The sequence below is a fragment of the Akebia trifoliata genome, chromosome 8 (genome assembly GCF_017979445.1).
Source record: "Akebia trifoliata isolate Shusen 1 chromosome 8, ASM1797944v1, whole genome shotgun sequence".
In the NCBI taxonomy this organism is placed as follows: Eukaryota; Viridiplantae; Streptophyta; class Magnoliopsida; order Ranunculales; family Lardizabalaceae; genus Akebia; species Akebia trifoliata.
The window spans coordinates 21,713,328-21,857,506 of NC_141382.1; the positions used below are offsets into that span (position 1 = coordinate 21,713,328).

A 144,179-nucleotide genomic window follows, 5' to 3' on the forward strand; every position below is an offset into this window, starting at 1 on the left:
TTTAACTCATCCATGTCTAGTTCATCATCATCATCATCTGGAAGTACTTCGGCATCAATGACTGGAGATTTCAAGGTACTTGGTCCTTCTGTGGCAGAATTGTTCTTGGCCTGAAAAGTTGAATTTAATTAAAATGTGAGCATTACAAAATTTGAACTCATTAAGGCTAAGAGGAAGTTTAATGTAGACGGGTAGAACATGCGAGAGAGCTAGAGGTGACATCTCAACCACCTATAACAAGGAGGTCCAACAATGTCACCCTATCCTCCTCCCTTAATCAAAGTCTTTCATCTATATACATTAATTGAAGAAGACGCCCCTGTACACATGGAAAAGCTTTGACCAACTATATAGCAAGGCCTTAGTTTTTAAGACATAATCATCCACATCATCCTCACTCGCAAACATTCATTGGTTTCTCTCCTTCCAAATCTCCCACCACACAACAAAGTGTATATGTCAAGAGAATCCTCTCATTTCAAGATGCATACACTAACTGAATATATCATCGATAAGAAAAAAAAAAACTGAATATATCACCCAAGATAGATTGAAAATAGAAAAATAAGATTCATGTTGCCAATCACAATAAACAATCCAAGAGTGCAGCCAGGTACCTTTGGCTCGTGATATACAAAATGAAGTGAGTCAACCAATAGGTGGTCGAATAGTGTTAAGCACCGGTCCTGGCTAAATGCAATGAGAGGAACCTTGGCTAAATGCAATGTACAAGCCCACTCCCAAGATCCTATACAAATCTGACTATCAAATTCAATTGAGGTCAATTACCAAAATAGCGAATCCATATAATGAAGTTCCAATGGTTCTGGTTTTAATACTAAAATGGTGTTCTGGAAAAACAGCTAAGGTCACATTCAATATTTGGATTACCTTTTCAAATTTTGGTAATCCAAATCCCGGGCAACTTTCTTAATAGAATGAAAAGGTAAAACTCCTGAAACAAATCAAGCTTTAGTTTTGGAAAAACTCTTCTACACCCGAAAGAAAATAATAGCAATTAGTCTTCTACTCCATTAGGAATCTCACAATAAATCAATTGTGGGAATAATATAAATGCTCACGTTTTTCACTCATTTTTGGGTAGAAAAATGTCAAAGGTACTCCCAACGGATATAAACCTTCATAAGTAACATCATCAAAGCCTCATACCAAACTCTTTTTTCTATGCCCCTACTCCATCTCCATCCTCTCAAACTCTTTTTATTCAATGGTTATGACAAACATTGGCTACCAAAATTTGTGGACTCTATAACTTTCGTCTTAAAGAAGGCCATAAGACGAAAACATCAAGTGATAGATAAGTGGGCAAATTTGAGTTTAATATGCTAATTAACACTCAAATCAAATGCATACACATACGCATGCACATGATGCAAAATGGACTATGTAATAGAAGAACAAAATTGAGACTATAAAATGCTTCCCTTCAAGATCTCCCAAAGATGTCCAAATCTTTTTATTATTTTTTGAAAAATACAGTCAAGCAAATTAGGTAAGATTTATCACAGATAAAAGACGTTCTTAAACTTTATACAAATAAAAATGTGAGTTGTATTGGTAAGAGTTTCTTGAAAATATAAATAGATGAGGCTGTTTTAAGAGGTTCTTCCCAATTTTTTGAAAATTTCATGTGTTTTAAAACTTGTTTTTACCCAAAAGGGTATGTTTTAAATGAAGGATTGGCTAACTATTGAACATTCTAGTTTGATGCACTTTCTATGGGGTTGATTGCATGGGGAATTCAATACTAGAATGAAATTAATCTACCTCTCCCAACCAATAATATGAGCAAGTAACTAATTTCTATGAAGAAAGTTAAATGTTTGCATGTGATTAAAAGGACTAAAAATGTGAGCTTTCAGTCCTTTTTTTAATGTCTAAATCAGAGTAAAATATCTATACATGATCAAATAGTGTCCTCAACATGAACTCATTTCTATGAAGAAATTTAAATATACATGTGAGTAGAAGAAAAAAAAATTGTAAATACGGTCAAATGTGATCAAATAAAGAGGCCTCAACATGTAAACTAAGCATTATGTTAAACATTTGTTATTCTGGGTCTTATTTCAGTATTGAAATTTTTCACAAAGTTAAGAAGGGAGACTGAACTAAGATTAAAAATGAATCGATCTTACATGAACTTTGTGCTCATAGAAGCATGAAGCTTCTCCAAGGTGGCCATAAACATGGTTTTGTTTGCTGAGACCTCCTCATATTTAGCTAAAGGAGGTGGGTATGCATAGTATTTTGGGGGTGCTTCCTTCATTCCAGTAGCAGCACCACCACCATCATCATTTTTCACGATTATTATTTAGCCCTTCTCTACCAAATGCAAAGTCACAAAATGAGAATTTGAAATCAACTTACCCTGGTTATTTGGTCGAAAAGTTCTCCACCTTCACAAGATTCAAGTGCCATGTCTTCAAGGAATAATAAACAGAACCATGTCAGATAATGAACCCAATTGAGTAAACTTAGCAACTATAACAAAGTAAAAAAAAATGTTGGGTTCTATGTGAAACTATGGCAATGATACACAAATATAACAGAATACATGATGATGACTAAAACCAGAATACCTACACAGAGAAAAGGTGTCTTGAAATGTGAAAAATAGCCTAACAATGCCGGATGATCCAACTGATCAAGTACAACGCGTTCCAACTTCACATATGATGTTTTGTTTTCTTTGGTGATGAACTTTTTATCCATGAACACATGAGTTGGTTCCAAATCTTCTACAATTGGATGTTGTTTCCCTGAGTCTTTCTCAAGTCCTCTTAGATTAGCTTCATGAGCATATGAGTTGGTTCCAAATCTTCTACAATTGGATGTTGTTTCCCTGCGTCTTCCTCAAGTCCTCTTAGATTAGCTTCATGAGCATATGAGTTGGTTCCAAATCTTCTACGACGAATTGGATGTTGTTGCCTTGAGTCTTTCTCAAGTCTCTTAGATTATTGCTTTCAGTCTTGGCCCAACCTTCCTCTCCCTTAATTCCATCTAAGTGTAACTACGTAGATTTTTCAGGACTTAAGCCCAAGGGGACTAGAGTGACTTGACAGAGCAGAACCATATGGCCATAATGGGTTCCTCCTTCCTTTGTCTCCAATGGTGAAAAATGCTCAAATTAATGGCTCTAAAAGTAAGAAAAATTGATTTTCCACAACCAAGATGAAAAATGAATAAATTCAATGGCCAGAAATAAAAAAACAGAAAAAAAATTCAATTCATAAGTCCACCAAAAGAGAGGATGAAACACTTGAAAGGCTAGTGGATACCAACGAGTGCCTCGAGCAAACCTTTAGTGGCTCACTGGTAGTGGTCTTATATTGGGCATGTTTACATCCATTCTAGTGGCCTTATTGAGGATTATAAATACCTCTGTTCTGTTTAGAGTTGAACAGAATAACAAACAGAGTAGTTTATGGAGTAGGAAAGCATTCGGTTTCCACTGAAGTTCTATGAATTCAACACTAGGAAAGCATTTGGCTCTTGAACCCAACCCTATATATAATGATAATGATTAAGTCAATAACCATACAATAAACCATATTTCCACCATTGTCGTCAAGTTGCTGAAAAAGACTATTAATACTAGCAGGGGCCACACCTCTTTGCCATATTCAATTGGGTTACATGTTTAGATCAGTCATCAGTGTACTTATCATATCCTTAGCAAACGAAACCCAATGACTTGTTAACTCACAAATGTGGGGGTTACTTAGAAATCTCTAATTATCAAGAAGGATACACACATCGTCTAATCTATCCTTGTTGGACTACTTTTGTATCCATTTGGATTATACCATCCTTAGAAAGGAAAAAAATAAAAGATAAAATCAAATACATGGGCAAAATACTAGCTCCACCCTTGGATAGGAGATGATAATATGAAAAAGAGGATTACCAAATTCAGCATGGACAGATGGCTGTTCTGAAAACTCACATATAGAAGTAATGGAAAGTGCATAACAAAGCATATCTCATTTGCATTAGTAGTAAACGTGTAGACATGCTGTTTGCTCAAATGATATTCAACAAAAGATAACCTAATTTTACAGAATACCTTTAAAGACCTGCAATTGTGTTGATTTCTCCTTGCAAAATTTCTCATAAATTGCTTGGAACTTGGCAAACTCATCACATTCACACTGCAACTCGTTCAAGTAGACAATCAATTAAAACCAAAACTTCAAATAGTACAGTTGAAACTAATATTTAGGAATCTAGGTTGAGCATTACACACCTCATTGGAGCAATGAAAATCGACCCCTAGTCATTAAGCTTTCTGCAGACATACTTGAGAACTCCAAAAAACATACATAAACAGATTCATGTTTCACCCAATGAACACTAAGTACTAATTTGGGAAACAAGATTAAAAAACTCAGAATATTCTGCACATATACTAGAAAACAGACTCTTTAACATAATAAACATGATCCAATGAATGAAAGCAGATAATAAAAATAAATACACACACTTGCCATCCACCAAGGTTGAGGTTCATCAAAGGAAATGACATTCCATTTGCATCTGATACTCAACTAACAAGTGCATTTACCTATAAAAAAACTAAAGTAGAAGCAAATATATATATATATATATATATATATATATATATATATATATATAACCATACATACCCCCTCCTTTCTCCCCCAATCCAACCAAGTTTACATGACACTTGACACAAAAAACAAACGGAATCAAAAAGACTTGCCACAAACGCACAAAAAACAAACTCAAAAGCACTTCTTGTGGACGATAGATGGACTTGATTTGTCGTACTCAACCTTTGAGATCCACATCTGCAAATTCAATAAAAATAAGTAAAGATTCAAGTAAGAACCAACCAAACTAAGTTCATATAAAAGAATCTTTTGGAACATTGCAAAACAAAACTCACCTGTTGAATGTGCTGAATCAAGAATCTCCAGCACTATTCAACATTGTCATCAAGTATCGCAAACGCCTATCAACCGGGTTACCAAAAAACGCCCTCATTCTTTCAGGTTTTTCGATGAGGAAAGAGTAGGCACGATCAAGTAAGTTTGAATCAATTCCTAATCGTACCAACTCATCAAAAACATCCTCCTCCGAGTAAACGCGTGCTCTAGTCCTTTGAAGAATCTCATTTCCGCCTCGAAGAATCTCATTTCCTTCTTTAAGAATATCATGTCCTTGTTTAAGAATTTCATTTCCTTCTTTGATTGCAAATGCAATCTCTCTCATTGAATCCTCAAATCCAGAATTATCTATTGAAGATGATGCCTTTCTCTTCTTGGATTGTGAGGAAGTTGCAGACTTGTTAGAAACTGATTCATAAGGAGTTGTTGGTCGAGTATCTTCATGCATATCATACGAAGCTTCAAAGCCCTCCAAATGGATATCATCATTTATCACCATATGATCAATATCATCAATAAGTGTTTTACCATGTCCACTAGCTTCCATCCCCCCACCTGTCTGCATCTCATTATTCCACCGTTTCACTTTTTCGAATGCAGTTTCAGCACTTTGTCCTGTTGCTCTATTCTTTCCAAAGAGTTTTGTTAATTTTTCATAATGAGGTAAAGGCGTATTCATCCACTTCTTAGCTTCGGGTTTTGCCTACAACAATAAAGAAAAAACAAATTAAAACATTATTGCATATTAATAAGTAAATTAAAGTGACATAATTTAAATTAGTAAAAAAATTTAACCTCAATCAATGCCTTCCAAACTTCAGGCTCAGCATCCATCATCTTTGTCCCTTGATTCCAAGCAAAACCACTCAAGCCACCCTTGAAAATATCGTAACACTCAGTGAAGTTCTTTTTAATTGTTTTCATGCGGTTCTTCACGAGTTGTTTATTAAATTCATACCCAAGTCTTTCATTCAATTCAAGCACAATTTGGTCATATGCAGAGGTTGTGAAAGTCCCATTAACTCTGTTTCCATTGTCGTTCTGGTGAACAAATGCGTCAATGAGAATCGTATCCATTTGCTCATTCCATTTCCAAGCTTGTTCTTTTTCTGTTTTGTAAGACCTACTCATCTATAATATATACAGAAATAAAGAATTATCTTAATTAAGCCATAATTTGTAACATAGTAAGTTATTATGCAAACAAGATAATAATTTAAAACGTATATCTAATATCAAATAAGTTCCCAGTGAAAATTTAAACCAATAATTGAACATAGTCTTACAATACAATCATCCGGCTACAATTTTGCATGTAAATAAAAAAATCAAAAGTCACACATGATTCAGCACATAATCACTCCACATGGTAGCTGCTATGTTATCCCTTAAAATTGCTCCTAGTCTAGAGTCTTCATCATCATTCTCTCGAAAATGAACATCTTCTTGAGATTCAGGCTCATTCATGATCTCTCTATCTACTTCAGCAATAAGACGCTCATCAGGATCAACGCCCATTAAGAAATTGTGGAGAATAGAACATGCTAAAATTATCTCTGATTGTGTGTCAATTGAGTAAGTGGGCTCTGTCGTGCTTTTTATAATTGGAAATCTTTTCTTCAATACTCCAAAACATCTTTCAATTGCATTGCGCAAGGATGCATGTCGATGATTAAATAACTCTCGAGGATTTTGTGGCGCATGTGTAGAATATTCTTTCAAGTGGTAACGCACACCTCTGTAAGGTGCCATAAGTCCACTCCTAAGCATATATCCAGCATCAACAAGGTAATATTTACCTATTAAGATTGAAAGTCATTACTATAATGATATTTTTAATTAAATAAAAGAAATATATATTAATAGTTAAATAGATTACCGTTAGGAATTTTTAAATTATCTTCTCTTGTCAATGCATTTTTAATTATTCTTGAATCTGATGCTGTCCCTTCCCATCCAGGTAAAACGTATGTGAATTTCAAATCAAAAGTACATGCTGCCAATACATTTTGTGTTGGATATTCCTTCCTTCCACAATATCTTGGTGCATCTGTATTAGAAACTTTCACACGGATATGTGTTCCATCAAGTGCACCTATGCAATCCTGATATTGATGTAATATATCAAATTTTATTACAAAAATAATATTTTACTATTTAAATGAATTTTATATAAAAAGAAGTAACATAATATGTTTACCTTGAAGTATGGGTAGAATCTATTATTGTTGAATATTTCTGGAGAAACTTCTGATCCATCAGGTTGTTTAAGATAGAGTTCAGCTAATGATATTATGGCTCGTAGAACACGATGAAAATGACGACTTATAGTCTCACCAGAACGACGGAAAAAAAATGAAATGGTGCGGTTCCTTACATTTTGTGACAATATGTGAAGAAACTTGGCAACTTGCTCTTCAACTGTAGCTCGTCGAGTGTGAGTAAGTCGACCCGAAGTTTGAAGTAGATTGCATAAATTTTTAAAAGCTTCAGGCCCCATTCGTATAATATCACGACATTTTTCATTAGTCTTAAGTTCGTTCATCAATTCTTGTCTCACACACTCTCTTTCTAAATTGTTTGGCATTATAGAGCGATCCACATAATTTCTATACTCAGACTGCTTAACCAAATAGGCAGCCACAAGACAAAGCACGTGTGTAGCCATACGACGCCTTCGATCCCATTCCACAACAATGTTTTTCCAAATTCGAAGACGACGAAAATAATGTTCACGAAACGACTTATACAATTCTTCATCTCTATCCATCTACAAACTACAACAATTACAATAGTAATTATAACAACTATGTAGTAATTAACCGTACACATATATGTTTACATTATAACACGAGGAATTTTTTAATCCATATAGGTGAGGTGAACGGGTACAATCTATATATTTATGCCCCTCTTTTAATGAAAATTAAAACATAATATACAATCAAAGAGAACCCAAAGAAAAAAATATCTATAAAAAAACAATACCATCACAAAGGAGATCCCTTACACCAAAGGTCGTCAAATTCGATAATGCAAAGCATTAGACTATTGGATGGATTTAGTTTGTTATGGTAAAACTGATAAACTGAAAGGAGAAGAGATTTTATATTTACCAATAACATCTGAAATAGTGCTAAACTTTAAACCATGCCATGAGTACAAAATATTCATAATCAATAGTACAAAAGAGGAACATGGATGAAGATTTGGCAATTGCAACTCACTGGAAATCAAAACAATAAAAAAAAACTTCAATTTTTTTTTTTTGACAAACAATAAAGAATTGTTGACATAAAAACGAGAGGAAAAAAAAAACTCCTATAATTAAAAAAACTAATAAAAGTACAACAGTTCAGATGTTGATGTGTATACATTTTAAAAAACTTTTCCAGTACTTATTAATAAACTTTCAAAAATTTGTGTGTATACGTATTAAATTTTCATAGTACTTATATCCAAATATTTAGAGAACTCTCCAATCTTTTTAAGATTTATTATTTTTACATCTCATCTTTCAAAATCACCATTACTAGTACCCTTCATCTATTCGTATCCAAATATTTAGAGAACTCTCCTATCTTTTTAACACCATCCTTATGTAACTTAAGAATTACTAAGTAACTCTGACAGACTTCAACAATCATTAGGACTTGGACCTATATTCAGTTGGTTGACATATATTTCAAACCAACTATGAGGTTGTGGGGATCGATTCTTACTTAACCACCACACATGATAGTTATATGTTTTTTTCTGATTTCTCCATCAATGGTCTGATCTAAAAAGAAAAATTATGGAAAATAAGTATATGTACCCTAAGCTCAAGGTTTCAACTTTGGTACTTCACACTAAAAAGATAAACTATTTTTCATGTCCATACAGAGGAATCTTCCTTCATTTATGCCCTCAATTAAAATTAATATCATGGAGCATAATTAAAAGCAATCAATCCATCACCATGTGGTTCAAGAAAATAAATGAATCTTCATAAATTTTGAAATTATAAGGAAAAAAAAAAACATCCATCTTGTTTTTGTTTTTTAGTTGGCAAGCCCGGATTGAATCCAGAGCACATAAACCAACTGAACAATAATCTCGATCCCAATAAACGTTTATTATAATCAACCAACTACCATGTTCAGAAATGTTCAAGATTGAAATCAATTAATCCCAAAAAACCCAAATAAAAAATACGAGAATGGTGACAATTAGAAATAAGAAATCCATCTAAAAAAACTTATTTTCCTTTTTTGTGGTATTTCTAAAAGTTTCCAAGATTATTGAAGACACTTATTAAGCAAAACCCAAAGCTCCGATACCAAATCAGTAATCTATTTTATAAAGTAAAACCCAAATATCTAAATTACAAATTCTCAAATCAGCAATCTATTTTATTAAACAAAACACAAATCTTTGATACCCAACAATCTATTTTATTAAACAAAACTCAAATCTTTGATACCAAACCAACAATCTTTGATACCAAATCAGTAAACTCTCAACTCAAATTCTCAACCACTAAACACTCATAAACCTCTAAAATCTATAGAAAAGAAATTCTAACCCAAATCAACAAACACATTTTAAGTACAACCTAAATTACCAAACACAATTTTGGGAAAAACCTAGATCACATCAACTGATACAGAAACACACAAATCTAAATAAAATGACTAAATTTCAAAACTTTCAAGAGCAAATGCAGCAAACCCAGACCATCAAAATGGGGAGAGAGAGAAAAAAACCATAATATTTGTTAATAATATTGGTTTTTTGAAAAAAATCAGAGAATGAGAAAGAGAGAGAGTATACCTTAGTTCGTCTCCTAGTCGAGCTCGTCTCTAGTCGAGTTCTTCTCCAAGTAGAGGTCGCCGCCTTCGTCCCTTCTCTAGGATTTCTTCTTCGTTTTCTCTAGGTTTCTTCTTCGTCTTCTTCGTCCATTCTCTAGGGTTTCATCATATCTTATAACTTGGGGTGTAACTACTAATAGTTGGCCTGCCAATATCAAATTTTTTTGGAAATTTTGAGAATGTAGAGGACAAATTTGGAATCGAAATTTTGCTCCCTTCCCTTCCCTCCTCGTCACTCCGATTTTGGGGGGAACAAAATTCTACCAATTTTCCCTTCCCTTCCCTCCATTTTTCTTCTCTTCCCTCCTCACTTAACAATCCAAACAGGAGAAAAGAAGAGAAAACAGCATATTTTCTCTTCCCTTCCCTCCCCTTCCCTCAATCCAAACACAGCGTTAATCTTACGTGGCCATTGCCAATTTCCGACTGAAAAATCAATTCGAAAAATCTACTCCCAACCATCGTCAGCCCCCATTGCTTCTCTCTATGTGATCTCTGTTACCGAAGAACCCCTCTTCTTCTCCATTCTAGGAATTTCCAGCTAAAAGATCTCTTCCTCGTATGCTTCTTGTTTCAAGGCAGACTACAAGGAACAAATCTGAACAAGTTCGGTCGAATGATCGGTGGTACAATGGGGTTTACAGGAGAAATTCCTACAATAATTGAGAGAACTCCGATCGAGGAAGATGATTCAAAAGCTAAGTCAGAAAAACGGCAGTGGCAATTGAGAAGGAATTTAACAAACCTTAGACCTTTTGTTGTGGATGCCGTAGTTGAATCGTCCATAGAGATGATCTCCATTTAATTTGGTCTTAATCAAATAAGTCAATGGAGCATTATCGGACATACCCTTGCACGTATCAATGAGATTTCCATCGTTAGAGCAACTGATATACACATCTCGCATTCGGAGACAAATCAATTATCTGCTATTACAGCTTGCTTGGGTAGGGAATTTGGGGAATTCGTGCTTGCCGATTATAACTAGAGCTTCACTAAGTTGGTTTGGGATTTAAGAACCGGAGGGAAACATAAGTGGGACAATTGAGATCTTGGTATGCTCTTTCTCTGGTTCGGGTAGTGGGGTTAGAACAGGGACAGGAGCATTGTTCTTAGAATCCAATTAGGGAGATTGAACCCAATGGGAATGGAAATGATTCTTGAAGTTAATGGCGGCAGCTTGGCGGACCAACCCTCGACAGATAGCTCGGCTATGAGACGAAGGACCACTAAGCCGAAGTTTACACAGTCAGTGACTTCGGAGAGGTAAGCCTCAGCTGGACAACGAGGTCCTGGGTTTAGTGAAAGGGTTTGAAGGAAGCATTGAGAGAGGGTTTGAAGGATTTAAAGAGAGAGAGAGAGAGAGAGAGAGAAAAGAAAGAAAAAAAAAACGTTTTTTTTTGCTTGCTGTCTCTTCTGTGGAGAAGAAGATAGAAATAGGACAACAGCGTTTTCACTATTGGCACACCACACGGAAAAAAAAAAAACTCCTGAAAAAAAATTAAAATTTTTTTTTTTGAATCTTCTCATCATCACAAACAATATTAAAAAAGGAAATTTTTTTATTTCTTAGCCCATTACTCACAAATATTTTTTTTCACAAATCATCGCATACGCCTAGTAACGTGCCAAAAAAATCATCCAATTTTTTTTTTAAATAATCAATAACTCTCATCTCAATCACCATCATTCAATCCTCAATTTATGTCAATTTGAATCTTTCATTATTTAGGGTCATTCCCAAAACGACCCTAGATTGAACCAAAAAGAAAATTGTATGCCAAATCCGAAGTATCCAAAATTGTACCAAAGGGTACTAATAAAGGATAATACAAATAAAAAATAATCCAAATAAAAATGAATCAACACCCCTATTTTAGACCATTACCTTCTAGAAATCCGGCATGATTTTAAGGTCATTCCAATTGACCCTTGATAATCCATCAAAAAAATGCCAAAACAAAATATTCAACATGCAAACCAGTACTCAATAATTGATTCAAAAGGAAAAAAAATAATTGAAATAAAATAGCATAATCAAATAAACAAATAACTAAAAATAAAATAAAATAATTAAAAAACTAGATCCTACTGGCAATGCTTCCCATACTTGAGGCTTTTCAAGTCTGATCCTCAATAGTCCACAGTGGAGTCGCCACTGAAAGCGCCCTCGATCCGCGGGGGTGCGCGGATCCGCTTTTGACCATTGAGGTTTGGGAGTCGCCACCTAGTTATTGTGGTCTAGGAACCAAACTGACCCTAACATGGATAAAAAGAACTAATCTACCATAAAAAATCTGAATTCGAGGATCATGTTACAAGGTTGGAAAGTGTTAGGCACCAACCCCGCCCGGCCAAAGCCGGTCTCTACTAACTTCCAAAATATATCACATTGCTAAAAACCTACATAAAAAAAAATAAAAATTTCATACATTTCCAATAGCAAGGATTTTGCTCCCTCAGATCTGACAAAAAGAGCTCCTTATACTGTACTCCCTTACTTCGTTCTGTCTCCGGATTTGACTTCGGATCTCCTAGATCAAGGTATCTCCTTGTTTCTGAATCTGAACTCTTCAAGTTTGTTGCGGATTTAGGGGTGTTTTTGGAGGGATTATAGGGGTTTTCTAGACTAAAATTGAAGGGGGGATGTTAGGTAAGGAGTTGGGACTCAAAAACTAGGGTTTATGGGGGGCTAGGGGAACTTCTAGACCTACTTCTCTTAGGGTTTTTGATTTCATACGAAAATAGGGTATGAGCACTCCTATTTATAGATTTTTTTATGGTTTGATTTTAATAGAGTTAGTATTTAATTAGAGTTCTTTTAATTAGAGTTGTGTTTTAGTTAGACTTGTTTTAGGTAGAATTGTATTTTAATTAGAATTGTTTTAGGTACAATTATTTTTTAGTTAGAACTCTATTAGATAGAGTTATTATTTAATTAGAATTCTATTATGACTTTTGACTTTTGGTCTTATTTGATTGACTTTTAATATTTTGACTTTAGTCATATTGATTGACTTTTAATATCTTGACTTTAGTCTTGCTTAATTGACTTTAATTTTGACTTTAGTCTCACTTATTTGACTTTAATACCTTGACCTCTCAGTCTTGCTTGATTTACTTTTAATTTTTGGAGAACCCCCCTCTAAAATATTTTTAATTCTTTGGACCCCCAAATGGAGGGGTCCTTAAAGAAATATCCCACGAACCCTCAACAATTTTACTTGAAAGTCCGATTGATCGATTTTTTTAATTCAAAATTTTAATTTAATTTCATTAATGTTTCACTTTAATTATTTAATATTTTATTTATTAATTTCAAAATTTTTAATTATGAAAATTGTGAAATTACCGTTTTACCCCCGGAAAGGACTTTTCACGTTTTAAGTCAATTTTTAATGTTCTTAGATGTTTTAAAATCAATTTTTTGTAAGGAATTCAATGGAAATATTAGTTTTTGTTATTTATGAAATTTTTTGTGTGAATTGATTGTGAACTTTATGAGGGGGCATTTTCGTAATTTTGTCAAATTTTGTGAAAATTGGCGAAATAATTTATTTGGTTTCGACTTGTTGTTTTATGTCTTTGAGAGAGTTTTCCTAAGTGTAACGCAGGCTCTAGGGTTGTTTTGAGGTTAGGGGTATTTTGATAATTTGGTAATTTTTTTGTGATTTTTATCGTGAAGCTTCTTTTTGGTTTGCAATATGATGATTTCTATGTTTCTGAGGTCGTATTTTCCTAGCGTAGCATGGTTTCTAAGGTTTTGTCAGTTCGAGATACCTCATCCGAATTTCTGAAACACATCTGGTAATAAAATAAAGCAATGGAATACACATCCATAATTGGGAATCATTGCGATCGGGTTTACGAGTTGATTAATCAGGCGGATGCAAAAATGGGGTGTCTACACAAGTCTCTCTGCGTTCAACAAGCTCAAGTTCGAGTTAACCTCGGCACCCATTATTCAACCTCCAAACTGGAGCATTCCATTCGAAGTTATGTGCGATGCTTCAGATTATGCAATATGCGCTGTTTTGGGTCAACGAGTTGAAAAACAACCTCATGTTATCCAATATGCTAGTAAAACCCTAAACGATGCTCAGCTTAACTACTCTACAACAGATAAGGAAATGCTAGCAGTGGTCTATGCTATTGAAAAATTCCGCCCCTACCTCATAGGATCTAAAGTCGTGATCTACACAGATCACGTAGCATTGAAGTACCTTCTATCAAAGAAAGACGCTAAAGCAAGGTTAATCCGTTAGATTTTACTTCTACAAGAGTTTGATCTCGAGATCTGAGATAAAAAAGGGGCAGAAAATGTCGTAGCTGATCACTTGTCTAGGATAGTTAACAAGCCATCTGAGGAGTCCTTACCCATCTCTGAATCCTTTCCTGATGAGCAACTTATGCAAATCTCTCAAGCCAATGCTCCATGGTATGCGAACATTGTCAACTACCTAGTTACAGGTCAATTCCCAATCGAAATGACTAGCCAAGAGAAACTTCGTCTTTTGTCGAAAACAAAATGGTATTTCTGGGATGAGTCATACTTATTTAAGTATTGTCCCGATCAAATCATTAGACGTTATATTCCAACCTGTGAGCAAGTCAATATCCTAGAGTTTTGCCATAATCATGCCTACGGAGGGCACTTCAGTGGTAAGAAGACCGCTATGAAAATCTTACAATGCGGTTTTTTCTGGCCTAGTATTTTTCGTGATACCCACGAGTTTAGCAAATTTTGTGATAGATGTCAGAGATTAGGAAAAATCTCTAAGAGAAATGAAATACCTCAAAATCCTATCCTGATCATTGAAATTTTTGACGTGTGGGGTATAAATTTCATGGGACCCTTTCCTATTTCCCAATGTTACCAATACATCCTAGTTGCCGTTGACTATGTGTCAAAATGGATCGAAGCTGTGGCATGTAGAACTAACGATCACAAGGTTGTGATAAAATTCATAAAGGAGACGATTTTTTCAAGAGTCGATACTCCAATGTCATCATAAGTGATGGTGGATCACATTTTTGCAACAAGATCTTTACTGCGTTGATGAAGAAATACCTCATAACGCATAAGGTTGCCACACCTTACCACCCACAAACAAGTGGACAGGTGGAGATTTCTAACAGGGAAATAAAGACTATCTTACAAAAGACAGTCAATCCTTCAAGGAAAGATTGGTCTTTGAGATTGAGTGATTCACTCTGGGCCTATAGGACTGCATTCAAGACACCCATAGGGATGTCTCCCTACCGGTTAGTTTTAGCAAGGCCTGCCATCTCCCTGTAGAACTGGAGCATCGTACATATTGGGCGATCAAGCGCCTCAACTTTGATTTTGATAAAGTCGGTGATAAGCGAAAGTTACAACTAGACGAGTTAGAAGAGATTAGAAATGACTCGTATGATTGTGCCAAAAGGTACAAAGAGCGTACCAAATTCTTTCACGATAGGCACATTATCAAGAGGAATTTCATTCCTAATCAAAAAGTTTCGTTGTATGATAACAGACTCCACCTTTTTCTAGGAAAACTTAAGTCTCGATGGACTGGCCCATATATTATCCAAACAGTCTACCCCCATGGTGCTGTTGAAGTCCTTAATCCTAAGGATGGATCCACTTTCAAAGTTAATGGCCAACGCCTCAAACCTTTTCTCGAGTATGTTCCACATGAGGAAGTTCTTCTCCTCGATGACCCCGTTTATCAAAACTAACTTTTTTTTCGTCTGGCTAAAGACGTTAAACTTAGCGCTTCTGGGAGGCAACCCACACGTTTAGGGAACATTATGTTAAATATCAACAGGACTGTAAGGTCTTTCTTAGGTGCTATCTAACCCACTTCATTTCATTTTGTCAATTTCAATTTTACCTTTGCATGTATATGTTGAAATATTGAGGACAATATAATGTTTAAGTTTGGGGGTGTATGGGTCGGATTTCCACTTATTATTTTCTTCTTTTATTTCAAAAAAAAAAAAATTGACGACTTTGTTGTATTTTGGTCAAAATCTTAGCTTGTATCTTTAAGCACTTGATCAAAAATATTTAATCAGTCTTTCATTGGAAGTTATGATCTAGAGTCCCCATTTGTGTTTTTCTTAGGCAAAAGTTAGAGCAAAGTTATCTTTTGGTTTATAGTCACTTCTAATAAGGTTACCAAGAGTCGAGATTGTATTAAGAGAGCTTGTTACTTTCTTTCTACCTAGAGTTTATGGAAAAACTGGGTTTGATGAACTTTGACTTCCTTGTTCAATTGGTTGGCTGATTAGAAGAAAAACAGAACTGGGTTGTATACACCTTATACAACAACCATTGAATTAAATTGGGTACCTTGAAAAGGGCTGCCTACTTTTCTTAGAAAAAGAGTGAAGAAGTAATAATAAAAAAATAAAATAAAAAAATAAAAAAGAGACCTTCCAAAAAAAAAATTCAAAGATCCAAAAGTTTATGTAAAGTTTTAGTAGGGTGAAAGCCATCAAGTGTAAAAATGTGAGTATACTGGAATATCAAAGATAAAGCCCCTGAGAGGTATTAAAGTGAATATCCACACTTCTCATTACCCCAGACAGGATGCTAAGTTTAGAATCAAACCCTAAGTTACTCCAGCTACTCTTGAGTAGTTAGAAGGTCTAAACTCATTCTAGGAAATCAAATCTCTTAAATTTCTGAGTTAGAACAACTATCACTCAAAGGTCAATTTAAGTCTAAGTTTTGTCGTAGAGAAATAAGGGTTGGGACTCTATACCAAGCAATACTTCCAATTGATTGAAAAAAAAAAGACTTGTGCTTTTCAATATAAGTTTTGATTTTGACTATTTTTACTTCAAAGTTATTTTTACATTTCGTGGGAATATTTTCTGCAAACACTCACTAGTCAAACTCGTCCACTAGGGGTAACCTAGCGGTTCAAGGGCTTGCTGCATTCGCTAAATGCAGTCGAGGTGCCTGCGAAAGTGGCAGTTGTATTTTCTAGGACTAGAAAAAGGTAAGTTTGGGGGTGTGATGAGTGTCTCCAAACACTCAATTATACGCACATTTTCTGATTATTTATCTTGATTTTTGTACCTATTTCTCCATATTAAGGTAATAATCATGTTAAGCCTCAAAACACCATGTTGCATATTAATTAGGTTTAATTATATATAAATAAATTCATTTACTAGATAAATCTAATTACGTGTGTTTTTTGTGCAGAAAATCAATAATTTGGAATCAAAATCTCAAGAAAAAAGCATTTGGGCCCATTTTGGAATGCTCTAATCCCTCCTTAACTCATATTCTCCTCTTTTTTCTTTTTGTGCAAAGAAAAGTGGAGGCTACTTTTAGACTCTTCTACACACATTTTTCTCTATAAATAGAACCTCCATTTCTAGAGAAAGGGTATCATCTTGGTTCTCTTATCCAAGACTCCTTTAATCTAAGGCTCTTAGCCTATTCTTTTATTTTTTGTATTTTCATTTTCTAGTTATTTTCTTTTGGCTAAATAGTCTTGTAAGAAGTAGAAGAAGAAGAAGTTGTAAGTTTCTCCATGAAATGAAGAAAAGTTATTTCATCTCTTATCTTCCCTCTCTTGCAATGACATTAGACTAAGTTCCCCTCCATTTGAAAGTGGAAAAGCCTAGAGCAAGTTCTTGTGTTATTTCTAATTTCATGTCTTTCTTTTATTTAAATGCTTATGAGTTCTCTTTAAGTTTCTTACACCTTTTATTCTTAACATAGATACTTTATGCTCAAATTAGATCAAGATAAAGTATGCTTAAACTAGATAATTGGTAGTAGGAAGTTTTCAAAGAATTCTACTTTGTTTATCTTCTCTTATTTCATTTCAATTGCAAAACTTTCCGATCTAAGGAGCTAACACCAAGCCCTTACGATTGAGTTATAAAAAGGCTAGAAACTAGGAATTACTCATCAACATGTTCTAGGTAGATCCACCTCTAATGGTGTTTTAATTTCATAAGTTTACTTGCTTTTAATTTCATTTACTTTAGTTTATTTTCTAGCAATTTTGCATTTTCTTATAAGTTCAAAAATACAAAGAAAAACAGTTTTAATTCCTTTTAGTTAATTTGCATTTTATCTTTTTAGCCTAACTCTATTCTTCCTTTCTCTTGGGTTCGATCCCCTACTCGCCCCACAAGTAAGGTAAAAGTAAGATTATTATTAACTCCGGTGAGAAGAACAACGATAGTCTCATCAAAGATCCATACTTGTTAACTGAAGAAGATGAGTTTTTCTCCCTCTCTTGTGATAAAGTTAGACATATGAATCGAGGAGGAAGAATTTTTAAGCCACAAGAACTGTGTTGATAATCCTACAGTCTTAACAAGAAAAGAAAGAGAAGATCCCATCAAAGAAAATATCGAAGAAGATAACTCTATGATCAAGCAGTTGAAAAACTCAGGGGCCACTATCTCAATTTGGGGTTTACTTATGGCTTTCACTGCTCATAGAGAAGCCATTCTCAAAGCACTAAGTACAGCCCAAATCTCCCTTGATACTTTTCCAGATCAGCTGGTTAGTATAGTAGGGGCAACTTACGTAGAGAATATCCTATCCTTCTCGGACTCAGATCTTCCAAAAGAAGGAGCAAGCCACACTAAGCCGTTGCACATCACAGTTGACTGTAACGGGATGAGGGTGCCTCTGGTTTTGAATGATAATGGGAGTGCACTGAATGTTTGCCCTTTAAAGACTGCTACCTGCCTCGGGTTTAAGGCTGAAGATCTCAAACCCACTAATCAAGGTGTTAGGGCCTATGATAACACCAAGAGGGATGTACTGGGAATTTTGCACCTTCGATTGTCCATAAACATAGCTAAATTTCCTATGGAATTTCAGGTTATCCATATCCAGTCTTCTTTCAATTTACTGTTAGGGAGACCATGGTTACACTAGATCAAAGCCATCCCTTCCACGTTGCACCAGAAGGTCAAGTTTATCAAGGATGGGCTAGTGATTACTCTCCATGGAGATGTTGAAATTGTAGGAATCGTAAACAATACTGAAGCCAAGAATGAGCCACTACTTGAGATTCAACCAGAACAACAGGGGATAGAGCTTAGTAGGTTTGAATTTGAGAAGATCTACTTAGTTCAATGGGATCACTCAGTAAAATAATATTTCCCTATCGAGAATACCTTTAACTGTTACATGGCCAATATGTTCAAAAAAATGAGACTTTTCCCTGGTATGGGCTTAGGTCGTAAGCAACAAGGTATTAAAAAAATACTAGTGATTAAAGAAGTCATCGGCACATTCAGGCTAAGATATAAGCCTACTAAGGAAGATTGGGCCTAATACTAGAAGACAACGCGGGACAAGGCAATTGACAAAAGGCAAAGGTGCACCACGGATCTCATTAAAATGAAGCCATATCATAAGACCCTTAATGACTATTTCGTGAAAGAATGAGAAGATTTTCGTTATTATGAATTCCCAGAGTCGTTCATTGATCACATCACAGGTACTCGTCTACTGGGGTTTGAAATCTACTTTGGCATGGAATGACTTGAAAAGGAAATAAGCACAAAAGCTAAAGAGAAGGAAGTTGAAGACTGGCAGCTCAATCTGGACTCCCTCAACATTGATCAGTTATTCATTGAAAATCACAGTGTCCTGGTATTGTCAATTAAGAAGGGGATCCCAAATCCTCAGTCTGTAATCAAACCTGTTGTTGGGTGTTTCTCTAACTAATTAGTCATGTGTTGTACATCAAGACTGGGTCTGTCAGTCCCATTAGTCCTGTTCAGTCTAACATGCTAGATGAGTCCTTTATTTCTGTTGAGTCAAGTAAGTTAGTTGTTTCTGCTGAGTCAGGTAAGTCTATTGTTTTCGCTAATTAAAGTGAGTCTGTCAAGTCTGCAATAAGTGCTGTTACCCTATATCTTTTTAATGAAATGAAAGAAAATTTTGATTATCTTGAGCGTAATAATAACTTAACTAATAATCTGGTTTTAGAGGGAAAATCTTCTGACGAAGAACCTCTCCCTGAAATAATCAAATTAGTTGAACAAGAAAATGAACGTCGGGCTCAACCTCTAATAGAGGAAGTAGAGGTTATCAACCTCGGAACAAAAAAAAGTCCTCAAGAGATTCGGATTGGGGTCACCTTATCTCCCGATGAACGCAAAGAGATAGTAGACTTGCTCAGAAAGTTCAAAGACGTATTCGCGTAGTCTTATGAGGACATGTCGGGAGTAAGCACAGATATTGTTCAACATAGGATTCCATTATATCCTGATGCTCGACCAATTAAGCAAAAACTACGACGTATGAAGCCGGAATGGACTCTAAAGATTAAATAAGAAGTTACAAAGCAGATTAATACGAGATTTTTGGAAGTAGTGGAATACCCTGAGTAGATTTCTAATGTCGTCCCAGTGCCTAAAAAGGATGGAAAAGTCAGGATGTGTGTGGATTTCAGAGACCTAAACAAAACAAGACCAAAAGATAATTTTTCTTTACCACATATAGATGTTCTAGTAGATAGTACGGCAAGGCACGTTTTGTTGTTCTTTATAGATGATTTTTCGGGGTACAATCAGATAAAAATGGATCCTCTGGATATGTAAAAAACGTCTTTCATCACACAATGGGGAACCTTTTGCTTCAAGGTTATGCCTTTTGGTTTGAAGAACGCTGGAGCCACCTATCAAAGAACAACTGACTTTAGTACATGACATAATACACAAGGAAGTTGAAGTCCATGTAGATGATATGATAATCAAATCTAAGGAACGACTGGGGCATGTTGCTGCATTAGAAAAGTTTCTCACAAGGATTCAAAAGTACCAACTCCTCCTCAACCAGCAGAAATGCTTATTTAGAGTAACTTCTGAAAAATTATTGGGATTTGTGGTCAGTCAAAGAGGGATCGAAGTAGACCCTATAAAGATTAAAGTTATCCAAGAGATACCACCGTCTGAGACTGAAAAGCAAATTCGAGATTTTTTAGGCAGAATCCAGTATGTCAGCAGATTCATCGTTCAACTCACCAACATCTGCGAACCTATTTTCAAGCTTTTCAAGAAGAATGAACCAACAATTTAGAATGAGCAATGTCAAAAGACTTTTGACCAAGTCAATGAGTATCTCTTGAACCCGTCTATCTTGATTCCACCTAAATCGGGTGAACCACTTCTTCTTTATCTATCAGTCACAGAAAAAGCTATGGGATGCATGTTTGCACAGTATGACAAGGATACTCGCAAAGAAAGGGCTAGAACGAAAGTATTCAGCCCTAGAAAAAACTTGTTTGGTACTTGTATGGGCTAATTAGAGACTCTGACACTATATGTTATCTCATTCAATTATCTTGTTATCTCAGATGGATCCTCTCAAGTATCTCTTCGAGAAATCGACGTTGATAGGGAGAACCGCACGATGGTTATTGTTGTTATCAGAGTTTGACATCAGGCATGTTGCACAGAAATCTATCAAGGGGAGAGTTGTGGCAGAATACTTGGCAGATCATCTGGTAGTAGAAAGAATAAGGCCTATTGATCAGTTCCCAGATGAGAATATATTGCATGTTGAAGAAAAACCGCAGAACCAAACATGGAAGTTTTACTTTGATGGAGCTGCCAATCAGAATGGGTATGGAATAGGGGCAGTCATGTTTTCTCCGGAAGGATGCCACATTCCGATCGTCATTAAGTTAGTTTTTTCGAATACCGATAATACAACGGAATATGAGGCGTGTATCGCTGGGCTCGGACCTGCTTTGAACCTGGGGATTACAGAAATTGAGGTTTTTGGGAATTCAGCCTTGGTTATACATCAGTCATTGGAAGAATGGAAGACTAGAGATGAAAAGTTGAAGCTTTATTATGAGTATCTGTTAAACTTAGTGAGTAAGTTTAAAGCTATCATGTTCCAACACTTTTCAAGGGAAGATAATAGATTTGCTGACGCTTTAGCCACTCTATCTTCAATGATCCATTTGCCCACTGACATGGAATTGAGGCCGATCACTGTCGAAGTCAAAGGCAAATCTACATATTGTTATTAGATCAACATTGCTACTCGACTACTTTATGGAAAGTCGTGGTACATAGACGTTAAAAAAGTATTGAAAAAACAAGAATTCCCGAAAGAAGCATCAAGGAAGGAACGACAAACCCTACTAAGATTAGCATCTCAATTTATCATGTGCGCAGGAAGTTTATACAAAAGGTCTTATGATGGGATTCATTTGTCGTGTGTCAATGAAGATCAAGTTGAACTGATAATGGTTGAACTACATTCATTGGAATGTAGCCCCCACATGAGTGGAAAAATGTTAGCTAAGAAAATTATGAGACAAGGATACTACTAGCCCACGATGAAAACAGATTGTTATCACATGGTCAAGACCTGTCAAAAATGCCAAATACATGCAAACCTTATACATGTGCCACCCTCTCAATTAGTTGGTCTGACTTCACCGTGGCCATTTTCAGTTTGGAGAATTGACATTATTGGTAAAATATCGCCTAACGCATCAAACGGGCATGCATACATTCTAGTTGATATCGATTATTTTACTAAGTGGGTCGAAGCTGCCTCTTATGTTGTCCTCACTGCGTTTCGAGTTGAAAAATTTATCCAAACGAACATCATCAGTCGATACGGGGTACCTTCAGAATTGATTTCTGATAACGGGTCACACTTCAAAGCTGAGGTTATTACATTGTGTTCAAAGTTCAAAATCTCACAACACAAATCATCTCCTTACCGCCCTCAGACTAATGGAGCAGTCGAAGCAACTAATAAGAGTCTTAAGACTATCATCAAGAAAATGTGTCAATCACATCGAGATTGGTCAAAAAAACTATCATTTGCACTATGGGCATATTAAACATCAATTCGATCCTCTACTGGAGTTACTCCCTACTCCTTAGTGTATGGCATGGAAGTAGTCTTGCCAGTTGAAATGGAAATTCCGTCTTTTACGGTCTTGTTGGAAAGTCAGTTGTCAGAAGCAGATTGAGGTTCGTCAACAGTATGAAGAATTAAATTTGATCGAAAAAAAATGACTGAGAGCTTTGTATCACGTGCAAGCTTATCAAAGAAGAGTCGCCCATGCGTTTGACAAAAATATCAAGGCCCATCACTTACAAATCGGGGATTTAGTACTCAAAGAGAATGGGGCACCTATCTTTGACCCTAAAGGGAAGTTCAAACCAAATTGGGGAGGTCCGTTCATCATCAGTGAAATATTATCAGGAAAAGCTATCAGGTTTCAAGATCATGATGGAATCGAATTGCCAGAACCAACCAACCTTGACCAAATCAAACGGTACTAGATTTAAGGAGGCCATCTTTGACCGAATCAATTCTCCTATTACCCAGTTCAATATATCATTTCTCAACCCCTTTGCAACCTTTTCAAAAAGAAAAATTATGCCTTTTTATTTCTTAGCCTGATTACCTAACATAAGGGAAGGAAGATTTCGAACTACGTTTTGGTCTGATCCCAAAATTCTGGGGTACGTAGGCAACCTGAGAAGTTACTTCAGGCCCAACCACATCAAAATAAAAAAAATCTAGAAAAAAATTCAAAAGAAAAAAAGAGATATCTTCAAAATGGGGAAGAAAATTCAAGGCAAAATAAAATGAATGCCACACAAGGGGCATTCGGGTTTTTGAGCCTCAATATTCCTTTCTTTTTATACCCAATCCTAAGCTTATCCATGAAAGTCCTCCTAAGTACCATGAGAAAAGATAAGGAACGTAGTAAAGTATGATCAGACAGTAACTCCAGAAGTTCAAAAGGGAATAAAAAAATAAGGAAAAATGCCTACTAGGTTGAAAACCCCAAAATGGCGATTTAAGCAAAAATTAAGGTAAACTCGCAAGGTTGAAAATCTGAAAGGACAACTTTGGCAAAAATCAGAGGAAAGAGAAAGCTCGCTAGATTGAAAACCTCAAAAGGCGATTTAGGCAAAAGTTAGAGCAAGCTCGCTAAATCGAAAATCTTAAAAGGCGATCTAAGCAAAAGTTAGTGCAACAAAGCAAAACAGAAGAAAAGCTAAGAGCGGTCCGAGCTGAAACATCAGAAGTCCGAATAATCAAGTTCAATACTTAGCTTAAACCAGGCACAGACTCAGAAACCACAAGTATCTTGTCTACGATAGATCTGAAAATTTTTACTTTCCCAAGTGAACCAAGGGAGAGAAGGGTGAATTCTATGATGAGTCTCAAAAGAAAATATTTTGTTTTCTTAAGCCTGACTTAAAATCTTCTATAAAATTAATCAAAATTAAAAGTTTGATCTTTATTGTGCTTGTGGTAATCAAATATTTCAAACCTTCATACAAGGGGAATTTCTTTTTTTCTCTAAATATGTAGTTACCCCTTTATACTAGGGGCATTTTTTTTATTTTTTGCATGATGTATTCAATTATCTCTAATGCCAAGTTTATCGTCAAACTAGGGGCATTTTTTTTTTTTGAGCAATGTTAATCCTAAAAGATAATGGGAACCCCAAATTTAAAGTTACCCTCTTGATAACAATTTTTTGGAAAACCCTTGAGGTTCAAAAGAAATAAAAACTCAAGTTTAAATTTATAAAACTTTTGGATAAAATCTTGAGGTTCAAACAAAAGCACTTCAGATCTCACATTTGATTGTGCCCAGAGATTAACTAATAACTCATTTACTAAGAGTATGAGATATGGCATTCTGTTGTTCACAGAGTCTTTTCCAGATCCATTCATTCTTGGATTCAATCATTCTCTTCCAGATTTATTCATTCGTTCCCCAATTCAATCATTCATTTTCAATCTCATCCAGATTCATTTTAATAATTATTCTCCAGATTCATTCATTCCTTTGCCAGTTTTGCTCAGTTGCCGCCAAGGGTTAACTTGGATTTTGCTCAGTTGCCGTCAAGGGTTAACTTGGATTTTGCTCAATTGCCGCCAAGGATTGTCTTGGATTTTGCTCAGTTGCCGCCAAAGGTTAACTTGGATTTTGCTCATATGCCGCCAAGGTTATCTTGGATTTTGCTCAGTTGCCGTCAAGGGTTATCTTGGATTTTGCTCAGTTGCCGACAAGGGTTAACTTGAATTTTATTCAGTTGCCGCCAAGGGTTATCTTGGATTTTGCTCAGATGCCGCCAAGGGTTAACTTGGATTTTGCTCAGTTGTCGCCGAGGACTTTCTCGAAATTATGCTCAGATACCGCCAAAGGTTTTTTCAGAATTATGCACAATTTTTACTCAGGTTCATACAGTACACATACTCACAATTGCACTTTTTAGTTAAGGAGAATTCTTTAAAATTCAAGGATTTAACACTGTCAATGAGAGCTCTCGCTCAAGGGCCTAACAACTTTTTAGTTTGTGAAGAGTTTTACCCTCAAGGATCCGAACACCTCGACGAATTGCCAAAATCAGGCAGCAAATTGAACTGTCATTAACTTTGGCATTCGGATATCGCATTATCTACCAAAATAGATTTGCTATCTAGTTTGCCTCAACCCTTTGCCTAAGAGGGGCATCTGTAGACACCCCATTTTTGTATTTGCCTGATTAATCAACTCGTCAACCCGATTGCAACGGTTCCCAATGACTGATGTTTATTCCAATGCTCTATTTTGTTATCAGATATGTTTCAGAAATTCGGATGAGGTATCTCGAACTAACAAAACTGTAGAAACCGCGCTACGATAGGAAAATATAACCCCAAAAGTCTAGAAATCATCATTTTCAGACAAAAAGAAGCTTCACGATAAAAATCACTAAAAAATGACCAAATTATCAAAATACCCTAACCTCAAAACATCCTTAGAGCCTACATTACGCTTAGGAAATCCCTTTTAAACACATAAAATAACAAATCGAAATCAAATAAATCATTTCACCAATTTTCACAAAATGCGACAAAATTACGAAAATACCCCTCATAAAGTTCATGCCCATTTCACTCAAAATTTTTTATAAATGATACAAATCAATATTCCCATTGAATTCTTTATAAAAAAATCAATTCTAAAACATCCGGTAACATCAAAAACCGACTTGAAACACAAAAGTTCTCTTTAGGGGCAAAACGGTAATTTTCCAATTAAAAAAATTTAAAATTCTGAAATTAATAAATAAAATATTAAATAATGTAAGGGAAACATTAATAAAATTAATTTAAAATTTTGAACAAAAAAAATCGATCAATTAGGCTCTTAGGCAAAATTGTTGATGGTTGCCCAGATATTTATTAAAAGACCACTCCATCTGGGGGCCCAAAAAATTAAAGATATAATAAAGGGAGGTTCTCCAAAAAATTAAAATCAATCAAGTAAGACTAAAGTCAAGAAATTAAAGTCAATCAAGTAAGACTAAAGTCAATCTTAAAGTCAATCAAGTAAGACTAAAGTCAAAATCTTAAAGTCAATCAAGTACGACTAAAGTCAATATATTAAAGTCAATCAAGTAAGACTAAAGTCAAAATCTTAAAGTCAATCAAATGAGACTAAAAGTCAAAATCTTAATAAATTTCTAATTAAATAATAATTCTATTTAAAACAATCCTAATTAAATAATAACTCTATTTAATAGAATTCTAACTAAATAATAATTCTACCTAAAACAATTATAATTAAACAATAACTCTCTCTAAAACAATTCTAATTAAACACCAACTCTATCAAAATAAGCATTCAAAAAAATCTATAAATAGGGGTCCCTACAACATATTTTCGTATCAAATAATAAACCCTAAGAGAAGTAGGTCAAAAAGCTTCCCTAGCCTCCCATAAACCCTAATTTTGAAGTCCTAACTCCTTACCTAACACCCATACTTCAACTTTAGCTCGAAAAACACCTAAAAGCCTTTCAAAAACACCCAAAAATCCATAAACAAATCCGAAGAATCTAGATCTAAGAAAGAGATATCTTGCCTTGGAGATCTGAAGCGAATCCAACGACAGAACGAAGCGAAGAGTACTGTACAACGAACAATTCTACCAAATCTAAGGGAATAAGACCGTTGTCTTCGGAAAGGTATAAATTTTTTTTATTACTTAGGTCTTTTAGCAATGTAATTTATTTTGAAATTAGTAGAGATAGTCGTTTGCCGGGCAGGGTTGGTGCCTAACACCTTCCAACCCCGTAATTTGATCCCCGAACTCAGTTATTTTTTAAGTAGATTAGTTGCTTTTATCTGTTTAGAGTCGATGTTCGGTTCCTAGACCGTAATAACTAGGTGGCGACTCCCAAACCTCAAAAGTCAAAAGCGGATCCGCTCACCCCGCGGATCGAGGGCACTTTCACCGGCATCAACTAATATCCTCCCGAGGTCTACATTCCTGACTGGCAACGCTATTACTAGTATGTTTTGATGAGGTGTAGCTATACCTCAGAGGTCATTTTAAGTAAACAGTATTGCTTGCTCTTCTAAGACATGACCTTCGTGCTTCATCGACCCCCAAGGATACTTGGTTGACGTCGACCTTGTGGCGTATTTTCTTCACCATTACTTTGGCCATGTGTCTTGACTACCGGTTTGAGTCGTATCTCTCAATAATAGTGTAGACACCCCATTTTTGCACTCGTCTGATTAATCAACTCGTCAACCTGATCGCAATGATTCCCAATGATGGATGTGTATTCCATTGCTTTATTTTGTTACCAGATGTGTTTCAGAAATCCGGATGAGGTATCTCGAACTGACAAAATCTTAGAAATCACGCTACGCTATGAAAATACGACTCCAGAAACATAGAAATCATAATCTTTCAAACCAAAAAAAAGCTTCAAGATAAAAATCACTAAAAATTGACCAAATTACCAAAATACCCCTAACATCAAAACAACCCTAGAGCCTACATTACGCTTAAGAAAACACATTCAAACACATTCAAACACATAAAACAACAAATCGGAACCAAATAAATCATTTCACCAATTTTCACAGAATTTGACAAAATTATGAAAATACCCCTCATAAAGTTCATGACCATTTCACACATAAAATTTCATAAATGACACAAACTAATATTTCCATTGAATTCCTAATGAAAAATTGATTATAAAACATCCTAGAACATTAAAAACCGACTTAAAACGTGAAAAGTCCTCTCCGGGGGTAAAACGGTAATTTCACAATTTTCATAATTAAAAAATTCGAAATTAATAAATAAAACATTAAATGATTAAAGTTAAATATTAATGAAATTAATTTAAAATTTTGAACTAAAAAAATCGATCAATCGGGCTCTCATGGAAAATTGTTGAGGGTTCGTGAGATATTTCTTTAAGGACCCCTCCATTTGGGGGTCCAAAGAATTAAATAAATAATGGAGGGGGTGTTCCAAAAATTTAAAGTCAATCAAGCAAGACTAAAGTCAAGATATTAAAGTCAATCAAGCAAGATTAAAGTCAAAATTAAAGTCAATTAAGCAAAAGTAAAGTTAAGATATTAAAAGTAAATCAATTAAGACTAAAGTCAAAATATTAAAAGTCAATCAAATAAAACCAAAAGTCAAAATCATAATAGAGTTCTAATTAAATAATAACTCAATCTAATAGAGTTCTAATTAAAACACAACTCCACCTAAAACAATTCTAATTAAAACACAACTCTACCTAAAATAATTTTAACTAAAACACAACTCTAATTAAAAGAACTCTAATTAAACACTAACTCTATCAAAATCAACCCCTAAAAAAATCTATAAATAGAGTTGCTCACACCCTATTTTCGTATCAAATCATAAACCCTAAGAGATGTAGGTCTAAAAGCCCCTCTAGCCTCCCATAAACCCTACTTTTGGAGTCCCAACTCCTTACCTAACATCCCTCCTTCGATTTTAGCCTAAAGAACACCCAAAAGCCCTTCAAAAAACGCTTCAAAATTCATAACAAACTCGAAGAGTCCAGATCCAAAAATAATGAGATACCTTGCCTCGGAGATCCGAAATCAAATCCGGAGACAGAATGAAGCAAGGAGTACTGTACAAGGAGCAATTTTCTGTTGAATCTGAGGGAACAAATTCTTTACTATCGAAAAGGTATAATTTTATTTATTTATTTATTATTATCTAGATTTTTAGCAATGTAATTTATTTGGGAAGTTAGTAGAGACCGGCTTTGGCCGGGCGGGGTTGGTGCCTAACACCTTCCAACCCCGTAACATGATCCCCGAATTCAGTTTTTTTCTATTCTAGATTAGTCATTTATCTGTTTAGAGTCATTGATCGGTTCCTAGACTGTAAATAACTAGGTGGCGACTCCCAAACCTCAAGGGTCAAAAACGGATCCGCGCACCCCGCGGATCGAGGGCGCTTTCAGTGGCGACTCCGCTGGGGACTATTGAGGATCAAACTTGAAAAGCCCCAAGTATGGGAACATTGCTATTTAGACCTGTTTATTTTATTTTATTTTACTTTGTTTATTTTCTAGTTTATTTGATTCGTTTATTTATTTTATTTTATTTTATTTTTGGATGGTGTTACATTCTCTTGGTATGATTTGGATTAAGTTTTGAGCATGTTATTGTGGAATATTATTTGATTTAGGGTTATTTGGGATGACCCTAAATAATAGATGATATCAGGAGGTTAAAGATATGAAAATGAGAATCGTTGATAGCCCATTTTTATTTGGGATATCTTGTATTAGCCTCTATTAACATCATTTGATTTGATTTTGAGCACTTTGATTTGAAATATTATCCTCGTGATTTAATCAAAGTTCATTTAGGCGACCCTAAATAATGTGAGATTTCAAGATGGAACGGTTGTTGGATCACAAAGTTTATATTTAAATTTAAAAAAAATGTTTTATTTTTTTTTATTTTTTTACGCCGATCTATCTTTTGGCGATAGTACTTTCATTTTCAAAGTTTTCATTATTTTATTTATTTATTTTTCTTTCTTCGAGTGTCGAGTTGTATTTTGAAAAAAAAATTTAGGGGTGTCAAACTATTTTTGGCAGTAATACATTTTTTTTTAAAAAGAATTTTTTTTTATGGCATGTGTGCGTGTGACAGCAAGCAAGTAAAAGAAATAATAAAGGAAAAGAAGGTGGTTTGTTTTTGAGTTTCTGCCGATGGCAACCCATGTTTTTCAGGGTGGTGTGCCCCTAATAGAAACTTGTTTTTAATTGCCGAACCCTTAAAAGTGGTGTGCTGTTAGATCTTTTTTATTTTTTTTATTATCTTCTCCCCCAAATGGGTTTTAACAAAGAAAACAGCAAAGAAAGAGAGAGAACGTCTCTCTCCATATCTCTCTCTCTCTCTCTCTCTCTCTCCTCTCTTCGTTTTCTTTGAAAGATTTAGCAGCCCTTTGAAATCTATTCGATCTAGGACGATTTTAAATGAGAATCGCCCTTTCTTTCGTCGAAGAAAATCGCATAGTGTGTTTGTTCAGATCAATATAAATCCTTGATTCAAGGTGAAAGGGTGGGTTCTCAATCATAAAAAAAAAATTGTTTTAAAAGGAGAGTGAAAATAAAAAACAAAATCTTTGAGTTAAAAAAAAAATCTGCGTTAGTTTTTTCGGTTTGAATCAACGAACTCAAACCCACTCTTTCAATCTTCCCTTTTAATCGAATTGTGGGAATACTGTTGAACGTTCTGGGTTGTTAAATTGAGAGAAAGAAAAAGAAGATGTGCGGATTCACGAGTGTAAGCAAAGGAGACTTAGAGGATGGGACTCTGTACCCAGGCTTTGAGTTATGGAGAGAACGAGCTTCGATGGGGTTTTATTAGGAAGGTGTACGGTATCCTCTCTACCCAGATCCTTCTCACGACAATCATCTCCTTTGCGACGATCTTGTAATCTCCTCTCAACAATCTTTTCAGGGGAAACTCTGAACTCTTGGTGCTCTTTGCGATCTTGCCCTTGATTTTGATGTAGCCATTGTATATTTATCATCAAAAACATCCATCGAACTTCATATTACTTGGACTCTTCACTGCATGCTTGAGCGTTACTGTTGGCGTTGCTTGTGCAAACACCAAATAATAGTACTTGAAGCATTGATTCTAACATCAGCCGTGGTCTTTTCCCTGACTGGATACACTTTCTGGGCTTCAAAGAAGGGCAAAGACTTTAGCTATCTTGGACCTATCTTGTTTATCAATCTCCTTATTCTCATCCTTACTAGTTTTATTCAGATGTTTTTCCCACTCGGACCCACGTCAGTTGCCATCTTTTGGTGTTTTTTGGTGCCTTGATTTTCTCAGCTAATCTTGTTTACAACACAGACAACCTGATTAAGCGCTTCACATATGACGAGTACATATGGGCATCTGTCGTTTTCTATCTAGACATTCTCAACTTGTTCCTCGATCCATCTTGCGGGTGTTGAGAGGTATGCAAGTCAATAGCACTGACTCAGGTCCCACCTTATAACAAAACTAAGAGGATGGTCATCCCTGATGTTCTCAATATTATTTATTGGGCAAGCTTTCACCACCTGAGGTTGGAAGTGACCATCATGACACCATCAAAGAACTTGTAGAAGAAGGAAGGGTATGGGATTTTTTTAATGTGTGTGCTGGCAGCAAGTTAAAAAAGAAAAGTTTTTATTTTACCAATAATGTCGGGTCCCACCTTGTCTTATTTTAAAATTTATATTTTGGCATACTTGTTTCACATAAACTCACTGTTTTATAAATTTATTTATTTATTTATTTATTTTTTAATTTGAAAAGACCCCAAGAGTGGGGCTAGTCTTACTAAGTAAGATTTACTTTCTTACTAAGAGTCATTGACTTTGTCACGTGGCACCCGAAAAAATGATCCAATGCCATGTGTTTATGGCGAATGAAATTCTAAGAATTTTTAAATATATATATATATATATATATTTTCAAAGAAATTCTTAAAAATTGATTTTCATTTTTAAATTTGATTTCATGGCCGTTCTTTGGATCAAAGTTTTTTTTTTAAAAAGTAATGTGAATTTTATTTTCGGATCTAAACTTTTCCATCGAAATCTATAAGGTTGTGATATTGGATTGCCCACATGATGAACCACGTGGCATAATGACCTTTAGTAATTTTGAAATCTTATTGGATTAGTCAAGCTAGCCAATTTCTTATCCCAAAGTTTCTTAGGTAATTTATTGTGGACCTCTCCACGTGGCAAAAAAAAAATCAATTTGTTTAAAAAAAAAAAAAAGTACATCAATCCTTATAATGATCATTCTATCCTCAATTCAGTGTTCGGTGAAATCTCAATTTATTTAGGGTCACCCAAAATAACCCTTGATTGGACTGTATAAAAATAGCAAATATATATTCGGACTAAATTACATGTTTGCTTCAACAATCAAATCTAATTGCCAGTCTTCATGATTGATTGCCTATTTAACGTGTTATGATATCGATTGGAGTATATGTTTGATGGGTTTATTTTGGTCCTGGTATGATGGATTTGTGCATTATCCTGATTATTATCTCTATGATATCAATGTTGATTGGTTTGATATGGACTCATGGACCCATGTGTTTGAAAAAGCCCCGAGCATACCCCACCCTGTTTTGCACACACCACATGCACGTTTACTGTTTTACTCACTTACACATCCCATTTAGCCAACGTGGCACTAGTGCGTGGCCCAGTCTCTTCGGAGATGCGACGTCATTCATGAAAACCACAACTCCAGTCACGTACCTTAGGGTATATCAAACTGGGGTATCAATACCGTCTGATCAGGTGATTCTGAGAGATATATTGATGCACCCAGGCTGGAGCGACCTGAGCCTTTGACCTATTGTAAGCCACACAGTCACATGTCCCGATTGCCAACGTAATACTAGTACGTGGTCGGTCCCCTTGTGGGATGCCAAATCATTTATGAAAGCTACAACTCTTGACTCATACCCGTAGGTATAAAAGATAATCTAAGTATATCAATTGTACTTCTTGGTCAAAACCGGTGCCTAAGCAAGATCTTACCCCGCTGTATCCTACTGTACGAGGGGGATAGACTACGTCTATTCTAGACGAGAGATATTTAAGTGGGCCCTTGCTCAGCATTGTGCGTCACCTCTCAACTGGAGATCAAACTGGCTGTTTTTTACTTCAGAGAAGTGAATTGAGGTTTTAGATTATCACCTATACGATATATCAAATCAAGTCACCACGTATTGAAAGGTATATAGGTGTGTTTGGGCAAGGGTGGCCAGATAAAAATGCATTGCATGTAGTAAACCTAGAGTTAGAAACCTTCCCTGTAGGTCACGACTCGAACTTATCGTTGGTGTTCCCAGGTTACTCTATTTAACCCAACCAAAAGGTAAGTGGGTAGACCGGTCCACACCGCTCCAATCAAACCCGCAATATCGGTCCAACCCAATAAACTTAATTGGTGAAACATACTGGTCAATATCAAGTTAAACCAATTAGGTAAATTGGTAAATGGATCTTATGGATCAGTATATAGATCGGTTGAACTAATTGACTTAAAAATATTAGATGAAGTGATGCAAGTGAAATATTCAAATCCATTGGGTCGAACCGACCCAAACTCAAATGGGAACATGGTCCCAATCACCTTGCATTAGCCAGTTTAATTAAATGGACTGAATATTTCATACTTAACAAAATCAGTAAATCATATTCATGTAATATTTCTTGATTGAAATATTTCATTGATTAGATATTTTGAATCTAGGGGTTAACTTAACCCATGCTATCAAGAGAAACCTCTATTTATTAAAAGTCTAGGGTCTGTAACTAGTAATCCACCTTTGATGGGGTTTTCAGGATTATCATTGCACCCAAACTCAAGCGTCCACTTCCTAGTTGGAGTCGTAAGTCCAGTCGGTTAGAAAGAACCACAGTACCAAGTCAACAAGTAGAGATGGCTTCAGAATCTGAGCTCACAGAGATCCGTAAGATCTTGGCAGCCTTTGCCAATGATATCAGCAATATAAAAGGCAAAGTGGAAATGTTAGAACAGACCTCGGAATCGACGGGAATTCCCCTAGATGACCCAAAGGGAAAAAAGGTTGAAGAGAAATGTCCATGTGAAGTTTTCGAGCTCGACAGAGACGAAGAGTATGTTGATGAAAATCCGATGTTATCTAATAGAATGTCTCAATTGGAGTCAGCTATGAAGAGTATAAAGGGTATTGATGAAATTGCAGCAGGCATCGAAGCTCTGAACCGTATCCCTAGAATCCATTTGCCAGAAAAGTTTATAATGCCTGAAATGGACAAGTTCAGTGGGGTAGGTTGTGCAAAAACGCATCTCAAAGTATATGTCACTAACATGCGCACTATGGGGCTTAGCGACGAACATATGACATTACTATTTCAGCGAACTCTGTCAGGATCAGCTCTACGATGGCTGATGTCTCAAGATCTGACTACAGTACGTACATGGGAGAATATGTCAAAGATTTTCTAGCATCAATACAAATACGGTACCGAAATTGAAATTTGAATAAAGGACTTGGAGTCAACTAAACAGAAGAATGGGGAAACATTTACTGACTTCATCGATAGTTGAAGGGCCAAGGCTGCACAAATGTGGGATAGACCTTCAGAGAAAGAATAATTGGTTATTATCTTAAAAAACCTTTCGTAAGGGTATACCCGACATCTAGTTTCCCAATACCTTCCTACATTCGAGTCTCTATTGCAAGCTGGTAGTCAATTGGAAGATGCTTTCGCTTCCAGAATCCTTTCAAATCCTTCGGACAACAAGTTCAAAAAGCCTTTAACCAATTCCAAGTCTAGCGTTGATCACGCCTATGTAGCCAATACGTCTACTACACCCGTCCAATCTACTATCTTGCCTAGTAACCAAGTAAACCCTAGTCAACCTCGACCACGTAGAAAATTCACCAATCTTGGTATGCCTTTGAGCTTTGTCTTTCAAAAACTATTAAGTAAAGGGCTCATTGCACCTCTCCAACATCAACCTTTACCAAATCCACTCCCCACTTCTCACAATCCCAACCTATTTTGTGAGTTTCACCAAAATTCCGGTCATCTTACTGATCGTTGCGTTACTCTTCGTCATACAGTTCAAGACCTTATTGACGCCAAAAAAGTTACTATCCCTGCCCCTGAGCAGTCAAATGTTACTACCAACCCTCTACCTATTTACCAACCTCCTCAGACTTTGAACATGGTATCCAATACTCAACTCTCGTTTGACCCAATCTTTCTCATCCGATCAGTCAATCATAAATCTCCTAGCCCCCATCTTACCAGAGTGACGGTCCCTCATGAGGTTTTCACCACCAAATGCAGTCTTGGCTATGAGAGAAGAAGTAAGTCTGAAGAATGTAAAGAATCTGAAGAAAAAGACTCAGTCCAACCGCTTGAAAATAGTTTCTCGAGTTCTCAGTCTGTAATCAAGCCCGTTGTGGGTAATTGTCTTTAGTTGTTTATGAGTCTTGAGTCCAGTTCTTTTTATCAATTCAGTAATTAAGTTTGTCTTTTTCCTTATTTTGTTTTAGTCAAGTTAGTTTGTCGAGTCTGCAATGGTGTCAGTCGCCCCATCTAAATTTAATTGAATAAAGAAAATTTTTGAATACCTTGAGCGTATTAACGAGTTAACTAATAACTGGCTTTAAAGAGAAATTCCTCTAATAAGGAACCCTCTCTTGAATGAGAAGATAAATGTCTTGCTCGAGGAACTAAAGGTCATTGACCTCGGAACAAAAATAATTCTCAAGAAATTCAGATTGGAACTAACTTATCCCCAGAGGAGCACAAAGAGATGATAAATTTATTCAGAAAATTCGAAAGACTTGCTTACATAGTCCTATGAGGATATGTCGGTTAAATTTGGAGTGTTGTTCAACACGGAATACATACTCATTAATATCGATGGAATCAAAGAAGATGTTAGAAAATATATTAGCACTATCCTCACTACATCTCGAGTTGAAAAGTTCATTTAAGCACATGTTATCAGTCGAAATGGAGGTACATTTTGAGCTGATAATGGGTCGTACTTCAAAGCTTAGGTCATTATTCCGTGTTCAAAGTTCAAGATCCGACATCACAAATCATCCCCCTATCATCCTCAGATTAATAGAACGATTGAAACAGCTAGTAAGAGTCTCAAGATAATCATCAAAAAAATGTGTCAATCGCACCAAGATTGGTCAGAAAAGCTGTCATTCATACTTTGGGCATATCGTACTTCGATACAGTCTTCCACTGGAGTCACTCCCTACTATCTAGTATATGATATGGTAGTAATCTTACCGGTTGAAATGGAAATCCCATATCTCAAAGTCTTGATGGAAAGTCAACTTTTATAAATAGACTGGGTCTATTATCGGTATGAAGAATTAAAATTGAATAAAATGACTAAAAGCTTTGTACCACGTGTAGGCCTATCAAAGAAAAGTCACTCTCACATTTGACAAAAAGATCAAGGCCCGTCACTTACAAGTCGGGGATTTAGTACTCAAAGATAATCGGGCACCTATCTTTGATACTAGAGGGTAGTTCAAACCAAATTGGGGAGGTCCGTTCATCGTCAAGAAAATATTACCAGGAAAAGCTGTCAGACTTCAAGATCATGATGGAATCGAATTACCAAAACCAACCAACCTTGACCAAGTCAACGGTACTACATTTAAGGAGGCCATCTTTGGCCGAATCAATCCTCATATTACCCAGTTACCCAGTTCAATATATCTTTTCTCAACCCTTTCACAGCCTTTTCAAAAAGAAAAAAATTATGCCTTCTTCTTTCTCAGCCTGATCACCTAACCTAGGGAAGGGAAGATTCGAACTACGTTTTGGTTTGATCCCAAAATTCTGGGGTACGTAGGCAACCTGAAAAGTTACTTCAGGCCCGACCACATCAAAAAAATAAAAATAGATTCCCCGACAAAGAAAAAATCTAAAAAGAAAAAAATTCAAAAGAAAAAATTGTCAAAGTGGGGAAGAAAATTCAAGGAAAAAGAAAATAATTTAAAAGGAAATGCCACACAAGGGGCATTTTGGTTTTTGAGCCTCAAGATTCCTTTCTTTTTATACCCAGTCCTAAGCTTACCCATGAAAGTCCTCTTAAGTACCGTGCGAAAAGTCAAGCATGATCAGACAACAACTCCAGAAGTTCAGATAGGAAGAAAAAAAAAAGAGCCTGCTAGGTTGAAAACCCAAAAGGGCAACTTAGGCAAAAATTAAGGCAAGCTCACGAGGTTAAAAATCTGAAAGGATGACCTTGGCAACAATCAAAGCAAGAAAAAAAGACAAAATTGTAAGCTCGCTATATCGAAAACCTAAAAAGGCGATCTAGGCAAAAGCTAGAGCATGCTCGATTGAAAACCTGAATAGGCAATCTAGGCAAAACTTAGAGCTATCAAAAAATAAAAGAAAATCTCCGTTGAGTTGAGAAGCTGAAAAGGTAGCCCGTGCTGAAATATTAGAAATTCGAATGATCAAGTTTCAATATCTAGTTTGAACCAAATATAGACTCAGTGGATACAAGTATCTCATCTATGATTGATCTGAAGAGTTTCATGTCCCTAAGCGAACCGATGGGGAGAAAGAACAAATTCTATGATGAATTTCAGAAAAAAAATATTTGGTTTCAATTTCTTTGAGCCTGACTCAAAATCTTCAATATAAAAGGTCAAAATTAAAAGTTAAACCTTTATTGCGCTTGCGGTAATTAAGGATTTCAAACTTTCATAACAAGGGCACTTCCTTTTTCTAAAGAGTATAGTTTCCCCCCTTACACTAGGGGCATTTATTTTTAAATTATGTTCAAGTATCCCCAGTGCAATGTTCCTTGTTAAACTATGGGCATTTTTGTTCTGATGCCTGGTCAATTTCAATCCCAAAGGATAAGGTTAACTTTGAATTAAAAGGTTACCCTCTTGATAGCAGTTTTGAAAACTCCTCAGATTCAAAGAGAGTTAAAATGTTGACCGGACCTTCATAAAATCCAACTCTTTGTTTTTTTTCAAAAGAAAAAATCAAATGCGAGGTTAATCCCCCGTTTGTTCCCTCAAAGCTTAGTTCATTATTCTTGCACCCTGGGCAGGTAGAATAGAACTTCCTAAAAAAGAAAAAAATTAGTTCATTACTCTTTCACTCCAAGTAGGTAGAGTAGAACTTCCCAAAATAATTAGTTCATTACTCTTTCACTCAGAGTAGGTAGAGCAGAACTTTCCCAAAAAAAAAATTAGTTCATTACTCTTTCAACCTAGGCAGGTAGAGTAGGACTCCCAAAAAATTAGTTCATTACTTTTTCACTCCGAGTATGTAGAGTAGAGCTTCCCAAAAAAAAAAATTAGTTCATTACTCTTTCACCCTGGGCAGGTAGAGTAGGACTCCCAAAAAATTAGTTCATTACTCTTTCACTCCGAGTAGGTAGAGTAGAACTTCCAAAAAAATTAGTTCATTACTCTTTCACCCTGCGCAGGTAGAGTAGGACTCCCAAAAAATTAGTTTATTACTCTTTCACTCCGAGTAGGTAGAGTAAAACTTCCCAAAAAAATTAGTTCATTACTCTTTCACCCTGGGCAGGTAGAGTAGGACTCTCAAAAGGCTTAGTTCATTACTCTTTCACTTTGAAGTAGGTAGAGTAGAACTTCCCAAAAAAATTAGTTCATTACTCTTTCATCCTGGGTAGGTAGAGTAGGACTCCCAAAAAAATTAGTTCATTACTCTTTCACTCCGAGTAGGTAGAGTAGAACTTCCTAAAAAAATTAGTTCATTACTCTTTCACCCTGGGCAGGTAGAGTAGCACTCTCAAAAAAAATATAAATTCATTACTCTTTCACTTAGAGTAGGTATAGTAGGACATTCAACTTTCTCCCAACTTTTGCTCAGATTTGTCTCAAATCTCATTCAAATTTTCTCGAGTTTTGTTTTACTCAGTTTCACACAGTGCACATACTTGCACATTTTTTTCATTAGTCAAGGAGAATTTTCTAAAATTCAAGGATCTGACACTGTCAGTGAGAGCTCTCGCTCAAGGACCCGACAACTTTTTAGTTCGGGGAGAGCTTTACCTTCAAGGATCCGAACGCCTCGACGAATTGCTAAATCAGGCTGTAAAATGAACTGTCACTAGCTTTGACATTCAGATATCGCACTATCTACCAAAATAGATTTGCTATCTAGTTTACTTCAACCCTCTGCCAAAGACAGGCATCTGTAGACACCCCATTTTTGTACTCGCCTGATTAATCAACTCCTCAACCCGATTACAATGATTCCCAATGATGGATGTGTATTCCATTGTTTTATTTTGTTATCAGATGTGTTTCAGAAATCCGGATGAGGTATCTCGAACTGACAAAATCTTAGAAATCACGCTACGCTAGGAAAATATAACTCCAGAAACATAGAAATCATCATCTTGCAAACCAAAAAGAAGCTTCACGATAAAAATCATAAAAAATTGACCAAATTATCAAAATACCCCTAACATCAAAACAACCCTAGAACCTACATTACGCTTAGAAAAACTCATTCAAACACATAAAACAACAAATCAGAATCAAATAAATCATTTCACCAATTTTCACAGAATTTGACAAAATTATGAAAATACCCCTCATAAAGATCATGACCATTTCACACAAAAAATTTCATAAATGACACAAACTAATATTTCCATTGAATTCCTTACGAAAAATTGATTCTAAAACATCCTAAAACATTAAAAATCGACTTAAAACGTGAAAAGTCCTCATTGGGGGCAAAACGATAATTTCACAATTTTCATAATTAAAAAATTCGAAATTAATAAATAAAATATTAAATAATTAAAGTTAAACATTAATGAAATTAATTTAAAATTTTGAACTAAAAAAATCGATCAATCGGGCTCTCATGGAAAATTGTTGAGGGTTCGTGAGATATTTCTTTAAGGACCCCTCCATTTGGGGGTCCAAAGAATTAAATAAATAATGGAGGGGGTGTTCCAAAAATTTAAAGTCAATCAAGCAAGACTAAAGTCAAGATATAAAAGTCAATCAAGTAAGATTAAAGTCAAAATTAAAGTCAATTAAGCAAGACTAAAGCCAAGATATTAAAAGTCAATCAATTAAGACTAAAGTCAAAATATTAAAAGTCAATCAAATAAAACCAAAAGTCAAAATCATAATAGAGTTCTAATTAAATAATAACTCAATCTAATAGAGTTCTAACTAAAACACAACTCCACCTAAAATAATTCTAATTAAAACACAACTCTACCTAAAATAATTTTAACTAAAACACAACTCTAATTAAACACTAACTCTATCAAAATCAACCTCTAAAAAAATTTATAAATAGAGGTACTCACACCCTATTTTCATATCAAATCATAAACCCTAAGAGAAGTAGGTCTAAAAGCCCCCTAGCCTCCCATAAACCCTAGTTTTGGAGCCCCAACTCCTTACCTAACATCCCTCCTTCGATTTTAGCCTAAAGAACACCCAAAAGCCCTTCAAAAAACGCTTCAAAATCCTTAACAAACTCAAAGACTCCAGATCCAAAAATAAGAAGATACCTTGCCTCGGAGATCCGAAATCAAATCCGAAGACAGAACGAAGCAAGGAGTACGGTACAAGGAGCAATTTTCTGTTGAATCTGATGGAACAAAGTCTTTGCTATCGGAAAGGTATAATTTTATTTATTTATTTATTATTATCTAGGTTTTTAGCAATGTAATTTATTTGGGAAGTTAGTAGAAACCGGCTTTGGCCGGGCGGGGTTGGTGCCTAACACCTTCCAACCCCGTAACATGATCCCCGAATTCAATTTTTTTCTGTTCTAGATTAGTCCTTTATCTATTTAGAGTCATTAATCGGTTCCTAGACCGTAATAACTAGGTGGCGACTCCCAAACCTCAAGGTCAAAAGCGGATCCGCGCACCCCGCAGATCGAGGGCACTTTCAAATAGTATGCACTGCCCTATGCTCTTCATGTTCTTATTGCCTCTTTCTCCTAAAAGATTGAGGATGCAGCCTGACCTTCACCTCTCCGATCTCTTTGTGTGTCTCTGGTTGTAATGGTTACGTACCTTTTGAGTTTTCCATCTTCAATCATATCCTGGATGATATACTATAACTTATAGCAATCTTCGGTCGGATGATCTTCCGTTTTGTGATATTTGCAATATGGCTTCCTTGGTTTTCCTCGGTAATCATAAGGTGATTGTACAAAACTCGGGTCATTGGAATATGCCTCAATATCACATACAACTTCTTGTTGAGTAGCGTGTATACCCACCTTCTTTTCCATCTAGATCACTCTTTTAGTTCCCAACATCTTTTCCTACCATCCCCATTCCTCAGTTTAGCTGCAACTTTGGGGCTTCAAGATCTGCCATACTAATGATAACTGACTATGCTATTGCCCCTGTTTTTCAGTGATTCCTCCACTAAGATATACATCTCCATTTTTTGTGTAAAGGTCTTCAACTCGTGAAAAGTTAGACTTGATCAGCGATTCATGTAACCGAGTTCCAAGGACAATTGCTGCTATATAAGTTGCACATGTGGTTGCCTCATCCAGATTTCCACGGCTAATGTCTTTGTCTGAAAATGAGTCATGAAAGATCGGATACTCTCTTCGACCTCCTATCGCAAATGGAAGAACGTATTTAATCCAACTTTCCTCTTCCGTAAGTGAATGAATTGTCCGACGAATGCTTCTTCTAGCTCGGAGAAATTCATTATTGATCCTGTAGGTAGTCCCTGAAACCACGACATAGCTCATAACCTTATAGTTTATGGGAAGAACTTGTAGATTAATAGATTGTCATTCTAGTACAAGACCATCTAACTCCTATAGTGGAAAATATGATCCATAGGATCCCTTGTTCTGTCGTATACTTCGAACTTTGGATGATGGAATACCCTCAGGTGTCGGATCCCATTATAGTTATTGAAAATGGCGTCCCCCTATGTTCTCAAATTGCATTATGAGCTTACTGTCCTGTATCTCTTCCACGAATGAGTTTCTTATCTCTCCTCCGTAGCATTTTTTCTACCTCTCCTCTTTTCATTGGGTTCCGAGCTTCTAAGCTTCCATACTATGCTTTGATAGCTTCCGAGTTCACCTTGCGCTTACCCTTAGTTCGTTCTATTGCAGGGGTGAAGGTCCCTGTCTCTCATCCCCTACTAGATATCCTTATGTTTCAATCCCCTTACCCAATATTTGTCTGAGTTCTTCATTTTTCCTCCTTATTGCTGTAATCTCGTTGTAGACACCCCATTTTTGAACTTGCCTAATTAATCAACTCGTCAACCTGATCGCAATGGTTCCCAATGATGGATGTTTATTCCAATGCTCCGTTTGTTACCAGATATGTTTCAAAAATTTAGATAAGGTATCTCAAACAAACAAAACTGTAGAAACCACGCTACGCTAGGAAAATATAACCCCAAAAATATAGAAATCATCATTCTTCAGACAAAAAGAAGCTTCACGATAAAAATCACTAAAAAATGATCAAATTACCAAAATACCCCTAACCTCAAAACATTCCTAGAGCCTACGTTATACTTAGGAAAACCCTTTCAAACACATAACACAACAAATCGAAACCAAATAAACCATTTCGCCAATTTTCATAAAATTTGACAAAATTACAAAAATGACCCTCATAAAGTTCACATCCATTTCACACAAAAAATTTCATAAATGACACAAACCAATATTCCCATTGAATTCTTTATAAAAAATCGATTCCGAAATATCCTAGAATATTTAAAAAATACTTAAAATGCAAAAAATCATCTCCAAGGGCAAAACGATAATTTTACAATTTTAATAATTAAGATTTTCAAAATTAATAATTAAAACATTAATTAATGTAAAGTGAAATCCTAATTAAAATTAAACTCAATCTTAAAGTTAATCAAGTAAGACTAAAGTCAATCTTAAAGTCAATCAAGTAAGACTAAAGTCAAAATCTTAAAGTCAATCAAGTAAGACTAAAGTCAATCAAGTAAGACTAAAGTCAAAATCTTAAAGTCAATCAAGTAAGACTCAAGTCAAAATCCTACAATTAAAGTCAATCAAGTGAGACTAAAAGTCAAAACCCTAATAGAATTCTAATTAAATAATAACTCTATTTAAAATAATCCTAATTAAATAATAACTCTATTTAAAATAATTTTAAATAAACAATAACTCTCTCTAAAAGAATTATAATTAAACATTAACTCTATCAAAACAAACACTTAAAAAAATCTATGAATAAGGGTTCCTACAACCTATTTTCGTATATAAAAAAAACCCAAATAAAAGTAGGTCAAAAAGCTTCCCTAGCCTCCCATAAACCTTGATTTTGAAGCCCCAACTCCTTACCTAACATCCATACCCCAACTTTAGCTTAAAAAAATACCTAGAAACCCTTTCAAAACACCCCAGAAATCCATAAAAAAATTTAAAAAATTCAGAAGAAGATACTTTGTTTTGAAGATCCGAAACGAATCCGGTGATAGAACGAAGTGATGAGTGCTGTACGAAGAACTATTCTACAAAATCTGAGGGAATAAGATCGTTGTCTTCGTAAAGGTAAAGATTTAAATTTTTTTATTGATTAGGTATTTTTAACAATGTAGTTCTATTTGAAAATAAGTAGAGATCGGCATTGATTGGGCGGGGTTGGTGCCTAACCCCTTCCAACCCCGTAATGTGATCCCCAAACTCAGTATATATATTTTTTAGTAAATTAGTTGTTTTTATCCGTTTTGAGTCTATATTCGGTTCCTAGACTGTAATAACTAGGTGGCGACTCCCAAACCTCAAAGGTCAAAAGCGGATTCGCACACCCCGCGGATCGATGGCGCTTTCAATGGCAACTTTGGTAGGGACTTTTGAGGATCAGACTTAAAAAACCCCAAGTATGGGATCATTGCTAAAACGACCTAGACTGTTTTTATTTTTAGTTATTAATTTGTCTATTTTTATTTTATTTTTTTTATTTCAATTATTGATTGTGTATTTGGATTATGGATATTCTACTGTTGCATATTATCATTTTTTGTTATGGTTCAATCGAAAGCCATTCGGAATGACCCTAAATAATGCGAGATTTCAAAGGGATCGTTTTATTGAAGATGGGATGATGGTGGTTGAACAATGATTTTTTATTTTATTTTTTTTAGATGCGTGTGTAGTTTTTTTTTTTTTTAAAGAGAATTTTTTTAATGTGTGCAATCTGTCTTTCGACAATATTTTCTTTAAAAAAAAAATTTAGGGAGTGTACGGTTTATCTTTCAATAGCATTAGTTTTATTTTTTTTTATTTTCTTTATTTTTTTAGTGTGTGTTTTGTTGATTTTTTTTAGGCAAAGACGTGTTGTCCATTGACAGGAAGAAGAAAGGCAATAAAAAAAAAGGCTTTGAGGTGTGCCCCCAGTAAATCTGGTTTTTAATGATCAAACACCTAATGAGTTTATTATGTGGGTGGTGTTCTATTAACGTTTATTTTTTTTTCTCTTTTCTATCTTCTTCTCCAAACATCCAAAGAAGACAGCAAGAAGGAAAAACGTTTCCTTCTTTCTCTTTCTCTCTCTCTCACACACACACACACATAATGTCACCAAAGAGAGTCGGTCTTTCTTGCTCCTGTCGAATAATCGTAGATTTTTGATAGTTTAGATTGATAGGAAATCGTTGGTTCGAAGCGAAATAGTAGAACCTTGATGCAGTCCATGATGTTTTTTTTTTCTCTTTCGAAAATCTGAATTGTTTCTACTGTTTAGACGTTAATTAAAAAAGATAGATCTCTCTCTCTCTCTCTCTTTCTCTCTCTCTCTCTCTCACATAATGTCACCAAAGAGAGTCGGTCTTTCTTGCTCCTGTCGAATAATCGTAGATTTTTTATAGTTCAAATCGATAGGAAATTGTTGGTTTGAAGCGAAATAGTAGATCCTTGATGTAGTCCATGATGTTTTTTTTCTCTTTCGAAAATCTGAATTGTTTCTATTGTTTAGATGTTAATTAAAAAAGATAGATCAAATCTCGTGATTCTGAAACATGAATCATTATGTATTTTTCAAAGTGAATCTGATCTTGATCAAAAAAAAATTTTCTAAACGAATTTTTGACGAAAGTTTCAAATTTTTTTTTCGTTCAGATTATAAAAAAAAAAAAAATTTGCTGATTGCTTTGTGTTTGGGAGTTGGAGAGGAAAGGAAATTGAAAGATTGAACGAAACTCGTTGGAATTTCTTCTAAGTTTCGGAGAGAGCGTTGACACTTTTGGAGTTTTAGGATTTAGATCTCATCGGTCTTGAATTTCATAGATGCTATTGCGAAATTCGAACTGTCTGATCGAGATATAATCTTAAAAGACAGAATCTAAATTTTGTGGACGCTGTTATAGTCTCCCGGTAATGGTGATTTCTTTTTTGTGTTTTTCCAAAAGATTGAGTCCGATAAGGTTATTAAGAACAAATTTGGTTGGGTTCTTGATGTACAGGTTCCGAGTTCCTTTGAAGGTGTGAAATTTATGTTCCATTTTTGGTGTTGAATACATATTCGACCAAAAATCAGAACGTCAACAAAAAAAAAAAAGGAATTTTTGCAACCGAAATCTAATTGGAGGATTGAATCTCCAACCTAATCTCTTGATTTTGACTGAAAGGGTTCCATGCAAAAGTCGATCGTTTTATTTGTTTTATTACTTTTTTTTCTAGGTTCCTTATTTTCACACAAGTATCCATATCACTATACTCTAATTTAAATCACTATATTTTGATGCTTGTTAGATCACAAATAAATTGGTATATATAAAAAATATGGTTTTCAATAAAATCAATTTGTTTTTTTTTTAAATAAAAAATAAAAACCACATCTTGGTCCAACCATTATCTTTTCATCCTTAATCTAATATGCTTTGAAATCCCAATTTGTTTAGGGTCACCAAAGCGATTTTTGATTGAATTAATAAAAAATCTTGGACTAAAAAAAAACTATGTGCTTATTTCGATTGATTATAATTATTAGTCCTATTGAGATTGCTTATCAAACATGCTATAAAGTGATATATGTGTGCTTATTTTGATCCTAGTATTGATGTGATGAGATGTGATTGGTTTGTGTATTGTTGGGATTAATATTTCCATGTTGTAATGGTTTGATATGGCCCATAGGCCCATTTATCTGAAAAAAGGCCCCAGGCACACCCCACCCTGTTTTGCACACACCACATGCACGTTTACTGTTTTGCACGCTTGCACGTCTCATATAGCCAACGTGGCACTAGTACGTGGCCCGATCTTTTCGGAGATGCAATGTCATTCATGAAAACCACAACTCCAGTTACGTACCTTAGGGTATATTAAACTGGGGCATCAGTACCGTCTGATCAGGTGACTCTGAAAGGTATATCGATGCACCCAGGCTGGAGCGACCTGAGCCTTTGACCTATTGTAGGCCACACAGTCACATGTCCTGTTTGCCAACGTAGTACTAATACATAGTCGGTCCTCTCGTGGGATGCCAAACCATTTATGAAAGCTACAACTCTTGACTCATACCCATAGGCATATCAAAGATGATCCAAGTACATCAATTGCACTTCTTGGTCAAAACCAGTACCTAAGCGAGATCCTGCTCCAATATACTACGATACTAGGAGGATAGACTATGTCTATTCTAGAAAAGAGGTGATTTAAGAGTGCATTTTCTCAAGCATCGCGCGCCACTTTTGATATAGGGATTAAACTGGCTGCTTTTGGCTTTGGAGAAGTGAGTTGAAGTTTTAGATTATCACCTATACGGTATATCAAACCAAGTCACCGCGTACTGTCTGATTGAGTACGCTCGAGAGGTATATAGGTATACTTGGGCAAGGGTGGCCAGATTAAAAAATGCATTGCACATAATAAGCTTAAAGTCTAGAAACCTCCCCTGTAGGTCAAGTCTCGAACTTATCGTGGATGTTCCCGGGTAGTTTATTGAATGGGACCTTGTGAATGATGAATGTGTGTGTGAATGACATATGCATGAGATCAAAATGTATGGTTGTCCTCAAGGATTAAAAAATTTGTTCTGAAATTAAATGGGTGCACCGACCAAATAAAGAATCCATTTTTAATAATGATTCATAATGACCCAGTCCATCCAACGATCATGATGGGCTGGACCATTCAAATCAAAATAGAAGTCAAAGTCTGTTCTAATACTCTTTTAACCCATCTTAAAAGAAGACAAATGTTTTCCAAAAAGAAAGTATTTCCCAGAAAGTATTCTCTAGAAAAAATGTGTTTTCCGGAAAAAGTGTTTTATAGAAAATGTTTCCAGAAGAAGGGGGTTTTCTGAAAAAAAATGTTTTCCAGAAGAACTAGATTTTCCAAAAGAAAATGTTTTCCAAAAAGATGTTTTACAAAGCAAAGAAGATAAAGGGAATTACAAATTGATTTCTTTGAAGAAGTGATTTTACATGGACCTTGGAAGTTTACTAAAATACCCTTTTGTGTCAAACCAGGATGCTAGCCACAGGCAATAACCCGATCGACCAATTAGTCAAAATAACCGTCATAGGGATGCACCTTGTGGAGAAGATCAATTTTGGGAGATTCATGTTGAGAAGTATTCTTTACTTCCATGAGTTTGAAATAGACTGGAACCTGTTACGTGCTATGGCTAAGCATTGGAACCCCTACCTTCACATATTCCATATTGGACATATGCACTTGTGCCCCATTCACAAGGATTATTGTGGTATTATGGGGATATCCACTTCAGGACTCTAGTCAGGTCCTCATTGAAGACAGGATATGCTGGTAACCTTGCCATAGGATTGAACATTTCAAAAGAAGAAGCCAAGGCCCTAGTCCATAACGGGAGATTGGACTTAGTACCTTTATTGGGCCCGTATCGCTCTCGCAGTCATCCCGTCAATGTAAAACCCGAAGCCTGGTGAGCCACTAGAGACTATCGATTGTGCCTAGGAATCCTAGCCGAATACATACTGACCTCCAATAGTGATGGCCAAACTATCCCCGAGTCTTTCATAGATATAGCCTCTCAATTCTCAAAGAAAGTCAATCTCAGGTCTAAATGCCATAAAGAATGGTGAGAGGGAAAGCTTCAAAGGAAGCCCACACCTACTTTATATGTGGCTGTGTGATCGTCTCAAAATTGTAGATGTTCCTTCAAACCTCGAGTATGGGTCATAACACTTTTCCAAAAGAAACTTGTTAGTGCGTCACAACTCAGTCAAGGCTTGGAGCAAATGGTTGGATTCTCACCTTACCCGTCATATCGGTTTAAGATGCCCTTGGTGGATGACTGATCCCCTTGTTATAGGAACCAGAGGATCCTACTATATCCACCTGATCGGTTTAGAAGAAACCTCTTTCTACCAACCTGCATTGATCCCAGAACAGTATAAGGTAGCCATAGAATTATCTTTACCTTAGGACAAAGCGTTCTTCCCTTCCAAGCCATTGACTGAAAAGTTAGTGCATCTTATTAAGAAGGCTTAGAACAAACGCACCTTAGGGTATCCAGATGGACTAGCAGAATTCAAGGAGCCAGTTGTTAGAGCCAAAAGGATCAAGCCTGATAGCAATCCTGATGACCACCAAGAAAAAGCCAAGCGTCCATGTAAAGAATAGTTTAAATCAAATTTGTTGAAAGATGTTAAAAAGAACATTTCTTCGTCAATAATTTTTAATAAAGCTATTTTCTTTTGAATAAACATTTATTTCTCTTTTGAATGATCATTGCATGAATGGATTATTTAATGGATTGGTGCACAAACTTCAATAAAATGACTCATTAAAATGTTATCAAAGGGGTAATACTGAAATTGATTAAATTTATCTTTAATGGGGTGTCTAGGAATATCATTGCGCCCAAACTCAAGAGTCCACCTCCTAGTTGGAGTCGTAAGTTCAATCGGTTAGAGCGAACGTCAATACCAAGTCAACAAGCAGAAATGACTTCAGAGTCTGAGCTTACAGAGATCCGTAAGATTTTGGCACATTTGCCAATGATATCAACAGTATAAAAGGCAAAATAGAAGTCTTAGAACAGATTTCAGAATCAACGGGTAATCTCCGTGACGATCTTAAAGCAAAAAGGGTAGAAGAAAATACAGCGAGATGTGCACATAATATTTTTGAGCTTGATGGAGATAAATAATTGTTTGATAAAAATCCGATGTTAGCTAACAGAATGTCTCAATTAGAGTCAGCTATGAAGAGTATAAAGGGTATCGATGAAATTACAGCAGGCATTGAAACTCTGAACCGCATCCCTAGAATCTATTTGTCAGAGAAGTTTGTGATGCTGAAATGGACAAGTTCAGTGGGACAGGGTGTGCAAAAACACATTTTAAGGTGTATGTTACTAACATGTGCATTATGGGGCTCAACGACGAATAGATGACGTTATTGTTTTAGAGAACTTTATCAGGATCAGTACTACGTTGGCTGATGTCTCAAGACCCAACTATAGAGGTACATGGAAGAACATGTCAAAGGCCTTCTGGCATCAGTATAAGTACAATACCGAGATTGAGACTTCAAGAAGGGATTTGGAGGCAACTAAACAGAAAAATGGGGAGACATTCACTAATTTCATTAGTCGCTAGAGGGCCAAGGTTGCCAAAATGTGGGATAGACCTTCAAAGAAGGAACAAGTAGAGATTATCCTAAAGAACCTCTCACAAAGATATGCTCAGCACCTAGTGGCTCAATATCTCCCTACTTTTGAGTCCTAGTTAAAAGTTGGAAGCCAACTTGAAGACGTTTTTGCCTCTGGGGTTCTTTCTAACCCCTCGGATAACAAGCCTAAGAAACCCTATGTTCCCAAACCTAGTACCAACCATGTTTACATAGCCAACACTTCAGCTACCCAAGCTCAACCCCTAGCCCGGACTAATAATCAGGTTTACCCAAGTCAACCTCGAACTCCGCGTCAATTTACTAATATAGGGATGAGTCTCATTGTAGCTCCTCACAAATTGATGAAAAAATGGCTTCTTACCCCTATCCAACCCCGATCTTTATCAAATCCCTTACCAGCTGGACACAACTCTAACTTGTTCTGCGAGTTCCATCAAAACTTTGGCCATCACACTAATCGATGTATCACCTTGCGCATGCTATTCAAAACCTTATTGACAACAAAAGGTCACAATCCCTAGCCCAACATCACCAAATTCACCACTAATCCACTACCTACCTATCAACCTCCACCAACCCTGAACATGGTTTCTCACACCCAATTACTATTCGATCCCGTCTCTCTCATCCATCCAATCCAATCCAAGTCAAACCACCTAGTTATCCCCTTGTCGGGATAGCTTTCACTGATGAGGTTTTCACTACAAACTATGAACCATTTGATCTAACCTCGGATGATACGTATTGTCTATCCTCACCTCATTACAGTAGCCCCATATTCACTAATTATCTTTTGGCTCAAATAAATTCAGAAAGCCCCATCTTATTGTCAGAGGAAGATCCATACTTGTTGACTGAAGAAGATGAGCCTTTCCCCCTCTCCCGTGATGAAGTTAGACATATGACATGAGGGGATAGAGTTTTTAAGCCACAAGAACTCTGTATTGATAATCATGCGGCCTTGACAAGAAAAAAAGGAGAAGATCCTATCAAAGAAAATATCGAAGAAGATAATTCCGTGATCAAGCAGTTGAAGAAATCATGAGCCAACATCTCAGTTTGGGATTTACTCATGGCTTCCACTGCTCATAAAGAAGTCGTTCTCAAAGCATTAAGTATAGCCGAAGTCTCTATTGATACTTCTCCAGATCAGCTGGCCAGTATAGTAGGGGCAACTTACGTAGAGAATATCCTATCCTTCTCGGACTCAGATCTCCCAAAAGAGGGAGCAAGCCACACTAAGCCATTGCATATCACAGTTCATTGTAACGGGATGAGGGTGCCTCTAGTTTTGATTGATAATGGAAGTGTACTGAATGTTTACCCTTTGAAGACTGCTACTTGTTTCGGATTTAAGGCTGAAAATCTCAAGCGCACTAATCAAGGTGTTAGGGCCTATGATAACACCAAGAGGGATGTACTGGGAATTTTGCACCTTCGATTGTCCAGAGGCATAGTTGAATTTCCTATGGAATTTTAGTTATCCATATCCAGTCTTCTTTCAATTTACTGTTAAGGAGACCATGGTTACACCAGATCAAAGTCATCCCTTCCACGTTGCACCAGAAGGTCAAGTTTATCAAGGATGGGCTAGTGATTACTCTCCATGGAGATGCTAAAATTGTAGGAATTGTAAACAGTACTGAAGCCAAGAATGAGTCGTTGCTTGAGATTCAGCCAGAACAACAGGGGATAGAGCTTAGCGAGTTTGAATTTGAGAAGATCTGCTCAGTTCAATGTGATCACTCGATGAAAGAATATTTCCCTATCGAGAATACCTTTAACTGCTACATGGCCTATATGTTAAAATAAATGAGATTTTTTCCTAGTACGGGCCTAGGTCGCAAGCAACAAGATATTAAAGAGGCACTTGTGATTAAAGAAGTCATCGGCACATTCGAGCTAAGATATAAGCCTACTAAGAAAGATTGGGCCCAATATTGGAAGACAAAGCGAGGCAAGGCAATTACAAAAAGGCAATGGCGCACCACGGATCTCACTAAAATGAAGTCATATCGTAAGACCCTTAATGACTATTTCATGAAAGAATGAGAGGATTTCAGTTATTGTGGGTTCCTAGAGCCGTTCATTGATCACATCACAGGTACTCGTCTGTCGGGGTTTGAGATATTCTTTGACATGGAATGGCCTGAAAATGACGCAAGCACAGAAGCTAAAGAAAAGGAAGTTGAAGACTGGTAGTTCAATCTGGACTCCCTCAATATTTATCAGTTATTCATTGAAGATCACAGGTCCTAGTGTTATCAATTGAGAAAGGGATCCCAAATCCTCAGTTTGTAATCAAACCCGTTATTGGGTGTCTCTCTAACTATCATGTAATTAGTCATGTGTTGCACGTCAAGACTGGGTCTGTCAATCCTATTAGTCTTTTTCAGTCTGACATGCCTGATGAGTCATTTATTTCTGTTGAGTCAAGTAAGTTAGTTGTTTCTACTGAGTCTGTTATTCATGCTGAGTTAAGTGAGTCTGTTAAGTCTATAATGAGTCCTGTTACCCCATCTCTTTTTACTGAAATGAAAGAAATTTTTTATTACCCCAAGCACAATAATAATTTAATTAATAATCTGGATTTGAAGGGAGAATCTTCTGATGAAGAACCTCCTCCTGAAATAATCAAATTACTTGAACTAGAAGATGAACGTCGGGCTCAAGCTCTAATAGAGGAAGAAGAAGTTATCAACCTCGGAATAAAAGAAAGTCCCCAAGAGATTCAGATTGGGGTCACCTTATCTCCCGATGAACGCAAAGAGATAGTAGACTTGCTCAGAAAGTTCAAAGACCTGTTCGCTTGGTCTTACGAGGATATGCCTGGAATAAGCACAGATATTGTTCAATATAGGATTCCATTATATCCTGATGCTCGACCAATTAAGTAGAAACTTCGACGTATGAAGCCGAAATGGACTCTAAAGATTAAAAAAGAAGTTACAAAGCAGATTAATGCGGGATTTTTAGAAGTAGTGGAATACCCTGAGTGGATTGCTAATGTCGTCCAAGTGCCTAAAAAGGATGGAAAAGTTAGAATGTGTGTGGACTTCAGAGACCTAAACAAAGCAAGTCCAAAAGACAGTTCCCTTTACCACATATAGATGTCCTAGTAGATAGTACGGCAGGATATGGTTTGTTGTCCTTTATGGATGATTTTTCAGGACATAATCAGATAAAAATGGATCCTCGGGATATGCAAAAAACATCTTTCATCACACAGTAGGGAACCTTTTGCTACAAGGTTATGCTTTTTGGTTTGAAGAACGCTGGAGCCACCTATCAAAGAGCAGCCACGACTTTATTACATGACATGATACACAAGAAAGTCGAAGTATATGTAAATGATATGATAGTTAAGTCCAAGGAACGATTGGGGCATGTTGTTGTATTAAAAAAGTTTCTCACAAGGATTCAAAAATACCAACTCCGTCTCAACCCGCAGAAATGTGTATTTTGAGTAACTTCTGGACAATTATTGGGATTTGTGGTCAGTCAAAGAGGGATCGAGGTGGATCCTGTAAACATTAAAGCTATCCAAGAGATGCCACCACCTGAGATTGAAAAAGTATATTTGAGATTTTTTTGGGCAGAATCCAATATGTCAGCAGATTTATCGCTCAACTCACCAACGTCTACGAACCTATTTTCAAGCTTCTGAAGAAGAACGAACCAAAAGTTGGGAATGAACAATGTCAAAAGGCTTTCGATCAAGTCAAGGAATATCTCTTGAATCTGCCTATTTTGGTTCCACCTACACCGGGTGAACCACTTCTTCTTTATCTATCAGTCATAGAAGAAGCTATGGGATGTATGCTTGCACAGTATGACAAAGATACTCGCAAAGAAAGGGTTATATACTACATCAGCAAAAAAATGTTAGAGTATGAACGAAAGTATTCAGCCCTTGAAAAAACTTGTTTGGCACTGGTATGGGCTACTCAAAGACTTCGGCATTAGATGTTATCTCATTCGATTATCTTGTTATCTCGGATGGATCCTCTTAAATATCTCTTCGAGAAACCGACACTGACAAGGAGAACCGCACGATGGTTGTTGTTGTTATCAGAATTTGATATCACGCATATTACACAGAAATCTATCAAGGGGAAAGCTGTGGCAGAATACTTGGCAGATCACTCGGTAGTAGAGGGAATAAGGTCTGTTGATCAGTTCCCAAATGAGAATATCTTGCACGTTGAAGAAGAATCGCAGAACCAAACATGGCAGATGTACTTTGATGGAGCTACCAATCAGAATGGGTATGGAATAGGGGCAGCCCTGTTTTTTCCGGAAGGATGCCACATTCCGATCGTCATTAAGTTAACCTTTTCTAACACCAATAACACAGCAGAATATGAAGCGTGTATCGTTGGGTTCGAAGCTGCTTTGAACTTGGGCTTTACAGAAATTGAAGTTTTCAGGGATTCAGCCTTGGTCATACATCAGTCATTGGAAGAATGGAAGACCAAGGATGAAAAATTAAAATCTTATCATGAGTATCTATTAAACTTAGTGAGTAAGTTTAAAGCTATCCTGTTCAACTACTTGTCAAAGGAAGATAATAGATTTGCTGACTCTTTAGCCACTCTCTCTTCAATGATCCATTTGTGTAGACACCCCATTTTTGCATCCGCCTAATTAATCAACTCGTTAACCCGAACGCAACGGTTCCCAATGATGGATGTTATTCCAATGCTTTATTTTGTTACCAGATATGTTTTAGAAATCCGGATGAGGTATCTCGAACTGACAAAACCTTAGAAACCACGTTACGTTAGGAAAATATGACCCCAGAAACATAGAAATCATCATCTTGTAGACAAAAAGAAGTTTCACGATAAAAATCACTAAAAAATGATCAAATTATCAAAATACCCCTAACCTTAAAAAAATCCTAAAGCCTATGTTACGCTTAGGAAAACCCTTTCAAACACATAAAACAACAAATCGAAATCAAATAAATGATTTCGCCAATTTTAACATAATTTAACAAAATTATGAAAATGCCCCTCATAAAGTTCACAATCATTCCACACAAAAACTTCATAAATGACACAAGCCAATATTTTCATTGAATTCCTTATGAAAAATCGATTCTAAAACATATTGGAGCATAAAAAACCGACTTAAAACGCGAAGTCCTCTCTGGAGGTAAAACGATAATTTCATAATTTTCATAATTAAAAATTTCAAAATTAATAAATAAAATATTAAATAATTAAAGTGAAACATTAATAAAATTAATTTAAAATTTTAAACTAAAAAAATCGATCAATCGGGCTCTTAGGCAAAATTGTTGAGGATTCGCAAGATATTTCTTTAAGGACCCCTCCATTTGGGGGTCCAAAGAATTAAAGATATAATAAAGGGAGTTCTCCAAAAAATTAAAGTCAATCAAGCAAGACTAAAGTCAAGGTATTAAAGTCAATCAAGTAAGACTAAAGTCAAAATTAAAGTCAATTAATTTAGACTAAAGTCAATCAAGTAAGACTAAAGTCAAGGTATTAAAGTCAATCAAATAAGACCAAAAGTCAAAATCCTAATAGAGTTCTAATTAAATAAATAACTCTATTTAACAGAGTTTTAAGTAAAATATAACTCTACCTAAAACAATTCTAACTAAAATACAACTCTACCTAAAATAATTCTAATTAAAATACAATTCTAACTAAAAAAATTCTAATTAAACACTAATTCTATCTAAATCACCCCTTAAAAAATCTATAAATAGGGGTCCTCACACCCTATTTTCGTATCAAATCATAAACCCTAAGAGAAGTAGGTCTAAAAGCCCCCCTAGCCTCCCATAAACCCTAGTTTTGGAGTCCCAACTCCTTACCTAACATCCCTTCTTCGATTTTAACCTTAAAAACACCTAAAAGCCCTTAAAAAATACCCTAAAATCCATAACAAACTCGAAGAATCCAGATCAAAAAAGAGATACCTTGCCTCGGAGATCAGAAATCAAATCCGGAGACAGAACAAAGCAAGGAGTACGGTACAAGGATCAGTTTTTGTCGGATCTGAGGGAACAATGTCTTTGCTATCAGAAATGTATAATTTCTTACTTTTTTTTATTATCTAGGTTTTTTTAGTCAGGTAACTTTTTTGGGAAATTAGTAGAGACCGACTTTGGCCGGGTGGGGTTGGTGCCTAACACCTTCCAACCCCGTAATGTGATCCCCGAATTCAGGTTTTTTCTGTTCTAGATTAGTTCTTTATCCGTTTAGAGTCATTTATCGGTTCCTAGACCGTAATAACTAGGTGGCGACTCCCAAACCTCAAGGGTCAAAAATGGATCCGCGCACCCCGCGGATCGAGGGCGCTTTCAGTGGCGACTCCACTGGAGACTTTTGAGGATCAAACTTGAAAAACATCAAGCATAGGTGCATTGTTAGAACGACCTAGTTTTGTTATTTTTAATTGTTTGTTTATCAATTTATTTTATTTTTATTGTTGGTTCAATTATTGCTCATCGGGTTAGACTTTGAATATTTATCTTGACATATTATTTTTATGGTTCGATCAAGGATCATTCGGAATAATCCTAAAATAATGCAATATCTCGAAAGGTTTTTTTTTAGGGATGATTTAATGATTGTTGAGCATGAGAAGTTTTTTTATTTTATTTTATTTTTTATTTTTATTTATTTTAATCTTTCTTTTTAGGCACAAATAAGAGTTTTGTTTATTTTTTAGAGTGTGCGGTTTGTTCTTTAACCTTTTAAAAAAAATAAAAAAATAAAAAAAATAAAAAAATAAAAAAAATTTAGCATGCTCTTAGTAAAAACAACAACTTACTGTTTAACTCGATGGTGTGCCCCTAGCAGAAACTCAATTTTAGTGTTAAACCCTTAATGCTTTCGTAGTGCTAGTTGGTGTGCCAATAACAGAAAAGTTTTTTTTTACTTTTTTTATCTTCTTCTCCACCTCTGAAAAAGAAGAGTACAGCGAGAATAACGCCTCCTTCGCACTCTCTCTCCCCCATTTCTCACTCTCCCCCCAAATCTCTCTCTACTTTGTTTGCTTTTCATAGACGGAAGCACTTTCTAGCACAGTTTTTGTTCCCAAGTTCGGTGCTGAGACATGTTCTGTTCTCCAATCTCCCTCACCACCTTTATTGATCAACGCATCCACTGAACAACGATGTGGATATCTCAGAATCAAAGAAAATTTGGAAATCAGATGGTGTTTTGGGTTTGATTTAAATCCAGAATGGATCTAAAGTATACCTGGGTTTTTTCGAATTCGGGCACTTGCTCGAGAAATTTCAGACGAAGGTGAAGGCGAAGGAACATTGTTAAATAATGATTTTGGTTTGATTTCTAAAGATGGTTCGTCTTTGTTGGAGAGTAATTTGAGTCACAATGAAAATGGGGAAAAGAGCCCAGAATATTCAAGAACAGTAACCTCTCTTGCTGTTACAAGTGGGAGTGAAGACTGTGGTTGCGGAGTTTGTGGAAGCCGTTCCATGAGGATTTTCAAGGTAGAGAAGTAATTCTGTTTTGTTTCGAACTCTAACAAAGCGTTAATGGCGGACGAATTGGATTCATTTTTTTCAAAAACTTGGGTTTTATCTTATGGGAATCATGTTTTAAGACTGTTAACGTCTTCTAAATCTGTTAGTTTTCTTCATCGTGAGTGCCTACCACGTTTTTGTCTCAAAAGAAAGAGGTGTGTGTTGCTGCCAGCAACATAAAGAAAAGAGAGTCGTGTGGTTTGACTTGTGAGTCATGTGTTGTGGCAGCAACATATGAAAGAGTACGAGCTGTGTGTTACTGGCAACCACCAAAAGTAAAAAAAAATAAAGGGAGAGTTTCAATGTTGCTGGCAGTAGCATAAGGAAAATTTTTTTTTTTTAAAAATGTGTTGTGATGGTTGTGTTTGAGTGCTATATGTGTTGACAACATATATATAATATAAAAAAAAAATTGAATATTGTGTTGTATGTCTTGGCAGCAACACAATATAAATAATAAAAAAAATACATAAAACTAAGTGTTTTTTTTGTGGCAACAACATTATTAAAAAAAATGTGTTTTAGAATTTCTTACAACAAAGAATCTTTGAATGGGACCTACTTTTTCGTTATTTTAAAGATTAAAATCTTTCAAATATGATTTTAGATTGGTATTTAATCCTTTACAATACCTTGGGTCCCACCTCAAAATTTTGGAAATCACATTCCTTACTGAGAATTTTTTTCACCACAACGGTATAACCTGACTCACTTAATAAGATTTTATTTTTACTATGGGTCATTGAGCTCGCACGTAACATGAACTAATGTCATCAATGCAATCCATTTTGAAAGAAAAATTTTCAATACATTTTCTCTCTTTCAATGTAGAATATTAGGACTCTATCTAAGACTATTATTTTTTAATATTATTTTTGGATCCAAATATTTTTCTTAAAATTTAGAAAGTCGTGGCATTGGATTATCAATCACATGGGCCCAATGACTCTTTGTAAATTTTGAAATCTTGATGTGTTAGTCGAGATAACCCAAGTTCTCATTGAGAAATTTGTTGAGTCCTAAATTCAAAAATGCAAAAAAATTCCTAAAATTCCTAAGAAAATTTTTTTTTTAAAAAAAGAATTTTTTGTGCATGTTTCAATATTGGATCTGATCGATTATTCTATGTTATGTTCATTGATTGATTATCTGAAATGCCATGATCTTAATGGATATATATATATGTTTTAATTTCGAATTGGATATTTTGGATATTTTAATATTTTTTATCAATATTTATTCGATATCCATATGTTGATGGTTTGATTTGTTTGAAAAAGGCCCCGACACACCTCACCCTATTTTACACACACCACTTGCACGTTTACACGTCCCATATAGCCAACGTGGCACTAGTGCGTGGCCCGGTCTCTTCGAAGATGCGACGTCATTCATGAAAACCACAACTCCAGTCACGTACCTTAGGGTATATCAAACTGGGACATCAGTACCGTCTGATCAGGTGACTCTGAAAGGTATATTGATGCACCCAGGCTGGAGCGACCTGAGCCTTTTACCTATTGTGAGCCACACAGTCACATGTCCCGATTGCCAATGTAGTACTAGTACGTGGTCAGTCCCCTCGTAGGATGCTAAACCATTTATGAAAGCTACAACTCTTGACTCATACCCATAGGTATGTAAAAGATAATCTAAGTATATCAATTGCACTTCTTAGTCAAAACTGGTGCCTAAGCGAGATCTTGCCCCGTTGTACCCTACTGTACGAGGGGGATAGACTATGTCTATTCTAGACGAGAGGTATTTAAGTGGGCCCTTGCTCAGCATCGTGCGCCACCTCTCAACTGAAGATCAAACTGGCTATTTTTAGCTTCAGATAAGTGAGTTGAGGTTTTCGATTATCACCTATACGGTATATCAAACCAAGTCACCACGTATCGAGAGGTATATAGGTGTATTTGGGTAAGGGTGGCCAGATAAAATGCATTGCACGTAGTAAACTTAGAGTCTAGAAACCTTCCCTGTAGGTCACGACCCGAACTTAATATGAGTGTTCCCGGGTTGCTTTATTCAATCAAACCAACAGGTAAGTGGGTGGACCGATCCAGAACAGTCAAACAAAACCCGCAATATCGGTCCGACCCAATCGGTGAAATATACCGATTAATTTTACCCGCTTAAACCAGTTGGCCCAATTGACAAATGGATCAAACTGATCAATACCAAATCAGTTGGACTAATCGGTTTTCACTTTTAAAGATCCAGACCACTTAGTATAGAAAGATTCGATATTTCCTACCGGAGAACTAATTTATATCAAAATTTTAACCATGTGGTTAAGAGTCAAACCTTCAGAATCAATGGTTAATCGTAGGTGCTCCTAAACGTTCTAAACCCTCATCTATATCATTTTGGGTCCGTAAAAAAAAAGTACCAATGTCAAGTCCAAGTAGTCCATCCACCCAGAAGGACCTTCTCGTTTTGTAGATAATTGTCCCTGAGTTTTCTTTGAGTTTCAATCCAGTTTCCGTCAGTCTTTAAATCCAGTTAGTTGTTTCAGTTACGTCAATCTTTCTTCAACTTTCAAATTTTAGTCAATCTATGTTTTTCAATTCCAATAAAATATAGAAACTTCTGATTATTATGCGTGCAATAATGATGTGAACATAAAATCTAACATGAGAAATGACTCAAAGCTCACTAATCAAATTTGATAAATATTGAAATTAAAGAGTACACTCAAGAAGTGCAAATTGGTGATACATTATCCTTAGGAGAACATGAGATAATAGTAAACTTACTTGAGAAATTCAATAATGTTTCTTGCATGATCTCATAAGGATATATGGATGGATCGTATAAAAATATAAATCAAGACATAAAGTCAAGAGTGATTTCAAAGTCAAAGATTATTGGTCAAAAATGATATAGCTGAAAACATCGACAAAGACACTAAAACTTACAAGTGGATCTATCATGTTTCTCACTCAAAAGAGGAGAGTTTCATTCATAAGAGAATAAAAGATTTTTTCGAAGTTTTAGAAGAGTTGAATAGTCAGAAAACTCGATCATACTCGATTTTACAAAAGAAGACTGAAGAATATTTATACTCAAAAGAAGATCTTACTTGACAGAGCAATCTAGATACCGAATTCCTAAACCTTGACCAAATTAATTAGTATTTCACCAAAGGAGGCCTTCTTTGACCGAATTATTTTCCTGTTTTATCAAGAAAAAGATAACCTTTCTAACCCTTTGCAGCCTTTAAAAAATCAATAGCCTCTTTTTTTTCTAAACCACACCAACCAACCTTGGGAGGTAAATCAGTATGAACTACGTTTTGACCTGATCCCAAAAGAAAAAAATAAATATATTTGGGGTACGTAGGCAACTTGAGAATTTACTTCATGTCCGGTTATGAAAAAAAATGTATTCTCTTAAGGAAAGTGTCGTCCAAAAGGAAAATCCCCTATTAAAAGGTTCAAAAGAAGATAATGCCAAACTGGGGGCATTTAAAAAAAAAAAAGGAAAAGAATGTCAAACTAGAGGCATTAGAAAAAAGAGTCAAAAGAATTTACAGAAAATAATATTAGACTAGGGGTATTTTGGGAAGTTGAGCCTTTTACCCTTTCTTTCTAAACCATGACCTAAGCCCACCTATTAAGTCCTCCTGGATGCTAATCGACTCGGTTAAGGTGCAGGGAACCAAGAAGTTGTCGAGTTGGTCATTCAAGATCATCAAGAAAAAAGAGAAGCCCGCTAAGTCGAAAACCCGAAAAGGCGACTTAGGCAAAATTTAAGGCATAACCATAAAAAAAAAAGCCTGCCAAGTTGAAAACTTGAAAAGACGACATAGGCAAAAATCAATGTATCATCAAAAAAAGAAAAACAAAGCCTGCTAGATTGAAAACCTAAAGAGGCGATCTAGGCAAAAATTAGGGCATCATCAAATGAGAGGAAAGATCCCATAAAAAAGAAGAATTCAGAAGGAAGTTTGTGCAAAAACTAGAAAATACAGAACCATTCAAGCCACAATATTCATTTTTCAGCCAAGAGCTCACATCCGACGAAGACAATGTTAAAGTTGAAAAAATTAGAAGTCATCTTGAACAGTGTAGGATCTTCAAAAGTATGTTTACTTGTTCAAGTGTTCGCTAATGGAAGATGTAGAATCATCAACCACTTTGAAGAGAAAGATCTTCTATTATAATATTTATCAAGATGTTTTAAGTCTAGGTCAAGTATTTCTCAAAAATAATGATCAATTCTTTATTGCACATATGATAATCTTAAGAGTCTTAAATTTAAGAGAATGCCAGTTCTTCTATTTGTCATACATCAGAGTCCATATTTTTCAAGCGTAATCCATTCTATTAGTCTCGTAGTCAAGTCTCAATTAAAGCCAACCTTGAAACTAGAGGCATTTTTTGAAAGTCATTTAATTCCAAAGTTTTGTTCTTAATCACATGATAAAAATGAAAATCTAATTAAAAGTCCGATGAAGTCCGATGATAATTATGAATCCAAATGCATGATAAACCAATAAAGGCCCGATCTTTCAAACTTTGAGCTCGATTTTGAATCATAGAATGAATTAATAGGATTGTTTAAGTTCTTATAAATCTAAGTCCGAGAAACGTGGATTAGTAAGTTTGAGTCCGAGAAACGAGACTCCAACTTTTTGAATCATAGAATGAGTAGATTTTTTGAAGTGCCTACAAACCTTAGTTCAAGTCCAAGAAATGAGACTCCAACTTTTTGAATCATAGAATGAATAGGCTCTTTGAAGTGCCTACAAACCTTAGTTCGAGTCTGATAAACGAGATTCCAACTTTTAGAATCATAGAATGAATAGGCTTTTTGAAGTGCCTACAAACCTTAGTTCGAGTCCGAGAAATGAGACTCCAATTTTTGAATCATAGAATGAATAGGCTTTTTGAAGTGCCTACAAATCTTAGTTCGAGTCCGAGAAACAAGACTCCAATTTTTATAATCATAGAATGAATAGGCTTTTTGAGGTGCCTACAAACTTAAGTTCGAGTCTGGGAAACGAGACTACAATTTTTGAATCATAGAATGAATAGGCTTTTTGAAGTGCCTACAAATTTAAGTTCGAGTCCGAGAAATAAGACTCCAACTTTTTGAATCATAGAATGAGTAGGTTTTTTGAAGTGCCTACAAACCTAGGTTCGAGTCCGAGAAGGGAGACTCCAAATTTTTGAATCATAAAATGAATAGGTTTTTTGAAGTGACTATAAATCTTAGTTCGAGTTTGAGAAACGAGACTCTAATTTTAATAGGATTGTTTAAGTTCCTGTAAACCTTAACCAGAGTCCGAGAAACGAGATTCCAACTTTGTTTGAAATATATTGAATTAACAAGATTGTTTTAGTTCTTTAGCCCGAGAAGCGTGGCAACAATAGGCTCGAGTCCGATAAACGAGACTCAAACTTTTTCTAACTCTAAAAAAGAATTTCAAATAGAATTTAACGAAGTTCCTACAATGTTATGACTCCAATTACCTCATTTTTCGACTTTGTCATGATTGCTTTCATTGCATAAGCACATTTCAATTTTGAATCATTATTGTCAGTGAGAGAAGATCTCTAAGACCTGACACATTTTTACTCAGTTTCACACAGTACACACACTCACACTTGCACTTTTTAGTCAAGGAGAATTCTTTAAAATTCAAGGATCTGACACTGTCAGTGAGAGCTCACGCTTGAGGACCTGACAACATTTTTGTTCGGGGAGAGTTTTACGCTCAAGGATCCGAACGCCCCGACGAATTGCTAAATCAGGCTGCAAAATGAACTGTCACTAGCTTTGGCATTCGGATATCGCATTATCTACCAAAATAGATTTGCTATCTAATTTGCTTCAACCCTCTACCAAAGAGGGGCATCTGTAGACACCCCATTTTTGCATCCGCCTGATTAATCAACTCGTCAACCCGAACGCAACGGTTCCCAATGATGGATGTTATTCCAATGTTTTATTTTGTTACCAGATATGTTTCAGAAATCCGTATGAGGTATCTCGAACTGACAAAACCTTAGAAACCACGCTACGTTAGGAAAATATGACCCCAAAAATATAGAAATCATCATCTTGCAGACAAAAAGAAGTTTCACGATAAAAATCACTAAAAAATGATCAAATAACCAAAATACCCCTACCCTTAAAAAATCCTAGAGCCTACGTTACGCTTAGGAAAATCCTTTCAAACACATAAAACAACAAATCGAAACCAAATAAATCATTTCGCCAATTTTAACATAATTTAACAAAATTATGAAAATGCCCCTCATAAAGTTCACGATTATTTCACACAAAAACTTCATAAATGACATAAGCCAATATTTTCATTGAATTCCTTACGAAAAATCGATTATAAAACATCTTGGAGCATAAAAAAATCGACTTAAAACGCGAAAAGTCCTCTCCGAGGGTAAAACGGTAATTTCACAATTTTCATAATTAAAAATTTTGAAATTAATAAATAAAACATTAAATAATTAAAGTGAAACATTAATGAAATTAATTTAAAATTTTAAACTAAAAAAATCGATCAATCGGGCTCTCACGCAAAATTGTTGAGGGTTCGCAAGATATTTCTTTAAGGACCCCTTCATTTGGGGGTCCAAAGAATTAAATATATAATAGAGGGGAGTTCTCCAAAAAATTAAAGTCAATCAAGCAAGACTAAAGTCAAGGTATTAAAGACAATCAAGTAAGACTAAAGTCAAAATTAAAGTCAATTAATTTAGACTAAAGTCAAAATCTTAAAGTCAATCAAGTAAGACTAAAGTCAAGGTATTAAAATCAATCAAATAAGACCAAAAGTCAAAATCCTAATAGAGTTCTAATTAAATAAATAACTCTATTTAATAGAGTTTTAACTAAAATACAACTCTATCTAAAATAATTCTAACTAAAATACAACTCTAACTAAAAGAATTTTAATTAAACACTAATTCTATCTAAATTAACCCTTAAAAAAATCTATAAATAGAGGTCCTCACACCCTATTTTCGTATCAAATCATAAACCCTAAGAGAAGTAGGTCTAAAAGCCCCCTAGCCTCCCATAAACGCTAGTTTTGGAGCCCCAACTCCTTACCTAACATCTCTTCTTCGATTTTAGCCTAAAAAATACACCCCAAAATCCATAACAAACTCAAAGAATCCATATCAAAAAAGAGATACCTTGCCTCGGAGATCAGAAATCAAATCCGGAGACAGAACGAAGCAAGGAGTACGGTACAAGGATCAGTTTTTGTCGGATCTGAGTGAACAAGGTCTTTGCTATCGGAAAGGTATAATTTCTTACTTTTTTTTATTATCTAGGTTTTTTTAGCAAGGTAACTTATTTGGAAAATTAGTAGAGACCGGCTTTGGCCGGGCGGGGTTGGTGCCTAACACCTTCCAACCCCATAATGTGATCCCCGAATTCAAGTTTTTTCTGTTCTAGATTAGTTCTTTATCTGTTTAGAGTCATTGATCGGTTCCTAGACCGTAATAACTAGGTGGCGACTCCCAAACCTCAAGGGTCAAAAGTGGATCCGCGCACCCCGCGGATTGAGAGCGCTTTCAATTTGCCCCCTAGCATGGAATTGAGGCTGATTACTGTCGAAGTCAAAGACAAACCTGCATATTACCATTAGATTAACATTGCTACTCGACTACTTGATGGAAAGCCATGGTACACAGACATTAAAAGAGTATTGGAAAAATAAGAATTCAAGTAAGAAGAATCGAGGAAGGAACGACAAACCCTACTAAGATTAGCATCTCAATTCATCCTGTACGCAAGAAGTTTATACAAAAGGTCTTATGATATGATTCATTTGTCATGTGTTGATGAAGATCAAGCTGAACAGGTAATGGTTGAACTACATTCAGGGGATTGTAGTCCTGACATGAGTGAAAAAATGTTAGCTAGGAAAATTATTAGACAATGGTATTACTGGCCCACGATGGAAACAGATTGTCACCACATGGTCAAGACCTATCACAAATGCCAAATACATGCAAACCTCATACATATGCCACCCTCTCAATTAGTTGGTCTAACTTCACTGTGGTCATTCTCAGTTTGGAAAATAGACATTATTGGTAAAATATCACCTAAGACATCAAATGGGCATGAATACATTCTAGTTGCTATCGATTAATTTACTAAGTGGGTCGAAGCTGCCTCTTATGCAGTTCTCACAGCATTTCGAGTTGCAAAGTTTATCCAAAAGAACATCATCAGTCGATACGGGGTACCTTCGGAACTGATTTCTGATAATGGGTCACACTTCGAAGCTGAGGTTATTATATTGTGTTCAAAGTTCAAAATCTCACACCACAAATCATCTCCTTATCGCCCTCAGACCAATGGAGTAGTCGAAGCAACTAATAAGAATATTAAGACTATCATCAGGAAATTGTGTCAATCACATCAAGATTGATCAAAAAAACTATCATTTGCACTATGGGCATATCGAGCTTCAATTCGATCCTCTACTGGAGCTACTCCTTAGTGTATGGCATGGAAGTAGTTTTGTCAGTCGAAATGGAAATCCTATCTCTTGGGATTTTGTTGGAAAGTCAATTGTCAGAAACAGATTGGATTTGCCAATGGTATGAAGAATTAAATTTGATCGAAGAAAAATGACTAAGAGCTTTGTACCACGTGCAGGCTTATCAAAGAAGAGTCGCCCGTGTGTTTGATAAAAAGATCAAGGCCCATCACTTACAAGTCGGGAATTTAGTACTCAAAGAGAATCGGACACTTATCTTTGATCCTAGAGGGAAGTTCAAACTAAATTGGGGAGGTCCGTTCATCATCAAGGAAATATTATTTGGAAAAGTTGTCAGGCTTCAAGACTATGATGGAATTGAATTACTAGAACCAACCAACCTTTACCAAATCAAATGGTACCACATTTAAGGAGGCCATCTTTGGCCGAATCAATTCTCTTATTACCTAGATCAATATTTCCTTCTTCAACCCTTTACAGCTTTTTTCAAAAAAATAAAGTAAAAAAAAAAAACCTTTTTTATTTCTCAGCCCGATCACCTAACCTAGGGGAGGAAAAAATTCGAACTACGTTTTGGTCTGATCCCAAAATTTTGGGGTACGTAGGCAACCCGAGAAGATACTTCAGGCCCAACCACATCAAAATAAAAAATATATTTTCCTACAAAAAAAATAAATATTGTCAAATAAGGAAGAAAGTTCAAAGAAAAAGAAAAAAATGCCACATAAGAAGAGGCATTCGGGTTTTTGAGCTTTAAAATTCCTTTCTTTTTATGCCCAATCCTAAGTCTACCTATGGAAGTCCTCTTAAGTACTGTGTGAAAAAGTAAAGGAAGGTAGTAAAGTGTGATCAGATAGTAATTCAGAAGGGAAGAAAAAGAGAGAAAAAAGACCTGTTAAGTTGAAAACCTGAAAAAGGGCGACTTAGACAAAAATTAAGGCAAGTTTGCCAGGTTGAAAATCTGAAAGGACGACTTTACCAACAATCAGAGCAAAAAAAAGAAAAAAAAACTTGCTAGATTGAAAACCTGAAAAGGTGATCTAGGCAAAAGCTAGAGCAAGCTCGCTAGATCTAAAATCTGAAAAGGTGATCTAGGTAAAAGTTAGAACAACAAAGAAAAACAGAAAAAATCTCCAGAGAGTTAAAAAGCTAAGAGCGGTCCGAGCTAAAATATTAGAAGTCCGAATAATCAAGTTCAATACTTAGTTTAAACCAAACACAAACTCAAAAGCCATAAGTATATTGTCTACGATCAATCTGAAATTTTTTACTTCCCTAAGTGAACCAAAAGAGAGAAGGATGAATTTTATGATGAGTCTCAAAAGAAAATATTTTGTTCTCTTGAGCCTAACTCAAGATTTTCAATAAAATTAATCAAAATTAAAAGTTGGATCTTTATTGCACTTATATGGTAATCAAATATTTCATACAAGGGGCACCTTCTTTCTTCTTTGATATATAGTTTCCCCCTTATACTAGGGATATTTTTTTATAATTTTTGCATAATGTGTTCAATTATCTCCAATGTCATGTTTATTGTCAAACTAGGGGCATTTTATTTTTGAGCAATGTTAATCCTAAAAGATAATGGGAACCTCAAACTTAAGGTTACCCTCTTGATAATAATTTTTCGAAAACCCTTGAGTTCAAAAGAAATAAAAACTCAGGTTTTAAATTCATAAAACTTTTGGATAAAACCTTGAGATTTAAACAAAAGCATTTTGGATCTTACATTTGGTTGTGCCCAGAGATTAACTCATAACCCTTTCACCTAGAATAGGAAATAGGGTATTCATTATTTCTCAGATCTATTCATTCCCAGATTCAATCACTCTTTTTCAGATTCATTTTCAATCGTTCTTTCTTAGATTCATTCCTTCATTCTCAATTTTACTCAGCTAGTTCTTGGAATTATGCTCAGTTACCACCGAGGATTTTCTTGAAATTATGTTCAGATACCGCCGAGGAATTTCTCGGAATTATGCTCAGATACCGCCGAGGGTTTCTCGGAATTATGCTCAGTTACCGCTGAGGGTTTTCTCGAAATTATGCTTAGATATCGCCGAGGGTTTCTCAGAATTATACTTAGATACCGCCGAGGGTTTTCTTGGAATTATACTCAGTTACTGCCGAGGGTTTTCTAGAATTATGCTCAGATACCGTCGAGGATTTCTCGAAATTATGCTCAGTTACCATCGAGGGTTTTCTTGGAATTATGCTCAGTTACCGCCGAGGGTTTCTCAGAATTATGCTCAGATACCGCCGAGGATTTTCTCGGAATTATGCTCAGATGCCGCCAAGGGTTATCTCGGAATTATGCTCAGTTTATGCCTAGATTATGCTTTATTTATGCCTAGTTTATGCTCAGATTATGCTCAGTTTATGCTCAGTTTATACTCACTTTATGCTCAGATTTTACTCAGTTCTCAGTTAAACTCTTTGAAATTTATCTCAGATTTTAAGTACACACACTTGCACATTTGTTACATTAGTCAAGGAGAATTTTCTAAAATTCAAGGATTTGACACCGTCAATAAGAGTTCGCGCTCAAGGACTTGACAACCTTTTAGTTCGGGGAGAGTTTTACCCTCAAGAATCCGAACATCCCGACGAATTGTTAAATCAGACTGCAAAATGAACTGTCACTGGCTTTGGCATTCTGATATCGCACTATCTACCAAAATAGATTTGCTATCTAGTTTGCTTTAACCCTTTACCAAAGAGGGGCATCTGTAGACACCCCATTTTTGCACTTGCCTGATTAATCAACTCGTCAACCTGGTCGTAACGGTTCTCAATGATGGATGTTTATTCTAATGCTCCGTTTGTTACCAGATATGTTTCAGAAATTCAGATAAGGTATCTCAAACAAACAAAACTGTAGAAACCACGCTACGCTAGGAAAATATAATCCCAAAAATATAGAAATCATCATTCTTCAGATAAAAAGAAGCTTCACGATAAAAATCACTAAAAAATGACTAAATTACCAAAATACCCCTAACTTCAAAACATACTTAGAGCCTACGTTACGCTTAGGAAAACCCTTTCAAACATATAAAATAATAAATCGAAACCAAATAAACCATTTCACCAATTTTCATAAAATTTGACAAAATTACGAAAATGCCCCTCATAAAGTTCACGTCCATTTCGCACAAAAATTTTATAAATGACACAAACCAATATTCCTATTGAATTCCTTATGAAAAATCGATTCCGAAACATTCTGAAATATTGAAAAACGACTTAAAATCCAAAAAATCCTCTCCGAAGGCAAAACGGTAATTTTACAATTTTAATAATTAAAAATTTTAAAATTAATAATTAAAATATTAATTAATGTAAATTGAAATCCTAATTAAAATTAAAGTCAATATTAAAGTCAATCAAGTAAGACTAAAGTCAAAATCCTACAATTAAAGTCAATCAAGTAAGACTAAAAGTCAAAACCCTAATAGAATTCTAATTAAATAATAACTCTATTTAAAACAATCCTAATTAAATAATAACTCTATTTAAAATAATTTTAAATAAACTATAACTATCTCTAAAAGAATTATAATTAAACACTAACTCTATCAAAACAAACACTTAAAAAAATTTATAAATAAGGGTTCCTACAACCTATTTTCGTATATAAAAAAATCCTAATAAAAGTAGGTCAAAAAGCTTCCCTAGCCTCCCATAAACCTTGATTTTAAAGTCCCAACTCCTTACCTAACATCTATACCCAACTTTAGCTCAAAAAACACCTAGAAACCATTCCAAAACACCCTAGAAATCCATAAAAAAAATTAGAAAAATTTAGAAGGATATACTTTGTTTTGGAGATCCGAAACGAATCCGGTGATATAACGAAACGATGAGTGTTGTACGAAGAACTATTCTACCAGATTTGAGGGAACAAGACCGTTGTCTTCGTAAAGGTAAAGATTAATTTTTTTTTATTGATTAGGTCTTTTTAGCTATGTAGTTCTATTTGGAAATAAGTAGAGACCGACATTGGCCGGGCGGGGTTGGTGCCTAACCCCTTCCAACCTCGTAATGTGATCCCCAGATTCAATATATATATATATTAGTAGATTAGTTGTTTTTATTCGTTTCGAGTATATATTCGATTCCTAGACCGTAATAACTAGGTAGGGACTCTCAAACCTCAAAGGTCAAAAGCGGATCCGCGCACCCTGCGAATTGAGGACGCTTTCACTCGTCATTTTGCTTTTTTAGTCTTTTACGTATTTCTTCCCTCATTTCTATTAGCAAATGGTGCAACGCCAGTATTGGATCTTGCGGTGCTAGTGGTGGGTCTATTGGTAAGGGATTCGCTAGCTCTCCACGTTTTTTATGTCTTGTTCTTACCATGTTGGTTGTTTTTCTCCTTATAATGTTTCCCATGGACGGCACCAAATTGTAGGTGCAAAAATTTGCTCTACCTCGTGATCCTCTCTAAAAAGAAGTCTCATTTTCCTATGCTCATGAGAGAACCTGCAATAATACCACTCTGACGCCCAAGTTAGTATTCTTAGCATGAGTAGTGTAGAGTCATTCAGAGAAGAAATTGCATATTTTGTTGGCGTGTTGTACCTTTGTATTTATAGAGGTTTTTTCCATTGGATTAACTTTGATTTCCACGAAATGAGTTACATATTTCCTACTTTACAAGATTTGTGCTGAGCTCCACACCATTGAAGCTATGTAAATTGACTTCCGTGGTAACTTGGATGATTGGTTAGGTTAACATGTAATTCGATTCTTTAGTGAAAACTCCTTGAGATTGTCACTTGCTCGAGAAATATCCTCCACATCTATTTATGAACTTCAAAAAAATGAATTTGACCAAATGTAAATTGGTATTTAATAACTTTGATAGAACTTTAAATGTTTTAATCGGTGGGAGTTAAGAGTTGTGTCCCAATCAATGAGTTTTTTTTTTTTTTTTTCGATCATGCTGTTTGGGTAAAGTGAAGGTGTATACAAATAACAAAAACCTAAAGGGTAAAATAGTAAATTACTTTTTCTACCTAAAAGTCACTTAAGTGAGTGCCCCCCTTAAGTAATTTATTCGGCCGCTCGTACACGAAGGAGACGAGATTTGAAACCACGCCTCCGTTAGAAGCTTTACTCAAAAGATTTCTCCTCCATAGTCCATTGCAATTTGCAGCTTCCCCTCACTCCTCCTCAAACCCGAATCTTATTTTCCCATAAAATCCCCACCATCTCAATCTCTCTTTTATTATTATTATTACTCTTTTGCAAGAGACATTATAATTACTCCTTTACTATCCCCTCTCTTTGATCCGTACCGGAACGAAAGCAAACCATAATCCCATATTCCCTCCTCTCTCACAATTACGCTTGAGAGAATTGCTGTTGGGTCGGGCAAAAGGTATTTATTCTCTAATATTTTACAATTTAGGGTAAAAACTACATGAATTTAGGGTTTATTTTTCGAATAGTTTTTTCTTTCCCATATATAAGATTAAAAGTCTTTAAGATCCAAGGTTTTCTAGAATCACTAGAATTTAAGGGTTATTTCTTGTATTTTTTTTTCTTTCTGGCGGCCTTTAACGAATTTAGTTACTTGTTAAACTTTGTGCTTGCTTTCCCTGATCGCTTGTTTTTAGTTTATTCTGCACTTAGTAATATTTCTCAATTATGTATTATTCTTTTCGTTTTATGATACTTCTCAATTTAGGGTAAAATGTACATGAATCTAAATTAAAAAAAAAAATACAAGTTTGATTGTTGCATCACACATTCCTACCACCATTAAGTCATACCATAATATAATTAATAATAGTTTTTGGGGAAAAGGTGGGGTTCCATGCCTAACAAAAACGGCCAAAAAAAAGAGGGGGGGGGGGAGTGAGAGATGTGTAGCTGAGGGGAGGAGAGAAAGAACGCATGCATGGAGATTCTTTCTGTCGGAGGTTCGAGAATCTATGAAAGGACATCTAAGGCTAAGGATATGAAATAGAGGAAGTCCATTACTGAGAGAAGTGGTGATCTCGTCTTGCTTGCTGGGAGAGAGGAAGCTTCCGGACCACCTTTTCCAGCCAGATAGCGAGCGATCACTCAGCAATGATACCGCCGGCCGGGAATGAGTACCTATCCCTTACGGGAATCGAACCCGTGTCTTCGACATGAAAAGACGATGTCCTAACCACTGGACGAAAGGGACAAAAAAGCCATTCTTCATATACCTCAGCTCCGAGAGGTATAAGAATGATGGATAATTTATTTGTTGGTAATAGGATTATTGCAACGTGGTATATAGTTAATCTTTAGTTATTTCTTTCTATATCATTAATATCATATTCTAGGCTACTTAGAACTATGCAGCAATCTGGGACAAATAATTGAAGGCAATGAGTCTCAAGCATGTGCATTGCACCCACTATTATATGTGTATTGTGAATTCTTCGAAGTGTGAGGGTTGAGCTTGTTCGACCTGGTCAATTAAGTTCGTGGGTCTATTGAGGGGTCAAGGTTGAGCTACGAGGCGGATTGAGCCTCAAGCAAGGTTTCCTTGATGGTGCACTCTTCACGATCTAAACTAGATCCGCCTTCCTTAATTCTCCCATTACTGGCAGCCCCATGCCCCCATCAAAACAAAAACATCCTCTATTGTAATTGTGAGTTCGCCCCAGGAGAAGATGAATGTGTGAGTGTAGCTACACCAACGAGTCATTAAGCCTATAAGGTTGGGATCCTCCCTTTCAACCCTAAGGTGAGTAGAGATACATACTGCATCATAAATCCCCTTGGCCTTTAACTTTTCTACTGACAAAGCGTCTGACATCGTCTCTCTTACTCATTTTGCCCAACGTCAGATGGTGATGTATGGCTATGAAACTTGATGTGTTAAGGGATTGTGTCGCCACATGCTAACGAAAAGTGTAGAATGTAGTTAGGATCATCAAGATCTTTTTTGTTGCCGTCTCCCAAAGGCCATGAAAAAGTCCATTCATGGTCTAGGGGGGTCATGGCAAAGTCAATTTCGTGGCCTTGGTCATAGTTAGTAAATTTGCGATTGATTCGCGAAATAGATGAATAATACTCTTCCCGATCAAAATTGCCGTTGGTTTCAAAGATTCGGATTAAGTCTTGGATCTTTGAATCCCATCGACTAGAACGCGATTTGTACGTATATTCCATAAGTATTTTAATAAAATACTTCGTATTTCCCTATTCTCTGTTCTCACTTCAAAACTCAAGAGAAGGGGGGAAAAAACCCTAAGTTGAAAATTGCCCCCACTTACCCATCGCGGAGTTTACTTGTTTGCCGCTGTGAGACATGATGATTTTGGCATTAATTAGTATATCATGTTTTATACTTTTCATTTACATTAATTATTAGATGGATTAAAACTAAATCTTTAATTGCGAATATATATTTTATTGGATGAATGTGATTGTGGATTGTTTACTTAAGATATTTTTAATTTAAATATTAATAATTTGATTAGTAGATTAGAATTGTTAGGTCATATCATATGTTATATATATTTGAATTTTTACCATCCTATGTTTTTTTGTTGAATTTTCGAGCGAACCGGTGAATGGTACCCGATTTATTTTCGTACCATTTTTTTCGGTCCACCGAATTGCTAACTATGGTCTTGGTGACGAAGTTCTCCTCAATGATTGTAACGCCCTTTATTGCTTTCACAAGAGGCTTCTTTGAAGTTGAAGCCTTGGCTTGATGCCTCTGGTAGTCCACCTGTAGAATCTTCAAAGATTTGCCTTTGCTTGCCATCGGAAGATTGAAGAGTCGATGAGAGCCAATTTTGTTTTCAACGTGCTAAGAGACACTCAGAAAGGCGGAGGAGTGAATGTCTCTTCCTTATTTATAAGAAGCACATTGGGAATGTGAAACAATAATGACGCCAACCCACAGTTGTTAAAGCGCTAGGTGGACCCTAAGTGGTGGATCCCCTTAAGGCCTAGGTTGGGTTTAAGTGACAAAAATAATGTTTCAATTTTATATGTATTAAAGGTCGTGCAAAACAAAAAAATAATAATGTAAATATCATTACCAAGATAATACTAAGTTACCCAACCACTAAGCAAACTTGTAAGTCAACCAATTAACATGTAAGGAAAATGAAAAAAATGTAATCAAAATATTGAAATAATTTGATGCCCATCACAAATCTTTGTTGATATAATAAGAGAGGGCTGTATAGGTGTTTGTTGAAACAATTTTGGAAAATCAAAAGTGGCCCCCACCTTTACATCTAACTTATTATTATCAAGGTCATCTTTGTTAAAATGAATAAAATTGCAATCATACGATCCTTTAACCACGTTAATTAGTTTTTAGTTTCATAAAATAGTAGATATATCATTTTATTATGTTATCTTCAAAATATACTTAGTTAATATTTTAAATTACGAAAAGACATTTACAATATATTAAATGATTAAATATGAAAAATATAAGATTAGCCATCCAAATTTTAAAAAAAAAATAATTTTTTGAAGTAATTATAATCATGAATAAATCCTAAATTTTGCAATACATGTGCATTCGCACATGCCACCTACTAGTTTTTTTAAATCTTAGACACACCACAAATTTAGCTAAATATTTGAGACACACCTTAAGTTCTAAAGTTGATTAAATACCCTTTAGTATATAATGTATACAAAATTATGCCATAAAAGTGTCAATTTAACCCCAATTTTTGAACCCTCGCTTAAAACGGATAAGGCCTAGGTGTTTGATGGTCTAGGTGGACAAAGTGGGGCTTAGGTGCAACTTTTTACAATAGGGCGTCAACCCATTTATCAGACCGTGCAAGACAACGACGCTCCCCTACTACGAGAATGCCACATGGCATTAAAAAGCCACCAAGCGTAGCACATCAACGATTACAAAATGGCGGCGTTATGGAGATACCTAATCAATGATTGACACATGAAGGGAGGGTGATAGGATCAGAGACATCAATATTGTGGCTAGATTGCACAAAATCCCATCAATAGAGTACATGACGATTACAGTACAAATACCCTCACGATGTTGCATTGATTTGGAGACCAAGTGGATGCACGCTTCTTGCATATGTGTCTTGCTGAGGCGCCACCTGCTGTAATAGGGGAAAGTTGATTCATCACACAGGGTCACCACGTGGCTCACCTGAGTGATCTAATAAGTCGTCGTCTGAGAGATCGTGATTTTGCCGTACGCCATTAGTCTCAGCCCACATGGTGAAAGGTCATCAAATGCCATGAGACAAGGGGAGGTGCCACAACAACGTCCCGTGTCTCATAGCTGGAGCCCGTGTGTCATTGTGCCATGTGAGAGATATTGTGCAAGGAAAGTGACAGACGACGACAACAATAGGCTGACATGAAGGAGACAAACATTGTCACGCATTACAAGTGTTAAGAGGGTTTTGGATGGAAGACTGGAGGAATCAAGGTTGCCCTCGCCCACATTCTTTGAGGGAGAACGTGTGTATGGCCATGAGAAGCACGCTATCGTCATTCAAAGAATGCCACACGTCTAAAGTGCTTGGTGTAAGGAAAGTCGAGATGGCGCCATAGACAGAACGCCACTAGGAAAAACTACCAATTAAGGAGGAACCACGAGCTGAGACCTATAAAGGATAGGGTAAGAAGAAAGAGGGCATCAAGTCCTTATCCATTTATTTCGAGTTACTTACAATATACAAATCCCGTGTAAAATTGATTCCTGAGATAGGGCAATATTTTGGTTTTAATTTTTTTAAAACTCATCGGAATTGCAAAATCTTGTACTCATTAGACAGGTTACTAAGAATCCTTTTAAATAACACAAAATTAACCTAATACGACAAAATAAGGCTTAAAGACAAGTGATGTGAGTGTTACTCATACTCAAATAAAACTCCTAAAATAACAAAAAGACAATTCAAAATATAATATAATAAATCTAACTAATCCTAACAAAATGAAAGTGATAAAAAAATAACTATAGACCCAAACAAACGACAACTTAATTAGAAAATTGCCATTGAAACTCGTGGCTGTTGGCTTGATTTGTGTCTCACATTAGTTATTCTTTCGCTTCTCCTAAAGTTGCAAAACTTTTTTACGTGGATGAAGCATTTTATGTTTTCAAATCGGTTTCAGCTAGAATCTAAATCCATTATTCAAAATCCCTTGTATAGGTTCAAAATGGATTGGCTTTGGCCAACAAACTCTAGCCCCCCAAACATTTCACCTACTCAAGTTTGAATCCAAAAGGAGACGTGAGAGTTTCTTCTTTCCTCGCTTCTCCCAACAAGAGAAGGGTAAGCTCATTGTTGCATTTTGTAAGCCACTCCTATTGGAATAAAAGTTCACTGTAGAATTCCCCAAAATAGTTTTAAAATTTGACCCTTCTAACCAACTTCATTTTCTTAAATGAAGAACTTACGGTCTTTCCTTCAACTCCAAAAGATTTGGAGTTTCAAGTTCCAATCAAGTTCAAATGTCACGAGGGATTTATTTTGAAGCCTCTTCTTGACTTTCTTATCCATGAAAGGAAAATCTTGGGTTCATCTTTTATCAGCTGCAACTTGTTTGAGCGTCCAATGTGTGTATGGAGGATATGTAGCTAGTGATTTTAAGATTCTTTATCTAGGTAGGTCATCTTGACTTATTTTTGTATGATACTCTACCTCTAATGACAAATTTTTTTGAGAGCTACTATTGTCACACCAACTTTTACTAATGCCACACCAATCCTTAAATAAATCACTAAAGAATTGCACAGTAAAAATTGGTGTGGCAATAACAACTTTTTTTTTTGATAAGTTGGAATTTTATTAAAAAGAGAGAAGAAGGCGGGGTCGAGAAGACCCCAAATACAACTTAACAAAGAAGATAGAAAAAGAAGCCCCCTTAGGCTGCCTCTAAGTTACAAATAACCTCCCACCTTACAACAAAATCCTCAAAAAAGATCACTTCAAATATTTTGAAAACCTTCCCCCAAAAGAACAAAAGCCCTATAATAGTTAAGATGAGATCATGTATATGTTGTTCCTTTCCCTCGAATGTTCTACTATTTCTTTCCTTCCAAATCCCCCAACAAATAGCAAAAGGATGCAAACTCCACAAAACATGCCTAGAAGCTTTGAAAGAAAAACCCTACGCTAGCCAAGATTCAAAGAGTTCCTTGACCGTCGTTGGAAAACAACCGACCATGCCAAAGAGACTGACAAAATGGGACCACACTTGACGAACAAAAGCACAATGCAAAAATAAGTGATTAGCTGTCTCCTCACTTCTCATGCACATCAAGCAACAATTTGGAGTATGGAAGCCTCTTCTAATCAATTGGTCCATAGTTGTCGATTTCCCCAAGGCGGCTAGCCAAATAAACACTGAAACTTTTGGCGGAATCTTAGCTCGCCAAATCAAAGAAGCCAGAAAAGTAGATGGGCTTCATCACATAAACTGTGTGACTAATAGGACTTCATCTATAAGTTTTCTTATAGGTGATTATGTATGTTCACTGAAATATCCTGCCAGATATAGTGATGTGGCCTTGATTGCAATTGTCTGCATCCCAAAAGTTTACTAAGTTCGTTGTTTGACATTTTGGAATGCAACTATGAGGTAGCGGGTTCAGTCTCATATTATATTTAAAAGAAAAAGCTTGTGCTCAGGGTATTAACCTTGCGAAACAGAATGATCATCGTGTTTCTTTCTTTGTATTTTTTTCTTTTGTTTTGTTCATTTTTTTATATTTATTGGCCAAGTTTCTGATGGCCATAAAGTTCTCTTGGAATCCTCTTTTTCCCCAACACATTTGTAAAGCATGTATTCTTTATTGTAAATTGACTTGATTTTTCATGCTTTAGTCGATCTTTTGTTTTGGAGGGATTACTGTTGTTGAAATGCTATTGTCTGCATATTCTATTGAACTGTGATGGGATCGAGATTGAAAGGAACTTACTTTGTCATATTCATGGATATTGAACTTCACATTTCCTAACCCTGTTCGTTGATCTAAAACAAAAATGCCATGGGTGCTTCAAATTATGTTTTTTGATGTTTCTGTTATTCATGTGGAAGATTTGTATTCTTATATTTATACTTAACAACAGGCATAACTAGTGAAGCCCAACAGACCAGTTACCTCATGACATCAAGAACTTTAAGAAGAAGGCTCCATCATGGGGATGTGGATGGGAAAAAGCATGAGGATTTGCATACATCGGGATTGGATGGCTTGAATGAACCTTTACTAGGGAATCATGAGTATAATGATAGCCACTCAGAGGTGAGGTTTTATCTACTTTTAAAAAAATATATTATTTATTTATTTATTAATATGCTTTTGGTAGAATAATGGCACAGAAAATATGGTGAAAAAAGCTATTTCTTACCCAGGTCGATTATGTGTTAATACTCATAGATCCACACTCTAGAAGAGATTTGGGATGATGAACGGAAGAAGGAACATCTTCATTGGACGTTTCTTTTCTCAAACTTGATCGCTCAATGGGCACAGTGGTTAGGTAAGTATTTTTTTCATAGTTTTGGTGGTTGTGTTTGCTAGAGAAGTTAACTTTTTTGTAATGGTGTATAAGAATCAAGCACAACAGAATAGATCCTTTTGCTTCTCAACTTATTATTTAATCACTGTTCTGGCTGAAGCATAGTGGCCCACCATTTAATATATTTAGCATATTATAACCCAACTGCAACAAACTGCTTATGTGGATCTAGTTCTAAGAGTTGTAGCCCTTTCGGTAAATTAATCGGTTCATTTTGTTCTTTGTAGCAAATATTGTCCTTGGATCAGGATCGTTTCTTGGAAAGCTTTTACCTTTTCCTTCTACTAACAATAGTGGACCAGGCAAAAAGAGTATTCCACTTTCTCTTAGTCCTTTACAGGTAATTCTCAGTTGCTTGTTCTTAAACAGTTTTTTATGCATGTTTTAGTACTCAATTACATGGAGCCCACATGGAAAAGTATCAAGGGACATTTTTTGGTGAACAGAGATCATCCTCAAAAAACAAAAAAAAAAGTCCATCCCAAATTTCCTTACACCATATTTTTTTTTTCTCAAAGTTAATGTTGAAATGGACATACAAAAATGTTTCAACTTATAATCCTCTTTTATTTGGGTTAAAAGTTTTATAAATTGTCTGGTTATTATTTTTATCAGGATGTGTAAGTTCCATATTTTCCAGTCATGGCTAATGATTCATCCAATTCATTGGAGATGTATGGGATCCAAGCTAAACCAAAATGGTCATTGGCCCATCTGGAAAATAGAGTTGTGTCCTGCAAATTCCAACAAACTCCAAAATGCTCTAAAGTATCACTCATATAAATGTATAATTATCTATCCAAAATAAGTTTTGAAAAGCTCATATTTGACTCGGATCAATATTTCCATTTCCAAGTTTGGGAAGTTGCTCAAAGGAGCTCAGTCAAACCAAGGAGGACATAAGTTTCTGAACATTTTCTTTAATAAGCCGTATATTTTAGGGTTGGTAAGGGAGATTGCTCGACATAATTACTATAAAAGAAATCATCATCATCTAAACTATATAACAAAAATTTGGGGCTAGCCAAACAAATCCTAATACTCCATTCGATTATGTCTAAAGCCACATATTCTATTAATTCAAATGTGTTCATATCTGTTCTTCTACCTCAATCGACCTTCTCTTAGTTTATTTCATATTGATGTTGTTCTTACATATTTACAATTTTCATTTTTAATTTTTCTTTTCTTTAGTCTTTCCTCTCATCTATCTCAGCATCCCCATCTCTGCTATACTTGATCTATGAGCGTCTTATTTCTTGATTCCCCAAAAAGAAAGTGAATAGTAATGATGTCTCCTATTGAGAGGGTTATGCTATTGTTAATGTTTTTGGAGTTTTTAAAGAATTTTGCCTATCCAACTTTGGCAAACCCTTTTGGAGGAAGTTCTATGGGTCTGACAAAAAAAAAAATTGCTGAGGTTCTTTCGAATTGGAATGGATGCTTCCTCAAGCTTTTGGTTATTTACCATCAAGATGGACCAAGATTTTGGGGTTTCTAAAAGGTTGAGAGAAATCGGGTTGAAAGGCCATATTGCAATAGTTAAAGAGATGCTTTCAATGCCCCAACACAAAGTGTTTCAATCTAGGCAAATGAAGTTGTTATGGGTTGCCATCGCTTCTAGGGGAAAGGGGTGATTAGTGTTTTAGATTCAATTAATCCTTCATGGGTGGAGTTGGCAAAGTTTGTGACAGAGATGTATGCAATACAAGCAACACCTGCCTTCTACTTTTATGGTTTGAATATGGCTAGTTTTTTGGTTGAGAATCAATATTTAAAGAAAATTTATTGCAAGCTAGAATCAATCACAATCGAGTCTTTATCTTTCCTCCAATTGTCATGCTCCCCGGAAGTTGTCGGTGGTAAGCCCTCTATTTTCTCTTCCTCTTGGATAAACTTCAAGGGGTTCCCATGATTTTTGAGGCTCTTGATTCTCATTCGTCCATCTAAAAGGCCATGGATGGTCTAATGGAGTGCGACAAAGGTGTCATGTAGCTTAAGCTTGGAAGATCGCATGATTTGAGTTTGTAACGGTGTTTTAATAATTCCTGAAGCAGTTTAAGTAGTTGTCATCGGGGAAAGACTTATCGTGGTGGTTGATAGGCTTTTTTAAAGAGGCTGTTGAAAGGCTAAAAGCAAAATCCCTCTTGAAGAAGTTGACCTCGCAACTGGGTATTAGGATTGTTGAGAAAGTGACCAACAAATTTGGGGTTCATAAAAATTGTCAAATTCTTAGATGGAAGAGGAACCCCATCCTTGATGATTCTAGAAGGAAAATATTATTTTGGGTGGTTAAAGTTCGTGAAGATGCTAGAAAATTTGGAGGCAGAAAACCCTCAAGAAAGGGATTATCTAAAGGTTAGGCAAACCATTGAAAGGAAGTTGATGGAGGAGCTTCCAAAGCACATCCAACCTTTGAATGATAACATGGTCTCAGATATGGAGGAAAAAGATCCCCACGAATTAAAGGTGGGGCCAATTAGCAGAATTGACCCCTTGGGGAGGTGTGTAATGATGAACGACTCAAGTTTTGGTGTTTGGAAGAGGGATGTGCTCTACGAAAGCTCGGTAGGGATCTTTGATGTTTTTGACTTTCAAACGATTCTTGAAGGTTTTGTTTGTTTGCTTGGAAAGCTCTTTCAGCTAAGTTCGAAGAGTTGGATTTTTGTTCCTAAATCATTCAGTGCCCAAAATTCTTTGGGCATGTTAAAATCCTTCTCTTACTGTGATGGGATTATTTTATTGAGAAATTGGTTTGCTTTGTCTATTGTGAGTGTGGAGAAGTGGGCTGGGGGGAGTCTTGGTTTTGTCTTTGTGGTCTTTATGAAATTTGGAAGTTCTTTGGGAGGTTTAAAGGAAATCAATGCTGATACTTTAAAGTTTAACAGAGTGTATTAAAAGTGGGTTTTGATTGTCTCTCTATAACCAGAAGTCTGAAAGTTTGTTGCGGTAACTAAAGGTATAAGCTTGTTGTTGAAGTGATTGAGGATCCTATCAAGGAAAACCTTTCATCCTGTGAGCCTAAACAACAGGTTTTAGTGTCAGAGCTTGATGGAGAAGCTTTGCCTATGCTCGATCAATTGGAGAAGATGATCCCAAGAATTAGCATTCATGATCGGGAGTTATCAAACACCAGATGCAAAAAAATGTTTTTTTTTTAAAGAAAGGGTTATGTTTAGGGGCCCGCACGGGACTTTCATTTTCAATTTTAAATTCCAACACGTGGAGTTCTAAGAAAGAACAAGCCACGTCTGTGGAATGGTTGAAGAGGAGGAATTCATCTGGTGTTTCTCGTAGCAGCAACTTTCAAAACTCTTTGGGGATTGAAAAGTTAGGGAAATGTGGGAGGGTGAAGTTTGGACACGTGGAAGAAGGCGAAGTGGAGTATCGACTTTCAAAGGAGCCGGTTTCTTTTGAGTGTTGCAACCTTGAATTGGGGAGTAGGGTCCAGTCGATTCTGTGACAGTCAAGCAAAGAAAAGTAGTATTAATTAGCACATAGTGAGTAGCTCGTCTGGTGGCTATTCTGAGAGGGGAAAGTGGATGCCTCGGATTTTGGGAGTGATTAAAAAATTCAATAGGAAAGAGAAATAGTTTTCAGGGCCCACTTCGTAAAAAATCAATTTGGAAATGTGTTAAAAAGCCCATTTGGCCAACAAGGTCAGGCAGAACTCAGACCCTTGACACCAAAATTTTATCAGACTTCTTAAGCATCTCAAATGGGCTTGCGGGCTGGGCTAAAAATTACTTTGCGACTTTAGCTAATTTGCAAAAGCAAAGAGGTGAGTTGGATTGGATGGGTTGGATTCAGAAGGTGATTCTTATCTTAAAGACGACGCTTAGAGCTTGAGAAGGCTTAATCCTGATCTCTTAGCAAGGTTGGATCCTAAATTAGAGTTGGAGGACCAGATTATTAGTGAAGGGGAAGAACCAAACACGATGGCAGAGAAAGGTGGGTGCGTGGAGTGGAAGTCGAAAGATTTGATTCACTTTTGTTGTCAGGGGGCGGAAATTTCGATCGAGGTGGTGTTAAAAAGGCTTCACTAAGACCTGATTTGGAAGAACTCTTCTTTTCCTTCTTGCCTCGACTTTGGAATGTTATGTGCAAGGATTCCTGACCCTTTATCTTTTATTTACTTCCCAGAGGAAGGTTTGAATCAATGTTTTCCCTCTTCAACTAGATTATCGTTGTTTTTTGTCGAGGATCCTTTTTGGTGTGTTTCCTATTCCTTCTATGTGTCGTTGTTACCTTGCTATAGATTATACCTGTTTTGGTCTCTTGTCTCTTTCGCAGGTTGCAGAGAAGTCTCTAGTCAAGGGAAAGTCCATTCCCAATCTTATTAGTAGCTTCAAGTCAGATTTGTCTGGAGGAAAAGGTTAGGCTTGTAGAACTCTTAGAGTTTTGAGTCATTGGGGTTGTCCTACAGAAAAGGCAGATGTATCAATCTCTTTGGGAGTCTAAAACAGTAATCAAGAAATTTTCAGCGCTGATAACGAGGGGTTTTTGGTCCATGGGTCCATTGTTGTGGTGGGAATGGGAAGGAGGATGATCCGGATAAGGAAATTAGAAAGTTGCTGGAACAAGATATGCTTGATTGGCTAATTGGTCATTTCATTGAGCTTGGGTTGAGGTTGGTTGTCCCTGGGTTAAAAGGGAAAGGTCTAGTGCAGGAAGATATTATGAAGGAGGGTGTTTCAAAAAACCATTTCTTTCTTACTAGAGGGGCTTTAGTAAGGAGGTGGATAGTTTAGTTCAGGATATCTGTGAACATCCTCCTTTGGTCGGAGGTCCAAGGAGAGAAAGGGTAAAGTAGGGGTGTACAAAATACCCGTTACTCGCCCCCGAAATCGACCCGAACTCAAAAGGAACCCGGCTAGGTTCGGGTTGGTTATGATTTATATGAATTAGAACCGACCTGATCCTGTAAAATACCCGATACCAATACTCGATACCCATTACCCGATACCCGTAAAATACATAGATTTTTAACTTAAAAATATTTAGAAATGTCTTATATAATTTGCATATACTTTATTTTTTACAAATTTTTCTAATGTAAGATTTATATATTTCTAAATTTGAACTTTAGTTTACATTTAAACTTTAAACTTTAAAGTTAAACTAACCTATATAAATAATCAAATTTTAAATTTTAATACATGCATGAACCCGTACCATAAAATCGAGGGGTATGGGTATTCCCTTTTGATCTTAATTCGTACCTGACCTGTACCCGAAAATTAATGGGTCAGTTCCGGTTTCACGTATTCTTGACCCGTACCCAAAAATTCGGGTCGGGTTCGGTTCTGGGAACTCGAATGTACACCCCTATGGTAAGGGGACCACTAGAGTTCGATCAATGTTTAAGATTTTATCATGAAATATTAGAGGTTTGGGAAGTCGGAAGAGAAGGGCGGTTGTGAAAACTTTGATTCGTCTTAACAATCCTCAAATCCACTTTTAGAATTTAATTAGTGTAAAAAGGGCATATTGGTCATTTGATCAACTTTAAAATAAATAGGGAGAGAGGAGGCCTCTCTCTATAATCTCTTCTCCTCTATTTTTCTTCTTTTCTCATCTTCTCTATTAACCTAGATTTCTACATGGTATTAGAGCACTTATCTAAGATAGAGATTTAGGGTTCTTCTTTCCTTCAATTTTTTTTTCTCTTGGTTTGTTCACTTGGTTTTGATCTTGGTGTCAACAAAACCCTATTTATTGGTGTTTGTTTCAAACTTGGATGTATATATAAGGTTTGTTAGTGTTGGTTTGAAGTTTCAACATGATTGGAGCTAGTTCATAGTTTAGAGGTTGAAATCATAACTTTTGGGTTTGTGATTTTCTTCACAACCGCGAGCATCTAGGCATCCTTACCCAAACCACACCACTTATAGGGTTATTCCCTATCATCTTCCACATTTATTTGTTCGTTTGGTGCTTCGGTAACTTTTCGATATATTTTTTTTTTTTCCGGATTTTGACTTCGATAAATTGTGGTTTGTGAGTTGAGTTATTTCTTATGGCATCCACTATTTCTGGTGAGGGTAAACAATCATGGGATGGTGTTGGTGCCTATGATAACAGTTAAATTGAATGACACCAATTATCTTCATTGGTCATCCTCTATGATGATTGCGTTAACCGCAAAGAAGAAATTGAAACATATCACCTTTGATCCTCCAACCACATATGATAAATCTTATGAAGACTGGGTGAGTGAAGATGCTTTGGTTATGAGTTGGTTTTTGGCTAGTATGGAGCCAATGATCAATGCCAATATGGTATTGTTGTCTAGTGGGAATAGTTACACAGTCGCTCGAACTTTTTTTCGATCTTTCCTGATTTTCCAAAAATTTCTCTTGCAAACTTATTCCTAAACCTCGACTAATGACTATGATCCCCCATACGATTGCGTCCTCCATGTCATACGTATAAATATCAGATTTGCAATTTCGATTAACTTGGGAATGAAAATATTTCTATCAGTGTGGAAACTAATACATATTTTGCAAATGATGAAAACATTGCATACATTAAAAAAATATTAAGGAGATTTTCATTGTAAGTTATGAAATGATAAAAATAGATATTAAAACACTAATGAATCACCAATATTGTATACAACCATATGGAATGTGGAAATGAAGATCAACAATGTTTTGTTGCCCATACAAGTAAGAATGTGTGAGAGTCCGATGGGGTAAAAAAATAATAGTTCTCTCATGAAAATGAAAATAATAATATCATATTAATGATATATGCCTTAATATATAAATAATATATGCAACTAATTAAAACATGAATATATATGAATAAAATAACAATACATGCAACTAATTAAAACATGAATTAACTAATAATAAACTATTAAGTGCTTATATGAATGAACTAATATGCTTAAAATGATATAAATACCTATCTAATCATAATTCATTTATTGCGAAGGTGCCAACTTAGCTAAGTTGGTAAGGCGTGTGGAGTGTTGATCCTACAAACCTGGGTTCAAAACTTACTGAACCCACCTTCATGTTGACCACTAACCCCTTACATGCCTAGGAAAAAGAATGTGCATATTTTTATTAATAAATATTATTATGTGTAATTACAAGTCCTTTCTATAAGAAATTTGTAATTTTTTTATGTTCATAATTTTTATCAATGATTTTTAAACAATGTTTTTAAAAAGAGAAAATATTTTGGTAAAAAAGAACTCACTAAAATATTCTCACCCAAATTTTACATTTTTATACCTAAAATTTTATAATATCTGTCGAAATTCACTATTCGCCAAAACATTTTGCAAAATGAATAGTGATTTTCACCAAAATATTTACGAAAAGAAACTGTCAATTAAATTTCCAATCAGACCTTTTGGAAATTGAAATATTTCGATATATTTCTTGGAAATATGTCGAAAATTATACTATGCACGGGTATCAGTTTATAGTTAATCTTTATAATGGTATCTACAGTGTAATCTTTGTTTGTTTTTTATTGTTTATCTTTTCATAAAGGAATTGACTTTTTGTATCTTTTCTTTATACTAGTGGATGTTTCTTTGATGAAAGATTGGTATACTTGTGCCATATAAATATTATATTTGATGCTCCAATTTGGGATCTTGCTAGGAAGTGAGACTGAGAAATCTACAACGAAGGTTGGAAGTCCCCTTTGACGGTTTACGTGTGGAACATCAAGTAAGCCTCCATCCTATACTTAATCACCATAAAACTACTAAGTTCACCTACTTTTTAAAAATAGTCCGTCTTTGCCCAACTGTCTTAATTATAAGCATATGTTGCACGTCATATACATGTTTTAGAAGCATGATGTCTCATCTCATCTCTTCTTGGCCCCACATGTCAAGTTGACTCATGCGAGTCATGTCAACTCAAATGAGTCAAACCATTTAAATTCATTCAAAATTATTTTTAAATATAATTTATATTTAAATATTTATTATTTTTCTTGGATTATTAGTTGCTCAATCACAAATTTGTTTTTATATATAGAAAAAAATTATGAATCATTAAAAGTTTTCATCCTCTTTTGTTTTATCTATGAGCATTGCCTTATTAGGGTCTCTAGAAGAGCACTAGTACGTACGGTAAAAGTTGATGCAGGGTGGAATGGGAAGATTTAATATGGGGTCGGGGAATTTGGTTTGGGATTGGATTAAGGATTTGGCCTATGACTAGGTTACTATAAAGTTTAGGGTAGACCCAAAAGGGTTTGGGTTGCAAGGTTTAATTACGATGATTTGCAATTAGGGATAGGGGGTTTAGGTTTATAGGATAAAATGTTTGGGATAAAGAAAACAAAACAAATAGGTTTGGGATTTGAAGAATCAAGAATTCAAGAAAATCAAGAAAAAAAGTTTTTATAGAATTTCTGGGTAGTACTACTGATTTTTGCCATATTTGGGTTGCACATGTATTAAAACAAAAATACAATGAGAAGATTAAAAAAGAAAGAGAAGAAATAAAATGATAGAACCTTGGAATCACATTAAGGGTTTCTTGCAATCAGACCAAGATTAACGGAGAACTCACACTAAGAAACTCCATTACAGACTATTCAGTTAGAAAATTCATTGAAAAAAACTAATTCTTTACTTTATAAACTCCTCTGTTCTCCCTAAAATAGTCTATTACATTGTTTAAATAGAAAAGTCAAGTTACTAAAACCTCAAAGGATTTCTAATTTGACTCCATCTTGCATTCCAAGGTAACACTCCTGAAATAATACCTTTCCCAAAATAGAAACATTATTGAAATATAAACTATTCTCAAAATAGTAACTTTTCTGAACTAGAAACTTTCTAAAAATAGAAAATCTGTATTTCAAAAAAAAACTCTCCTAATTTAAAATACCTAATAATAAACTTCTAAAAAAATAGGATTCAAAAAACATAAAATGGGCCCATAACTACATCCTAGTAACTAAAATAAAGTAAAACACTAAATTAGATTATGGCTTAAATATGATAGGCCCACGATATCTAGTGTCCACATCACGTACCATGTTCCAACTCTAGAATTAACCTTAGGCATATTAATTCTTTCATATCTTCCTAACTATTGTTATATTACTAGCCTAAGCTAGTTGGAAGTTCTATCTTCCATAAGATCCCTCAATTTAATTTTTTAGGGTTAAGCTAGTTGGACTAAAACTTGCTTAGAATTATTTGTTAGTTATTTATTAGAATTTTCTTATTTTTTATGGTAGAATCTAGTGTTTTATGATATTTATTGTTCTTGGTAATTTCATCTTAATCTCAGAACTGACATCTTAGTTAGTTTCATTGTTCTGCTTCAAAGACGTATAATAATGTGAGAGCCTTCTTTGTAGGTGTCAGCTATCTTAGTTGGTAAAGTTTACGGGTGACAATTCCATAGATCTGCACTGAGTTACTGATCTCATTGATTGCCTATAAAAAATGTGAAAATATAGTACATAATAATTTGTTCATATATGAAAGTAGTTTATTGCATATATTTAGCACAATAAGGGGCTGGACAGCCTGCATATTAGTTAAGATTTATGTTATATTTTTTGTTATCTAAGGGTATTTTGGGTAGTTTAGGTATTAAGGTATTTTATTTATTTGCTGGAAATTTCTGTTTTAATCTTAACAGTACATTTACTTAATGGTTAAGATTAGTTCTACTATGATTTTATTTAAATTATGTCTCATATTAATTAGTATTACTTGAATCATGTTTTAATCTTGGCCATTGGCTATTTTTAATGGTTGAGATTAATTAGTGTTATAAGTCCCATATAAATAAGTGTAAAGGCGTTATTTCACATTTATTAATATGATATTGAACAAAATTCTCTTAGGTTTTTCCTGAAATCCAGAGATTGGATGTGTGGTGTGAGGCCATTGTTCTTTTTGGTGTGATACGAATCTAGGATTATTTTTCTTTGTGTGATTGCTAGGTAATAATCTGTTATCTTCTTTGCCATCTTAATCTTCATCTTCTCCGACGTCTTGATCTTCTTTTCTAGAGTACCAACGAAATTGAATACTAACTCCCTGTTGTTATTTTATTGAATTAACTGACCAACTTGCCTAGCTATGGGACATTTTTCGATTCGGTTTGCAAAATGTTTTCGAACAGATTGACACACTAATTAGTATGAGGGCTGCAGCATCAAATTCTTACATACATGGAGGAAAATCTCAGAATGCTTCCGTATTCGTAGACCAAGTGGATTCGGAATTGTCTTTCATTCCAAGACATAACTTATATCCATGCGCTTTATATTCGCCTGGAGTTTGCTCCCAGAAATATAGCCATCCCTACCCCCTCATGGGACGAGTTCTTTTACTGAATCGATCCAATAAACAACTTAGTTTCATTCCGTTCCATCAGGGTCGATGTAATCGAGCTAGGGAATCTATAATAACTCGATTTGAATAATCCATTATCTTCTTCTTTATCATCTTAATCTTCATCTTCTCCGACTTCTTGATCTTCTTCTGTAGATTCTTTCTTCTTTTCTTGATTTTTTTTTTTATCACTTAAACTTGTTGTCCTGAAATATATAGCCACTATTCCCTGTTTAAATCTTTTCTAAACCCTAATTCCATGATCAAGAACCATGATACCCCTAGCCCATATTTTAACCTCCTTACCTTGCTGCCCCACCAAATACAGCCCCCATAGCAATCCTTTAACCTTGTTATAACCCGTCCTAAACCTTCTTCGACTCCCTTATTTTTCTTTCACCTTTTTATTTAAATTTATAAACACTGTTGGACATTTATTTGTGAATGTTGAATTTTAACCTTATTGCAAAATTTAATAATTACGCTTAAAAATTACAGAAAATTGGCTTTGTTGGAACCCTTCACAATATCCAATAAAACCTTGGGCCCAAACTGGTTCTTGAAATCCTTGACAATATCCGGAGAATTCAAATTAGCTATTGGATTGAGACCCTAAGTTATATATATTGGAAGTTCTATCTTCCTTGGTTTCCTTCACTTTAATATTTAGTGATAGCCCCGCAGAATATTAACTTAGTGTGGGATCATAATTTAATTTTCTATTAGATTTCTTTATATTTCTATGGTAGATTGAGTGTGTTCTATGCTTTTGTTTGTTTTTGTTAATTTATTCGAGATCACAGATTCATCATTCTAAGTTAGTTTGCACAATCTTGTATCATAATGTGACATTATTATTCTCATTTCCATAAAGAATATAGTTGTTTTAGGTGTTGGATTCTTAGATTCTTATGCCAATGTGTAATGAAACTTTACTAATCTTCATTTCAACAATTCATGTAGTTATTTATTGTAGTTTGATGACTTATTAAGTGTTTTATTTATTTTTTGATAGGTACTTACATGTGTTTTATCATGTTTGTTTTATGATTTTTTACACTTTCAATGAAAACTTCCTCAACATTTCCATTATTACATAATATTTCCATTGTTTTCTTAAAAATTGTATTTGTTTCCACACTAGTCGAAATATTTCAATTTTCAGGATGACCGAAAAAGGCATCAAGATTGAAATTTTATACTTTGGTCGTGTTCAAATTTCCCTTACCAGTGTCCTTATCGGTATCTATATGCGTATGTCATAGCACTAGTCCCTGTTGTACATGTGTAAAGTCTTGTTGGTTGCCAGTCATTTGCCACATCATTCTCTCATCTGGCCAAAAATTACACCAACTTGGGTAATCTTAACCAGTTGTATTCAATAATTTGCAATTTGGTGAATGATTGATGACATACGGTTTGAAAAGATTTTATGCACTGTGGAGCTATAATGTTGATTAGAAATGAAATTTGGTTTCAGGGTGCTCTCAAGCAGCTCTGGAGGTTGGCTTATCCTGGTAGAGAACTCCCTTCTCTTAAATCTGAACTTTGGAAGGAGATGGGTTGGCAAGGTTCTGACCCTTCGACAGATTTTAGGTATAGAGACTATGGCTTCAAATGCTATGTTTGAGTCCCCACTATGAATGAGTATGACTCTAATATTATTGACTTTTAACTTTCAGGGGCGGTGGATTTATATCATTGGAAAATCTTATCTTTTTTGCCAAGAAATATCCGGTTTGTTCTACTACCTTGTAGACCACATGGTTTATCTTTAAATTTTTAATGAATTATGAGTGTATTAAATTTGGAAAATGTGAAATTAGAATAAGCCAACATTGAAAATGTTTCATTGTCACCATTGTCTTCACTCTTTGTTTTTTTGGTCAAGGAACAAAGAATCTTTTAAGATAAGGAAGGAGTACAAAGTGGAGGCTTGCCAATTATAGAAAAAGGAAAAATAAATAAATAAAAGAACTCAAACCCCACTCAAAGTGACCTTTGCCCGTCATGAAGAATTGCTTCTTTGTTAACATAGAATTTTTTGACTTTGTCGTCTTCTCACTCCTTCTTCGTATAACAAGATACGAGCAACCAACGGGTAGAGTTGCATAAAGTTGGGATCTCAAGTGCTTTCTTCATAGATTATGCTATTTTTTCCTTTCCAATTCCCCAACATGTAGTCGAAACAACATCCTCCACAAAATCGCTTCTCTTACACCCTGGATGTAATTGTGTCAAGAAATGAAAACATCGACCAAATCTCTAGGAAAAACCCATGAACATCCAATCAAGGTGGAGATAAGATAGGAAAAAGCACCAACCATCTAACCCAATTGCATTATTTGTCAATGGATGTAGGATGGTGACGAGTAACCTAGCAAAATGCAAAGTTTCGCATTTTCTGTTTTTTGCAATTATACAGTTTTACGATCAAATGCATTGCGACTGCTTAGTAGACACTTTTGAACATTATTGCAACGCTTTGCAATTACTTGGTTGAATAGAAACACAATAAATCGTTAACACAATATTTGCATAAAAAATATTTTTTTAAATCTGAAAATTAGTTTTTTTAAATTATCCATTTTTTAAATAAGTTATCATGAAAAAGTCTTCAAAATTTGATTTATTAAAATATGAATCAATGATATATTTATTGAAAATTCGACTGCATATCCCCTATAAAATATACAAAAATTGCATTTGTAAATATCATAATAATACCTTTTCACATTCACATAATAATAAAACAAGAATAATGTTTGTATCTCATCTACATAACTAAGACAATATATGTTTTCTCAACTATAACACCTATAGCAAAAGATATCTTAAATACCTACTAATCCAAACCAAGGTACATGAATACATAAATAAATAATGCTAATGGAAATATTATAACATATAAACATTCATAAGACTTTAAGTTTGATTCCCATCTAATTTTTTGTTCTATTTCATTCTCTTTTGATTCAGGGAATTGTCTTGTAAATTCAAGACGATCTCTTTGGTATGCATGGAAATGTCTTTCTACTTCATCTAAAGTCTTGAATGTTTTATGGCATGTCCTCTATAATCGGTTACATATTGGTGACATTCTTCTTTTCTGAATATATTTTATATCTATGTCTTATAAATACTACGTAGTACTATGCCATTAGTACAACCACCTGTAGGTAGTAATATCTTAACATCAACTAGCAAATAAATATTAACCTATAACATGACGTTATATCCATTCAACATGAAAATAAAAAAATTAATATATGCTCAACAAAAGATGATGAATATATATCATATCAAAAATACTAAGTTCAAGACGATCCATGCACATGTTATGTAAAACAAAGTTTTAGAACTCATCATAACGCAGTAAGTTATGAAAATAAATGTCATTAAAAAACATAAGTAATAATCCTATACATTTAATAATGTTTAACTAAACTACATCCAACAAAAAGATCAACTCCACTTCCTCCAAGATTTTCCAACCTTAAAAATCTTTCATTTCCTCACGCAATTCCTCCAACTTCCTTTTCCTGTATTCATCATCTTGCATCACGAACATATTCGTTGCATAGGAGTCCTTCACTATAATCTCAACAACCTTACTCAGAAATGTATGACTGAAGCTCTCGGTAATCATTACCACGATGTACTATCTTATCGAAATAAAAATGGGATTGATTGTCTTCGTAGTATCATCGGGTTGAGAAGTTATTCCTTCGACAATCTCCTTAATCTCATCGGTTGCACATTACTTTTTTCCATGTTTCCTTTTAGGTACAGAAGATGTCCCCCTTGCTCCACTAGTAGTTGACATGCTTGCTCCGTTTTGAATGTCATCCAAATTATTTTCTTGCTTTTCTGACTGGTCATCCTTCTCATGTACACTATCATCTTCTTAAGATCAACTGAATTGGTGCCTCTACATGCGTATTTTCCACTCGCATGATGATTACCGATTATAATTGCAATCTTATCCAAGTCCCATATAAGACCCCTATCACGGAGTTGATACTTAACTCGACTCTCAAGTATAGTCTCTCAAGCATCATCGAAGGTTGTCACGATTTTTCGTATTGGATCCATCCCAAATCTAGACTTTTCTATAAGTTCAACAAAGTTTCTATAATCTGTTTTCATGGTTTGTAGTTGACTTTCAATGTGTTTCTTCATGATCACTTTTCGATTTTTTCCAAAAAGTGTTGTAGTTATCATGAGCCCTACACTATTGTCCTAATAGTTACCACACTTCCCACATATGGCTTCCTCGTATAGCATGTCAAGAATTGTGCCCATACTCTTATAACATCTTAATTGGCTTTTTAAACCATGAACATCAGCCTTTGTTGAACAATCACTACCTTCCATCTCTAATATTTTTCAAAATTAAACAAGAATAAAAATGATGATTACAAGCACATACAAACATGAATAGACACATCAATTCCAACCACAATGTCCATAAATTTGAAACTATACTTAAACACTAACATAGTGATATGGGTCTTAGATGGGACGTGGGCAAACATGCAGTTATAATCGCTGATTATCATGCGACTGTAGAATATGCATGTGGAGGTACTGATTCTGTTGATCTTGAGAGGAATGATGGTACATATGAAAATGATGACTAGTCAGAAGAACATAAAAAGAATTTGATGATATTTAAGAAGGAGCAAACATGCCAACCATTAGTGAAGACAAGAAGACATTTTCTATACCCAAAAGGAAATATAGCAAGTCACGTGCAATTGATGAGATTAGGAAGATTGCCTAAGGAATAGCAATAATATTGTGAAGATAATCGATCCTTTGTCGAAGGAATAATGATCATATTGCGAAGACAATCTATCCCTTCTCTATTTTGACGAGGTTGTACGTATTAGTGATGAGTATTGAGGGCTTCAATCATACTTTTTTAAGTAGGGTTGTTGAGATTATAGTGAAGGATTCCTTCAGAACAAATATGTTTGTGGTGCAAGATGATGAATACAGGAAGATGAAGTTGGAGGAATTCCATGAGGAATAGGATATTTGTAAGGTTAAGAGTTCTTTTTCTTAGAGGTGGTTGAGTTAGACTTTATTAAATGTATAGGACTATTACTTATGTTTTTTTGGTGACATTTTTATTTTCATAACTTACTGCGTTATGGTGGGTAAGGTTCTAAAACCTTGTTTGAGATGTTGATGTGCATGGATCGTCTTGAACTTAGTAGTTTTTGATATGACATATATATGTGCATCATCATTTGTTGAGCTTATATTAATTTTCTTATTTTCATATTGAATGGATAGACCATCATGTTACATGTATTTATTTGTTGGTTGATGTTAAGATGTTTCTACTTACAGGTTGTGGTACTAATGACATATTACGTAGGATTTGTAGGACGTAGACTTGAGATATATTCAACATAAGAAGAATGTTACCAATATGTAACTGGATTTAGATGGCATGCCATAAAGCATTCAAGACTTTAGATGAAGTAGAAAAACATTTCCATGCATCGAGGAGATCGTCTTGAATTTACAAGACAATTCCCTAAATCAAAAGAGAATGAAATATAAACAAAAGTTAGATAGAAATTAGTCTAACAAGTTTTTGAAATCTCATGGATGTTTATGCATTGTGATATTTTTATTAGCATTATTTATGTGTTAATATACTTTGGTTTGGACTAGTAGGTATTTAGGATATCTTTTGCTAGATGTGTTGTAGTTGAAAAAATAGGTATTATTTTAATTATGTGTATGAGATACAAATATTATTCTTGTTTTATTATTATTATTATGTGGATGTGAAACTGTTGAGTATATATTTTCCTCCACTCTTGGGTGTGTCATACCCCAATTAAGCGTCGTGACCCTCTTATATTCATAGTTCTCCCCTTCTCCATCAGATCGGTCTTTTGGAGTTGGTTGGTTAACATGGTATCAGAGTGCTGGTTCTTGCAAGTCATGGGTTTGAATCTTTCCCCCCTTATGGGTGAGGGGGAGTGTTGAGTGAATATTTTCCTCCACTCTCGGGTGTGTCATACCCCAAATAAGCCTCGCGACCCTCTTATATTCATAGTTCTCCCCTTCTCCTTCAGATCGGTCTTTTGGTGTATGTGGTTTGTCAACATGGTATCAAAGCCAATTGACAACTCAAAACCAATTGGCAATGAGTGGAGAGGCCTAGGAGCTTATAAGAGAGAGAGATTGGATTGGGCCAAAGCACGTGGAGATATGAACTGGTGACATGGAGGCAAGAAAGGCCTGCTTTGATACTATGATAAATTTGGGGTCTAACTCAAAACCAATTGGCAATGAGTGGAGAGGCCCAGGAGCTTATAAGAGAGAGAGATCGGATTGGGCCAAAGCACGTGGAGATATAAACTGGGTGACATGGAGGAAAGAAAGGCCTGCTTTGGTACTATGATAAATTTGGGGTCTAACTTAAAACCAATTGGCAATGAGTGGAGAGGCCCAGGAGCTTATAAGAAAGAGACAAGGCAATTTGTGTCTGATGTGGGACTAAACTCAACAAAAACAAATATTATTGTGATATTTACATGTGAAGTTTATGTCCATTTTATAGGGGATATGTTACTGAATTTTCAATAAATATTCATTGATTCATATTTTAATAGATCAAATTTTGAAGACTTTTATTAAAACTTCTTTAAAAAGAATCATTTTGCAAATTTAAAAATGTGTTTTTATGCAAACATTGTTTTTACGATAATTTTTTTTTTTTTTCGTTTCTATTCAACTAAGCAGTCGTAAAGCATTACAATAATGTTTAGAAATGTCTACCAAGCAGTTGCAATGCATTTGACCACGAAACTGTGCAATCGCAAAAAGCAGGAAATGTGAAACTTTGCATTTTGCAGATTTTCGTGGGCAACCAAGCAAGGCCATAATGTAGCAATTTCCCTACTAAGAATCCTTTCATTAGTAAAATGGTAGTCAAGTTCAATATGCTTTGTCCTTTCTTGAAACACAAGACTAGAAGTAATATGCATAGCTGCCTTGTTATCACATAGAAGATTCTTATGTGTATCTACTATGATACCTATCTCCTGTAGAAATTGCCTCAATCAAATAAGCTCATAAGTATGAGACATAGCTCTATACTTAGCTTTTGCACTCAACTTGGCCACCACTACCTGCTTCTTGGTCTTTTAGGATATGAGATTACCATTGAGGAACGTACAATAACCTGTGGTGGACCTTCTATCTAAAAGAAAACCAACTCAATCTACATATGTAAATTCCTCTATTCGATTATGACCATCAGACTTATACAATAAGCCATGTACATATGTAATTATACCTCTTCCAACAAGTCTAAGATATACTGCCTTTGCGAGAGACTAATACCACAAGCTAAGCAAGCCACCTCAATACCAAGGAAATACCATAGCTTTCCCAAGCCCTTAGTATGGAACTGCAGTTGTAGTTATGACTTTAATTTCTTAATCCCATCAGCATCACTACTTGTCAACACAATATCTACATATACTATAAGTAGAATATACCCATTCTCAGTTTTTAGATGAAAGACTGAGCGGTCCATTTGACATCTTGTTATCCCATAGGAAATAATTGCATGACTAAATTTTCCAAACCCAGCTCTTGGAGATTTTCTTGGACTATAAAGTGCTTTCATGATTTTGCACACTTTTTGGAACTGTAGTTGTAGTTATGACTTTAGTTTCTTAATCCCATCAGAATCAATATCTGTCAACGCAATATCTACACTATAAGTAGAATATACCCATACTCAGTTTTCATATGAAAGACTGAGTGGTCTATCTGTCATCTTGTCATCCCATAGGAAATAACTGCATCACTAAATTTTCCAAACCCAGTTCTTGGAGATTATAAAGTGCCTTGGAGAAGAAAATGAATCATGACACAAAATTAGAAATTGAGTGATTTGTAACACACACGAGCGAGTACCCGTACGAATATTAATAGGTTGCTCGCATGAATATGGATCTGAAATCACCACTGGCAAATCACCACTGGAACGGGAGAAGTTGGCACGGATTGCATAATTGGATCTGCAAACGATGAAGAGATTGGCGTCGTTGGTACAACGATGGTCCTACGATATACATGAAGAGAGGTGGGCACAATGCCAAAAACAAGGTACAGGTAAGGGAACATGACTAAAATCAACGATGGACATAATAGGAAAATACGGAATAGATTCAAAGAATGTAACATCTGCACAAATAAAGTGTTTGTGTAATGTTGGATTATAGCATATATAACTTTTTTGCATGTGGGAATAATCAATAAATACACATTTTAGACTCATTGGATCTAAAGTGTTCTGTCTTGGTCCCAAATGATGAACAAAGTGGACACAACCAAAAAAGCAAGGAGGAATGTGAAACAATGGATGATGAAGAAACAAAACTTTGTGGAGATTTATCCACAAGGACAAGAGTAGGCATTCGGTTGATAAGATACCGTGTAAGGACAACTTCACTCCAATAAACCTTGAGAACCTTCATTTGAAATAACAAAGCATTAACAACATCCAGATGATGGCAATTCTTACGTTCAACAACCCCATTTTGTTGAGAGGTATATGTAGATCAAGATTGGTGAATAATATCCACGGGATTGCAAATATGTATTATAGCTACCAAGAAAGAACTCTTTGGCATTATTAAAACATAAGATACATAAAGAAGCACCAAATTGAGTATAAATTTTTATATGAAAATTTTGAAAAATGTTAAACAATTCAGATCGATCTTTCATTAAAATTAGTCAAGTCATTCTTGAACAAGAGTACAAAAACCCCAAACATGTGAATGTACTAAACGAAAAGACTCTACTCTGGATGACTAACACTAGGTGGAAAAGGGACACGGTGATATTTACTAAGTTGATATGCTTCACTATGAAAGGTGGAATTATATTCAAAGTGGGAACTAAACAACGTAAAGTACGAGAAGACAGATGACTAAGTCTTTAGTGCCATTGTAAAATCCCTCGACCTTCATAATCTCCCAAAGCAATCAAAGCGGATCACTGATAAGATTAACACTATCTGATAACGTGGCTCACTTCAATCGAGAGAAGACAATTCTAAGAGAAGGAAGTTCTAGGCTTCCAAAGATTTGGGATTTTAAAGCATCAACTCCCATCGTAGAGAGGATAGAAGACAAATTTCTATGTATTTTATGTTTTCTATATGATGAATATCACTGACAATAGATTGATACGGGTTCAGCTCTTCATGAATGCGCTTAAATGATGCAAATGTCTAATCCAGTGTGAAGTACTAATGAGTGATTTCATAATCCTGAATACATATGTTTCACAAGTTCCCAAATTTTTTTACCAGTATCCAAAAACATAAAATTGTCGTTAATCTAAGGCCTCATATTGTTCCACATCTAAGTTACAATTTGAGCATCCTCCTACTCCAGCATCATCAAGTCCCATCTATGTAACAATTTCATAAAATGTATCTTTTGAGCAAAATAACATACTATTAAAGATCATAAAATCAGGACATTATCATTGAATCCTATAATAAACTACATTTATGAATAACCAAATCCGATATTGTGTATCAAATCCTACAATAACTACATTCATGAACCAAATCACAAATCTCACAAATAAATATGTTCAATTTTTGTTTAGTTTTGAAGAAAAAAAGTGTGCCTAAAATGTAAAACTGCATTCATTTTTTTAAATTGCTATGGTACAAAATGCATTTTAAACATAAATTTAAAAATGAAAAATGCCATTTTTGTAACTATGTGAAGGACATCCTAAAAGAATTCAGCTGCTGGAATATAAAACATTTTATGTGGAGAAATGAAGATTTTAGATGATTTTAAGAGTAAGTTATCAGTGAAGATAACTATGAGAAGAATGGATAGTAAATATAATCATAAGGAGTGATGTGTGTCAGTCATTGAAGAGTGATATACTCATGAGCTTGTGTTCCTTTGGCAGGAATCATTCCAGAGACTATTGCACAAGAAAGAAGGGAGGAGAGCAGCTTGGGAGTACCCCTTTGCTGTAGCTGGCATCAATATATCCTTTATGTTGGCACAAATGTTGGATCTGCAATCAGGTAAAATTTCTAAAATGAAGGGAAATTTGGTTCAAATTTCTTCATTTGTTTTCTAGTTACCCATCCTACTGAATTACTTCCTGTTTGTTTACAGAATCCTTAAAATTACACCTTTCTTCCAAATTATGACATATTCTTCTTAAAATCTTTCCCAAAATTGCACTTCGACCGCTTTCATTTCTTTCGTTAATTGAGTGAGAAGTTTTAGTAGGGGAAGAAAACTTACAGGCTTCGAATTTTCTTTCTTGCAGGAAAACCTACATCTATGGCAGGAATTCGATTCTTAGAATTGCTTATAGAAGATGAAATGGCATTTGATAACCTGTACTGTATAGCATTTCAAATGATGGACGCTCAGTGGCTAGCTAAGCGCGCTTCTTACATGGAATTTAATGTAAATCAATATACCTCTACCAGCTTATTTTAGAGAGATTCTATTGCCACCCAAACTTTTTGCTAATGCCACCCCAGTTCATATGTGAATCACCAAAGAATTAGCAGAAGTTGGTGTGGCATTGGCATTAGAAGCTCCCTTATTTTATCTATATATCCTTATATACTTGGGAGTATGGACTATATTAGCACGAATTCTGTTTCCTGATCTTTTCTTTCTCATTTTTGCAGGAAGTTCTGAAGTCTACAAGGACGCAGTTGGAGCGGGAGCTCGCTCTTGAAGATGTTTCCAATGTGAAAGATTTACCGGCATACAACCTTTTGGACAGATAGCTGAATCACATTTGTTTGGTTTATGGTGCCAGTAACTTGTTTTATAACAATTATACAAATCTTTCAACCCAGATCTGTAATATGGCGCACACCAATTTATATTTATAAGAAATGTCATATACTTTAGCAAATAAAATGTTGGGGTTTTCTTAATTATGGATATACCCAAACCCCTGATAATGTTCTTTTATGGATGTTTTGAAACAATGTCAGCCTAGCATCTCTGTGTTACAGCGGACAGTTTTCGTTCCTATTATAAGCAAATCCAGATGATCGTTGTGGTATACTTGAGCTCATAACAAGTGCAAGAAATGTAGAACTAAGTGTACCGGTTAATTTTTTGACGTGTAATATAGTGGTAAGCATGCTAACTTTATGTTGATTTTTATTTCTTTTTTGGTTGGGTTATTTGCCAGTGGTATTGAATGGAATAAAAACTTATATATACAGTAGATTCTGGTTATGGCTACACTTATTATACTTGAACTAGAATCAATTTTGACACCTGTACTACTATTGGTGATGTCGATCTAATCTGCTGCAATGAGATACGATAGTTAAAAATTGACTAGTAATTGTAAGGTCCCATTTCGACTACTGCATAAAAAAAAATCCCTTCTCCTTGTCGATAATGAAATTCTCGGGGTGGCAATCTTAACATGACACTCGGAACATAACTTGAAAACATCATGAGGTTGGTGAGCTTGCTTGGATCATAATCGTGTTGACCAATCTGACATGGTTATTAAATAGGTTGTGTCAAGGTTACGGACGTCAACCCTCTTAACCCATTTTGACACTTTTGGTTTTTGTGTCATTAATGTGTCATCTTGACCTGCGTACGACCCGACTATTATATAACTCATTTAAATCATGAAACGTACGAGGTATTACAAATATTATCAGAATTTTGTATGACTTCTTTAAAACATATTTTCATAATACATATTTTTTCAGATTTATTTTTAAATATAGAGGGTCTTTAATATATTTTTTAAACAATGAAGGATTAAACTTTTAGTTTAGGAAAATCTTTCTATTAATATGATAGTTAAAAATTCTAAATCCTTATTTTTTTAGTTGTGTTTCTCTCAGGCTATAAGAATCTCTCTCATCTTTTTCGTCTTTGCAATTTAAGAACACGATCACAGGGGTGATGGGTACCTCTCTCTCTCTCTCTCTCTCTTTCTCTCATAATTTTTACCAAGAAAAGAACACGCACAATAGGTTTTTTGGGCAACCTCTTTTTGGGATAATGCCCGTCTTCTTCTCTGCTTTGTGTTGATTTTAGTTTTACCACTAATATGTGTTTGGACTTAAAATCCACAATCCTATTTTTAGTGGTGGAAATGGAACATATTTTTTCCACTTAAGATTAGAATTTTACTGAACATATTACATAGGTCGAATCAGATTACCTATTTAGTAAACGTGTTGGATTTGGATTTAAGTTTTTTACACGATTATTAAACGGATCAGATTTGGGTTTGGTAAACATTTAGAATACTCTTATCTCAACACGACCCGATCCATTACCATCCCTAATCATATTAGACTTTCCAACCATATGGTGAGTTTTCAATATTCTCTCAACTCTCTATCATATCTTGGACTATCCTAGCTATCACTGATAACCCATGTCAACGTTGATACATTCAAGTGATTGGGAATAGTTTTTAGTTTTTTAGAAGAAATTTTGTACTTCATAGGGTCTTAGATGACACTTCAATAAAAAAATTGATCAATCTAATCTTTATCATGGCTCAAAATATGGAAATGTATCGGAATTTTTTCAATCGATACAATACCGGTTTCTCTCTTGATAGAAACGCTGTCTCAAGATGAGATTTTAAACCTCTGTATTGACAATTGAAATGGACAGTTAGGATTTTTTCTAGAAGAAAGGTTCTTCACTTCAGAGCTAGGATTGTCCAAATCTGTGACATTTAGGCTGAAGGGAGTGATCATTATGAATTTTTATTTTTATTTTTTAAAAGAGTTGTGATGAATGCACGAGGTAAATCATACGCGGTTTACATGATCAGGGCACAAAATCATAGATTTTTTTTCTTCAGGATACAAAAGAAAAAAAATTTGTGGTTATGTGCCCTTGTGTAACGGCCATGTACTCTGACACCGAGAGTTTAGGTGTAGTTCGCCCCGAAGTCACCCGAGAGCACCCATGTAACATTATGTAAGTCTCACTATGAAGCCATATCAGCCCCATGCCAGGATATATCTGTTAGCTTAGTGGCATTTTAGTAATAAGGGAGTATGACCGGCCTCCACTTTTGATGTTTCCTTCTGGAAATCTAGGAAAGACTTAGCGTACTCTTTGTAGGAAGGGTGTCTAGTGCTTCCCAATCCCTGGCCTACACCCACGTTAACTGAAGCCCTTGAGCCAAGCCATGTAGAGTCTCGCATGTCATATGATCATCTATTGCTTGTAACACACCTATTGCTTTTCTAATATGCTACACAGTGTAATCTCAATATTATATCAATAAAGTTACCTCCGGACTTTGCCTCGTGTTGCCCCGTTATCTTGTTTGCTTGCTATGTTTGTGGTGTGCGGTCATTTTTATAGGTTTGCTTGTGGATTAGTACCCCCTTGTGCCACATGATCTCGCTTCGAAAGAACATAGTTGTGACAGTTGGTATTAGAGCTCAGTTGTTAGAGCATAGTTGGTATCCAAATCACATTGGTTCAGGTTTACGTTGGTTTCATCTCCAAGATCTTCCTCCAGTTTCCAATTAGTTCATGTGAACAGTGGCAAGAAGAGAGAAAAGTACCGCGGACCAACCTGCTCCAACCACACCACCACCACGTACAAACAAGGAACCATTGAGTTACTTGAGGATAAGATGGTCCAGCTATTGGGTCTCGTTGATAGTATTGCGCAATTAGATGGTCGGCAGAATACACTGGAAGAAGAATCCGTGACCCTTAGAGCTAGAGTAGTTGACCTCAAAGAAAATGCCCGAGGATCCCTTGCCAACTTACAAGAATAGATCACGAAGCTTACTACAAAGGTAGGTCTCCTTGTCAGAGCCGCCAGTAATAATCAGCCTACTAGTAGTGATACTTCTTCCTCGCACCTGCGAGTCACCAAGCCACGCACCTTTAATGGTGTTCGTGATACGAAAGAGCTTGAAAATTTTATGTTTGATATGAAACAGTACTTCCGTGCAACTTGTCCGGATTCCGAAGAGGTAAAGGTAACAACAGTTTCTATGTATCTTGCAGGTGACGCCAAACTATGGTAGCGAACAAAGTACACCGAGATGGAAAGTGGACAATATTCCATCGATACATGGGAGGACTTAAAAAAGGAACTGAAGAATCAGTTCCTACCCGAGAATGTGGAGTTCATTGCTCGCAGAAAGTTCAGGCAACTCCACCAGACAGGTACCGTGAATGACTACGTCAAGCAATTTTCTGTATTGATGCTTGATATCAGTGACTTGTCAGAGAAAGACAAGCTGTTCTCATTTCAGGAAGGGCTCAAACCTTGGGTTTAGACAGAACTATAGAGGCAACGTGTGCAAGATCTCATGACCGCTATTGCTTCAACTAAGCGGTTGATGGATTATTCTCCCGTGGATGGGAGTAGAAAGAAGGTACAACCTCAATTGAAGGGGTACTCTCCGCAGTGTGAGCGCACCAATGGGTCTTCCAAAGGTAAAAATGGAGGATCCAGACACAGTCCTAGCAAGAGATCACAGCGGGATTCCTCCCCTTTGAAGAACACAAGTACCCAATCTACTAATCACCGCAACAAGATTCAATGTTACTTTTGTGGTGGTTTTCATATGACGTTCAAGTGCCTGCAGAAAAGCAAGTTGAACGCACTGTTAGCATCCCAGAATGACCTAGTCACGAGATTACAAGTGAGCGAGATGACGATAATTCTTTTCACATGGGAGCAATGCATCTGTTGAATGCAATCAAGTAGACCTCTGAGACTTCGAAGATCCATCAATGGAAGGGTCTCATGTATGTAGACATTGAGATTGGTGGTAAGACCACCCAAGCAATGGTTGATACGGGAGCTACGCATAGCTTCATTGCCCCTATAGAGGCGAAGCGCCTCAATATCCAGCTAGAGAAAGATTCAAGCTGTATAAAAGTTGTTAACTTCGAGGCCACTCCTATCCAAAGGTCAGCCAAGTCCTTGGTCGTCAAGATAAGCACATAAAAGGGTAAGTTAGATTTACTTGTAGTTCCACTCGATGAATTCATAGTCATTACTAGGATAGACTTTTTGCGATAGAACATGACCGTATTAATGCCATTCGCCAACACATTGGGCATGCTAGGTGAATATCCCAACTTCATTCCCATCTCTACAGGTAAAAAAGAGGGAAAGATGATTTCAACCCTTCAACTGAGAAAAAAATTGAAGAAAGGTGAGCAAACATACATTGCTACCTTACGAGTTGAACCTGATGATCAAGACTATAGTTCAACTCTCACTCAAGTATAACAGGTATTGACAGAATTTGATGACGTGATGCCGAAAGAGCTTCCAAGGGCCCTACCGCTATGTAGGCTGATTGATCATCAGATTGAACTAGTACCTAGTGCTAAGCTTCCTGCAAATAGGCCATACAAGATGAGTCATTCAGAACTAGCTGAGCTACGCAAGTAACTTGATGGACTTCTGGAGTCTAGATTTATCAGACCTTTGAAGGCACCTTATGGGGTGCCTGTTTTATTCCAAAAGAAACATGATAGGTCATTGTAACTATGTGTAGACTAACGAGCGTTGAACTAGGTTACCATCAAGAATAAGTATCTTATCCCACTGATTGTCGATTTGTTTGATCAACTTGGGGTAGCCAAGTATTTTTCCAAGTTGGATTTGAAATCAAATTACTATCAAGTACGGGTTGCAGAAGGAGATGAGCCAAAAACTACCTGTTCTACCAGGTATGGTGCCTATGAGTTCTTAGTCATGCCCTTCGACTTTACTAATGCACCTGCCACATTCTGCACCTAGATGAACAACCTCTTCAGACAATACCTCGACAAATTTGTTGTGATATATCTTGATGATATTGTGGTGTACAATTCCACTCTTGAATAACCCATTTAATATTTACGCAAGATATTCCAAGTGCTTCGCAACAATCAGTTGTATGTCATGCTAGAAAAGTATTCATTTGTTCAAGAACAAATCATGTTTCTTGGCCACGTTGTGGGTAATGGAGAGATTCAGATTGATATGGAAAAAGTAAGAGCTATTGATGAGTGGAAAACCCCCTTAACCGTCACAGAACTCAAGTCTTGTGAACTACTACCGATGTTTCGTCCAAGGGTATTCTAAAAGGGCCGCACCTCTCACAGACTTGTTGAAGAAAGATAACACTTGGTCCTAGTCGGACAAGTGTCATGAGGCGTTTGAAGACCTCAAGCTTGCTGTTATGCAAGACCCTGTCTTAGCTCTACTTGACATCACCAAGCCATTTGAAGTTCAGATAGATGCATCTGTTGTTATAGGATGGGCATCCGTTTACTTATGAAAGTCGAAAGCTCAATGATGCTAAGAGACGTTACACTGTCCAAGAGAAAGAGTTGTTAGCCGTCGTCCATTGCTTGAGAGTTTGGAGACATTATTTACTAGGATCACAAGTTCAGGAAAATACTGATAATGTGGCAATGAGCCATTTCTTGACTCAGAAGAAGTTGACCCCAAAACAGGCTCGTTAGCAAGAGTTCCTCGTAGAGTTTGACTTGGCTTTGGATTACAAGCCAGGAAAGAATAATAGCGTAGTCGATGGCTTGAGTTGCAAAGCAGAGCTAGCAGCACTTCAGCAACAAGTTTCTCAAGTTACCAGCACTTTACAACAGAGAATTCAGGATGGTTTGAATAGTAATCCCCAGGCAAAGGCCATATTGGATTTGGTGAAGAAGGGGAAAACACATCGTTTCTGACTTCGATTGTTATATACCACCAAGAGTCGCATGTATGTTACATGTGCAGACGGGCTAAGACAAGAACTAATGAGAGAGTGCCATGACACTCCGTGGGTTGGCCATTGTGGATGGCGTTGCACATTAACTCTCTTAGAACGAGGATACTATTGGCCAAACATTCAAGATGACGTGTTAAATTATGTGAAGACCTACCTCATTTGCCAACATGACAAGATCAAGCGGGACAAACCTATCGGGTTGCTGAAACCTCTAACAGTCCCTCAAAGGCCTTGGGAAAGTGTTTATATGGACTTTGTCTCAGGTTTGCCGAAAGTTATAATTTATGGTTCCACCCTAGTGAATGTGGATCATTTCTCCAAATATGCTACGTTTATCTTGACATCGACACATTGCTCAGTAGAGAAAACAACACACTTATTCCTCAAGCATGTCTTCAAGTATTGAGGTGTGCCCAAGAACATTATCAATGATAGAGATTCAAGATTTACAAGGAGATTCTGGATCGAACTGTTTAGATTACTTGGGTCTCAGCTTGACTTTTCAACCAGCGGACATCCTCAAATAGAACGATTTAATGCCATGTTGGAGGAATATCTAAGGCATTTTGTTACTGCCAACTAGAAGGATTGGGCAAATTTTCTTGATGTCACACAGTTCTGTTTAAACCTTCAAAAGAGTTTTTCCTCCAACAAGAGTCCTTTTGAACTTATCACTGACTAACAACCTTTAACTCTTCATACTATTATTTTAGGCTATCAGGGACAGCGTCTAAGGGCGTATAGGTTTACAAAGTTTTGGCAAGACAACAATGAAATTGCCAGATCTTACTTTGAAAAAGCGTTGAAATAGATGAATAAATTGGCTGATGAACATCGTCGATCAGATCATTTCAAAGTTGGTGACTTAGTTCTACTCAAGACAAATCAGTTGAGAAGCTTCAACCAAGTACAACAAGCACACAGAGGACTACTACACATTATGAAAGTCTAATGTTCATTCTCTCTTGAGTCAGCAAGGTCTCCTATAAGCTAAAGTTACCACACTGTTTATGCAACATTTACCCTGTCTTCCATGTCAGCTGTCTCAAGCCATTTCATGTAGATCCCGCGCGCAGCATTCCAACACGTACACCTTCTCATTCAGCAATCTAGCCATAACGTGTTGTTGACAAAGTTCTCGCAGAACGTCAAGTTAGCAGCAGTTCAAATAAACAACAGCATACAGAGTATTTTGTCATATGGAAGAACATACTAGAATGTGAAGCTACCTGGGAAAGTGCAGAGAACCTACAACCTTTCAAGCAGAAGATTGAAGAGTTTGTTAGGGACAATGCGAGAATGACATCTACAGAATAGGTGGGGGAGACTGTAATGGCCATGTACTCTAACACCTAGAGTTTAGGTGTAGCTCGCTCCGGAGTCACCCGGGAACACCCATGTAACACTATGTAAGGCTCACTATAAACTCATATCAACCTCGTGCTAGGGCATATTTGTTAGCTTAGTGGCATTTTAGTAATAAGGGAATATGATTGACCTCCATTTTTGATGTTTCCTTTTGAAAACGTAGGAAAAAATTAGTGTAATCTTTGTAGGAAAGGTGTCTACTGCTTCCCAATTCCCGACCTACACCCACATTGACTGAAGCCTTCGAGCCAAGCTATGTGGAGTCTCGTGTGTCATAGGATCATCTATTGCTTTACTTTTATAAAGTGTTACACCGTGTAATCTCAATGTTATATCAACAAAGTTGCCTCCAGGCTTTGCATCGTGTTGTCCTGTTATTTTGTTTGCTTGCTACGTTTGTGGTGTAGAATCATTTTTCCAGGTTTGCTTGTGGATTAGCACCCCCTTGCGTCGCACGACCTTACTTCAAAAGAACACGATCGTGACACCTTGCCACATTAGTCGCATACAGACCACGTTTGATTTACTGTGTGCATTCATCATTAATTTTTTAAAAAAGTTCTCAATGATAAATGTCTACCAAATAAAAATTAGATAAGATTACTTTCCAAGAAGTTTTTTAAGCAATCAGAAAAATAATGTTTTTTTTTCCACTCCAATCATATAAATTGTAATGGGCCTCATATAGAAATCAAACTACACTTTCCTTAAGCATGAGATGAGTTCTCATCTTGATGTTGCAAGAACCATTTATTTAGGTATATCATTGCCTTGTGTACTTGTAAGAAGAAGAAAATCAACTTGTAAAAACAACAGTTTAAGTTTGAGGAATCAAAACTAGTAAAATCTTCCCCTCATACTTTCTAATAGAGGACCTTTTCATTTTTAGACTTCATTTGGTTCACAGAAAAAAAAAAGATTTGGAAAAAAATTTCACAAGAAATTACTTATTCATTTCAGTATCGTCCACCAACGAGACAGATTGACAAGTCATCGCAACATGACATGTTTCTCAAATAAGGCGAAGTGTGTTTATTGTAAATATCGTGAAGTAAGACAAAGAAAGCTAGCGAGACCAAGAGATTTGAGACAGCTTTTGCCACCTCTGGGCTACTGGAAAATGCATATGATATGACAGGGCCAAAAACTAAAGATAGAACCACTGAAGTAAACAAGATGACTTTAATAGAGAATTTCGCAGCTCTTGCATCTCCTCTACCCAGCTCATTTGAGATCTGCACGCTATAACAAAATTTAAAATTGCGATATTGCTTAAGTACAAGATTAGTGACCTCAAGGATAAAAGCTCTACTACATTAAGGTAGAGAAGAGAATCATATGAAGTTGTATATGATGTCTCCCTAATCATATAACTCTGTATATGATATCATAATGGCAAGTTGTGGTGTAATTGGGAGATAGAGATTAAAGCCATACTATGAAGCAGTTAAGAAACCAAGGAATATCCTTAATTCTCAAGCCACTATGTAGAGAGAGAGAGAGAAGGCAGCTATAGAAACCTGAACATTTTTTTTAGAGGAGGTATCGTGGTTCAAAGTTATGGAGGTCATGGGGAGAAAAAAAACCTGTAGGAAATGCATCCCAAAAGGATAAGGATACTTGGTGGAGAACATGATGTTTGATGACTAGCTTAATTTGGAAAGTGTCAAAGCATGTTATGGCACCTGTATAGGCCATGTATCTTGATGTGCACAATGGGTTTATATTACGATAGGGAAGATTTTTTCCTTTCACACCATGCACGATTCGACACTATGACAAATTTTGATTAGAAAAATTAAACATGTTGTCCCTTTATATCTAATTTACCCATAAATCCCAAACATATTGTGGATAATAAAAAAATGCAGATTGAACAAAAATAAAGAACACCTACTCAAATACACAAAAAGGAATTTTTTTTCTCCCATTCTCAAAGACCAAATTTTATCAATCTATCTGTCGCTTCCCCTCTTTTCCTCTTTTGGTGCCTTTCTATTCTCAGTCACTCTTTTTTTATCTGCAACAACATTCAAATAGCCATTAACATGGTTTAGGCAAAAGATCTAGTTGTCACTGACTTAGCTCAACTTCATCCTACATTACATCCAACTTCAACTAAGACTTATACAACCATTTCCCTTCCTACATCACTAATTTTTTTATTTTTAAGAAAAAATATTTCATCAAAAAAGGAAAATTTGAAAAAGTTGTTTTCCTCGAAAAGAAATCAAAGTTATATATAAATAAGACTTATTATCAAGAATTTTATTTACATGGAAGAAATCAATCCCCAGTCATTGATTTCTTGAGTTGTATCAATAAATCACTTGGATCTTGATATAAAATAAGTTTTGGGTCAAGTGGACTCCAAATTGGATTGACTTGAGTAAACTTGTATGGTTGGAATCCGATGAATGACTATGATGAATCCAACCATACTGATCCGAAGTCATTCCTAGCACGTCCCTTCTCGCGACGGTATGGTACCTGTCAAAATCACTCTTACACTCAAGTTAGATAAGCAATGGAATAGTCCTTAGTACTGGTTAGACTCTAATTTCTCCAAAAAGATCTCTCTCAATAGTGCTTACTGTGTTATTTATCCCCCCTCACTGCCCATAGGGTTTCCTCCTTTATAGGTTGTAATCATGGGATTTCCACTAACTCTGCGGAGTTGTTTACCTAATTGGGATCTTCTAGATCGATTGTACTTACCTACAAAGATCTCTTTCGGGATCTCCGGGATTGACGTTCATGCAACAATTTAACAGTTTTCCTATGACCTAGCCTGCCCTACTTGTTAGGCGGCTTATTGCTATGTTGTCCTACCAGCCAGACTAGGAAGGTCCCTTCTCTGATCTGCTTTGCCTGCAAGGCTGCGTCCCATAAATTGTTCTGTACCTAGTACCACTTAGCCGATTCAGACATGTCTACGGTTTAGATTAACATGCAATTATTTTCCTCTACAATTAACCCCTCTCGAGGAGGTGCATAGTCTCTTCTTCTCCTCGAGACACTATTTCGCTCTCTGATTGGCTTCCTTGATCTTTCATAATTGTGCCTGCTATTTTTGAATCGACGCATTCAATGTGACGTCATTTCAAATCTTTTCTGACGGCCTAAATGGATCATTCTTCATCTGTGTTGGTCCACGTGTCCTGATGTTTTTTGCACTACCCCCAATCTCGCGATGTTTCAATTAGGCTCAAGCTGTCATTTCAAGCGTATGTGCTCCCTCGTCTTTTTCTATAAATATGAGACTTAGTGCATTCATTTCTTGCTATCATGCTAAAACTCTGCAAACTTGTCTCTATGCTTTCCTTGTAAATACTTTATTTTTCTTTATATTTTCTGCTTTTTGCTTCGTTGCTACAGTTACCTCTTTTACACTAATGTAATCTTTTATCTCTCTATCCACTTCCTTCTACATTTTTATCTTTGTAATGGCTGTCTCTATGTCTTAACTTCAATGAAGTCTGTATATTCCTGCCTCTATACACATTCGAGTTTGTCGAGACTCTAATGCCCCTGATGAATGCTGCCAAGGAGAAATCATTGTCTATGCTGACCAAATTAAGGTTTGCCTTAGTTTCCCTCTCTCTACCTTCTTTAGAGAGGTACTAAGTAAGATAAATCGGGACCCTGGCCAAATGTCCAGAAACATCTACCATCTGGTGGAGGCTGCAAAGAAAATGGATATTACCCCCAACAGCTTCCTCTCTCGATACAACTTGAAGGCCATCTCCTAATGGCCGGGATGTTACTCATTGTCCTCCAAGAGTATATAGGTGGACCTATTTCCCTCTCTCCTTAGTTATGATAAATGATAACATAGAGACCCCCTCTATATTTTTGGGGACTAGAAATTTACCTTGACATTCCTCATGAGGGATTTAGAGTCCCTCGAACTTTCCAGGGTAATGCCGTGTTTAGATTACTGGCTGTGTTCTATTTTTACTTTGCTTAGGGTTTGTCTCACTGTCTTAACTACTTCTCTGATTCTTTCACATATTCTTCTACTCTTGTGGCTGCTGAGGGTAGGAGAGAGCAACGCAGAACATCCAAAAATCGGAGGCTTGTGGCAGTGGACCTCTTAACTAGGGCTGCAGAGAAGGGGGTAGTGGAAGATCTCCTAGGTGACGTTCCGTGGTCACCTACACGACGTGCTCCTTTTAACCGGGCTGGGTGGACCGTGGAATATCTTGATCCATTCCCTCTTTACTCCCCTTTGGCCTCCCCCACGACAATGGGATCCTAGTAATCCAGCTCATTCTTCGAACGAGTAGGGTCTGAAACATTTGATCCATTTTGGTCCAAACTCCTCAATTATGGGATTTTGCTAGGGTCCTCCGACGTGATGGACATCAATCTCTTGAAGTTTCTGTTCTCATGCTCCCCTCCTACCAAGGCTCCTCCTCCCATTTTCTCAGCCAAGAAGCGGAGAAAGAAGAGGAGCTAGACTCTCGTGGTTCCAACCACTTTGGAGAGGCTGGTCAACTAGTTGTGGTGCCTGGGAAGCCTACTGCCATTGTTTTTTGCTTATGTTTTTGTTTCTACTGTGGTTGCAACTAATGCTACTACTTGTGCTGCAACTATTTTTATGGAGCTTCCTACAGAGACTCAGATGCAGACAGGGCAGAAATTTGCCACCTCCAAGAAGGACAGCCCTGTTCCTAACCTTCAGTCGCTGAAAAAATGTCAACTGGTCAAGAAAAGCTTGAAAAGTCTCTCTCCTCCATAGGAGTTTGAGCATGAGGGCCCTTCATTTCGCAAAACTCCTTTGGAAGCAGCCACCTTTGCCTGGATGGGTTGCAAGGCCTTCCTTTTGGATGGGAACGAGAGCAACATTTTTCAGCCCCCTTGCCACGTCCTTAATAAAAGTTGCGGAGTAAAAGACCCGGTAACCGCTGCCTCCTTATTTTCCCAGTCTATCTCTCCTATGGATTGGGATGTTGCTGACCGGGCGAATGCTGACCTGGGCTTTTGTTGTTTTGCCTATGGCTTTCACCAAGTAACTTCTATTTTTTCTGATCTATTATCTATTTTATAACTTTTGTGCCTTAACATTCTTCTCTTGCTTCGTAGGCTCATGTTTATGGAACTCTGACCTTCCTGAAGTGACGTGAGGCTCAAAACTAGGTAGTTATCTTGGCCAGAGAGCAGGTAGAGAAAATAACTGCGCTCCAAGCTGAGCTGGCCTCTTCAAGCCAATTTTCTTAGGAGGCTAGAGAAGAGAGGCTAATTGACCCAATTTTCCAGGGCCAACCTAGTCTTGGAGGCCTCTAATAGGAAACTGACAGATCTTCAGGGTGTTCTTCAACTAGAGTTGGTCGGCTACAAAGAGAAAATACAATGGAGAGACGCATAGCTAGTGGAATTCCAAGAGAAAGTACAACAACAAGAGCTTGAACTGAGCTCTCTAAGAACAAATGTTGATTCAGCCAGGGCTGCTCAGGCTATGGAGGACGAGGTTGAAACTAGGAAGCTTCTAAGACAATTGCAAGCCCAATATTTTTGGCTAGTAAAGAAGGTTTCTACAAAAGCCTACCGCGAAGGCTTTGAGGTTGCTCGACTTCAGTATGAAGAAAAGGAAGAGGAAGGGGATGATGAGGAAGACATGGATGATACTCATTTGGTGTTTCCTGTTAGGAATGTTCCTTGGACCGGACGCCTTAGGCGTATTCCTCCTTTCCAGCTGGATGAGGAAGGAAACCCCATTATTATCCTTGATCGAACTCATAGCGATCTTTTAGAGGCTGGTGCTACCTTAGAATTGAATCTTGTCCCAACCACGGATTCTTCAGCTCAGGCCAGCAGTCTACCCCTATCTTCTTTCCAACCAGCCATCCATTCATGACGAAGATTAGAGTGAAACTGTTGACCCTTCAAGTACTACTATTGAAGCTGGTCTTCCAGCTATTGTTCCTCATACTTCTCCCTCAGCTCATTAGTCCCCCTCTACTAATTAATGACATGTTCTCGACTATTAAGCTACTACTCTTTATATTGTCCCAACTTTGGGATCTCTCATTTGTAATTTTCCTTTTACTATTAGTGGAAAAATTTTGCATTTACACTTTTGCTGTCACATTTGTAATTTTTTCTTACTTTTTCTCTTACCACTTTTGTGTCATATACACACATTTGTTTTTATGCTGCACACACCTTATACTAATCTACTTTCTAACTTAGCACACTTCTATACTATGCCCTTATTTTTCTGATGTTGCTCTTCTCACACTGGTTAAACCGCTCATTGCGTACTACTTATGCATACATTGCTGGTCTACTTTTACAATCAGTTCATTCTTATGCACAAACTGCTACCCTACTTTCCCAATCAGCTTGTTATTAGTTTCTACTTTTGAGAGCGACTAAATTTACATTAGTAATCGGCTCATTCTTTTGCACTTCCATATTTTCCTCCCAATTTCTACGTAAAGTAATTTTTACTTTAGGTGGAACCTATACTAGGCTAACTCTACAAATGGCTACACAAGTCACTGTCCTTGAAGAAGGCTCTGACTCTACTTGAACTTTCAGCTATATTACTCGACTAACTTTTTGACTAGTAAACTCGTGATAGAGTAGGACCCCGACCAGCTTCTTACTCTGCCAACGAAGGTAGAGAAGAGCCACGTAGGTCCAGATCCCGACTGGATCTACATAGTACTTTTGTTACTCATATCAGAGGCCCCGACTAGTTTCTTACTCTCCCAATGAAGGTAGAGAAGACCCATGTAAGCCCGGATCCTGGCTGGATCCCACTTAATGCTCTTAAAACTCATGACATAGTAGGACCTCGACCAACATCTTACCCTGCCAATGAAGGCAGAGAAGACCCACATAGGCCTAGATCCCGATTGGATCCACACAGTACTTTTATTACTAGTGTTAGAGTTGGGCCCCGACTAGCTTCTTGGTCTGCCAATAAAGGTAGAGAAAACGTATGTAGGCCCGGATCCCAGCTAGATCCCTCTTCTCAGCTAATTCCTACACAAAGATTCAAAACAACTAAGGCAAAAAACTCATTGATAATATTTTTTCAAATTACATGCATTCCATGGTCTAAGTAGCTCTTAACTGGACATTGTGACTAAATAATAGGCTCATTTTTGGCCCACTTTCGTAACTCTATATGGCCCTTCCCAATTTGCACCCAACTTGCCACTATTTTGCACTTTCATATTCTAGAATACACGTCGCAATACTGAGTCTCCTTTTTGAAACTGTTAGGGATGGATCTTTTTGTTGAAGCAGCCTTGCAATCTTTTGTGATAATGCTCTAGCCTAACTAGCGCTGCATCTTGTTTTTCATCCAAATTGTTTTATTGGCGAAATTATTCTTTATGGGGATGACCACTTCCATTTTGTTGGCCATAACGAACGGAGACATCCCTGTAGAGGTTCTAGCGATTGTCTTATAAGCCCATAAGACTCCGTGCAAGATCACTGTCCATCTGTCTTTTACCTCTCCTAGCTTCTTCTTCAAAGTATCTATCAACACGTTATTTGTAGTCTCGACTTGGCCATTACCTTGGGAGTACTGCGGTGTGGAAAACAATTACTTTATTTCATGCTCATTGCAGAATTCTCTGACCTGTTCTCCAGTAAATTGTCTTCTATTATCAAAAATTATGGTGTACGACAAACCAAACCTACAAATGATGTTCACCAAGATAAACTTCTGGACTTCTTGTTGTCGGATTCTAGCTAAAGGGAGCGTTTTTACCCACTTTGTGAAATAGTCCATTGCTACCAGCAAGAAAGTCAGATTGCCTTGCGTCCTAGGCAACAAGCTTACTAAATCGATCCCCCACTACACAAAGAGCCATGGGCTAGTAAGCGAGTTGAGCTGTACTGTGGGTTGTTGGATTATCTTCCCATGTCTTTGGCAGTTATCACAATGCTTGACATACATTGTTGCATCCTTCTGTAGGTAGGACCAAAAATAACCCTGTGTGAGTACCTTATGTGCTAGAGATTGTACCCCCGAATGGTTTCCAAAGTCTTCCTTGTGGATTTCACTCAACACTTCCTCGGCCTCCTCTGGGGTTAGGTACTACAGGAGTGGACCCTCTACAGACTTCCTATATAGAATCTCATCAAGGATAGTGCACCTTTCTACTTTGTTCTTGATTCGCCTAGCCTCCTTTGGATCGTTGGGCAGCTCTCCCTCTCGTAAGTAGGCCAAGATTGGGCTCATTAATCCTTGGTCTCTTGCAGCTACTACTAAGCTGGTTAGTCCAGGCTCGTCTATTACCGGGTGTTCCTGGTAGCCCAATGGTAACTCTCTCATGTCTCGTCCAGCCAACATCGAGGCGATGTAGGCTAGAGTATCTCCATGCCTATTATTTATTCGAGGTATATATTCTACTTTTACTATTCCCGTGCGATGTATTGTAGATCTAATCTTCTCTAAGCAGAGCTGCATCTTGGGATCTCGAGCTTCGAACATCCCATTGATATGGCTCACCACTAATTGTGAGTCATTGTAAACCATTGCCTTAGTTACCTCCAGTTCTACTAAAGTCTCAAGGCCAAGTAACACTACTTCATACTTTGCCTCGCTATTTGACACCCCAGTCTCACCATCTTTTCTATCCTTGACCCATCTAGAGTGACCAGTATTACTCTGATACCCAACCTTTCGAAATTGGATGACCCATCCACATAGAATTTCCATCATGGACCCCCCTATAACTCTTGCTCACTATCCGCTTGATTTAATTCTTTTACCAGTAGATCTGTTCTCTCTTCCACTGGGAAGTCTGCCAAAAAATCAGCCACCGCCTGGCCCTTCAATGAGACTCTAGGTTTGAATTCAAGCCCAAACTCTACTAGTTGTAGTGCCTATTTTTCCATTATGCCTGACCCTTATGCTTTTCCCAATACAAACTTTAGAGGGAACTTTGTGATAACCTACACTCGATGTGCCTGAAAGTACGATCGCAAGCATAACACCATGTAGACTAAGGCTAACCCTACTTCTCTAGTTTTGAGTAATGCATTTCTATATCCATGAAGTCTTACTCAGAAAGTAAATGGGTTGCTCTGTCACTGCCCCGGTCCTGACGAAAAATAATCTGAGCCCATGTTTTGAAGTGGCCAGATACAATTCCAACTCTTCTCCCACTTCTAACTTTGAGAGTATAGGTGGTTTGCCGAGGTATCTCTTTAGTTTCAAAATGCTTGTTCACATTCTTTTGTCCATTCAAACTTGAAATTTTTTAGTAGCAACTGGTACAAGGGTCTGCACTTGTTGAAAGATTTTGCTATGAAGCAGCTTAGGGTAACTACTCTCCTTGCGAGTTTCTGGACCTGCTTCTGAGTCCTCGGGGAAGGCATTTCGAATAACACTTTGATCTGATATGGGTTGACTTTGACCCCTCTCTTCGTGACTAGGTAACCCAGGAATTTCTCGGAAGTTAAAGTGAAGGTGCACTTCTCTAGGTTGAGTTTCATCCCCATTTTCCTTACTCGAGCAAAAACTTGTTCGAGATCACTGATATGGTCTTCCTTCTTCTTACTTTTGACCAGCAGGTCATGTATGTACACCTCTGTTGTTCTGTCAACAAGTCTCTGAAGAGCTTCGTAACCAACCTCTGATATGTAGCTCCCGTATTCTTTAGGCCAAAGGGCATCACTTTATAACAGTAAAGCCTTGCTTTATAATGAATATTGTCTTTTCCTGATCTTCTAGGCTGAGCTGGACTTGATTGTACCTAGAATAACCATTCATAAAGGACACCCTCTTGTGACCAGAAGTCGCATTTACCAACTGGTCTATCATTGGCATTGGGAAACTATCCTTAGGGCATGCCTTGTTTAGTTTGTGAAGTCTATGTAGACTTTAACCTTTCCATTTTTCTTAAGCATTGCCATAATATTCGTTATCTACTCTAGGAGTTGTACCTCTCTTATAAACCCATCCCTGATCAACCTGCTCACTTTTTCATTCACCACATCCCTGAATCATGGTGCTAACCTTCTTGGTTTTTGCTTGACTGGCCTGAAGGTTGGCTCTACATTCAGGTGGTGACAAATTACTTCCGAGCTGATCCCTGGTATCTCTTTGATGGACCAAGCGACGACATCCATATTCCTCTTCAAACACTTTACTAACTCTTTCAATTCATCCAACTCCAGCTTTACCCCTACTCTTATTTGCTTTCCTTCTCCCATATCCACCATCTGGATGCCTTATAGGCATGGGGATCTATCGAGCTTGGCATCCCCCTCTGTAATTGCTCTTGTTGAACCTTAGCCTCGAACGACTCTTCTCTGCCTAATGTGCACACTTGAGCTACCACTTGGTCACCTCGCACATTTCACATCCCCTATAGCATGGGGAATCAGAGGACCTAATAGTACGTGGATGGAACTACTTGCATTTTATGTGTCTACCATCTTCCCAAAATAGCATTGTATGTTGAACTCGCCTCAACAACCACAAACCTGGTCATCAAGGTTACCGGTCCTGCCTGTACCAACAATATTATTTCCCCCCATAGTTGATTAGATCTCCTGTCAAACCCGATCAACGGTGTTCCCGCTGGGACGAGCACATTCCTGCTGAAGCCCAATCTATAAGAAGGTCGAAACATACATGATATCTACTAAGCTACCACCGTCAATCAACACCCTATTGAGCATGAAGGTTCCTACTCGGAATGTTACTATTAGCGCATTGTAATGGGGTCTCACTACCCCTTCGAAATCTTTCTTAGTAAACACCACCGTTTGATCCCCAAAGGGTTCTATTTGCTCGGTAGGCCCACTCTTTGTTGCAAAGACGTAAGCCAGATGCTTATCCCTCTTTCTTTTTTTCCTCTCACTAGTTATATTCTATCTTGACTTTCTACTCTCCTCTTTAAAGACAACATGTATCACCGTTGCCCTTCCCTCTTGCTCTTCAACAGATAGTTGGTTAGGCCTACGATTTTCATCTCGGGATAGGTCTTCTCTTTGTCTCCTAGGAAGGTCTCTCAACTTTCCCTACTCTGCCAACCTCTACAAGAATCTTTTAAAGGCTTGGGACCTATTAGTGGTGTGCGCCCGCACCTTGTGATACTCGTAGTATCTCTCATTTCAATTCATTTGATCTCGAGAAAAATGTGTGGGTCCTTTGAAATATAGTTTATGTGCGATGACAGACAGGATCTCATTGGGAGGCATAGCAAAATATGTCCCCCCTATTCTTCTCTCCCCTTCCTGCTCGAACGGCCTTTTCCTGCCCGTCTTGCTACTATGACTGATGCTGTTTATTAGGCTTTTATACAACATGTATAACTTTATTCTTCCTCGATGAACTCCGAGGATCATCTGCTAGGCGGATTTACTTTTTTGCTCTTTCAAACAACTTGTCCAGAGTTTTTGGCCTCTACTTTACTAGAGACCTGTACAACCCTGATTCGGATGGTAAAGAATTTATGAATGCTACCACGATCGTTCTCTTATCATAGCTCTCTAGAGACATCGCTTCTTCTCTGAATATCCTCGTGAATTCTTTGAGGTTCTTCCCATATCCCAATCTCATGTTAAGCAACGCATCAATGTCTTACCCACTCTTTTTATTGTCAATGTATTGTGCTACAAAGGCAATGTAAATTTTTTCGAATAAGGTGATGGATCTGCACGGTAACTTTTGGAACCAAGTCTGCGCATTCCCCTACAAATTTCAGAGGAACAATCTACACATCAATCCTTCATTCTCCTCTCACAACGCAAGCATCTACTGGAAGTGGAAAAGATGCTCCACCAGATCCTTCGTCCCTGAATAAGGGGTGAAACATAACGGTACAAATTTCTTCGGGATCTCTAAGGTTAAAATTTTTGTTGTAAAAGGAGACTTCTGAATCCCCCGAATGGCTTGCGTTGCTGTCGTGCCTACGTTCACATTCTTTATTATCTCTTTCTTTTTCCTGATCATCTCTCTGACCTCCTCTCGAGTCAAGTCCATTACGGGCTCAGTTCGAGTAGTTGCAGTAGCAACCTCTATTTCACTTTATTCTATAGGAAGCAATAGCAGCGTGCTCCCTTCTGTGCTAGAAGCATGATCATCCTTGTTTGTTGGTGAAGAGTCTTTTGGTAAAATATCTTACTTCGTCGGTTGCTGGTTTTGAGGCATTGGCTCAACTTTCGATTTTGCTCAACTAAATCATCCATCTTTTTTTGCATCTCCTCCTGTTATTTTTTTATAGCCTCCAACATCGTCAAAAGTTGTGCATTTGCGGTCGGAACAGCTGGTGGGGGTGCATTGACTTCATTTATTCTCGTATATCATACCATTATTTCCATCGAAATCAATTTGCTCTTGGTGTTTCCACGAATAATGTCAGTTCTATGTGATCAAAATCTGGTGAACAGCTATGATGAATCCAACCGTATTGATCTGAAGTCGTTCCTAGCACCTCCCTCCTCGCACGGCATGGTACCTACCAAAATTACTCTGACGCTCAAGTTAGAGAAGTAAAGGAATAGTCCTTAGTACTGGTTAGACTCTAATATCTTCGAAAAGATCCCTCTCAATAGTGCTTACTGTGCTATTTATCCCCTCTCACTGCGCATAGGATTTCCTCCTCTATAGGTTGTAGTCATAGGATCTCCACTAACTCTACGGAGTTATTTACCTAATCGGGATCTTCTGGATCGTTTGTACTTACCTACAGAGATCTCTTCTGGGATCTTCAAGATTGATGTGCACGCAACAGTTTTACAATTTTCCTATGACCTGGCCTGCCTTGTTTGGCAGGCCTAGTTTGGCTTATTGCTATGCTGCCTAGCTAAGTTAGGGAGGTCCTTACTCTAACCTGCCCTGCCTACAAGGCTGCGCCCCTATACTATTTTGCACTTGGTACCACTTTGCCGATTCGGACACGTGTATGGCTTAGATTAACACGCAATTATTTCACTCTACAAAATTAATATTGGTTATTCAAAGAAGAAATGACAGTCATATGTAACTTGGTTAAGTACATTGGCTTATTAGCATTTAAACTCATCTAACCTTTGACCCACTTATTGATGTCTCAAGTGAAAAAACTTCAAGAAAAAGAGAAAATTGAATAAGCTATTTACCTCAAGAAGAAATTAAAGTCAAATATAGGGGATAAATTGTTTGGTTAAAATGAGTTTCTTTATATTGAGGATATCTCAATCTTCAATTTTTAAGTTGTATTCAATTAAAGAATTTTTTATTTTTTATTTTTTTAACTCCAATCAAGGATTGATGGACATATATGCATGGCATAGTGGACTACTCGTTAGCATTGCTCTACCAATAACAGATTTGGACCATATCCATTCTAAGGGGTGGTGACATATCAAATGAACAATAATCTGGATTGGTGACCTGGGAAACTGAACATACCAAAGCATCACACTAGAGACCTTTATGACCCAACAAAGTTTAAAGAAGGGACTTTTATAGAATCATTTCCATTGTATCTGGGCACCAACCTCCAATGACGTAAACTAATTCCCCGATTGTCACTGACCAAGTCGACACAATAATAACATCCATTGCACTAGGTATCCTCTAACTTTAATTTCTTGGCAAAAATCCAACACATAATCAAGTGAAGCACGAACTCAGTACCATATAGCCATTCAATGATTGAGTTCTTGACTTGGGCTTTTAAGTACATTTGAATTGTGAAGTTGAAGACAAAATAATAAAGAATGGGAATAAACCATATAGCAATTATTCCTCCAACTCTCGATAACTCTTTTCCTCATCAAGAAGCCTTAAAATGGGTAGCGTAAAGATGAAGAAAGAAACCAACATAGTTGTAGTGCAGTTATAAGAACTGTCCAAGTATGGCTCAAAATCAATTAGGCTTGATCCAAATGTGTGTATTTTTAGGTCGATCAAAGTTAATTTGGGTGGCCCACTTATTTGGTACTTTTAAAAGGGGTTTTGTTTTCTTTTGTTGTAAGAAGTCGAACTTCAAGACTCAGACTTTCCTAGAGAAGAGAGTTGAAAAAGAGAGAAAACCCAAAAGAGGAGAGGTTGGGAGATTTGGAAAGATTGAGGTTTAGAAAAAGGTGAACTTAAGTGATAGTTGTGTGTTTTTTTGTATCGATTTGTCTCATTTTCTTCATAGTGAAATCAAGTTCCAATGCTTATACCTCCGTGGACGTAGCCTTTAGGTGAACTGCATAAAATCTCGTGTTGTGGGTATTGTGTTTTTACTCTTTCCTTGTGTAGTTGTTATCTTCTTTGCATTTGCTACTGTTAATTGGGTTACCCTTCATTGTCATTATCAAACAAGGTCTTGGTAGGTGTGGCTTACAAGGTGTTTAGTAAAATACCCAATAGGTGTTTAATCAAATTACTAAGTGAGCTTCATAAAGGTGTTCACATATACAACAAGTAATATCAGAGCGTATGTTATCTAAGGTGTTTACAATGACGATTGAAAGTTGTGGTAAGGTGAAGTATTTTGATGAAAAATCAAACTTTTCTTTGTGGCAAAAGAAGAAGAGGAATATTCTTATCCAACAAGGACTTCATAATTGCATTCGGGGCATTGAAGCAAAGTTGGAGAGCATGTCCAATTAGACATGAGAGAAGTTGGATTTGAAGGATATTAATTCCATTGAGTTGTATATTTTTGATGAAGTCATGTACAACGTCATGGAAGAAAAGACCACAAAATGAACATGGGATAAGTTTGAGAAATTTTACATGGAAAAACTTTGTCTAACAAATTATTCCTTAATGACCAACTTTATGGCCTAAGGATAGAGGAGAGATAAGATATCATGGAGCACTTGAACATGTTCAATCGGTGTTTTAGTGATTTGTTGAAGTTAAAAGTAAAATTTAAAGAAAAAGACAAAGAATTACTTTTGTTGAAATCACTTTCTAATTCCTTTAAACAATTTCAGACAACACATATGTTTGGTAAGGAGACTCTCAAGTTTGAGGAGGTGGTTTAAGACCTTATCTCTTACGTGACCATAAACAAGTCAAGTAAGAAGGTTGCTAAAAGAGAATGACTTATTGCAAAGGGTTCAGGTGAGCAAGGTTGAACAAAAGAAAAAGGAAAATCTGAATGAAAAAATTCTAGATCCAAATCTAGAAGTAAAAAAGAAATGGAGTACTATTATTACGAGAAGAAGGGACATTACAAAAGAGATTGTAGAAAGTACAAAGTGGAAGTAAAAGAAAAGTAGAAAGACATGGCCATATGAGTGAAAGCGCAATGCAAAAATTACACCGAAGACAATTGTTGAAGAGTGTTGGGATATGAAAACTAGAATTTTGCAAGTTTTGTGTGATGAAAAAGTAAAGGTAGGTGTTGTTCAAGATTACAAACAAAGAAATTAAGAGTAAGGGGTTCCTAAACTATATTAATTCTGATGTGTAGGGGGCCACACCTATTAAATCAAAAGGTGGAGCTCGTTACTTTGTCACTTTTATGGATGATTTTTCAAGAAAGATTTGGATCTAGTTTATGAAGGAGAAATCTGATGTCTTTGCTAAGTTTATGAAATGGAAGACCGAGGTAGAAAATCAAATACTTGAGAAATGACAATGAGGGTGAGTACAAAGATGGCAAGTTCTTGATGTTTTACAAAGAATAAGGCATCACGAGGCATTTCACCATGAAAAAAAATCCTCAACAAAATGACACAGCCAAGAGGATGAATATAACTCTCATGGAAAAAAAATCCGAACCATGTTCAACGGAATCGATTGATCATGCTTGCTATTTGGTTAATAAATCACCATCTAAGCTACTTGAATTTAGGTGTACCGAAGAGGTATGGACATGAAAAAGGTGGACTATTCTAATTAATGGTATTTGGATGCAAGACATATGTTTTCATTCCTAGTGATGAGAGAAACAAATTGCAATCAAAATTAGTCGGTGCATCTTCCTCAGATTCGAGAAGGAAGTGAAGAATTGCAAACTTTGGGATCCGTTAAATAAGAAGAAAATCCTTAGTAGAAATGTGGTCTTTGATGAAGGTTCTATGACCAAGGGAAAATTCAAGAAAAATGATGGTGAGAAGTCGATTATTGGTGACAAGGTAGTTGTTATTGAAGTTCTTATTAGCTCGGAGAAGACTACAAGAGAACAACCTCAAATTCAATTTGAGGTTGATAGCCATCTAGTGGGTTAGAACAACAACAAGAGATGGTTCATGATGAGTCTTCTAACATATCACAATAAAGGCAAAAAAAAACCATTATATCACCTCAAAGGTATGGATGTGAAGGTGAGGTGCATTTTGTACTAGTGGCTGTTAGTTCCATATTTTATCAATCCCGAGACTAATGTTGAGTGTCGGATCGATTTGTCATTAAAGACATATGAAGACTTTGGTAAAATCTCTCAATCGCACGCACCTCATCAAAAAGCTCCAATGTATGTGCACAAAGCCTAAAAGGTAATGATGCCACCTAGACCATTCTCCAACATTTAAATGATTGATAGATCGACCCACATATTGATTAGGAAAACTCTTTCCTCAACACATTCCTTCATCGAATCTATCGAGAACTAAATTTGGTTATTTAGGAGACATTAGAAATTTGATCACCCTAAGAACATCTTCTTTCCTTGGTGATTGTTTGGGGATCTTATAGAGGTAAGATTTACTGTACCTCCGAACTGTTTCATTACCAGACTTCCTAAAAGCTCATTTTGACCCAAAATAATAAAAAGATATTTTGGTCATTTCATCCACTTATGCAGTGACCCACCCCTTGGTGGTAGTTTGGAGATGTTCTACATAATAATTTTAGAGGGAAATCATTGCATGTTAAATCTAAGTTGTACACGCGTCCGAATCGACTAAGTGGTACCAAGAACAAAACAATATACGGAGAGCAGCCCCACAGGAAGGGCATGTCAAAGTAGAGACCTTCTTAGTATGGCTGGCAAGGCAACATAAAAACAAGCCAGACCAGGCTTGCCAAGCAGGGTAAGTCAGGTCCTAGGAAAATCGTAAAATTGTTACGTGTACGTCTGAAAGTGCCCTCGATTCGCGGGGTGCATGGATCTGCTTTTGATTTTTGAGGTTTGGGAGTCGCCACCTAGTTATTACGGTCTAGGAACCAAACATCGACTCTAAAAGGATAAAATAACTAATCTACCAAAAAAAATAAAGTCCGGGGATCAAGTTACTGGGTTGGAAGGTGTTAGGCACTAACCTCGCCCAGCAAACGCCGGTCTCTACTATTTTTCAAGAAGACTACATTGCTAAAAAGAACTAAATAAAAAATAAAAAAATATTTACCTTGATGATTACAACAGTGATTCCCTCAGACCTAGCGGAGAGATCCCCTTGATTAATATTCTTGCTTTGTTCTGTCACCGGATTTACTTTAGATATTCAAGATGAAGTATCTCTTTCTTAGATCTGAATCTTTCTAATTTATTTATGGATTTCTAGGTGTTTTTGAAAGGTTTCTAGGTATTTTTTTAGCTAAAATTGGGGTATGAATGTTAGGTAAGGAGTTAGGACTTCAAAATTAAGGTTTGGAGGAGACTAGGGAAGCTTTTTGACTTACTTTTCTTAAGGTTTATTTTGACCTACGAGATTAGGGTGTGGAGACCGCTATTTATAGATTTTTTTAAAGAGCTTTTTAGATAGAGTTAGAGTTAGATTATGTTTCTTTTAAGATAGTTTTAGATTTTAATTAGAATTCTATTAGGGTAAGGGTTTGACTTTGGTCTTATTAGATTGATTAGGGTTTTGACTTAAGTCTCACTTGATTGACTAGAATTTAGGGTTTTGACTTCAGTCTTACTTGATTGACTTGATTTTAGGGTTTTGACTTAAGTCTCACTTAATTGACTAGATTTTAGGATTTTGACTTAAGTCTCACTTGATTGACTAGATTTTAGGATTTTGACTTAAGTCTTTCTTGATTAACTTAACTTAAAAAAAAAATTAATTTTAATTAGGACTTCACTTTACATTAATTAATATTTTAATTATTAATTTCAGAATTTTTAATTATTAAAATTATAAAATTACCGTTTTACCCTCGAAAAGGACTTTTTGCATTTTAAGTCATTTTTCAATGTTCCAAGATGTTTTGGAATCGATTTTTCCTGGGAATATTGGTTTGTGTCATTTATAAAAATTGTTGTGCAAAATGGTCATGAACTTTATGAGGGGCATTTTCATAATTTTATGAAAATTAGTGAAATGATTTATTTGATTTCGATTTGTTGTGTTATGTGTTTGAAAGGATTTTCCTAAGCATAATGTAGGCTCTAGGGATGTTTTGAGGTTAGGGGTATTTTGGTAATTTGATCATGTTTTAGTGATTTTTATCGTAAAACTTATTTTTGTCTACAAGATGATGATTTCTATGTTTATGGGATTATATTTTCCTAGCGTAGCGTGGTTTGTTAGTTTGAGATACTTTATCTGAATTTCTGAAACATATCTAGCAACAAAATATAGCATTAAAACAATCATCCATCATTGAGAATTGTAGCGATCGGGTTGACGAGTTGATTAATCAGGTGAATGTAAAAAATGGGGTGTCTACAACGTCACTCCCGGAGATCACAGAAGAGATCTCTACAAGTAAGTATAATCGATCCAGATGGTCCCGATTAGGTAAACAACACCCTAGAGGAACACGAGGGGATAATGAATTTACTCAGAAATTTCAAAAGATTTATCCGCGTGGTCTGATGAGGATATGTTAGGTGCAAGCTTGGGTGTTGTTCAACACGGAATATATACTCATCCGATGAGATGAAAATATCGATAGAGATGTTATAAAATGTATCAGTGCTATCCTCACTACATCTTGAGTTGCAAATCACATATTATCAGTCGATATGGGGATACCTTTTGAACTGATCTCTGATAATGGATCGTACTTCAAGGCTTAAGTCATTACTCTGTGTTCAAAGTTGAAGATCCAACACCATAAATCATCTCCTTATCGTCATCAAACCAATGGAGCAATTGAAACGGCCAATAAGAATCTGAAAACAGTCATCAAGAAAACGTGTCAATCACATTGATATTGGTCAAAAAAATTACCATTCACACTATGGGCATATCAGTCCTCCACCGGAACTATTCCCTACTTTCCAGTATATGATATGAAAGTAATCTTATCAGTTGAAATGGAAATCCTATATCTCAAGGTCTTGACGGAAAGTTAATTGCTAAAAACGGACTAGGCTCGTCATTGGGTACGAAGAGCTAAACCAGATTGAAAAAAAACCTAGAAGTTTTGTACCACGTGCAAACTTATCAAAAAAGAATCGTTCACACGTTGACAAGAAGGTTAAAATTCGTCACTTACAAGTCGGGGATTTGGTACTCAAAGAAAATCGAGTACCTATCTTTGACTCTAGAGGGAAGTTCAAATCAAATTGGGGAGGTCCGTTCATCATCAAGGAAATATTACCGGGAAAAGCTGTCAGACTTCAAGATCATGATGGAATTGAATTACTAGAACTAACCAACCTTGACCAAATCAAATGGTACTACATTTAAGGAGGCCATTTTTGGCCGAATCAATTCTCCTATTACCTAGATCAATATTTCCTTCTTCAACCCTTTGCAGTTTTTTTCAAAAAAATAAAGTAAAAAAAAAAAACCTTTTTATTTCTCAGCCAGATCACCTAACCTAGGGGAGGGAAGAATTCGAACTACGTTTTGGTCTGATCCCAAAATGCTGGGGTACGTAGGCAACCTGAGAAGTTACTTCAGGCCCGACCACATCAAAATAAAAAATCTAGAAAAATTCAAAAGAAAAAAAGAAATATCTTCAAAATGGGGAAGAAAATTCAAGGTAAAATAAAAGAAATGCCACACAAGGGGCATTCGGATTTTTGAGCCTCAAAATCCCTTTCTTTTTATACCCAGTCCTAAGCTTACCAATAAAAGTCCTCCTAAGTACCATGCGAAAAGTCAAAGGAAGATAGCAAAGCATGATTAGACAACAATTTCATAAGAAAGAAAAGAAAAAAAGAGAGAAAAAAAGCTAGGTTGAAAACCTGAAAAGGGTGACTTAGGCAAAAATTAAGGCAAGCTCGCAAGGTTGAAAAATCTGAAAAGACGACTTTGGCAACAATTAGAGCAAAGAAAAAAGAAAAAGCTCGCTAGATCAAAAACCTGAAAAGGCGATCTAGGCAAAAGCTAGAGTGAGCTTGCTAGATCGAAAATCCAAAAGGACGATCTAGGCAAATGTTAGAACAACAAAGCAAAACGGAAGAAAAGTTAAGAGCGGTCCGAGCTGAAACATCAGAAGTCCGAATAATCAAGTTCAATACTTAGCTTAAACCGGACACAGACTCAGAAGCCACAAGTATCTTGTCTAGGATCGATCTGAAAATTTTTACTTTCCCAAGTGAACCAAGGGAGAGAACGGTGAATTCTATGATGAGTCTCAAAAGGAAATATTTTATTTTCTTGAGCCTGACTCAAAATCTTCTATAAAATTAATCAAAATTAAAAGTTGGATCTTTATTGCACTTGTGGTTATCAAATATTTCAAACCTTCTTTCAAGGGGCATTTTCTTTTTCCTCTAAATATGTAGTTTCCCCCTTATACTAGGGGCATTTTTTTATTTTTTGCATGATGTATTAAATTATCTCCAATGCCATGTTTATTATCAAACTAGGGGCATTTTATTTTTAAGGTAGATCAATGTTAATCCTAAAAGATAATGAGAATCCCTAACTTAAGGTTACCCTCTTGATAACATTTTTTCGAAAACCCTTAAGGTTAAAAAGAAGTTAAAATTTATAAAATTTTGAAAAAGCTTGAGGTTCAAATAGAAGCGTTTTAGATCTCACATTTGGTTGCGCCTAGAGAATAACTCATTACCCTTTCACCTAGAATAGGAGATAGGGTATTCTTTCTTTTCCAGATTCTATTATCTTTTCCCAGATCTATTCTTCCCCAAATTTAATCACTTTTTTCCAGATTCATTTTCAATCATTCTTTCCCAGATCTATTTGTTAGTACCATGCTTTGTCAATTCCAAGGGTAGTCGTGTGATGTCATGATGTAACTACTAGAAACATTATTGTGTATGCATTACTCAACGAAAAATCCATAATATATCAAAACCAATCAAGGTCAAGAGACATCTTCACCCATGGAGCATCAGAACAGGTATATCTCAAGGGGATCAGAAGTTGTCGGCAGGAGTAAATAACCTACCGCCAGCCACCGACTGAACATCTAGGGATATCTTCAATCGGTGGCAGAAGCTCTATCCTGTCAGTTCCACCGATAGAATATTCATCGGTCCCACCGTTATCCACCGACAAATCAACATGGGATACCTTCTATCGGTGGCAGAAGAACAATTCTATCGGTCCCACCGATATACAAGGCATCGGTTTCACCGAAGAACATTCTGTCAGTCCCACCGCCAGAACTAATTAAGGAATTATCGTTCGGTGGCAGAAGCATACTTCTGGCGGTTCCACCATTACAATACTCATCGGTCCCACCGATGACTCTGGGAGGTTCCACCGACAGAGCTGCCGAAAATGCTCAACGGGAAGATTTTCGACCGTTACGTTAGGTCGGTGCCACCGTTGGGATCCAGGTGCCACCGACAGAAAGCCATTAAGAGCTGTTCCCATAAAAGAAAAACTCTAGGCCTCTCTTTGGATTGATCAACAACTTCGAAATTCAACCCAAGCCAATAAGCATACTTCACAAGGCTTAACAAAGTAAGAAGAGTCGTGAAGGGTAGTCGAAATCATGAATATCAAACTACCTCATCTAAGTTGATCAAGCTCTACTTACTCCATCCTTTAAGAGTTATATTCTACCATCGAGCAAACCAAGAAGCCATTGTTGAAGGGAGTAATGAAGAACTGAAGAATAACAAACTCACTTCAATCGTCATAACTGTGAGTTTGATTGTTTGTATTTTAAATTTAAAAATACTCTTGTAATAGTTTACTTGATTTCTTCTTCAAAATCAAACACTTGATTGAGTTGCAGACTCAAGTTTAGTGACAAAGGTTATTGAGTTTCCGAAGTATAAAACTCAAGTATTTTGAGTGGATGTGGTCCACTCAATCTTAGGGTTGCGGAATTAACCCGAAAAATTCTATGTGCGGTTTAAGGTGAACCAAAAACCTCAGTTTTAGTGGATACCAAATAACCATCAATTTGGTTTCTCTTGGGAGTGGATGTAGGCATAGGTGCTGAACCACTATAAATCGTGTGTCTCATATTTTGCCTCAGATTCCTTTATCTTTATGCCAATCTGGATGCACATCATGACTAATCATAACTTGCATAAATATCTTGTTTCATGAATGATTTGGTGAATGCACTCTGATTAACACACTCATTAAAAATTAATTCACACCCTAATGTTCACATTCAGGAGAATTTTTAAATAGTCCTTTTCACCCCCCCTCTAGGTCTCTACCTTGTCAAAGTTGGTAATTTCACTATTCATTCCCAGATTCAATACTTTTTTCCAGATTCATTTTCAATCATTTTTTTCCAAATTCATTCCTTTCTTCCCAGTTTTACTCAGCCAGTTACCGCCGAAGGTTTTCTTGAAATTATATTCAGATACCATCGAGGGTTTCTCGAAATTATACACAGATACCGCCGAGGGTTTCTTAAAATTATGTTCTATTACCGTTGAAGGTTTTCTCAGAATTATTCTTAGATACCGCTGAGGGTTTCTCGGAATTATGTTCAGATGTCACCGAGGGTTTTCTAGGAATTATGCTCAGATACCGCCGAGGGTTTCTCTGAATTATGCTCAGTTACCGTCGAGGATTTTTTGGGAATTATGTTCAGTTATCATCGAGGATTTTCTCTGAATTATGCTCAAATACCACCTAGGGTTTCTCGGAATTATGCTCAGTTACCGTCGAGGGTTTTCTTGAAATTATGCTCAGTTACCGCCAAGGGTTTTCTCGAAATTATACTCAGATACCGTAGAGGGTTTCTCGAAATTATGCTCAGTTACCGCCTGAAAGCACCCTCGATCCGAGGGGTGCGCTGATCCGCTTTTGACCTTTGAGGTTTTGGAGTCGCCACCTAGTTATTACGGTCTAGGAATCGAATATCGACTCTAAACGGATAAAAATAACTAATCTACTTAAAAAATAACTAAGTTCGAGGATCAAATTACGGGGTTGGAAGGTGTTAGGCCCCAACCCCGCCCGGCAAACGTCGGTCTCTACTAATTCCCAAATAAAGCTACATTGCTAACCAGACCTAAATAATAATAATAAAAAATAAAAATAGTTAACTTTTTTGAACGCAACAGTTTTGTTCCCTCAGATCTGATAGAATAACTCCTTGTATAGTATTCCTCACTTCATTCTGTTGCCGGATTTGATTTCTGATCTCCAAGTTGAGGTATCTTCTTCTTGGATCTGTGAGTTTTCTGATTTTATTATGGATTCTAAGGTATTTTAGAAGGGTTTTTGAGTGTTTTTTGAGCTAAAGTTGGGCTATGGATGTTAGGTAAGGAGTTAGGACTTCAAAATTAGGATTTTGGGGAAGTTGGGGAGGCTCATTGACCTACTTTTTCTAGGGTTTATTTTTTCATACGAAAATAGGTTGTAGGGACCCCTATTTATAGACTTTTTTAAGTGCTTGTTTTGATAGAGTTAATGGTTAATTATAATTCTTTTAGAGAGAGTTATTGTTTAATTATAATTGTTTTAGGTAGAGTCATATTTTAATTAGAATTGTTTTAACTAGAGTTATTATTTAATTGAGATTGTTTTAAATAAAGTTATTATTTAGTTAGAATTCTATTAAATAGAATTATTATTTAATTAGGATTGTTTTAAATAGAGGTATTATTTAATTAGAATTCTATTAGGGTTTTGACTTTTAGTCTCACTTGATTGACTTTTAGATTTTGACTTTAGTCTTACTTGATTGACTTTAAGATTGACTTTAGCCTTACTTGATTGACTTTAGTTTCTTGACTTTAGTCTTACTGGATTGACTTTAAGATTTTTGAGAAACCCCATTTATTATATCTTTAATTCTTTGGGCCCCTAGATGGAGGGGTCCTTTAATAAATATCTGAGCAACCATCAACAATTTTGCCTGAGAGCTTGATTGATCGATTTTTTTGGTTCAAAATTTTAAATTAATTTTATTAATGTTTTACTTTACATTATTTAATAATTTATTTATTAATTTCAAAATTTTTAATTATTAAAATTATAAAATTATCGTTTTGCCCCCTAAAGAGAACTTTTGCATTTCAAGTCGATTTTATGAAATTTTTTGTACGAAATGGTCGTGAACTTTATGAGGGGCATTTTCGTAATTTTATCAAATTTGGTATAAATTGGCTAAATGATTTATTTGGTTTCGATTTGTTATCTTATGTATTTAAATGGGTTTTCCTAAGCGTAACGTAGGCTCTAGGGATGTTTTAAGATTAGGGGTATTTTGATAATTTGGTCATTTTTAGTGATTTTTATGGTGAAGTTTATTTTTGTTTGAAAAATAATGACTTCTAAGCTTTTGGGGTTATATTTTCCTATCGTAGCGCGATTTCTACAGTTTTGTTAGTTTGAGATACCTCATCCGGATTTCTGAAACATATTTAGTAACAAATAAAGCATTGGAATAATTATCCATCACTGGGAACCGTTGCAATCGGGTTGACGAGTTGAGTTATCAAGCAGATGCAAAAATGAGGTGTCTACAGATGCCTCTCTTTGACAGAGGGTTGAAGCAAACTAGATAGCAAATCTATTTTGGTAGATAGTGCGATATATGAATGCCAAAGCTATTGACAATTCATTTTGCAGTATGATTTAGCAATTTGTAGGGGTGTTCGGATCCTTGAGGGTAAAATTCTCCCCGAACTAAAAAGTGTCAGGTCCTCAAGCTCAAGCTTTCACTGACGGCGTCAGATCCTTGAATTTTAAAGAATTCTCTCTGACTAAAAAGTGCAAGTGTGAGTGTGTGTACAGTGTGAAACTGAGTAAAAATTTAGCATAATTTTGAAAAAAAAAACCCTCAGTGGTATCTGAGGACAATCCAAGTTAACCCTTGGCGGCAACTGAGCAAAATCCAAGATAACCCTTGGCGGCATCTAAGCAAAATCCAAGATAACCCTTGGCGGCAACTGAGAAAAATCCAAGTTAACCCTTGGAGGCAACTGAGCAAAATCCAAGATAACTCTTGACGGAATATGAGCAAAATCCAAGTTAACCCTTGGCGGAAACTGAGCAAAATCCAAGATAACTCTTGGTAGAAACTGAGCAAAATCCAAGTTAACCCTTGGCGACAACTGAGCAAAATCCAAGTTAACCCTTGGCGGCAACTGAGCAAAACTGACAGAGGAATGAATGAATTTTGGGAAAAAATGAATGAATCTGGAGAAGAATGATTAAAATGAATCTGGATGAAAATGAATCTGGAGAATAAAGATAACCCTTGGCGGCATCTGAGCAAAACTGACAGAAGAATGAATGAATTTGGGGAAAAAATGAATGAATCTGGGGAAAAATGATTAAAATGTGGATGAAAATGAATCTGGAGAATAATGATTGAATCGGGGAACGAATGAATAAATCTAGAAGATAATGAATCTGGAAGAGAATGATCGAATCCAAGAATGAATGGATCTGGAAAAGAATCTGGGAACGAAAGAATGCCCTATCTCCTACTCGAAGTAAATGGGTTATTAATTAATTTCTGGGCACCACCAAATGTGAGATCCGAAGTGCTTTTGTTTGTATCTCAAGGTTTTATCCAAAAGTTTTATGAATTTAAAACCTGAGTTTTTATTTCTTTCGAACCTGAAGGGTTTTTCAAAAAACTGTTATCAAGAGGGTAACCTTAAGTTTGGGGTTCCCACTATCTTTTAGGATTAACATTGCTCAAAAGCAAAATGCCCATAGTTTGACAATAAACATGGCATTGGAGATAATTGAATACATCATAAAAAAATACCCCTAGTATAACAGAGAAACTACATATTTAGAGGAAAAAGATAATGCCCCTTGTATGAAGGTTTGAAATATTTGATTACCACAAGCGCAATAAAGATCCAACTTTTAATTTTGATTAATTTTATAGAAGATTTTGAGATAGGCTATAAAAAAAACAAAATATTTCCTTTTGAGACTCATCATAGAATTCACCCTTCTCTCCCTTGGTTCACTTGGGGAAGTAAAAATTTTCAAATCGATCATAGAAAAGATACTTGTGACTTCTGAGTCTGTGTCTGATTTAAGCTAAGTATTGAACTTGATTATTAGGACTTCTGATGTTTCAGCTCGAACTGTTCTTAGATTTTCTTCTATTTTTCTTTGTTGGTCTAACTTTTGCCTAGATCGTCCTTTCAAGTTTTCAATCAAGCGAACTTGCTCTAACTTTTGTCTAGCTCGCATTTTCAAGTTTTCAATTTAGCGAGCTTTCTTTTTTTCTTTGCTCTGATTGTTGCTAAAGTTGTCCTTTCAGATTTTCAACCTTGCGAGCTTGCCTTAATTTTTACCTAAGTCGCCCTTTTGGGATTTTCAACCTAGCAGGCTTTTTTTTTCTTTTCTTTTCTTCATTATGGAATGGTTGTCTGATCTTGCTTTGCTATCTTTCTTGACTTTTCGCACGGTACTTAGGAGAACTTTTATAGGTAAGCTTAGGACGGGGTATAAAAGAAAGGGATTTTGAGGCTTAAAAACCCGAATGCCCTTGTGTGGTATTTCTTTTATTTTACCTTGAATTTTCTTTCCCATTTTGAAGAAATTTCTTTTTTCTTTTGAATTTTTTTCTAGTTTTTTTATTTTGATGTGGTCGGGCTAGAAGTAACTTCTCAGGTTGCCTACGTACCCCAGAATTTTGGGATCAGACCAAAACGTAGTTCGAATTCTTCCCTCCCTTAGGTTAGGTAATCAAGCTGTAAAATAGAAAGGCATAATTTTTTTTTTGAAAAGGCTGCAAAGGGGTTGAGAAAGGATATATTGAAATGGGTAATAGGAGAATTGATTCAACCAAATATGACCTCCTTAAATGTAGTATCATTTGATTTGGTCAAGGTTGGTTGGTTCTGGTAATTCAATTCCAACATGATCTTGAAGCCTGACAGCTTTTCCTGGTAATATTTCCTTGATGATGAACGGACCTCCCCAATTTGGTTTGAACTTTTCTTTAGGGTCAAAGATAGGTGTCCGATTCTCTTTGAGTACTAAAACCCTGACTTGTAAGTGACGGGCCTTGATCTTTTTGTCAAATGCACAGGCGACTCTTCTTTGATAAGCTTGCACTTGGTACAAAGCTCTTAGTCATTTTTCTTCGATCAAATTTAATTCTTCATACCGTTGACGAACCCAATCTGCTTCTGACAACTATCTTTCCAACAAGACCCTGAGAGACAAAATTTTTATTTCAACTGGCAAGACTACTTCCATGCCATACACTAAGGAGTAGGGAGTAGCTCTAGTAGAGGACTGTATTTGAAATACGACACCCCCATAGTGTGAATGGTAGCTTCTCTAACTAATCCCAATGTGATTGATGCATTTTTTTGATGACTGTCTTCAGATTCTTATTGGCTTCTTCAATTGCTCCATTGGTTTGAGTATGATAAGGAGATGATTTATGGTGCGAGATTTTGAACTTTGAACATAGAGTAATGACTTAAGTTTTGAAATACGACTCATTATCAGAAATTAGTTCAAAAGATACCCCCATATCGGTTGATAATATGTGATTTGCAACTCAAGATGCAGTGAGGATAGTACTGATACCTTTTATAACATCTCTATCGATATTTTCATTTCTTCGAGCGAGTATCTATTCCGTGTTAAACAACACTCAAGCTTACACCTAACATATCCTCATCAGACCACTCGAACAAGTCTTTTAAAATTTCTGAGTAAATTCATTATCCCCTCGTGTTCCTCTAGGGATAGGATCATTTCTATTTTAATCTCTTTAGGAATTATTTTCTTTTTCGAGGTCAATAACCTTTGCTTTCTCGATTAAAAGTTGAGCCCAACCCTTATCTTCTTGCTCAAGAAAGAAATTTATCCTTGAAGTCAGATTAATAGTTAATTCGTTAATGCGCTCGAGTTATTAAAAAATTTAGTTTATTCAAATGGGGCAACAGATGTCGTTCTAGACTTGGCAAACAAACTCAACTCATAGAAAAGAGTAGACTCAATATAAAGAAGTCTTGACCTTGTTGGAAAAAAAGAACTCGAACTAACCCAAATGACTCATGAAAACTCAAGATAGCCACCCATAATGGGCTTGATTAGGACTGAGACATTGCTTACAACCGTCAGGATTGAGGTACGGTGATCTTCAAGGAACAACTTTATAATTTTGAGAAATTTTAAGATCATTTCTGACAATTCATTTGGTTTTGATGTTCGTTCTAACTGACCGGACTAGTGACCCTAACAAAACGGCAAATGATTGAGCTTAGGTACAATGATAACCCCATCAAAAATGAATTCTAGTGTTACCTCCTTAATAACATTTTAATAAATCCTGAGATTTTATTGAATTTATGCACCAATCCATTAAACAATCCATTTATGCAATTTTATTGCACTCTTGAAAATTATTAACAAATTATTTTTTGCAATCATTTTCTTTTTAGGAAAACATATTTTAGTAATTTTTCAAGGTCTATGAAAAAAATAGATTTTTTGTAAAAATCTTTTCTTTTTCTTTAGAAAAATAATATTTTAGAAAATTTTCAAGGTCCATGTAAATCGTTTTTCCTTGAAAAAAATAGATCTTTTGAAAAATATTTTCTTCTGGAAAATATTTTTTCTCTGAAAAATATTTTTTTATTTGGAAAACACTTTCTCTTGGAAAATCTTGTTCTTATGAAAAATATTTTCTCGAAAATACTTTTTCTTGAAAAATATTTTCTCGAAAATAATTTATCTTGAAAAATATTTTTTCTAGGGAACACTTCTTTTGGAAAACATTTTTTTTGGAAAATATTTTCCTTTTGTAAACTATTCTTCTTATTTGAAAATGGGTCGGAACATGAATTTAGAAAAGAATTTGATTTCCATTTTGATCTAAATGGCCCGACCCATTATGATTGTTGGATCGAGATGGACTGGGTCATTATGAATTATTACAAGAAATGGATTATTTATTGGGTCGGTGCACCCATTTTAATTTCCAAAAGTAAAATTTTTTATCCTTGAGGACGACCATACATTTTGATCTCATACATCATTCACATACCTTCATCAATCACAAGGTCCCACTCAATAAACAACCCGGGAACACCCACGATAAGTTCGAGTCGTGACCTACTGGGAGGTTTCTAAACTCTAAGCTTATTTTATGCAATGCATTTTTATCTGGCCACCCTTGCCCAAGTACACCTATATACCTCTCGAGCGTATTCAATCAAACGGTACGTGGTGACTTGGTTTGATATACCGTATAGGTGATAATCCAAAACTTCAACGCACTTCTTTGAAGCCAAAAGTAGTCAGTTTAATCCCCAGATCAGAGGTGGCGCGCGATGCTTGAGCAAAGGCACTCTTAAATGACCTCTTTTCTAGAATAAACGTAGTCTATCCTCCTAGTACCATAGTACATTGGAGCAGGATCTTGCTTAGGCACTGGTTTTGACCAAGAAATACAATTGATGTACTTGGATCATCTTTGATATACCTATAGGTACAGGTCAAGAGTTGTAGCTTTCATAAATGGTTTGACATCTCACGAGGGACCGACCACGTACTAGTAGTAAGTTGGCAATCGGGACATGTGACTGTGTGGCTTACAATAGGTTAAAAACTCAGGTCGCTCCAGCATGGGTGCATGGATATACCTTTCAGAGTCACCTGATCAGACGATACTAATGCCCCAGTTTAATATAGCCTAAGGTACGTGACTGGAGTTGTGGTTTTCATGAATGACGTCGCATCTCTGAGGAGAACGGGCCACGCACAAGTGCCACGTTGGCTATAAGGGACATGCAATGTGCAATGCAATAAAATAAACATGCTAGTAGTGTGTGCAAAACAGGGTGGGGTGTGCCCGGGGCCTTTTTCAAATAAATGGACCTATAGGCCAAATCAAATCATTAATGGGCTACAATCATAATGAATACAAGTATATTAAGATCAAACTCATAGCATGCAAATCAAAAGAAATTCAAAATCAATCGATCAAGACCAATCAATTAACTAAAATCAAGCAACTAACACGTGAGGCTTAAGATTCAATCAATCAAGGTATCTAAGGGGTATGATCATATCAACTGGGTAAAATGGAAACCATGCACCCTAATCTAGCACCTAATTCACTTGATCATGGACTCATTGAGTTAACTCATCTCCTAGCATTCAACGTTGTAAAACATGGACAAATATCACATGGAAACATTAACATAAAGCTTAAAGTGAATGCAAAGGGAATTGCATGAGGTTTTTAACCCAAATGAGTCAACTCGACTTATGACAATCAAAATCGGGATATCATGACAACACATTATGGAAAAATTAAAACAATTAGCACGTAATTAATTCCTTATGTGGTTCACCCCTATGGTTGATTTTCGAAGTGCAACGCACCGTTTTTTTATTTTTATTTTTTTTACAAATTAAAAAAAAAAAAAAACAAACTTACTAAAAAAATTAAAAAACACAGGACAAAAAAAGAAATTCCTTTGTCATACCAACTTGTTTGCAATCAAGTAAATAACTAGCAAATATTAAAGGGTGGTGTGTTGTAGGTAAAAATTGGTGTGACAATAGAGAAAACAAATTATTCTCTTTCTAACACCATTGCAACAGAGAATGGAGCTGCCAAAATTTTTTTGTATGTTGTTGACCCTTTTAAAAAAAAAAAAAAAATTGAATTATATTTTATTAAACAAAAACAAAAAGACTTTTTTTTAAAGCTAAATAATGTACCATAAAATCATAAAACAAACCGACCTAAGGTTTATTACCTAGAGAAACTGTGGAGCAAAGCTGATGATCTTATGAAATCGATTCCCAAGTCCGGGCCAATTAGGAACCTTTCCCCAACTACATATCACTTCGTCAATTTCACGAATGCAAGTTGGGTATATCATGTGATTCTCCTAATTGAAAACATAAGGTCAATTTTCCTCATCTTACACACTTCAAGCAAATTTATAGTCCTTGTCACTAGCGAACAAGCTGTAGGCATAATTCCAATCTCACTAACTCTATTATGTGATCATCAATGTTCCATAGATTAAGCAATGGTCCACGAGGACTGTTACATAGGCCAGCAAAAACAAACTGATCCTTACAAGCAATCAATAATGAGAAGAGAACCCCTGAGGGTCTCGAGGTTTGAACCTTACTCCAAACTCGGAAATTGAAATCAAATGACCAAATGAAACACGAATAAATCCTGAAAATGCAAAATTTGCCTCTAAATAATGTTGTTGATAACCATTAAGATGAATTTCTCAATCTGAAATCTACAGGAAGAGGTGGGCAAAGAACCCACGAATCGATTCGAGGATCATAGATTTCGACTGCTAATCGATCCTAGATATCAACCAATCCAGAATCTTACTCCATCAACAACAATGACTCTAAAATAAACCAGATTTGTCTTTGAAAGCACCAATGAGATTATAGATCTAGAGAATTTTAACGGAGAGGTCTGTTGCCAAAATCGTTTAAGAGCAGAAGAGAAGTTGAATCTGATGAGGCGATGAGGGAATCTTCATGGGAAGGATTAGAGAAGAGAGAGAGAGAGAGAGAGAGAGAGAAAAGTGGAATACTGACCTCAGTACGTGAGACAAGTGGCACCTGCGGCCTGAGTCGAAAAATCACTCTAAGAAGCGCAAGCTATGAAGGAATCTTGGACTGGTTATTTCAATCGAATTCTTCGAGAAACTGAGTATCAAAAGCTCTGGAGAGACAAAAAGAGAGAGAGAGAGAGAGAGAGAGAGGGGTTGGAGAGGCGTCCTCTCTGCTGTTTCCATTGGAGAAGAAGATGGAAAAAATAAAAACCGTTTTTTTTTATTATTGCACACCAGCCATTCTTTGTAAAAACGTTGATGTCCCCTTAATAGAAAAAAAATAACATATATATATATGGGTCGCGTTCGCACGACAACCATTTCTACTCACATCGCGACAAATCGACTCAGCCGTTCGATTTCGATCAGATTTACGGTTTAGATCATAAGTAGCGTTACACTAACGAATTTTCGTTATTTCCAAGTGCCTCCCCGTAAAACACAGATCTGAGAGTTTCTTCCTCTTCGTTTCACTCTTCCTCTTCGACTCAGATCTTACTCTTCCAGCCGAAAAATAGATCTGATCTGCGTCTTCTTCTTCGTTTCACTCTTCAATCTGCCAACTATTCCAACCCATCTCTTCGATTCAAACAGATCTTCGAATCACCCAAAAACGAAGACGCAACTCGTTTTTTTTTCCGATTCAAACAAATCTTCTTCCTTCCTCTTTGTTTGCCACGGCTCCGACGAAGGTCGCGGCTTCGTCCTCATCTCTCTCTCTCCAAAGAAACCCTAAGGTAAACCCTTAATTAATTTTTTTTTATTTCATTTGTTTTTTTTTTATGTATCGATTATGAAGAATCATCGACAAATTTTGTTTCGAAATTTTGCCACTTTTTTTAGCTGCTTTGTTTCACTGATAAAATAGAGTGATTTTTTGCCATAATTTTGCAAAGTTATGATCTGTGGTAATCCTCACCAAAAATCAGCCCATTCCGAAATTTTTAGCCCCATGTTTACAAGTTGTCGTCCGAACGCGAATATAATTTTGCAAAGTTATGATCTGTGATACTGTATCTCCACTGGTTTGGATTTGGTTGTGGCTGAACCACTCCAACAGATGATTCCTGTAAAATTTTCAGAATCATTAGAAGATCTTACATTTACACGAATATAAATCTAAAAAAGCAAGGTTGAAAGTTAGGTATAATCTATAAATAACCTGTTTGTTAGGACTATGGCCCCACGAAAGTCGAATGCTTTGGCCTCCCAATTGAGTTCCATTCAATTCTTAGATTATAGCTTTATATTTCTTGGAAGTTTGTATTGTTTGTTGATTTTGGAAAATATGAGTTAGTCTTATGTTCTTCCACTATGGGTTATTATTTGGTAAGGAGGGAATGTGGTTGGTTTGAAGATTGAAGAACTGATGAGGTTTTGATGAATGGATATGTAGGTAGTGAGGGTTGAGTTTTTAAGGATATGTAGGTAGTGAGGGTTGGTTTGTTGTATTAATTACTGATTTCACTATCAATGAGAATAGGTTTTAATATTTCCAACGTCACTTACCAAAAATAGGCCAAATCTGGGCTTGATTGGAAGTTCTTATATTGGTATGTGCAGACATTGTCCTTTTTGTTTTAGATAACATATATTTTTTGATTCTGTTTACTTTACTATTGGAGAAAGTTTTTTTTGCTTTAACTCTAAATCTGTAGTGTTTACAGCTTTGGTCTTCATCGAGTTTCTATATTTGAATTCCTGTGGGATGCTCATCCTGCAATTGAAAGGCACTAATATTGAATTTCATTTCTGCAGAAAGGAGGTCCGTACTTAGCCATATATCTCTGGGCATTTATGTTTGTTCTGTCCATTGTGATGATGACACTATATCCGATTCTAATAGCTCCTCTTTTCAACAAGTTCACCACAGTGAAGAGGCATTAGCTAAGGCTGAGGAGTCCATTTCTATTCAAAGGTCATTCGAAGCTTTTTTCCTCAATCCATTAACTCATCTTAAACACAATTAAAGGTCCATCTCACTATGTCTCTTTTTAAATGGTGAATTTGAGGTCTGTTATATTGTTTGATGGGAAATATAAGGATTGAATTCTTGGAATTTAGGCCTTCTGAGGTTTCTGCATTAGTGGCAATATGTGAATTAGGAGAAACCCAAACAGCGGACATAAACAAGGTTGCATCTTGTTTCATTAAAATAACAACCTCCATTTTGCTATGTAGGCCTATTTCAATTACAATGGTATTCTATGTATTAAGACATACTGAAATACTGATTCTAAGTCAATCTCTCGTTGTTTTATATTTCTCAGATCATGGAGGTTCTTATTCAGATCGCAAGAAAGGAGAATTTTGATCTACCCATGAGCTTTGCTGCTAAGATTGCAACCAAGTCAAAGCAGAACTTGAGGAAAGCAATCATGGCACTTGAAGCATGCAAATCACACAAGTAAGAACTGCAAGAGAAGATATGTGAATTTCTAATTTTGTTTTTCCCCTTACTTGAGTTGAAATAACCAATGTAGTTGTCCTTTTGTTGATGAGCAACCAATTCCGCTAGGCTGGGAAGAGGTGCTGACGGAACTTGCTGTTGAGATTCTAGCTAATCCATCACCCAAAAGGTTAGCCTCTGACTCAATGTAAAAAAATTATTATGGAGGAAAAGTTAGACACAGGTTGCATCTTGTTTCATCAAACATGTAGAAAAGGTAATAAACTTGATGAATCCAAAATAATCATCTTTTTCTCTTTAATGTCAGGTGAGGATAGGTTCTCAACTTTTCAAAGAAGGGATATAAGGAGTTCCATGGATTGGGTAGGGAACGAGTGGGTTGATATCAAAGCTCACTGTCGCCAAGGGGACTGAGTCTGGTGGCTCTGCAATATCAGACCGTGAAGTTCTCAACAATAAAAAAATTGATGAAGTTGTAGGGGTTGTAAACGTTTGTAAATATGATAGAGAGATGATAGGCTTTTTAGGGGTTTGATGTATGTTTATTCTGACATGAGAGACTTGGCATATGTGTTGCAATTACAGATGTGTGGTAGTTCAAGCTCTTCCTAGATCAGCTTAGAACAATAGTTGGAGCATTTTCCATTAAGTCCGGACTTCCATTTGTGTTGTACTTATATTCTTTAGGCCATGAAATCATTGTCTAAAATGTTTCTCATTTGTGATTTATGTATCGTCATATTTAAACTAATCAGCTAGTTTGTATTTTGCACCTTGGAATTCAGTTGATATTAATGGTCATGTTGAGTGGATCATAAATTTGAAGCAGGTCAGGTGCAAGGGTAACCAAAGGTGAACATTGGATCAAGTTCAATGTCGTCTGAGTTGTAATTCTCTCATCTTTTTTGTTTGTTGAGAAAGTGACCCATTTAATAACATACAAAACCCATGTCCTTCAATAGAAATGCCATCATTTTCTTCCCTTTTATTTTCTATATGTTCATCACCATCATCTCTTACTTCAAAGAGAAACACAGTTAATAACGTGAACTAAGCAAGAAATTGAACATTCTCATACCAGCACATAATTAGTATTCCGACAAAACAAAAATTTAACATTCTCATATCAAAATAGCAGATTCCAATGAGCTACCTTCGGATGATGTACTGTAAGAAAAATGGGTGGAATCAACATCACTCCTCCATATAGATTATAATATAAATGAAGTTCCTCTTAATACTAGTTTATTAGTTAGTACTTAGTACTTCTTGGCGTGGTCGTCTTTTGTCCAAACTATCTCAATCCTATGATGGCAGAAGCCCATGGTGATGCCAAGAAGGCAGCAGTGTTTCCAACCTCATTTGCCATTTTAATTTACTTCAAAACTTGTTAAGACTTGAGAACAAGTTAAAAAGTAAGAGATGATGAGGACATATCAAAGTTAGACTTCCAATATGCTAGTTGCCCAACCTTTGAAACCTATAGACCTCAGTGATGGATATGTATGACAAACCTATCATAGCCATTGACCATCTCACTACTCAAGTTCAAATAGATAAAAAAAAAAAACAAACACTAAATAATATTCTCTGCTCAAAATTGAACCGACCAATACAGGCATAATCAGCAGCGTCAAAGCTAATAGTTTGCTTAAACAACCTTATGGCACATGAATTATGTGTAATGGGAAGAATACAAATTGAAAAAAGAATTAAAGTTGTAGCCATTGATCTTCATCTATATTTCTATCTAGAAAAGGTCTTGCTTCATCGTAGCTGAATGTTTTTGCCCATTTCACCCGTCTATGCAGATCAGCTCTTCTACCCCGACATTTGTATTTCCCAAACCACGCAGTCCTGTAGATTCAAGATTAAGTTTTAGCCCATTAGAAGCAGCAATCGCTCCAGACATCGTAGTTGTCGAGTGAAGAATGCACTCCTGGAGGGCTATTTGCAGACATTTGGGCCAAGTACTCTTCATCGCTGTCATAATCTGGAGAGCTGTTTGCTGCACGGACTATCACGGTCACAATACTCTGAGTGTTTCTCATAAGCCAATGCATCGTTTCGTGCCTTCTCTATCAGCTTTGTCATCTCATCATAAGCAGCTTTTCTTTGATTCTTGAGATGGTAAACACGTGCCAGACCTTGATGTGCTCTTGTGTGCCTGATGTTAAGGGCATTCACATAGATGAAAACAAAGATTTAATATTGACCAAGTAATTAATTCAACTGCATATACAACTTTAGTGGATCTTTCACTATAATGGGACAGAAATCTACCAATTGATACACAAATCACTTAAAAATGCATAAGGTTTTACTTCACAATTTACTGAATCCCACCATCAACGGATATAAATTAATAATCTAAAAAACAAGCAAGGTTATGATCTTGACAACAACATTACGCACGAGAGATGATAAAAACATCATTTGAAGAATACAGTTGGTTGAAGCAATAACAAAATTATGTACAAGAGATGATACCAACATGTTTCTATAAACATGTTTCTCAAGAATCAGGAAATCGACAAATATAAGAAGAAAATTAACTTCACCAAGCTAAAAATTTATCACAACAACACATAAAACAGAAATTTCAATCAAATCCACATTTCAAAGACACTCTAATTTCAATCAAAATGGATTTTGATGTATAAGACATTACGTACCACATTCAGCCCAATTATCTGTAAACTAGAATTTCAAGCTGATGAATTGGACAATAAACTAGACATAATTGAATGGGGGGACATAACTTATTCAGCCCAATTATCTGTCAATCAAAATTCTTATCTACTGTCCACACCAAGCTTGCATCATGAGCTAATATACAGTTTGAAGTCACCTTCTTGAGTCAATGGTTGAATATCCGACTCCAACACGTTGAATTCAATCTTGTAGCTTCTCAGCTTGATCAAGGCAACTGCGGTCATGAATTTGAGTAAGATGAATTATAAAAACAACTGCAATGAAATAAATCATGAAGCAGTGGGCACGAATTCAATCAATAAAATCCAATATATTGTGTTTAACAATATGGGATGGCATACCTGACCATGAGAACCTTTGCCCAAAAAAGTTGCTGTATCGAAGTTACTTGTAGTCTCTTCAAGCTCCTCAAAGGATGATGTTTGATAAGCCGAAAGCCCAAGTGCTCCTAGTCTCATCGTTTGAGGCATGTACCCTTCAACCAAGCAAGAAAAGTCAATCTGTCAAACTTTGTACTCATAGAGAATTTGTTGAAGTCATATCAGGTGAAGGCTATGTACTCCACCAAATTGAATTTGTGACATAAATACCATGTGAAATCACATAAAAAAGGACAGGAGCATTGATTAAAGAAAAAAGAATCACGTTAAAAGGTAACTAATTCCAAAAATATATTGTCATGAGTATGTAAGCTGGGCTTGAATGTATATTGTGTTGAGAGAACAAAATTCAGTAATCTTTCTACAATTCATTAAACCAAAACCAATTGGCCAAAGCAATTTGTACTGGACTACTTCTCTGCGATCATGAATTTGGGTAAGATGAATTATAAAAGGGGGAATATTTAGCTTCTCAGCTTGTTGAATGCCCATGAGGTGAAGGTCTCAGTTGCATTCTCACTTAACAAAGAACCCATTGTAACAATGGCTATT

The 144,179-nt window shown here is 36.2% G+C and overlaps 2 protein-coding genes, 3 long non-coding RNA genes, 1 other non-coding gene and 1 pseudogene across 12 annotated transcripts in view; 3 read left to right on the forward strand and 4 right to left on the reverse strand.

Moving 5' to 3' along the window:
• The window catches only part of LOC147396377 (uncharacterized), a 2,646-nt gene extending 298 nt beyond the window's left edge, over window positions 1-2,348 (reverse strand). The window contains exons 1-2 of the long non-coding RNA XR_015181137.1: window positions 618-2,348; window positions 1-110 (exon numbers count right to left, since the gene is read on the reverse strand). The exon at window positions 1-110 is cut by the window's left edge and continues 298 nt beyond it. This is a non-coding gene — a long non-coding RNA (uncharacterized LOC147396377). The remainder of the gene's footprint in view (window positions 111-617) is intronic.
• A 27,895-nt stretch (window positions 2,349-30,243) lies between these two features.
• LOC147396378 (BI1-like protein pseudogene) lies at window positions 30,244-31,204 on the forward strand (annotated as a pseudogene).
• Window positions 31,205-43,841: 12,637 nt separating this feature from the next.
• On the reverse strand, window positions 43,842-56,931 carry LOC147396379 (uncharacterized). The gene is made up of 2 exons (XR_015180618.1): window positions 56,116-56,931; window positions 43,842-48,247 (listed from the first exon to the last, which is right to left on the reverse strand). It is a non-coding gene; the product is annotated as an uncharacterized LOC147396379 (long non-coding RNA).
• Window positions 56,932-70,386: 13,455 nt separating this feature from the next.
• Window positions 70,387-99,408, forward strand: LOC147396380 (ELMO/CED-12 family protein). 2 transcript variants are annotated; one of them, XM_086450336.1, is made up of 10 exons: window positions 70,388-70,716; window positions 77,414-77,589; window positions 77,725-77,827; window positions 78,094-78,206; window positions 85,495-85,563; window positions 89,686-89,801; window positions 89,888-89,942; window positions 98,190-98,310; window positions 98,562-98,704; window positions 98,935-99,408. In XM_086450336.1, the coding sequence occupies exons 2-10, from the start codon at window positions 77,449-77,451 to the stop codon at window positions 99,034-99,036; spliced, it is 963 nt and encodes a 320-aa protein (XP_086306462.1). In that variant the 5' UTR covers window positions 70,388-70,716; window positions 77,414-77,448; the 3' UTR covers window positions 99,037-99,408. The 2 variants fall into 2 exon arrangements, with proteins under 2 accessions (XP_086306463.1, XP_086306462.1); XM_086450337.1 differs by lacking the exon at window positions 85,495-85,563 and having other exon boundaries at window positions 70,387-70,716.
• On the reverse strand, window positions 71,440-71,511 carry TRNAE-UUC (transfer RNA glutamic acid (anticodon UUC)). Its single transcript has one exon. It is a non-coding gene; the product is annotated as a tRNA-Glu (tRNA).
• Window positions 99,409-138,413: 39,005 nt separating the features above from the next.
• Window positions 138,414-141,304, forward strand: LOC147396382 (replication factor C subunit 3-like). Of its 6 annotated transcripts, none has more exons than XM_086450417.1 (6): window positions 138,418-138,859; window positions 139,881-140,094; window positions 140,187-140,256; window positions 140,393-140,529; window positions 140,606-140,701; window positions 140,840-141,304. In XM_086450417.1, exons 4-6 carry the CDS (start codon window positions 140,396-140,398, stop codon window positions 140,841-140,843), a joined length of 234 nt encoding a protein of 77 aa, XP_086306543.1. In that variant the 5' UTR covers window positions 138,418-138,859; window positions 139,881-140,094; window positions 140,187-140,256; window positions 140,393-140,395; the 3' UTR covers window positions 140,844-141,304. The 6 variants fall into 6 exon arrangements, 5 of the variants coding, with proteins under 5 accessions (XP_086306545.1, XP_086306543.1, XP_086306542.1 ...); XM_086450416.1 differs by having other exon boundaries at window positions 139,881-140,040; window positions 140,165-140,256; XM_086450418.1 differs by lacking the exon at window positions 140,187-140,256 and having other exon boundaries at window positions 138,419-138,859.
• Window positions 141,305-142,092: 788 nt separating this feature from the next.
• The window catches only part of LOC147396383 (uncharacterized), a 6,000-nt gene continuing 3,913 nt past the window's right edge, over window positions 142,093-144,179 (reverse strand). Inside the window, exons 4-6 of the long non-coding RNA XR_015180520.1 lie at window positions 143,589-144,179; window positions 143,384-143,461; window positions 142,093-142,699 (exon numbers count right to left, since the gene is read on the reverse strand). The exon at window positions 143,589-144,179 is cut by the window's right edge and continues 1,277 nt beyond it. This is a non-coding gene — a long non-coding RNA (uncharacterized LOC147396383). The remainder of the gene's footprint in view (window positions 142,700-143,383; window positions 143,462-143,588) is intronic.

Coding starts and splice junctions, on each gene's coding strand:
- LOC147396380 (XM_086450336.1), top strand. CDS start 77,449: ATGACATCAAGAACTTTAAGAAGAAGGCTCCATCATGGGGATGTGGAT. Junction 77,828..78,093: donor TCAATGGGCACAGTGGTTAG/GTAAGTATTTTT, acceptor TGTTCTTTGTAG/CAAATATTGTCCTTGGATCA. Junction 98,705..98,934: donor CTTCTTACATGGAATTTAAT/GTAAATCAATAT, acceptor TCATTTTTGCAG/GAAGTTCTGAAGTCTACAAG.
- LOC147396382 (XM_086450419.1), top strand. CDS start 140,396: ATGGAGGTTCTTATTCAGATCGCAAGAAAGGAGAATTTTGATCTACCC. Junction 140,530..140,605: donor GAAGCATGCAAATCACACAA/GTAAGAACTGCA, acceptor TAACCAATGTAG/TTGTCCTTTTGTTGATGAGC.